The sequence below is a fragment of the Hyperoodon ampullatus genome (assembly GCF_949752795.1).
Source record: "Hyperoodon ampullatus genome assembly, chromosome: 18".
NCBI classification, from domain to species: domain Eukaryota; kingdom Metazoa; phylum Chordata; class Mammalia; order Artiodactyla; family Ziphiidae; genus Hyperoodon; species Hyperoodon ampullatus.
In genome coordinates this window covers 59,079,191-59,208,941 of record NC_136931.1, presented here as the reverse complement: position 1 = coordinate 59,208,941, position 129,751 = coordinate 59,079,191, and the positions used below count along the sequence as shown (strand labels likewise).

Sequence of the window (129,751 nt, the reverse complement as noted above, 5' to 3'; positions counted from 1 at the left end):
CCTCCCCATGGACAGGGGTCACCCAGGCCCTGGCGATGCTTCAGGGAAGATGCAGGTTCCTGCTGCACCACAGAGCTCAGATCAGCAGAGACACGTGTAACATCTGCCTACAGCTCCGTGAAGGTCAGCGTGGCAGTGAGCACGGAGGAGAAGTTCAGGGAAATAAGGAAGGAAACATGCCTGCTCCCCTGGCCCCAGAGTGTGGGTTTGCTTTGTGTCTCAGCCCCCTTCAGGAACTTCTCCCTTTTTCTTGAAACAGCGTCCACCCCACCTTCCTGGGAACAAGCCCCTGAGTCGTCCCTGCCTACTCGGTGCCTTTGATCCTTGGACAGGGCTCTCGTCCCCGTCATGTCATCCTGCCTGGAAGCTTAGGGGACATTGATTTGAGTTAGAGGTGTCACTTTGAAGGAAAACATCTCTATTGAAATCTGTCCCCACTGCTCTTGTAACCGTGAGGGCAGTGCCTTTTCTGAGCCTGAGTTTCCTCCTCTGCATGTCGTCACGAGCCCCACTCCTCAGAGTGTCTGTGAGCTCAATGGTGTCAGGTTCATTGCAGGATCACCATTGTTAATTTCCAGAGCAGGTGACAACAGCAGTGGGTGGGACATGAAAGGATCCTGGGCTCAGACTCCACGGCAAAGTGGGTGATTGTGGTGCCCACCCAAGAGCCCTCCTGTGCTTCTAACACTGAGAAATGCTATTTTGAATATTTCTGAAACACGTACCCACAGACACATGCAGAAAAAGAGAAGGAAAGTTCCCCAAATGGAGAGGGTACCAGAGCAAAGAAGAGGGAACTAGGCTGAGTGACCCCCGCTGACCGGGATCATCAAGGGGGGTCATAGGGAGGAGGTTCCCACCTGTGTGGACAGAGAGAGGGACCCAGGTCCTCACAGGCAGGGAGGGGTCAGGGCTCCAGGTGAAGGTTGAAGCTGTGGCCCCACTTCCCCGCATTTCTGGACGGGCACTGGGATAGCTCTGCTCACTGCCCCAAGTCCGTGGTCAGCGTTGAGCCACCTCCCCTGTGTGGCATGAAACAGACTCAGTCCACGATTGTCAGCCATGGGCATCCACCCTCGTGAGAGTGTGAAGGTCCCTTTGGACCATCCCTGAGGCCACAGCTGTGAGCAGATGCTAAATCTGAGACGGTGGGCAGCACAGGGCAGGAGCAGCTGCAGCAGTCTCCCCTGGTCAGCCTGACTCCCAAGACAGCCCTGGGAGAAGCCTTCTAGGAAAGATTGGGGTTGTGAGGGCAGAGCCTTTAACAGGAATGGATATCACATTGACCCTAGTAATGATGACAGTGCTACGGACAGCCGTCTGCTGATGAATGGGGGTGTCCTAGGCAAGGAAATAGAATCAGTGGGAAAATACGACAGTCGATTTAAATTAAGCATGTTTAAATACCTGAAAAATAAAGGGAGGCAACCATATGGATTATTTTATAGAAGAACTGGCAGTTATTGAAAAGAGTTAGAAAAAGTAGAGATGACAAATCCAGTAGAATGAACACATTAAAAAATGTCATCCCATCAAGGACAGGACAGCTGAGGGACCAATCATGAAATTGAATACAGTATGAGGAAATGTTCCAGAATGAAGGTTAGAGAGACCACAAATGGAAATTCAAGATACTTGGGGGATAGAATGAGGAAGGCCAATGTCGTATCTATTGTAGGTGTCAGAAGGAAAGGTCATGACATATAGCAAAGCCAAAGAAATAAAGAATTGAACATTTTTCAGAGATGAGGAGAGGCCAATTAAGTGCTAGGACGCATGTATTTAAAAATGACATCTGGGGTTCAAGATGGCGGAGTAGAAGGATGTGCTCTCACTCTGTCTTGCAAGAGCACCGGAATCACAACTAACTGCTGAAAAATCATCGACAGAAAGACACTGGAGCTCACCAAAAAAGATACCCCACATCCAAAGACAAAGGAGAAGCCACAATGAGACGGTAGGAGGGGCGCTATCACAATAAAATGAAATCCCATAACTGCTAGGTGGGTGACTCACAGACTGGAGAACATTTGTACCACACAAGTCCACCCACTGGAGTGAAGGTTCTGAACCCCACGTCAGGCTTCCCAACCTGGGGGTCCAGCAACGAGAGGAGGAATTTCTAGAGAATCAGACTTTGAAGGCTAGTGGGATTTGATTGCAGGACTTCAGCAGGACTGGGGGAAAGAGACTCCACTCTTGGAGGGTACACACAAAGTAGTGTGTGCATCAGGACCCAGGGGAAGGAGCAGTGACCGCATAGGAGACTGAACTAGACCTACCTGCTAGTGTTGGAGGGTCTCCTGCAGAGGAGGGGGGTGGCTGTGGCTCACTGTGAGGACAAGGACACTGGCAGCAGAAGTTCTGGGAAGTACTCCTTGGCGTGAGCCCTCCCAGAGTCCGCCATTAGCCCCACCAAAGAGCCCAGGGAAGGCTCCAGTGTTGGGTCGCCTCAGGCCAAACAACCAACAAGGAGGGAACTCAGCCCCACCCATCAGCAGACAAGCAGATGAAAGTTTTACTGAGCTCTGCCCACCAGAGCAACACCCAGCTCTACCCACCACCAGTCCCTCCCATCAGGAAACTTGCACAAGCCTCTTAGATAGCCTCATCCACCACCAGAGGGCAGACAGCAGAAGCAAGAAGAAGTACAGTCCTGCAGCCTGTGGAACAAAAACCACATTCACAGAAAGATAGACAAGATGAAAAGGCAGAGGGCTACGTAGCAGGTGAAGGAGCAAGATAAAACCCCAGAAAAACAACTAAATGATGTGCAGATAGGCAACCTGCCAGAAAAAGAATTCAGAATAATGATAGTGAAGATGATCCAGGACCTCAGAAAAAGAATGGAGGCAAAGATCGAGAAGATGAAAGAAATGTTTAACAAAGATCTAGAAGAATTAAAGAACAAACAAAGAGAGATGAACAATACAATAACTGAAATGAAAATTACACTAGAATGAATCAGTAGCAGAATAACTGAGTCAGAAGAACAGATAAGTGACCTGGAAGACAGAATGGTGGAATTCACTGCTGTGGAAGAGAATAAAGAATAAAGAATGAAAAGAAATGAAGACAGCCTAAGAGACCTCTGGGACAGCATTAAACGCAATAACATTTGCATTATAAGGGTCCCAAAAAAAGAAGAGAGAGAGAAAGGACCCGAGAAAATATTTGAAGAGATTGTAGTTGAAAACTTCCCTGACATGGGAAAGGAAATAGCCACCCACGTCCAGGAAGCGCAGAGAGTCCCACGCAGGATAAACCCAAGGAGAAAAACGCCAAGACACATAGTAATCAAATTGACAAAAATTAAAGACGAAGAAAAAATATTGAAAGCAACAAGGGAAAAACAACAAATAACATACAAGGGAATTCCCATAAGGTTAACAGCTGATTTCTCAGCAGAAACTCTACAAGCCAGGAGGGAGTGGCATGACATATTTAAAATGATGAAAGGGAAGAACGTACAACCAAGATTACTCTACCCAGCAAGGATCCCATTCAGATTCGACGGAGAAATCAAAACTTTTACAGACAAGCAAAAGCTAAGAGAATTCAGCACCACCAAACCAGCTCTACAGCAAATGCTACAGGAACTTCTGTAAGTGAGAAACACAAGAGAAGAACAAGACCTACAAAAACATACCCAAAACAATTAAGAAAATGGTAATAGGAACATACGTATCTATAATTACCTTAAACATGAATGGATTAAATGCTCCAACCAAAAGACACAGGCTTGCTGAATGGATACAAAAACAAAACCCATATATATGCTGTCTACAAGAGACCCACTTCAGACCTAGGGACACATACAGACTGAAAGTGAGGGGATGGAAAAACATATTCCATGCAAATGGAAATCAAAAGAAAGCTGGAGTAGCAATACTCATATCAGATAAAATAGAGTTTAAAATAATGTTAGGAGACAAGGAAGGACATAATGATCAAGGGATCAATCCAAGAAGAAGATATAACAATTATAAATATATATGCACCCAACGTAGGAGCACCTCAATACATAAGGCAACTGCTATCAGCTATAAAAGAGGAAATTGACAGTAACACAATAATAGTGGGGGACTTTAACACCTCACTTACGCCAATGGACAGATCATCCAAACAGAAAATTAATAAGGAAACACAAGCTTTAAATGAACAATAGACCAGAGAGATTTAATTGATATTTATAGGACATTCCACCCCAGCACAGCAGATTACACTTTCTTCTCAAGTGCGCACGGAACATTATCCGGGATAGATCACATCTTAGGTCACAAATCAAGCCTCAGTAAATTTAAGAAAATTGAAATAATATCCAGCATGTTTTCTGACCACAATGCTATGAGATGAGAAATCAATTACAGGGAAAAAAATGTAAAAACCACAAACACATGGAGGCTAAACAGTATGTTACTAAATAACCAAGAGATCACCAAAGAAATAAAAGAGGAAATCAAAAAAATACCTAGAGACAAATGACAACAAAAACACGACGACCCAAAACCTATGGGATGCAGCAAAAGCAGTTCTAAGAAGGAAGTTTATAGCAATACAAGCCTACCTCAAGAAACAGGAAACATCTCAAATAAACAATCTAACCTTACACCTAAAGGAACTAGAGAAAGAAGAACAAACAAAGCCCAAAATTAGCAGAAGGAAAGAAATCATAAAGATCAGAGAAGAAATAAAGGAAATAGAAACAAAGAAAATAATAGCAAAGATCAATAAAACTAAAATCTGGTTCTTTGAGAAGATAAACCAGTAGCCAGACTCATCAAGAAAAAGAGGAAGAGGACTCAAATCAATAAAATTAGAATTGAAAAAGGAGAAGTTACAACAGACACTGCAGAAATAGAAAGCGTCCTAAGAGACTACTACACGCAACTCTATGCGAATAAAATGAACAACCTGGAAGAAATGGACAAATTCTTAGAAAGGTATAACCTTCCAAGAGTGAACCAGGAAGAAACAGAAAATATGAACAGACCAATGACAAGTAATGAAATTGAAACTCTGATGAAAATTTTCCAACAAACAAAAGTCCAGGACCAGATGGCTTCACAGGTGAATTCTATCAAACATTTAGAGAAGAGCTAACACCCATCCTTCTCAAACTCTTCCAAAAAATTGCAGAGGAAGGAACACTCCCAAACTCATTCTATGAGGCCACCATCACCCCGATACCAAAACCAGACAAAGATATTACAAAAAAAGAAAATTACAGGCCAATTTCACTGATGAATATAGATGCAAAAATCTTCAACAAAATACTAGCAAACAGAATACAACAACACATTAAAAGGATCATACATGATGATCAAGTGGGATTTATCCCAGGGATGCAAGGGTTCTTCAATATATGCAAATCAATCAATGTGATACACCATATTAACAAATTGAAGAATAAAAACCATATGATCATCTCAATAGATGCAGAAAAAGCTTTTGACAAAATTCATCACCCATTTATGATAAAAACTCTCCAGAAAGTGGGTATAGAGGGAACCTACCTCAGCATAATAAAGGCCATATAAAACAAATGCACCGCAAACATCATTCTCAATGGTGAAGAACTGAAAGCATTTCCTCTAAGATCAGGAATGAGACAAGGATGTCCACTCTTGCCACTTTTATTCAACATAGTTTTGGAAGTCCTAGCCACGGCAATCAGAGAAGAAAAAGAAAGAAAGGGAATACAAATTGGAAAAGAAGAAGTAAAACTGTCACTGTTTGCAGATGACATGATACTATACATAGAGAATCCTAAAGATGCCACCAGAAAACCACTTAGAGCTAATCAATGAATTTGGTAAAGTTGCAGGATACAAAATTAATGCACAGAAATCTATTGGCATTCCTATAAACTAATGATGAAAAATATGAAAGAGAAATTAAGGAAACACTCCCATTTACCTTTGCAACAAGAAGAATAAAATACCTAGGAATAAACCTACCTAGGGAGACAAAAGACCTGTATGCAGAAAACTATAAGGCACTGATGAAAGAAATTAAAGAGGATACCAACAGATGGAGAGATATACCATGTTCTTGGATTGGAAGAATCAATATTGTGAAAATGACTATACTACCCAAAGCAATCTACAGATTCAGTGCAATCTCTATCAAATTACCAATGGCTATTTTTACAGAACTAGAACAAAACTTAAAATTTTTATGGAGACACAAAAGACCCCAGATAGCCAAAGCAGTCTTGAGGGGAAAAAATGGAGCTGGAGGAATCAGACTCCCTGACTTCAGACTATACTGTAAAGCTACAGTAATCAAGACAGTATGGCACTGGCACAATAACAGAAATATAGACCAATGGAACAGGATAGAAAGTCCAGAGATAAACCCACACACCTATGGTCAACTAATCTATGACAAAGGAGGCAAGGATATACAATGGAGAAAAGACAGTCTCTTCAATAAGTGGTGCTGGGAAAACTGGACAGGTACATATAAAAGTATGAGATTAGATCACTCCCTAACACCATACACAAAAATAAGCTCAAAATGGATTAAAGACCTAAATGTAAGGCCAGAAACTATCAAACTCTTAGAGGAAAACATAGGCAGAACACTCTATGACATAAATCACAGCAAGATCCTTTTTGACCCACCTCCTAGAGAAATGGAATATAAAAACAAATATAAACAAATGGGACCTAATGAAACTTCAAAGCTTTTGCACAGCAAAGGAAACCATAAACAAGACCAAAAGACAACCCTCAGAATGGGAGAAAATATTTGCAAATGAAGCAACTGACAAAGGATTAATCTCAAAAATTTATAAGCAGCTCATGCAGCTCAATATAAAAAAAAACAAACAACCCAATCCAAAAATGGGCAGAAGACCTAAATAGACATTTCTCCAAAGAAGATTTACAGATTGCCGACAAACACATGAAAGAATGCTCAACATCATTAATCATTAGAGAAATGCAAATCAGAACTACAATGAGATATCATCTCACACCAGTCAGAGTGGCCATCATCAAAAAATCTAGAAACAATAAATGCTGGAGAGGGTGTGGAGAAAAGGGAACACTTGCACTGCTGATGGGAATGTGAATTAATACAGCCACTATGGAGAAGAGTATGGAGGTTCCTTAAAAAACTACAAATAGAACTACCATATGACCCAGCAATCCCACTACTGGGCATATACCCTGAGAAAACCATAATTCAAAAAGAGTCGTGTACCAAAATGTTCATTGTAGCTCTATTTACAATAGGCCGGAGATGGAAACAACCTAAATGCCCATCGACCAACGAATGGATAAAGAAGATGTGGTACATATATACAATGGAATATTACTCAGGCATAAAAAGAAATGAAATTGGGTCATTTGTAGAGATGTGGATGGATCCAGAGACTGTCATACAGAGTGAAGTAAGTCAGAAAGAGAAAAACAAATATCGTATATTAACACATCTATGTGGAATTTAGAAAAATGGTACAGATGAACCGGTTTGCAGGGCAGAAATTAAGACACAGATGTAGAGAACAAACGTATGGACACCAAGGGGGGAAAGTGGCGGGGGTGGTGGTGTGATGAATTGGGAGATTGGGATTGACATATATACACTAATATGTATTAAATGGATAACTAATAAGAACCTACTGTATAAAAAATAAATAAAATTCAAAAAAAGAAAAACAGCCCAAATAGATTATCTTACTGCTCTTGGAAGTCAGCAGTATACAGTCAGTTCACTGGTATTAAGTCATGGAACAGGGAGACATTCATTTACTTAATCTCAATCAAGAACCGGAAGTCTTGAACACATTTGAATTCTATATATTGACCATGTATGCAGCGATGCTGGAAAACTTTTTAATTAGAGTAGAACATCTTTACATTATTTTGGATTTTCTACGAACACAACTGTGCAGTCTCTTAATAGTACAATATTATTCTTATCCACTTCAGAGCTTCTCGCTTTGTTTTGTTTTACTTACTTGGTTGGTGCCTCCAGTGCCCTGGTGAGTACAAGTGGTCATAGGGAACATACTTGGATCATTGCCCATTGTAGAAGAAAGGACCTCAGGTTCTCACCTTTACAAAAGATGTCTAGTGTTGATTGTTAAACATGCCTTCATCAATGAAAGGAAATTCCCTTTTATCTCTGATGCGTTTTTATTTTCACCAGGACTTGTTGGTATATTTTATCAAAGGCTTTGTCTGCATCTATTGAGATGATTAATTTTTACTTGTTCTATTTTTTTTTTTTTTTTTTTTTAATATAATAGTGTTTATTTTTTTACTTGTTGACAGTTTGCTTTATCTATTTATTTATTTTTGGCTGTGTTGGGTCTTCGTTTCTGTGTGAGGGCTTTCTCTAGTTGTGGAGAGCGGGGGCCACTCTTCATCGCGGTGCGCGGGCCTCTCACTATCGCGGCCTCTCTTGTTGCGGAGCACAGGCTCCAGACGCGCAGGCTCAGTAATTTTGGCTCACGGGCCCAGTTGCTCCGCGGCATGTGGGATCTTCCCAGACCGGGGCACGAACCCGTGTCCCCTGCATCGGCAGGCAGACTCTCAACCACTGCGCCACCAGGGAAGCCCTTGTTCTATTAATGTATTGCATTATGTGATAGATTTTAAAATTTTTAAGCTACTGTAGCCTTCAAAAAAAAAAAAACACCCCACAGTATGGTCATGAAGTAATGTCCTTTTAATATATCACTAAATCTTATTTGTGTATACTTTGTTTAGGGATTTCCATCTAAGCTCATGTGAGAGATCTTCCTGGGACTTTCCCATGTATAATTCCCTTGTCAGGTTTTGGTGTAAATATTTTCCTGATCTGATGTGTTGAGGTATGTTTCTTCTTTTTCTGTTCTCAGGAAATGTTTGTGCAATTTTGGGGGGGGGTGTGCGTGTGTGTGTGTCTTTCCTGAGTACATAAGTGCTTGGAAGAAATCACCAGTGAAGCTTCCTGAACTGTACACTTACACGTCGGAAAGTGATGACCACCATAGTATTTGTCTGCATCCCATCACACAGTTGCAGTTTCTTTTTCTGGTGAGAACATTTAAGATCTACTCTCTTCAAATCACTCAAGAATGGGATACAGTGTGATTAGCTATAACCACCATGCTGTATATTAGATCCCCAGAACTTATTCATCTTATAACTGGAAGTTTGTGCCCTTTGACCAATATCTTCCCATTTCCCCCTCACTCCAACCCCGGTAACCAGCATTCTACTCTCTATTTCTTTCATTTTGATGTTTTTAGATTCTACATAGTTCAGTCGTGTGTAATTTTTGATTAGAGTCAATGTATAAGGTGATAGATTTTCCATTTAGTAAATTGTACACTGAAAGGTTTCCATTCCGTCTACATTTTCTGTATGTTGGCATCAAATTTTTCATAATGTTCTGTTACTATTTTTATAAAGTTTGTAGGATTCGTGGTGCTGTCTGCAATTTCTTTCATGATTTTAGAAATGTGTGCCTTCTCTTTTTCCCTCGGCCGTGGTGGCTAGGATTCATGAATGTTTTCAAGAATGAGTTTATTTTTTGCCTTAATTGATTTTCTCTACTTTTTGGTTGTCTTCATTATTAGCTACCTTTGTCATTATTATTCCCACCTTCTACCTTCATTTGAAATAATTTGCTATTTTATCCTAAACTCTTGGTGTGTTATGTTAGGTCATTGACTTTTTTAAAGGCTTTTCTAATGTATTCATGCATGATTCTTAATTTTCTCAATTCATATGTTTGATGTGTATTATTTACATTATCTTTCATTGAAAACATTTTCCCGCTTCTGTTTTGTTTTTTTGTTTGTTTGTTTGTTTTTGTTTTGATTTTGGTTTTCAGTTCACACATTGATATTTGAGAAGTCTGTTGCATTATTTCCCAAGTGTAAGGATATTAGTTATCTTTGAGGGTGGAATCAGGTGACTGCGAAGGGTCCCAGGGGCTCCTGGTGGTCCGTGTTGGGAGTCCAGGCTGTCTGATGGTCGTTAGGTGGTGTCCACTGCGGGCAGGCAGCTCCTGTGCCTTCCGGGGTCTGTGCAGTCTTCCTCCCTGGAGCGTGGGGTCTGGGTCCTTCCTGGGCTAGCGGACAGCGAGAGAAGCATACACGCTGGGCTCTTCTTGGGGCTCCCCTGACTGGGGGGCAGGGGGTGCAGTCTCCCGTCTGAAGGTCGAGTGGTTCAGCTGGGCATAGGTCACATCCTGGGGCGCTTCAGATGCAGCGGCCTGCGGTGAGGGAGAGGGAGGGAGGATGGTTGGGTGGGGGAAGCCTGGGGGCCCAGACAGGATGGGACCCACCTGACTGTCCCTCTGCCCGTCCTCTTCCACTTGTCTGTCCTTCGTGTCCAGCAATCTCCCCGACAGGGAGGAAGGAGAGGTGGCCACCCCCCTCCTTAGTCTTGATCTTGAGTGGTTCACCTGGGCATACATCCCCTCCTGGGGGTCTGCATCCTGCCTGTTCTGCTGGAGGGAGAGAAAAGGACAGAAAGGGGACTTCCTGGATCCACTGTGATCTCCTCCCGTCAGCTTTCCACTGTGTTGCCAGAGTGATACTTTAAAACCTTAGGTCAGGTCACTTTCCTGATGGAAACTCCAGGGACCTCCTAACACCTTGGAGCCTCTGGATTCTTTCTACGGTTCTGATTTCTGTATTAACACATTATCTCCCTTGCTCATTTGGCTCCAGCCGCACAGCCATCTTCCTGCAAAAGCAGGTCCCTGCCTCAGGACCTTTGCACTTGCTGCCCCCCCCACCATGCACTCTGTCACCTTCTCTTGCTTTACTTTCCTTATCGGGACCTTGCATTCTAGGACGCTACCTGCTTCTTTACGTATAGTCTCTGTCACCCACCAGGTGAGCTCCCTGCTGCACCTGCAGCACCTACAGGGAGCCGGGGGGATGCGCTCTCCTTGTGCACCACTTTTGGGTGAATGAAGGAAGGGGGGCCTGGGGACTTTCAGGTGATTCACTTATTCACAAATCCTCTTGAGAGGTGGGGCTTCTCTGCAATGCCAGAAGGTCAGACAGAGGACGAGGAGCCAGGAAAGGGGACCCCGAAGGAGGGGCCATGAGGTCACAAGGAAACAGGAGGGGTGGAGTCACAGCAGGAGGACCCAGGAAGCCCGGAAGGAGAGGTCAGTGTGGGACGCTGCTGGAGCTGGGATGTTAGGACAGAGACGTGTCCATTGGACTGAGTTTGGCAACAAGAAGGTGTTTGGTGGCCTGGACAGGAGCAGGGGTCTCACCGGATGGTCCAGCTGCACCCCCTCCTCAGGCTGTGTGTCCTTCACGGCATCATCTGCTGGGGCGGAACAGGGTGTGTACCGCTGGGCGGGCTTCCCCGAGATCCCTCAGGGCTGGAGCCCCCGCAGTGCACCCAGAAGGGGCTGCTGAGACCCAGGGGTGAGGGGAAGTGGGGGGTTTCAGTCCGCACCCCCGAGCCCACCCCTTCCCAGCCTTGCCCTCCCCGACTGCCTCCAGAACACTGTGTCCCCCACCCCGTGTCCCCCACCCCGTCCGCTTCTGCTCACAGAGGGCCTGGTCCTGGGCGGCGGCGGCTGGGCAGGAGCTGGGGAGGAGGCGGGCGTGTTAGGGGAGAATGAGGGGGAGCTGCGGGCGGGGTGGGCCTGGGGGTCTTTGGGGCGGGAGTTACCTGCTCTGCAGGCCTCTGTCCTTGGGCTCTGGGTCTGCAGCCCCTGCGGGAGGGTGCAAATCAGCCTCGCCCCGGGCTGGGGCAGGTGACAGAGGCTCGGCCCTGGGACTCTTGGGACCCCCGCCCCTCACACGGGATTCAGGAGGAAAGAAGGAGACCTGAACTCACACTCGCGTACACGTTTCAACACTTCATGAGGTTGAAAAGGAGGAAAATACCTTAAATTATACATGGCAGCTGACAGTACGTGTTTTCTTTCTAGGTTTTTGAGTTTCAGACTCTGGACCATCTTTTTCTAAGCTGACCTTGCCCATCTCTTAGGTTTCCCTTTGGCTGGTGCCCGAAGCCCAGCACCTGCAGGGGCCTGGGTCACCCCGTTCCCTACTCACCAGACTTCCTGCGTCTGCTCTGACCCCGGTGTCGGACGAGGAGGACGAGGAGGACGAGGGGCAGCAGGACGAAGGCCACCGAGACCCCGATCAGAACGTTCAGGTACCGTTTGAGACCTGGGGCACCAGTGACGTCATGAGTGAGCCCAAGATGCCATTCAATTGAGCGCCTACTGTGTGCAGGCTCATGCTGGGGTCTGTGCATTCATCTCCTCTAACCCGCCCCACCCATTTTACGGACGAGGAAACTGAGGCACAGAGAGGGAATTCACAAACCCCAGGTGACCCAGCCTGGGCATGGCAGAGCTGGGATTAGAACCCAGGGCTGTGGGCTCCCTGAGCTGTCTTCCTGCTGCGCCTCGCCCAAGGTGGACACCAGCTTTGTGCTCTGGGGGCTTCTCATCTGCAGGGGGGCCTGTCCGAGGGTCTCATCTGGAGCCGAGGGTCCTTCCTTGTTACCCTACCCTCCCCCACCACAGCAGGGACTGAGGGAGGGGCCCGTTGTGTGCGGTGGACTCTTCATCTTTCCCTCCCCCTCCCCGTACAATGCCACCATCACTGCGGCACTGGGGACAGGCCCCCATACAGTCCCATCCTCAGGGGCCTCCCTGTAAGGCCTCCTCTCCTGGGGGGTCACAGCCAGAAATCAGAACTGAAGGAAATTTAAGCTCTGGGCCACGATTCTCTGCTTTTACACTTGGAGAAACTGAGGCCCAGGCAGGGGAAAGGGGTCCAAGTGAGCATCTCCAGAGGTGCCTGAACCAAGGGCATAACTGAGCCCTGCCCCCCTGGACCCAACACCATGTCCCACAGACCCTCACTCACCCGTCTGCGGGCCTGGGTCTCTGGGGGGAAGGACCCCAACTTCAGAGCCTCCTGGGGGTCAGGACAGGAGGTGAGGGTCGGGGACTGCTTCTCCCCACGTCAGCCCACCGCTCCTCCCCCAGGGTGGGCCCCGAGGAGTCATTCCCTCTCCATGACCCCCACCCTTCATCCACCAGCCTCAGAGTCCCTGGAGCCCTGGGGTCCTCCTGGCATCTCTGCTTGACCCCCAGCCTGTCCTTGAGGATCTGAGGGCATTGGATCCTCCCAGAGACTCTGAAACTGCCTTGGGGTGGCCTGTGCTCCCTCTTGAGCAGAGAGGCCTCAGTGACTCCCCAGTTGTTGAACTGGGGCCTGTAGGTGGGGGGCTGGGGCCCCCAGAGGGTCCTGGAAATGAGGACAGGAAGTGGGTGGGGCTGACCCTGGAGTCCCCACCTCATGAAACCTTTCCCTTACACCTGCCTTGTGGTCTCCTACAGTCGTCAGGTTCCGGATCCCAGGTGAGGTGAGAAGGTGTGGGAGGGGATGGGAGGCCCTCTGAGGGGCACAGCCCCCTCTGGGTGACCCTCCCTCGTTCAACCTCAGCCCAGAGTGCTCAGGGGACACAGCCCTGAGCTGTCTGAGTCAGAAAGGACAGGGTCAGGGCCCCTCACCTGAGACCGCGAGCTCCAGGGGGGCACTGGCGTGTGACAGCAGGTAGGGGTTACTGCTGAGTGAGCTGTAGCACCTGTAGGTCCCACTGTGGGCTGAGGTCACAGGACTCAGGGAGAATTCGGCCTGGAAATGCCGACCTCGGTACTTTGATCTAAGACGCAGTGGGGGCTGGGCTGCCCCCTCCTTGGACAGAAGGAAAGTTTCCCTTGTGCTCCCTGACTGACACAGCAGGGTCACGTTCTCTCCTGAGGCCACCACAGGGCCCGGCTGCACCGAGAGGGAGGGCGTGTCAGCGAACCGTCCTAGAGAGAGGAAGGGGGGTCAGGGGCTGCCCGCCCCCTGGTTCTGAACTGCGACTCAGCAGGGCCTCCCTGAGGCCCCTCATCTCTGTCTGTCTCTGTTTCCTGTGAGTCTCTCCCTCTCCCTGCCCACCCTCGTCTCTCTCTGTCTCTCTCCCTCCCTCCCTGCGGACCCCTCACGCCTGGTCCCAGCATCACCACCTGGGGCTCCCCGGCAGGGCCTGTGCAGAGTCTGGGTCCCTGACTGACCCGCTGGCTCCTCACCTGCCACCAGGATGTCCAGGGGGTCACTGGGGGCCGACCACTCGGAGGAGAGGTTGTGTCCACCGTAGCATCTGTACCGGCCCCCGTGGGTGCTGGTCACCGGGCCCAGGGGGAAGTCGGCCTGAGAGAGCCCAGCGTGGGGCTGCCGGCCAGGGCGCTGGGGGAGGGCCTGTGCCCCCTCCTGGGACAGAGCGAATCTGTCATAGCCGACGTCAGAGCGACACTGGAGGGCCAGGCTCTGTCCAGAGGCCACGACAGGGCCCTGCGGGGTCAGGAGGGAGGGCTTCCCAGACACACCTGGGGGACGAGCAGCCTGGGCTGTAGGGGCTGCTTCCTCCCATGAAGCCCCTTCTCCCGTCCTGGTCCCCAGGCCTCACTGTCGCTCACGCTCTGCGTCTCTGTCCTGTGCGCCCCACTCACCCCTCACCCCACCCTCTCATCTAGAACGATCTTGGGAGAAAAGAATCTAATGATCTGTCTCGTGCCTCAAAAAGTGCGTGAGGCCAGGGTGGGACCTCCTCACCTGGGACCAGGAGCTCCAGGGGGTCACTGGGGGCCGACCACACCTGGGGGGTGCCCCTGTTAAAGCCGTGGCATCTGAACGTCCACCTGTGGCTGGGGGTCACGGGACCCACGGGGAACAGGGCCTGGGTCTGCCCATCGGGGCGTCGCTGTGCATCCAGGATCCAGAAGGACTTGGGTTCTCCTTCCTTAGTCAGAATGAACCCTTCCAATCCCTGCCATGAGCCACACTGGAGGGTCACATTCCCTCCCGAGGTCACCACAGGGCTCGGCAGGGCTGAGAGGGTGGGTTTGCTGTGGACCCCTAGGAGAGAAGGAGGGAGCTTGTGAAATGGGGCTCACACACCCCTCCCCTCCCCCAGGGCTGGGCTGTGAGAGGGACACACCTCTGAGAGCAGACCCCCTTCCTGAGGGCAGAGCCTGAGGCCGGGACCCCCGAGTGTCCTCTCACCTGTCACCACCAGCTCCAGGGGGTCACTGTGCTGTGACCAGCCAGTGGGGCTGAAGTAGTAGTAACAGTGATACCTCCCTGCGTAGGACTGTGTCATGTGTGGGATGGAGAACTTGCCCTTGTCCCCGGGCTCCAGTGAGAGCTGTCTGTCCCAGAAAGCTGAGCTTCCCTCTTTATTCAGACGGAACTCCCGGGCCCCCGGGGTACCCTGACACCAGATGGTCACGGGGCTCCCCCAGGGGATCACAGAGCCTGGCTCAGCCCAGATGGTGGGTTTGGGGAGGGTGCCTGGAAGGACATCAGAGGCTGCGTCACAAGACCTCCTCACCCCCAGGTCCCCAGCTCTCAGCCCCCAACCTCCCAGACTCCCCCCCTTCAGCCCAGAACTGCTGCTCCCCATCCCCATTGCCTGGGGGTGGCCCCTTGTCCCCATGAGCAGGAGGGAGCTGGGACACCTGGGGACAGACTCACCTGCCTGCACCGGGGTCCTCAGGCCCACACTCAGCCCTGGAAGAGAGGCCCCTGTGAGAGGTTTGCCCTGAACCCTGAGCAGCGCCTCTCCTGCCCGGGAGCCTCCTGAGTCCTGGGGTCTCCTGACAGAGCAGCCTGGCTGTGGGGAGGGGTCCCTCCCCGGCTAGGGCTTCCCCTCCCCCTCCTCCATCTCACCGAGGCAGAGCAGGGCCGTGAGGCCGGGGGTCATGGCGTCTCGTCCCTGTGGTCCAGGCGGTGCAGATGGAGGAGACCACGGTGCTCACAGGACAGACAGACACACAGGGTGTGTCCACTGGGAGGCTGGTCCTCCCCGTCACGGGGCGTCACGTCAGCAGCCCCACAGGAAGGGGAACTGCCCCTCCCCAGGAGCCTGGCCCTCGTTTCCACAGGGCTCAGGCTGGAGTGGGCAGCGGGCTTCTGCAGACATACCTGAGCACGTCTGAGGCCTCACTTGACCCATAAGCTGCTGCCTTCGTGGCCTGAAGTCCTTTTTGACCCAAGCATCAATGTATTTATTGGGTATTTGCAATGTGCCTGGCTTAGAAGTACATCCTAGGACATGACAGATTCAAACCCTGAGCTTGCAGAGCTCAGATTGGCAAACAAACAAACAACTGAACAACGACCACCAAAAAACCCCAGAGATATTCAGTGTGTATGTTTCCTGTTCCTGCTGTGGCAACCACAAGTCCATGGGTTAAGGCAACACAGATTTATTACCTTTAGTTCTGGAGGTCAGAAGTCCAAATGGAAACCCTTGTGTTAAAATCAAGTTGTTGTCAGGCTGTGTTGCTCCTGAGGCCTTGGGGTGGAATTCATTCCCCCACGTTCTCAAGCCTCTGCAGGCTGCCGTGTCCCTTGCCTCATCCCCCCCCAAGCCCGCAGGCGCGCCGCCTCTCCTGCTTCTGCTTCCGAGTCCCATCGGCCTGGGCTCTGGCCCCTCTGCCTCGCTCCTTCTCTCATCAGGACCTTGGTGGTAACAGGGGCCCCCGCCCCCCGGGTAACCCAGGACCGTCTCCCCATCTCCACCACGTAGAAGGTGCCTTGGGGGGATCTTAAAGGGAAATTCAGGGCTCATCCTGAGATTACAAAATGATGATAATACAAATAGAACCCGGTGTCCTTCTGCGCGGAGTAAGGTAGAGCAGGTGGTGAGTTTGGAAATCACGGTGACTTTCCTGCTCACCCCGGCTGAGCAGAGGGACAAGAGGACAGAGCCTGGCAGGCCACGCGGACTAAGAGGATACCTGGGGCAGGGGCCCCTCACCCCCAGCGAGGGTTTCGACACTAAAGATTTCACAGGAAGCACAGCAGCTACTTCCCTCCACAGCAGTCTCTGTTACCATCCCAAATAAGATGGATGACGTCTCCTTTTTCAGAAAACAGTTTCTGCACGTCATAAACCCCAGATGTGCGCCCCGGACACGGTCCAAATATGCCATCAAGTGCCGAGAGCCCGGGGCTGGGTTCGAGCTGGACGGTCAGAAGGTCAGTGGTTCCTGCCCAAGGTACTTCCTCCGCCCACACTTCAGTGGTTTGTGTTCATCTGCAAATGCTCCCAGATCATGGAATCCTGTTTGGATCAGTGAGATTCAAACAAGCTCACGAGTGGAGATGCTGGGTTCTTTCCTTCACAGCCTTGCTCATACTGGGGTTGATGAGACACGTGACTGAGGGCTCCTGAGGAAGGGGAGGCCCTGCAGAGAAAGGAAGCGTGGTGCACACAGAATAGGAGGTTTGCCCAGACCACTTCCTGGTTAGATGCCAGCTGTGCATTTGGGGGTGGAATAGCACTCAAGCCATGTTGTCCTTGTTTCTCCTTTTTGGTGATTTGGTCTTTCCTAACTTAGGAAATTCGGCATGCCCCAGGTTTCTCCAGAGTAAAGCTGTTATTTGCCCTTTGTAATTAATCACCGGTCTGTGGGGAGGTACTTTGAGAGTTTGTACATGTCATGCTCCTTATTTAATTTTCACTTTATAAGTTTAGCAGCTACTGACCCTATGCCATAGCAAAAGCTACTCCTCTCCCAAATGCACCCATTCACATGGAAATCACATTGTTTATAATATCCCACTACTTTTAAATGCCTGTAAAATACGGCCAATCCTTCTTGTGTTTCTTCTGTCATAATAAGCAGACGCATCTAGGCTTTCTTATTTCCTCACGACTCAGAGGCTGTGTGGTGTGTTTTAATTTCTGGTTCAGCTCGTCCCCGCTACCCGCATAGCTCTTCTCTTTCTGTGTTTTCCTAAGTATTCTTACGTTTCTATTTTTCCAAATGGAGCTTAGTATCAACTTGTCTAGTTCAAGAAGAAAAGCTTGTTAAACTCAAAAGCTTTTGCACAGCAAAGGAAACCATAAACAAAACAAAAAGACAGCCCACGGATTGGGAGAAAATATTTGCAGATGATGCGACTGACAAGGGATTAGTGTCCAAAATTTACAAACAGCACATGAGGCTTAATATCATCAAAACAAACAACCCAATCAAAAAATGGGCAGAAGCCTAAATAGGCGTTTCTCCAAAGAAGATATACAGATGGCCAAGAGGCACATGAAAGGATGTTTAACATCGTTTATTAGAGAAATGTAAATCAAAACTACAATGAGGTATCACCTCACACCAGTCAAAATGGCCATCATCAAAAAATCCACAAACAATAAATGCTGGAGAGGGTGTGGAGAGAAGGGAACCCTCCTGCACTGTTGGTGGGAATGTAAGGTGGTGCAGCCACTGTGGAGAACAGTATGGAGGTTCCTTAAAGAACTAAAAATAGAGCTACCATCTGATCCTGCAGCCCCACTTCTGGGCATATATCTGGAGAAAAACATGGTCCAAAAGGATACTTGCATTCCAGTATTCATTGCAGCACTGTTTACAATAGCCAAGACCTGGAAGCAACCTAAGTGTCCATCGACAGATGAATGGATAAAGAAGATGTGGCACATATGTACAATGGAATATTACTCAGCCATAAAAAGAAACGAAATTGAGTTATTTGTAGTGAGGTGGATGGACCTAGAGACTGTCATACAGAGTGAAGTAAGTCAGAAAGAGAAAAACAAATACCGTATGCTAACACATATATATGGAAACTAAAAAAAAAAAAAGGTTCTGAAGAACATAGGGGCAGGACAGGAATAAAGACTCAGACATAGAGAATGGACTTGAGGACACGGGGAGGGGGAAGGTAAGCTGGGACGATGTGAGAGAGTGGCATGGACTTATATATACTACCAAATGTAAAATAGATAGCTAGTAGGAAGCAGCCACATAGCACAGGGAGCTCAACTCGGTGCTTTGTGACCACCTAGAGGGGTGGGATAGGGAGGGTGGGAGGAAGATGCAAGGGGGAGGGGATATGGGGATATATGTATATATATAGCTGGTTCACTTTGTTATAAAGCAGAAACTAACACCGTTATAAAGCAATTATACTCCAATAAAGTTGTTAAAAAAACAGTGAAAAGAATAGGGCATTCTGTGGAGGGTTTGTACAAAGTTTAAACATGCTAATGTTTGCATAGAACTAAAAGAGCCATTGCACCATTGTAAGAGCTGGCTGGACCTAGGTTGAATTTTTAAAGTATTATTAAGATATGTAAGAACATTTTAAATACCAGGCCTGTAACAAGCATGCAGGTTTCTTATGTTTCTATCAAAAAAATATAAAAGACGCAAAAATTGGGAACTCGATGCTGGCGGCCCCTAGCGGGTCTTCAGGGTAACGTTTCGTTTTAATCTGAGTGGGAACCGCAGGTCTGACCCGGTTAAGTAGGGCGGTGACCACCTACACGTCCCACTCACAGCGGGATCGGGGCTCTCCGGGCGAGGGGCTCCCGGTGACCCCACGTCCTTGGCGGCGCAGCTGGTCCCGCTCCGGAGACGTGGTCGTGCAGATCCCAAGTGTTTCATGTTGAGACAGCCCGGAGTGGCCTTGTTTAGAAGCCCTGTAGCTTCAGCAACAAGGCTAAGTAATCAAGTGGGCAATTGTGGACGGATCTAAGTCTGTGTGAACTGACATTAGGAAGGAATATATTTGGTTATATCTGTTCATGTAACACGTCCGTGAGGCCCGCCCACGTGTCCGTGATGGAGCGGGGTGGGGTCAGGGAGAGAGGTATGAGGTGTCCCAGGTGTGGAATTCAGCGGGCGCTGGGCGGACTGACATTGTGCACGTGGAACAGAAGATGACGAGGAGACTTCGGCAGATATGGGGATCTGCTTTCTGCGCAGCCAAGGCAAGGTAAGCCCTTACCCGGGCGGAGGCCGTCTCACTGTGCGTTTCAGCTGTGTAACTATTACAGCCAATAGACCCAAAAGTGTAACGACTCACGTAGTAGGAATTAGTGCCTCTTCCAGGAAACAGGCGAAGCTGATTCCAGCTCAGCAGGGAGGTGCTTTAAAATACTGTGTATTAATTCTAAAATGTGAGGGAGCAGATCAGGAGACGCCTGCCATTGAAAAGATATTTCATCACAGTTCCCAGGAGGAGGGGGCATGCATGCCACCCACCAGGGCCACGTAGGGAAGCACCAGAGACAGAAAGAAGGAGATGGAGTGAGGGGAAATGGGAGCCTTTACTGTGGTTTCCACAAGAAGGAATGGGCAGGAAAGGGTAAACAGGCATGGGATTGGCTGGATTAATGATTTCAGCGGGTTCTGGGGTGGAGGGGGCGTCCCTAGTTGTCATGTGCTTGGCCCTAGCGTGACAAGGGCGGGTGGATCGCGACCCAGACTGTGGATCCCCATAAAGGAGGGGGTGCGGGTGTGGACTCTGGATTGACTGGTTTGTATTTGATAAATGCACCCCAAGAAGAGGATTCTTGCTCAGGAGCTGGGGCAGGGTGGGGGGGCAGTGAGGGAGGAGGCGGGAGGACAATGCAAGTGACTCAGGCATATTATCGGGTCATCTAGGAAAAGGTGTGTCCAGTGTCAACCTTAAAACTAAATGTTATTTTACTGGCAAAATGAGTTTATTTAGGAATGGCAGAGGAATTGCGATTCAGGACATTCAAACTATGGCAAACCACAGTCAAGTCCAGAGAACAAGGAAGAGGAATGTTACTTTATAGAGAAAAAGGAGGAAGCTGGAAGGGGCTGCTTTGACTGAAAGTCCCTTGGAGAAAACCAAAGGTCAGGGTGGTGGTGGTTTCTCATTGGCTGGGCTGTTGCTGTTTCTCCTTGGCTAGGTTGTGACTGTTTCTCATTGGCTGGGCTGAGGCTGTTTACTCATTGGCTGGCCTGAAGTTGTTTTCTCATTGGCTGAGTTGTTGCTGTTTCTCATTAGCTGAGCTGGTGTTGTTTCTCATTGGCTAGGTTGTGACTATTTCTCATTGGTTAGCCTGTTGCTGTTTTCATTGGCTGGGCTATTGCTGGGCAAGGAGAAAATTATCCTTCTGAAAATCAAGCTTCTTCCTGCCCAGGAATGTAAAGTAAGCTGCAGCAGAGGGTAGGAGTGAGAGAGCTCCCCTTTAGGGCTTCCCAGCTCCGTTTTAAATTAGGTTTCCCTTTATTAATTTTCACACTAGCATATGCATGTATGACACATGTTAAAGCATCAACTTTGGAGAAACCTGAAATATGACCAATCCAAGGGGTACAGCAGGCTCTATTCTATAGGGTCATCCTGGGAACCAGGTGCCACACTCAGCGTGTGGTTCCAGGGTCACCCAGGGCATCCATATCCATCAGCAGAAGGGAAGAGCCGTGAGGATCCTGTGTGGGAGGTTCACGGGCCAGGCCTGGAAGAAGCTGCGTCCATCCAGCTCACATGCTACTGTGAACTTCATCCCAGGACACAGATAACTGCAGGGAGGCTGGGGAGATCATCTTGCTGAGAGCCCAGGAAGGGAGGCCACGGTGCTGGTGAGCAGCCACAGTCCTGTTACACAGGGACCACCTGTCACTTTGAGCACTGGGCGGGGGCAGGGGGGGTTAACAGGTTGTGGGGCGCGTTTCCAGTCTCCACTGCTTCCTCCCCGACCTCCTCTTACGTAGAGGTTCTAGGGACACAAGAAATAGACTCTCAGACACTGATCATTTCACAAGCTAGTGGAAGAAGGAAACATTCCTGCAAGGAGGTACTTAGAATTCAGAGTGAGACATTCAATCCCAGAGGAGCCCACAAGCGGAGGTGGTGCTGAGGACCAACACTCACTCAGGTAGACAGAATAACAGACCCAAAGATGTCCACATCTGACTCCCTGGAGCCAACTGCTGTGTTACCTTAGGTGCAAAAAGGGTATTTGCAGGTGTGATTGAGTTAAGGATCTTGAGGGGGCGGTGAAAATGAGCTTGGATGTTCCAGGTGGACCCAATGTAATCACCAGGGTCCTTGTAAGAGGGAGGAGGCCGGTCAGAGAGAGGGAAGGAAGTGTGACCACAGAAGCAGGAGTCCTAGTCAGAGGGAGGATTTGAAGAGGCTACAGTTCTCATTATTATCTTTTATTTTTTTATTTTTTTGTGGTATGTGGGCCTCTCACTGTTGTGGCCTCTCCCATTGCGGAGCACAGGCTCCGGACGCGCAGGCTCAGCGGCCATGGCTCACGGGCCCAGCCACTCCGCAGTATGTGGGATCTTCCCGGACTGGGGCACGAACCCATGTCCCCTGCATTAGCAGGCGAACTGTCAACCACTGTGCCACCAGGGAAACCCTACAGTTCTCGTTGAAGGCAGAGAAAGGGGCCCCGAGCCAAGGAATGCAGACGGCCCCCTTTAGACGCTGCTAAAGGTAAAGGAATGGATTCTGCCCTGGAGCCTTCAGAAGGAACGCAGCTCTGCTGACCCCTGATTTTAGCCCAGTTTAACTGATGCTAGCCTTCTGAGCTCCTGAACTGTAGGATAATAAGTTGTGTTGTTTGGTGCCACTATGTGAGTGGTTCGTTAACAGCAGCAACTGCAAGCTTTTGGGGATGAACAGCCTCCAATCCCAAACCTGAAGGGCATTAGCCAGGTGAGGGGGTGAAGGTCAGATCAAGGACAGTGTCCTGCAGCTGATGGGTCCTCTTGTGTTTGGAGAACGCATGGCGTCCGGTGGGGATGAACTGGAGTAGGGGTGGGAAACGGGGACCTGCATGTTCCTCTGGGGGCACCGCCCGAGGGACCCTCCCCCTGCAGTCGTGGTCTCATCAACCCCCTCAGCCAGTCCACACGTGTCCGTGCGTGTGGGTGTGTGCATAAGTATATGCGTTTGTACAGTGCATGTGTGCATTCGTGGGTGTGCACATGGCGGGGGGATGGGAGCTGTATCAGGTGGGGCAGGCCTGTGCCTTCACCCAGACAGAAGTCCCCTCAGACATCTCCCTCTCATCCCTGAGACACACACTTGAATCAGAAAACACAGATGCCCTTTTTGTCGTTTCCCTCACTAAGTTTTGAGTGACTGTGGAGGCAGAGACTGGGACCTAGAACCCGTGTACCCCAGCGCCACACACAGGGCTGATGCATTTGGGCCTGTGAGGACATTTATTGATGAACAAGGCAAAGCATGATCCAGAAAACAGGGTATCAGCAATAAGCTGCATAAGTATAGCCCAGATTCAAGATCAACTACTGAACTCTAGGAAGGTTTGTACAGTCAGCTGAGAAAACAAAACAGATCTCTGGGGGCAGTGGAGGATTCACAAGACATATCTGGAATCAGCTGGGCGACTGTAGGACCATAGCTGGGTCTCTGGAAACAGCCAAGAGACTGCAGCTGGGTCTCTGGAAACGGCCAAGCACTATAGCTGGTTCTCTGGAAACAGCCAAGGGACCACAGCTGGGTCTGTGAAACAAGTGCTAACACATTCTCTCCAAGGAGCTAGTTGATTGTGGGAGGGGCCGCATGGTGAATGTATCTCCTAGAAGTTGATTGGGGGTCTCAGGACTCCAGCTCTTGCCTGCAGGAGAATTGACTGGATGACTTCAGGAAGGGACGATTCCACAGGGAAACCCTCCAAATGTCCACTGCAGGCTTTTGCAAGAGTGTCCTCCTGTGTCTTTAGTGCAGAGGCCAGGTGGGCCTGGGGTCAGTTTCTGGCAAGGGCTGCATACGTGCTGGACTTGGCTGTGGGCTCTGTGGACAGTGGGGGCACAGCTCTGGCCACCCTCTGTGTGAGGGCCGGGTGGTCCAGCTGGGCATATATCACCTCCTGGGGGCCTCCTGCAGCAGGGGCCTGAGGAGAGAGACTCAGGGTGAGTATGGGTGGCTGAGGTGAGGGAGGGGCTGTGGGAGGGGAAGACTTTGGTCGCCAGACTCCAGGTGCCCCTGCACATCCCACCTCCTGAATCGTCCCTGTGCAGTCCCCTCCCCAGAGAAGCAGGGCTGGTCTGTGTGACCAATAGAACACGGCAGAGTGAGGGCCACCTGCATGGGGGAGGCCACAGAAGACGTCGTGCCTTCTGTTCCTCCCTCTGTGGGGTCCCTCCCTCTGGGGGAGGCTGGCCGCCATGGGGAAGCCCGTGGGGTGGGGAAATGGGGCCCCTGCGCACAGCCAGGGGACTGAGCCATCGTGGAAGTGGATCTTCCAGCCTCAGTTGAGCCTCAGATGAATGCAGCCCTGGTTGGTATCTTGACAGCAACATCAGGACAGGCCATGAGCCACCACCACCCAGCTGATCCGATTCCTAATTCCTGGCCCAGGAAACTGAGCTGATTTTGTTAAGCTGCTAAATTTGGGGGACTTTGGTACCCAGCAGGAGGTGACTAATGCAAGCACTTAACTGAGGTGTCCACTTCCACATTCTTCTCAGGAAGTCTGTCGACGGTGGCCAGATCTGGCAGGGAGAGGACAAGGGGTCGGTTCTCTGGGGGTGGACCTTAGGAGGCAAATACGCCTGACCTCATAGCTTCATATTTGGTCTCCCACCCCACCTGGAACATCCTAGAATGCTCCCAGGCGCCCCCTACCACATTGCTTCCTGATGGCACTGAATCCTCACCTCCCCCCTCCCAGACCTGTCCCCCATCCTTGTCTTTACCTGGTGTCCCATCTGGGACGTCCACAGGTGGGCTGAGCCTGAGGAGAAAGGACATGTGAGCCCTCGGGGCTGCCTGGGGGCAGGGGACTGGGGGCCTGGGGGTCATTCCCAGGAGCCTCACCTCTCCTGGGGCTTCTGCTCCTCACCTTCGCTTCTGGGGGGCCCTGAGGACAGTCGGGTGTGAATTGAGAAGAGAAGCCTTCTTCCCAACACCCCAGACAGCCTGCCCGGGTCACCCCACCCTGTCCCTGAGACCTACCCCGTTTTCTCTCGTGCTGACGATGGAGGAGGAAGAGGCCCAGGAGGAGGAGACAAAGGAGAAAGGCCACAGGGACCCCAATGAGAATAGAAACATGCTCTGTTGGCGGGCCTGTGGGAGGTGGGAGAACGGAATCCGATGACCAGCAGCATGCATTTATCGAGCACCTGCAGCATACCCACCACGCGCTGGGTGCTTGTCGTGTTCCCACTTACATACAGATCTCTCATGCCCAATAGTCCTGCGACGTGGGACTCATTATCCCCGCTTTCCAACACCGGGTCTGAGCGCTGAGGTCCTCTGTCCACAGGGCACTGGTCAAGCTGGAGTCTGAGCAGCGCCAAAGCCCCTTCTTTCCCCCTTTCCCCGAGGAGCCCGCGCCGGGGTGGTGCCTCTGCGTCCCCCTTGCCCGTCAGGACGCTTCGTGTCCTGCGGACGCGTCTGTGTCCCCGAGGAGTGAGGAGGGTCTGGGTCAGAGGCCTGACCTGGACAGAGAAGCCTCTGAGTCCCCCATCCCCACCCCCAAGGGGTCTCCTCCCCGGACCCCGACCTGCTCCCTCTAGAACAGCCCCATGGACCTTTCTGTGCGGATGGTTACCACCACGGTAGTCACGCGGGGCAATTTTCATTGAAATTTAGTTTAACTAAAGTTAAAAGATCGCCAGCTGCACTAGCCACTGCGCTACCCCTGGCTAATGACACCCTCCCGGGATGACGCAGATACACAGCATCTCCTTCCCGCAGGAGGCTGTGTGGGACAGCCGCGCTTTGTGCACCTTTACAGAGACGGAAACCCGGTAGGAACGAGAGCGGGACCCTCTGCCTGCTCACCTCCTCTGGGTTCCCACCCCAAGCACAAGAATCCGCATCTCTGATCTCTTCTGCTTTTCGCAGCAATCCCTGATGGGGCGGAACTGCTCTTCTGTGAGTGAAGGAGCCAAGACCCGATGTCCTCGAGCTGCCTGAAGCCCAGCCTTTAGCAGGTGAGAGGATGCAGCACCAGCCACGAGCTGCACTCCACGCATGCGCCTTTGGTCCGTCACCTCCTTTACATCTCCTAAGTGCTGCGCTCAGCGTGGCTCATTTTACAGGTGGTCCAGCTGAGGTCTTGGGGGCTGGTACACCCACAAGGTCGGAGCCCTTCATCCCCTCTTCTGGTCAGCGCCCCCTCCCTCCCACTGCTCCAGAGGTTGAGTCCTCAACATCCTTTAAAGTAGAAAATTGCATTTCTTGGAGCATCCTTTCCTCCACACTGTGTCCTTGGTCCAGGATCCACGACCCCATCCTGCGTTTTAACACCATTGCTGCCTGAGCTTCCCCTGATGACATTTACTACGGTTTAGAATAGCATATATGTTATACACGTACAAATAATATATAGCAATATGTTTACATCTATAACGTATATTACATATTATATAAATATGCTTAATGCTTAAATAATAAATATAAATATATTTTAAATTATGTGTTTTTAACTTACATATGTATAATTTAATTTATATGAATAATTTAAATTATACATAATTATGCTATACATAAAAACTATATCAATTCTACATATTTAATATATATTATGGTACACATTTTAATATTTACATATACAAATTATAGTAATACATAATACATGATAACATAATATATAACACACATTACTCATGTAACAATATAGTAATGTATATTATATTGTATTACTTATATATTTAATAGTGTAACTATGTTCTAATTTACTTAAATTATAGATCTGAAATTTTATATTGTAAGTTATATGTTTATATTTTTATATGCCCATATGTACTTATATACATCCCTATTATTATTTTTATTTTTTATTATTATTTTTTTTTTGCGGTACGCGGGCCTCTCACTGTTGTGGCCTCTCCCATTGCGAAGCACAGGGTCCGGACACGCAGGCTCAGCGGCCACGGCTCACAGGCCCAGCCGCTCCGCGGCACGTGGGATCCTCCCAGACCGGGGCACGAACCCGCGTCCCCTGCATCGGCAGGCGGACTCTCAACCACTGCCCCACCAGGGAAGCCCCATCCCTATTATTCATTCTATTGAATTCTCCCGCTAAAGTTTGGGAGGCCAGGGACCTTTCTTCTCATTCACCATGTGCATCAGTCCCACGGCAGGAGGGTGTCTGGTGCACAGGAGGTGATAAGAAAATATTTCCTCTGTATTAATAAGATTAGCATTTCTCCAGGTTGTCCCATTTGGCAGCATATTTAAGCAGGTGTCCTGTGTAAGTGAAGTCCTGTGTCCCCAAAGCAGCACGGCGGGGTCGGTGCCCCAGGAGGGTGTGAAGGGGGTCAAAGTGTCCCCAGTGGGCACTGACTCCAGGACATCCTGGGGGCTGACTGCACACAGGGACAGGGATGGCCTCATCCCAGAGGTCCCCCAAAGCACCATCCAGCCCTGGTCAGGGGTCTAGGACCATGTGACGTGCCCGATGGAGGGTGGGCCACACCACAGGGGACACATGGCCTAGGGGCCCCACAGATTCTCACCCAGTAGAAAGGACAGTCAACACCATCCTGAGGGAAAAGACACAGGTTCCCTTGAAGGGGTCTGTCCCCACCCCGTCTCTGGAAGCGCTCTCCCCGCCAGCCCAGCAGGGACAGCTCTGTGCCCACCCTGATGCTGGGGCTGAGTGCCCAGGTCACCGTGGTGTCCAGGTGAGACGAGGCTCCAGGGACCTGAGCCAGGTGTGAAGGCAGAGAGATGTGTGTGCAGAGGGAAGAGGGAGCCAGAGGGCTTGGGGGTCGGGAGGCGGCAGGGGAGCCTGTGGACGGAGGACACAGCTGGGGACAGGGTCCAGGGACCTGGGGCAAACCTGAGGGCAGAGCAGAGACCTCCTCACCTGTCACCACCGGCTCCAGGGCATCCCTGGGCTCAGACCAGTCACTACCTGTGCGATAGAGGCACTGGTAATGCTGGGCAGTGTCTCCACTCACAGCGGTGATGGTGAATCTGGCCTCTGTCTCGTGTGGACCAATTTGAGACACAGTATTCTCATCCTTGAAGTCACTCCTATTTTCCTTCCTCTCCAGACGGAATTCCTCAGCCCCAGCAGGGCCCCTGCACACAATGGTCACAGGCCACCCCTGGGGGCTTACAGAGTCTGGCTCAGCCCTGGTGGAGCGTCTGGGCAGGGTCCCTAGGATGGATAAGAGCAGAATCTCAGCATCCATTACGTGAAAATCATCACATCACATAATTCACTCATTTTTGTTGCTCAGTTCAGTACTTTTTTTTTTTTGAAACTTGCAAAGTTGTGCAACCATCACCACAATACAATTTTTTTTTTTTGGCTGCACTGCATGTGGGATCTTAGTTCCCCAACCAGGGATCAAACCCACACCGCCTGCATTGGAAGCGTTCAGTCTTGACCACTGGACCACCAGGGAAGTCCCACAATCCAATTTTAGAACATTTCCATCAGCCTCCCCCAAAAGACCCCCTCATGCCCATTCTATGAGCCTCTAAATTCTCGTTACTGCGGAGTTATTTTCCCCACTTGACTTAAGGACCCTGAGACTTGGTCACATCTTGCTCAGCGTGACATGGGAGGTATCAGAACAGACTGGGGGCCCCCAGTCATGTCTGCTGCAGGGGGCGGCTCCCTCCCTGCCCACGGCCACTCTAGGGGGACAGAGAGAGCTGGGAAGGTGGCACAGGATGGGAATGACCGGGTCATTCCTGGGACAAGGGGGAAAGCAGGAGTCTGGAGTCGGTAGGAATGGTCTGGGCTGGGTCTGAAGGGCCGCTGCCAGTCCCAGGTGGGATCATGTGGGGTGAGGGGCGTCGTCTACAGCGCGGCGGCGGAAGTGTGTGTGTGTGTGTGCGCGTGCGTGCGTGTGTGCGTGTGTGTGTGTGTGGTGGGGGGGAGCTGGAGCACAGCTCTGATCCCACCTTCCCCAGCAGGTGAGGATCCCTGTGTTCAGTGTAAGTTTCCTGTGCAGAAATCATCCCTGGGTTTCTCTGTATTTTTACCTTCGTCTCAGCTTATTTCCATTTCCCTGTTCCTGAGGCTCTGGAAACCCCAAATGTCTGAACTAGGCTGGGGGCAGGGGGAAGAGCGGGTGTGTAGCCCTGAAACAGGAAGCTGGCCTCACATTCAGCAAAATCCCCCATAGAGGCAGGGGGCTGGCAGAGGTCACTCACTCATTCACTCTTTCTTCCTTTTGACCATATCTTAGTTCTCTTCTATCTGTTTACTGATGCCTCCATGTACCACTGGTTCCACAAATATGAGAAACACCCAGGATGCCTGCCCTCTTGGGGCTGAAAGTCTAGAGAGAGGATAGCCATTGACAAATAATTGTGCAAATCCACGGGTACAAACGGTGATACGTGCCCTCAGGGTGAGTGTGGGAATCTCGGGGGGCAGACGGGACGCAGAGCTGCCGTCCTCTGGGAGGTCCGAGGGAAGAGGTATCTGAGCCGAGATCTGAGGTCAGGGATGAATTACCCAGGCCGAGGGACAGGGGACACCCTGTGAGGAGTGTCCGGAGCTGAGTGGGAAGATGGCATTTAGAAAGGGAAAGAAAACCAAGGTAACTGAGATAAGTGAGCCAGACAGCATGGGGACAGACAGATCCAGACCAAAGAGAGATGCGTGGGTCTCAGTCTGTCTGAAGGTAAACTGTGAGAGGACTCGAAGGAAGATTATGGTTTTCCTGAAGGTAAATTATATACTATATATATATTTAAAGTTTTTAAGTAAAACTTTTACATGATCATTTAAAACAACATCACTGTGTGATATAGTCTGTACGGGAGGAGGGAGACGGTGGGATTGAGGATGATTCTCAGAGTCTGCCCTTGGCGAGGTCATATTCTCTGCCCAGGGGCTGCTGAGGGAGATCTGGGCTTGTGTGGGGAGAGCTTGTGGGTTCAGCCTGGTCCTTATGATCTGAATTGTCCCTGTGGGGCCATCAAGAACAGAGGTGGAGAACGCGGGAGAGACCTGAGCGAGGGTTATACATTGGGGGTTGTTTGCAATTCGAGGTGTATGTCAGGGCCCCCAGGATCAGCTCCACTCTCACCTACATCTGCCTGCGGGGTACAGAGGGGACTGGGGAGAAGACACCCGCCTGTGTGTGGATCGTGTGACCCAGACAGAGCGCTGGAAGAGAAGTTCTAGTGAGAAAGACGCCCACTGTACGCTTTCCTCATGGGGCTGCAGTCAAGGGGGTGCCTTGAGGAGCCAGCGGGGTAGGGGGGGGGCATCATCCCATACTTTCCCGACATCCCCGTCAACATTGCATCTGAGTACGAGCCCTCTCGTTGCTCTGAAATAGTCTCAAGACAAAACCCCCAACCCCTCTTCCAAGCAGGTGTTCCTCCCCGCCCCCCAGCCCTTCTCAGTCTGAACTCAACCCCATACCCAGGCACCATTTCCAGCACTGAACCTTCCGTGGTAAGACTTAGGTCTTGGCCAGAGCTGAGGGGGACCACTTTGCCCCGCTAGGGCCCCAGCGTCTTCTGGGCTGGAGTCGGGACGGAGCTGGGAAGCAGAGCCCCTCTGCCCCTGGATTCCTACCCCTCCATTGAGGACTCACCCAGGCCCAGGAGGGTGGTGGGACGGAGGGACATGGCCCAGCCCCTGCCCCCGGCACCGTCCTGGGGTTTGTGAGTGAAGGACACGAGAGAAGAGGATGTGGCGGCTCGGGGCCCTTCCTGGGGTTTCTGCATCAACGGCCTCACACAAAGGGGAAGAGCTCTCTCTCCCCTCCCATCCATACTCCCCACTAACAAGACAGAGGGGGGGCCTGGCTTCCAAAAGATCTTTGTTCCCCCTGTGCACTGATGAGGCTGAACTCATCTCTGGATGCACCCCTTGAGGTGGGAGCCTCCTTCTCAATCTGTGGGGCAAGCAGAACACGGATTTGTGCGGCAAACTGACTTGACTGTTGGTCCCAGCTCCACACGACAACCATCTGTTCTTGCGCAAAGAGTTACAGCACTTTATGCCAACACTTCCTTGTGTTTAAAATGGGAAGCCCCAAATCCCCCTCCTAGTATTTAATATTACAATATATACTACATTCCCAGCAAGGTATTGAGCTCATTAAAACTATCTCACTAACGTGGGTTCTCTGCCTGTCTTCCCGAAGTGGCCTGGGAACCAGGGAAGGGGAGGGTGGTCCATCAGCACGTGCAAAATCCTCAAGGGATTGGGTGATCAGGAGACAGACCTTGGGAGCTGGCCCTGGGCCTGGGATCAGGTGGGGCACCCAGCTGGGTGCCGAAATAAAGAGCAGGACCAGGGATGGGGAGGGCGTGTGTGCACACGGAGGCCAGGAGGACAGGAGCCCCATCATGGAATCTCACGTCCACTGCCCCTGAGGCCAGGGAAGAGCTGCTTCTCCCAGGGATAGCTGTGCCGGACATTGATGGTGGTCCACACAGCAGCCGATGCTCACTTTTTCCTTATTAACAGAAACCTACTTCTGTTTGAGTGGCTATGTTCCAACCCTGGGGCTGAGGGATAGGGGGAGTGCAGAGGATAAAATATGGGTTAAGGCAATCCATCAGTCCCGTTTGCAGTGATTGGTCCAGAGGGGGCACATGACCATGTATGGCCAATGATACTTAAAGCAGGATATATCAGGGTTTCTGGGAATCATATTTCTCTCTTAATAACAGAGGGTCTTGTAAGACTTTTGCCTCCTTTTCTCCTGTCCGTGGGCAGCTATATCATGATGATGTGATATCTGGAGCTGCAGCAGCCATCTTGCAACCATGAGGCAACAAGCTTGACTACAATAGCAGAAATACTGAACAAACTGAGGGGAAAGAATACAAGATCCAGGGTTCATAGAAGGTCCCCAAATGCTGAACCAGCCCTGGGACTGCCTATCCCTGGAATTCTTAATAAGTAAACAATAAATATACTAGATTTTCTGTCAAATTTTCAGACTAAATCTGTGGACCACACTCCATTTTAAAATAATAATTATTTTTAAAACTAACATTGCTTAATAGACTATTTTAAAGGTCTTCTTAAATGCCTCAAAGAAATGAACACTAAGTGAAGGCTATGTAGTCAAAAATTAAAGGAAGACAAGATTCCCCAGAGTCAAGTTGAATGCTGAACCTCTCACCTTGACAGTGATGCATTAAGTTTTATTTTCATGGCCTTGCAGATGGTAGAGGCTAAAGGATAAAGTCCAGGGGTCACCCTCGTTGACTAAAACCAGCCAGCCCTATGTATCTGTGTCTTTCTGGTCTCTCTCTCTCTCTCTCATCTTCATTAGTGGCTTTTATCAGGTTTATTGAGGGATAATTTGCAGACAACCAACTGCATCCATTAAATATGTGCAATTCAATGATCTCTGGTAGTTGTGAAACCACCATCATAGTCAAGATTTCCATCACCACCAAGATTCCATGTTCCCTTTGTGAAAATAAGCAAAGTAACCTCATTTAAAATGGAGTCGGGAAGCCCTGAAAGGGGAACCCTCAGGCATGTAACACTTGGTGCAGCCTGCACTCCCAGTAGGGAGATGGAAGACGAGAATTATTTAGACAAGGGAGGACATTAATTACATGGGAATTTCATCCTCTACTTTAAGAAAAAGAAGGAAGATCCTTCCGTGCCCCAGCAACAATGCTCTAACCACTGCTTCCAGCCAATGAGAAAATGTCAAACGTCTAACTCCTGTTCTTCAGTGAATTTCTGTTCAAAACAATCCTTCCCCATTTCCTCCTAAAACTCGATAAGAGGTGACCTCCCCTTTATCTCTTTAGACTTGCCTGTGATCCACCATAGCTGGCCTGTCCCAAATAGCAATTTTCTGCTATTCCCGAATAAACCATTTTGCTGCTAAGGTAACTGGCTATTTTATTTTTATGGTCGATACTCTTTGGTCCCAGGTGATCACTGCCAACCAAAGAATGTCACTTTCTGTCTGGCTCTACAAGGATTGAGTCATTAGCCACTGGAGTTACTTACCTTCGACACACCCTGAAGGGTGTTCAAGGCAGGGATCCGGAATGAGGCACTCTGTGCTCTGGGAAAACTGGCAGAACAGGGCTTCAGAGAGTTAGATATTTTCAGGAGAAGATTTTATGAACCCAATTTCTTGCATCTTCTCGTACTTAGAAAAGCACTAAAGTCATTAACTAAGGTATCTATTCCTCGTGAGTAGCAGCAACTTTCTACAGAGATGTGTGCTTGACGGCATGTACCCCTTCCCCAAAATCACATAGATGCTGATATCGGAGCAGTTCCTCAGAGCTCTCTGAGGGGCTGTCTCATGGGCAACAGTCCTCAGTACGTCCCCAAATAAAACAGAACCTCACAACTCTCACTGTGCATTTTGTGCATTTATATTTCAGTCAACACCATTGATCTTTCTCTTCTTTTTAGAAAATATGTATCTGCTAACTTATTTTTTTATTGAAGTATAGTTGATTCACAATATTGTGTTAGTTTCAGGCATACAGCAAAGTGATTTGGTTTTATATATATATATATATATATATTTATATATATATATATATATATATGAAAAAAGAATACGTGTGTGTTACTCACGTATTCTTTATTTCAATTCTTTTCCACTATAGGTTATTACTAGACTTCCCTGTGCTATACAGCAAATCCTTGTTTATCTATTTAATATAGGGTAGTATGTATCTGTTAATCCCATACTTCTAATTTATCCCTCCCCTCATTTCGCCTTTGGTAACCATAAGTTTGTTTTCTATGTCTGTGAATCTGTTTCTGTTTTGTAAATAAGTTCATTTGTACTATTTTTTAGATTCCACATGTAAGTGATATAATATTTGTCTTTTTCTGTCTGACTTCACTTAGTATGATCATCTCTAGATCCATCTAAGTTGCTGCAAATGGCATTATTTCATTCTTTTTCATGACTAGGTAATATTCCATTGCATATATGTACCACATCTTCTTTATCTATTCATCTGTCATGGACTCTTAGGTTACTTCCCTATCTTAGCTATTGGGAATAGTGCTGCAGTGAACATTGGGGTGGATGTATCTTTTCAAATTAGAGTTTTCATCTTTTCCAGATATATGCTCAGGAGTGGGATTGCTGGATCATATGGTAACTCTATTTTAGTTTTTTAAGTAACCTCCATACTGTTCTCCAGAGTGGCTGTACCAATTTACATTCCCACCAACAGTGTAGGAGGGTTCCCTTTTCTTCACACCCTCTCCAGCATTTATTATTCATAGAGTTTTTGATGATGGCCATTCTTTTTTTCTTTCTTTCTTTCCTTCTTTCTTTTTTAACATCTTTATCGGAGTATAATTACTTTACAATATTGTGTTAGTTTCTGCTGTATAACAAAGTGAATCAGCTATACATATACATAGATCCCCATATCCCCACCCTCTTGAGCCTCCCTCCCACCCTCCCTATCCCACCCCTCTAGGTTGTCACAAAGCACTGAGCTGAGCTCCCTGTGCTGTGCAGCTGCTTCCCACTAGCTATCTATTTTACATTTGGTAGTGTATATTATGTCCGTGCCACTCTCTCACTTCGTCCCAGCTTACCCTTCCCCCTCCCCATGTCCTCAAGTCCATTCTCTACGTCTGCGTCTTTATTCCTGTCCTGCCCCTAGGTTTGTTAGAACCTTTTTTTTTTTAGATTCCATATATATGTGTTACCATAAGGTATTTGTTTTTCTCTTTCTGACTGACTTCACTCTGTATGACAGACTCTAGGTCCGTCCACCTCACTACAAATAACTCAATTTTGCTTCTTTTTATGGCTGAGTAATATTCCATTGTATATATGTGCCACATCTTCTTTATCCATTCTTCTGTCGATGGACACTTGGGTTGCTTCCATGTCCTGGCTATTGTAAATAGAGCTGCGATGAACATTGTGGTACATGACTTTTTTAATTATGGTTTTCTCAGGGTATATGCCCAATGGTAGGATTGCTGGGTCCTATGGTAGTTCTATTTTTAGATTTTAAGGAACCTCCATACTGTCCTCCATAGTGGCTGTATCAATTTACATTCCCACCAACAGTGCAAGAGGGTTCCCTTTTCTCCACACCCTCTCCAGAATTTATTGTTTGTAGATTTTTTGATGATGGCCATTCTTACCGGTGTGAGGTGATACGTCATTGTAGTTTTGATTTGCATTTCTCTAATGATTAGTGATGTTGAGCATCCTTTCATGTGTTTGTTGGCCATCTGTATATCTTCTTTGGAGAAATGTCTATTTAGGTCTTCTGCCCTTTTTTTTTTTTTTTGCAGTACGCGGGCCTCTCACTGCTGTGGCCTCTCCCGCTGTGGAGCACAGGCTCCGGACGCGCAGGCTCAGCGGCCATGGCTCACGGGCCCAGCCGCTCCGCGGCATGTGGGATCTTCCCGGACCAGGGCACGAACCCGTGTCTCCTGCATCGGCAGGTGGACTCTCAACCACTGCGCCACCAGGGAAGCCCTGTGTGCAGGTTTTTATGTGGACATAACATTTTTTTTAACATCTTTATTGGAGGATAATTGCTTTACAATGGTGTGTTAGTTTCTGCTTTATAACAAAGTGAATCAGTTATACATATACATATGTTCCCATATCTCTTCCGTCTTGCGTCTCCCTCCCTCCCACCCTCCCAATCCCACCCCTCTAGGTGGTCACATAACTTTTCAGTTCATTTAAATAAATACCAAGGAGCACAATTGCTGGATCATGTGGTAGTTAGCAGGTTGAGTTTGGTAAGAAACTGCCAAATGGTCAAAATGTACCATTTTGCATTTCCCACCAGCAATGAATGAGAGTTTCTGTTGCTCCACATCCTCGCCAGCCTTTGGTGTCAGTGTTTTGGATTTTGGCCACTCTGAGTAGGTGTGTAGTGGAAACTTGGTTGTTAAGATATTGAAAGAAGTGCAGAGCATGGGCTGAGAAGTCAGACGGAATGAGATCTTCCTCCCATCCCGTCTCCTACAACAGCCTTGGACAAGTCCCTTTCCCCATAAACTTTCATAAATGTAAGTTTTGTGAGTTCCCTTTCTTCAGAAGCCTGTTGACCAATATTTAGTCATTGCCTGTCATGTGCTTGGTGTTTGGGATAAAGGAGTGAACAAAACAGATATGGTCCCTGTGCTCAGCAGAGCTTCCATCCAATGAGGGGTTAGAATCAATCAATTACTTAGCTACTCATCAATTATTTAACTACCATTGTGATATGAAAAAGGGGTAACACCACTGTAACAGGTCAACCCTGAAATACCAGTGCCTGAACACAAAGGGAGTTTGTTTCTTACTTATGACCAATGTGGGTCTTCCTGGGAAGAATTTGAATTTCCTGTCTTAGGAGGTCTCAGGAACATCAGCCTCTTCCATTTGTGGCCCCACCATCCTCGTGGGCAACAGTGTCCTCTGCTTCCAACCAAAGGAAAGAGTAAGAGAAAGCAGAAAGGCTGTGTCCACCTGTAAGTCGCTGGCCTGGAAGTGATACACATTATTTCTGCCCAACTTTCTTGGCTATAATTACTTACTACAGTCACAAGCAGATGCAAGGGAGACCAGACAATAAAGCTCCTTGTGGGGAGCCACCTGCCAGGAGCATGGATAACAAAGGAGCATGTCATTATGACCCCTCCAACTGCTGCACCATCTGAGCTGATGGATGCCTCAGTACTAGAAGGAACTAGAAGCTAAACTGGAGTTCTGAGGAACATTAAAGCCATGCACTTCCACGTTCTCTCCACAAACCCACCAAGTGCTGGCGAAGCTGAAGGTAGGTGTCAAGAGTAACCAGAGGACAGGGAGGTGGCCGTGGGAGGGGGGGTTGGTTCCTCACCTCCCTCGCCCTCTGTTCTTGTCTCTGTGAAGGGCTCCACGTGGCCCATTCATTTCCCCCTTGATCTGAACACGATGGGTGGGACCTGAGACTGGGCAACCTCTGGATAGGCATCCAACCTGAAATCGCCAGCCGTGGCTTTGGCTGCCATAGTGACTGCGGCAAAGGCCTGAATTGTCTGCTACCATGTACTATGGGTAGTTGGGTAATTTGGACATGTTCCTGAACTCTGGTGAAATCTTTATCCCAGAGCTCAAGATTTCCATCTCTATCCAGACAGAATTCATCAGACCTGGACAGCTCCTAGCCCCAGAGGGTCATGAAATTCTTCTGGTCTAACACCGAGTCTGGATCATCCAGGAAAATGACTCTAGAGTAGTTTTCTAGAAGGGGATCAAATCTAGAGCCTCACGGGACTCCCCTGGTGGCCCAGCGGTTAAGACTGCATGCTTCCAATGCAGGGAACTATGATCCCACATGCTGTGTGGTGCAGCCAAAAAGAAAAACCTAGAGTCTCACGGAGTCCAAGCACTTAAAAGTTTAGACTCCAAAAGCACTCCCCAAATACACTCACCATCCCAGCCTTTTCTTATCCAGTTCCGGCTCTGCTGGTGAGAGTCGCTTGCATTGATCCAGGATAGACCTTAGCACTTTAGGACACAGACTTACTCTCTCGTATCCAAATCTTGTGGCCCAGACTCAGTCCTAGTAGAGAAATCCAGGTTTAAAATGCTCCATTCTTCACTCAGAATCCATATTTGATTAAGCCCCTAAGCTCCGGGTTCAAGGCCAGGGCAGGGAAGCCTGATGCTTGGGTAGACAGTACCTTCTTTTCATAGTCTCTGCTCCCCCTTGAATCACTAAGGTCCCATAGCATCGATCCAACCAGGACTATAGTCTAGGGAAGGACCTGGATTTTCAGCATCCTGGTCCCCCAGCCCAGAGATCCCCTCCTGCCATGTCAGAACTGACCAATGGAAAACCAAAAAGTAAACATGGCGGGCACGATGCTGCCTGCCCAAGACTCAGCCTTGCCAACAGACAGATGTATGGGCTGTGGCGGTCAGAGACTCAGTCCGAACCATCTTGTGGTTTTCTTACTAAAGTGGTTTAACAGAAAGTCCATCCACATGGCCTACTTCCTCCTTCCCTTGACGGGGGGTTTGTTCCCCCCGAGAGGAGGACTGTTCCAACCACACTCATGCCCTGCTTGAATCTCCCCTCCAAACACCGAATCCAGATTGGCAAGGCTGGCCCTAGGGTGTGAGAGGGATTCTAAGCACCGACAGGAATTAGACATAAATGATACTGTGATGCCGGCTCTGTCTCGTGTAGAACGTGGGACCTGAGGCGAGTCACCTTCCTAAGGAGGTGTGATTCGGCGGCTTTCCTTTTTTGTTGTTTCAACAAATACATATTTATTGGGTGTCTCTTAAGGACCTGAGTCTGTGCCAAGCATTTGAAATATGCAAATTAATGGAGCTCCCAGTCTAATGAGGAAGACACACGTCAAAGTTCTCCAAAAATCATGTGATTGCAGGGGTGATATCTAACCTCTAGCAACACTAGATTTTTTTTCCCCAACACATCAACCTCAAAAGCTCAGTAGTTTGTCTCAGTGGAATGTCTGTTTCTCGCTCATGTAACCCTTCAGTACAGGTGCCCCCAGGTCGGCAGTTGGAGTTCTTCCATGGGGTGACCCATGCTCCCAGGATTCTTCCAACTTTTGGCCCCAGCACCCACTAAGATCTTGGAGCACTCTGCTACCAGAGAGGGGAAGGAGAATGAGAGAGTGAAAATGACGCATCCATTTCTTTCTTCTTTTTTTTTTAAATTAAGTTATTTATTTTTGGCTGCATCGGGTCTTCGTTGCTGCGTGCAGGTTTTCTCTAGTTGTGGCGAGCGGGGGCTACTCTTCGTTGCGGTGCGTGGGTTTCTCATTGTGGTGGCTTCTCATTGCAGAGCACGGGCTCTAGGCACGTGGGCTTCAGTAGTTGTGGTGCGCGGGCTCAGTAGTTGTGGTGCACAGGGTCTAGAGCACAGGCTCAGTAGTTGTGGCGCACGGGCTCAGTAGTTGTGGCGCACGGGCTTAGTTGCTCTGCGGCATGTGGGATCTTCCCAGACCAGGGCTCGAATCCGTGTCCCCTGCGTTGGCAGGCAGATTCTTAACCACTGCACCACCAGGGAAGTCCCACGTCCATTTCCTCTTTTAAAAATCCTGAAGTGGCAGGTATCACCTCTGCTCTCATTCCATTGATGAGAATTCATCACGAGTCCACAGCTGGGTGTAAGAAAGTCTGGTAATACAGTGTCTTGTGGGACAGCTGTGGAGCAGTGGTAACACAGTATATGAGAAGCCATGAAAGTGTGGTGCATGGTAAGCCATAGCTGCTCACGTCGTAGGGGCTCCAAGGGAAAAAGTGGCTATGACTCTGTGTAAAAAGGGGACTTGACCTTGAGTGCAGACCTCGGGGAAGGCCCCCCCACGATGATGCTGAGCTTAAGTAGGAGTGTGAGGATGGATGAACTGTCAGCAGAGCTGAGAGTTGAGGAGAATCTAGGCAGAATCCTGACTCTAGCCCTGAGTCAGGAAATAATTTTGCGAGTTCTAGGAAGTTGACACAATTCCCAAAGCACTGGAAACTGGAAGACATTGAGGAGATGCTTCAATAGGGATTGAATGTGCAGGGCTTTGTAAAAGGCGGTGTAAAGATTTGGGATTTGATCTTTAGAATAACGGGAAAGGTTTTAAACGAAAGCCTGGCATAATTAGATTTTTTTTTTTTTTTTTTTTTGAGGTACGCGGGCCTCTCACTCTGTGGCCTCTCCCGTTGTGGAGCACAGGCTCCGGACACGCAGGCTCAGCAGCCACGGCTTACGGGCCCAGCCGCTCCGCAGCATGTGGGATCTTTCCGGACCGGGGCACGAACCCGTGTCCCCTGCATCGGCAGGCAGACTCTCAACCACTGCGCCACCAGGGAAGCCCTAGATTTTTGTCTAAGATACGTCTGTACGGCCACTTCATGGAGACAGAATCGGAGGAGGCAATAAAAATAAGGGCTCACATTTTCTGAGCACCTATTATATGCCAGTCACTGTTCTGAGTTCTCCATATGGATAGTTTTCTTAATTCTCACAAGACTCAGTAAAGGAGTAGATCTGTTTTATAGATGAGGACAGTGAGGCTCAGAGGGGCAACGAATTTGATTAGTGCTGTGCATCAAATAAGTGTTGGAGGTGGATTTCAACCTGGGAAGAGCCTATGTTCTCACCTATTATTGTGATACTATATTTAGCAATAATATATAATATAAATGTACATTTTATAGTTATTAAAGAAAACAAAAACTGTGTGTATAGACCAGTTAAGGAGCTCTTGCCCTCCAGGGAAGAGTTGAGTTGCTTGGGGTAGGATGACAGCTGTAAGGATGTTTTAAAAACGCACGGTTTCAAGAATGGAAACTAGACTGAAAAGAAATGCTGATGGAAGCTTGGTTCCCAGAAATGTCTGACTACGTTGTTTTAGATTAAACTTTCCACTGCAAAAAAATAAAACAAAACAAACAAAAACAGAGAAAAAGCATAAAGAACATCTGTTTGTCAGCCTTGGAGAGCTTTCAAAGCAGACAGAATTTATGGTTCCAAGTTACAAAAGGGGAAGCAAACCAAGAGAGGGGGATTTATCACTTGGGGATAGTTTTACACTGACAGTTTGCTGATACGAAAAGTAAAAGTAGCAGAGAAGAGACTGAAAAGCTGGATGGAACTTTTGGCCATCTCATTAAACGTATTTTCAAATTGAGGGCATCAGGCAGAAGGGTCCATCGGGAGGAAGTACCCCATAAACATCCCTGAAGGGTCACATCCTGGGATGAAGGTGATCTGGGCATTAGCAAGACCTCAGAAGGGGAGAAGCCCAGTTTTAAAAAGTGAAAAGGACTGGTCTCCAGTCCACCTGCCTGCCAGAAGCAAAAACATATCCTCTCTGGAGGAGAACAGCCATACAGAGTGGCAAAGTATCCCCAGAAACATCACACGCAATTTTTGGCACATAATCAAAAGCAATGAGGCATCATGTGGTTAAAATTAACCCAAAGAACCCGGGGCGGGGGGGGGGAAGTATGTAATAGAAATAGACCACATTGGGCTTCAAATCATTATAACCACTATGTACAAATAAATGGCAAGATGGGGAATTTCAACAAAGAACTAGAAAATATGAAAACAGATAAATACAAATTCTAGAACTGAAAAATGTAGTTACTGAAACTGTGAACTCAACTATGGGGTTAACAGCAAATTGGACTCAGCTGAAGAGAGAAAGAGTGACCTGAGACATAGGTCCCAGAGACCTATCCAGACAGAGGTACAGAGAGACTGAAGAATAAATATTCAGGAGAGGGCATGAGTTACCTCAATTAATAAAATAAAGGGCATGAGACAAGTATGGGACATGCTAAAAAGGTCCAACATATGTGTAACTGGAGTCCCATTAAGGGGAAGAGAGAGCAGAGGGAGGGATGGAGAGAAGGAAGCGAGAGAGAGAGAACTGCAGAACTGCAATCTCATCTCACCACTTCTGCTAACACAGCCCTGGTCTGAACCACATCAGCCGTCACCTGGATCAGTGCAAGAGCCCCCTAACCTCCCCTGCCGACTTGTTATTGCTTTGTTTGGTTTGGGTTTTTAACATTCTTTTTTATATTCTTTTCCATTATGGTTTATCCCAAGATATTGAATATAGTTCCCTGGGCTATACAGTAGGACCTTGTTTATCCATTCTATGTGCAATAGTTTGCATCTGCTAATCCCAAACTCTCAATCCATGTCTCCCCCACACCCACTCCCGCTTGGCAACCGCAAGTCTGTTCTCTATGTCTGTGAGTCTGTTTCTGTTTCTTAGATAGGTGCATTTGTGGCATATTTTAGATTCCACATATAAGTAATATCATATGGCATTTGTCTTTCTCCCTCTACTCATTTTTAACCTCCCCCATTTGGTCTAATCTCAAGCAGCAGTGTCACCCCGTTAAACATAACAATTCCTCCCAGAATTGGGGCCAAGCCCGGCAGATAGGGTAGGGGGGACACAGCCATGGCTGCCAAAGCACTAGGGATGCCAGCCAAGCTCGGTTCTGGAGTTTGGGTGGATCTAGATGAGAGAAAATGACTAGCCAACATTATGGCTGTCATTCTCGGAAGTCATTTCCTTGAGAGTAAAAATCTGTTGAAGGAAAAAGGTGGATCTTACAAAAATGATGACGAGGCAACCAAGAAAAGCTCGCCAAAAGCTGATTCCTATGGAACGTTTTATTATTCCTGGGAAATTATGGGATAAAATGGGACTTTGGCTTTGGACGGAGGCCTCGCTGAGAAGAACAATAGTAGAGGTGTTCACAGGGAGAGATGCTCACTGTCCACCTCCAGTCCCCAGAGCCGGGAGGAGGCTGTCAAGTAAGACCCTGGTCTGTCTCCTTTGAGAGGGAAGGTCTGAGGTGTACGTCACCAGTTCCCAATTACCAGCCCTCAGAATGGAGGTGCAAGCATGATGTCTGGGTGTCCACACCGGGATGTCCCCAAGAGGACTGAAGGCAGCTCTCCTGAATGGTTGGCACTGTTTCCATATATATAATACACCAATCCATTCATGAAAACCAAATCTCTTGTTCCTCAAAAAACTAAAACTAGAACTACCATGTGATCCAGCAATCCCACCTCTGGGTGTTTATCCAAAGGAGATGAAAACCCGATCTCGAAGAGTTATCTGCACTCCTGTGTTCATTGCAGCATTATTCACAATATGCACAAGATATGGAGACAACCTAAGTGTCCATCAATGGATGCATGGATAAAGATGTGGTGTGGGACTTCCCTGGTGGTCCAGTGGTTAGGACTCTGCACTTTCACTGCTGAGGGCCCGGGTTCAATCCCTAGTCGGGGAACTAAGATCCCGCAAGCCATGTGGCTCGACCAAAATTAAATAAAATCACTTATTTAAAAAAAAAAGATGTGGTGTATATATGAATACTACTCAGCTACCAGAAAAAATGAAGTCCTACTATTTGCCATAACGCGATGGTTGGATCTTGAGGGCATTATATTAGGTGACATAAGTAAGACTGAGAAAGACAAATACTGTATGATATCACTTATATGTGGAATCTAAAAAAAGTGAAACAGTAACAGAGAGTGGAATGGTGGTGACCAGGGGCAAGTGGGTGGAGGAAATAGGGAGATGTGGTTTAAGGATACAAACTTGCAACTAGTAGATGAGTCCTGGGGATCTAATGCATAGTATAGTGATTATGGACAATAGAACTGTCTTCTAAACATTAAACCTGCTAAGACGCTAGATCTTGAATGTTCCCACCGCAAGAAGAAATTATAATTATGCGACACAACAGAGGTGTTAGCTAACGCTACAATGGCAATCATACTTCAATATAAACGTATCAAATCAGTATGTGGTTCACCTCATACTTCGACAATATTATATGGCAGTTGTATCTCAATTAAAAAAAAACGTTGGGGGGGACTTCCCTGGCAGTCCAGTAGTTAAGACTCTGTGCTTCCACCGCAGGGGCACGGGTTTGATCCCTGGTGGGGGAACTAGGATCCCACATGCTGCATGGCATGGCCAAAAAGAAAATAAATAAATACAAACAAACAAACAAACAAATGGGATCTTTCTCCAAAATACAAGCCGGATTCCATGGAATAAAGCACGCGGATAATAAAATACAATTTGGCAATAAAATGCAACCCAAACTAGCCACTTTGTATCAGTCTGCTCAGAATCATTCCAGGGCTTGCCATCTCAGTCAGATTTACAGGGCTCCGCATCTTCTGTCATTGTATCTCCTCACTGGCTCTGCTTCAGCCACATGGGTATCTTTGCTATGCCTAGAACACCCCGAGCATGCTTCTGCCTCAGGACCTTTGCACATGCCGTTTTCTCTGCCTGGAATGTTCTTCCGCCAGGGATGCACATGGCTCCTCACCACATCCTGTCCTCTAGTCCTGCTCCAATGTTTCCTTCTCACTTAGACCTTCCCAGACCACCATCCTTTCTAAAACTGCTATACCGCCTCCAGTTTGTATATTTATCTTTTGCTGTTTTTTAATTTTCCTTCAGCATGTATCACTAGCCTTGTTATGTATTTTCTTACTAATATTCTTTACTGTCTGTCTCCCTCTAGAATGTATTGCTATTCTAATCTCTAGAGGTTTTTTTTTTTTTTGGTAGTGTTTCCCATTGTATCCTTGTATCTAGAACAGTAACCGGCACATAGTAGATATTCAGTAAAAAAAAAAAAACAAAAAAACATATATATATATATATATATTTTTTTTTTTTTTTTTTTTTTTTTTTTTTTTTGCGGTACACGGGCCTCTCACTGTCGCGGCCTCTCCCGTTGCGGAGCACAGGCTCTGGACGCGCAGGCCCAGCGGCCATGGCTCACGGGCCCAGCCACTCCGCGGCACGTGGGATCTTCCCGGACCGGGGCAGGAACCCGTGCCCCCTGCATCGGCAGGTGGACTCTCACCCACTGCGCCACCAGGGAAGCCCAATAAATTTTATTTTTAAAAGTGTTTTGTGTTGTTTAAATAAGTAGAACATACTATAGAAGAATAACTTTATAACATCCAGGACCAAGGAGGAGTTTCCTAGATTCTTTTCCACGCTTAGTTTCTCAATCCAACTGGAGTTAATTTTTGCATATGGTGTAAATTAGGAATCTAATTGTTTTATTTTTCCAAATGGACAATTAATGCTCCTTTTTTTTTTTTTTTTTTTGCATCCAATCAATAGATCTTTACTGGGTACCTGCTCGATGTCAGACATTTGTTGAAGGAATAGCTAGGTTTCTCCTTGTGATTTATTTTGAAAATTGTACAATCAGGTACTTTTATTATTTTTTTTAAATTTATTTTATTGAAGTAGAGTTGACTTACAATGTTGTGTTAATTTCTGCTGTACAACAAAGCGATTCAGTTATACACGTATATACATTCTTTTTCATATTCTTTTCCATTGTGGTTTATCCCAGGATATCGGGACAGTTAATGGTCTTAATTTCATTCATGATAGTGTTTCTTTTCTCCACTGGTATGTGATGCTCTGATAATCAAAAATAAATACATAAGTAATTGCTACCTGTAAGGCGCTGAGGGCACAGGCTTAATGAGAACAGATAAGGTACCAAGGTCCCTTCTAAGACTGGTGTCCATTCCCATCACCTTCCCAAACACAACCCCAAACCTTTCACTCAAGTAGGAGTTCCCTTTTTGTTCCTCCACAGCGCCCTCTGCTGCCTCCTGTCAGATCCCACATCACAGAATGCCTAGATAATATGGACATTTCCCACATCTGTCCCCTACCCTAATTCACAAGCAGCTCCAGGGCTGCTTCATCTCTGTCCCCAGAACGCAACATAGGCCCAGGAAAGTGACTGCTAAGAGTCTAAGTGAATAAATCAGCCAGCATTTGTGGTTTTCTCTTTGGCAGAAAAAAAAATTTCCAGATAAACTCACGACTGTTGTGGAATATTCAAAAACTACAGAACAGTGCACAGTACAAGCATCACCCATCAGTTATACTCCAGAGAGAACCACTGTACTTTGCCTCCTTTTTTGCACTTTTTTTCCCATTTTTTTATTGTGGTAAAATACACATAACATAAAAGGTACCATCATAACCGTTTATAAGTGTCCAGTTCAGTAGAATTAAGGACATTTACATTGTTGTAGAACCGTCACCACCATCCATCTCTAGGACTATTTTTTTTTTTTTTTTTTTTGCGTTATGTGGGCCTCTCACTGTTGTGGCCTCTCGTCTCACTGTTGTGGCCTCTCCCGTTGCGGAGCACAGGCTCCGGACGTGCAGGCTCAGTGCCCATGGCTCACGGGCCCAGCCGCTCCGCGGCATGTGGGATCTTCCCAGACCGGGGCACAAACCCGCGTCCCCTGCATCGGCAGGCGGACTCCCAACCACTGCGCCACCAGGGAAGCCCTCTAGGACTATTTTCATCCTGCAAAACTGAAACTCTGTACATTAAACAACCAAGCCCCACCCCCCTTCCTCCATCCCCTGTCAATCACCATTCTACCTTCTATTTCTATGAATTTGACTGTTCTAGGAACCTCATAGAAGTGGAATCGTCCAACACTTGTTATTTTCTGGGTTTATTTTATAGTAGCCATCCTATTGAGTGTGAGGTGGGTTTTATCCAGTATTAAAGGCTGTTTTGAGATATCAAAATCCTGGGTCAGTCCTCCCCTCCTGAACTCATCCTGCAGCCTTTTGATGGGCTCCACGTGGTGGGACGCTTTGGGGCTGGGTTAGGGGTTGGTTTCTGCTTCTCCTCCAGGTTTCTCCTGTAGCTGGATTCCCACCAAGCACAGGGAGATGGGCACGTTGCGAGTCAGTGTCTCCCGTGTTTCAGAGAGCTGCTAGAATCCAGGAGATGGGCCAGGTCCCTTTCGTGAACATCATCTCACTCCGCTCAGACCTTTTTCCGAGATCCCATTTCAGTTCAGTTCAAGTGGGAAAGGGGAGTGGGATTCCATGCAGACTCAGGCCAGCTGGGTCTTTCACTGCTCAAATGGTTGAGGAGTGGAGGAAGCTGGGCCTCGAGGCTTTGGGTTGGCGGATGCTGGGCAGGGGTGGGGGTGTTTGCAAGTAGGGTGATGGAAATGTAATCGAGTGTCCGATTTATATATTTAACATTAATGATAACGAGGATAGTTAGCATTTGATAAGCAATTTCCAGGTCTGCACTGGGTCCGTGACATTTTTTATTCCATCAATGGCTCAGAATTGCCTGATACAACTGAAAGGGTTATTGTCCAGGTCGGAGGAAGAAATGAGAGCCCAGAGGGGAAATATCCCCTTCACAAGGTCACACAGCAGCAGTTGCGGGTGATGGGACCTCTTGCAGATTGTGGTACCCAGAAAAATGCTCCCCCCACACAAAGATGTCCACTTCCAAAGTCCCAGAGCTTGTAAATATATTCCATTACGTGCAAGAGGCTATTAAAATTGCAGGTAGAATCAAGGTTGCTACTCAGCTGATCCTGAGGTGGGGAGATGAGCCTAGGTTAACCAGGTGGGTTCCATGTAATCACGAGGATACTTATTAAAGGAAGGAGGCAGGAGAGTCAAGGAGAGACTTGAAGATGAAGGACGGGGTCACGAGCTAAGGAATACAGGCGTCTCTAGAGGCTGGAAAAGGCACAGGAACAGATTCTCCCCAGGAGCCTCCAGAAGGAATGAAGCCCTGCCTAGTGAGACCCATGTTAGACTTCTTGCCTCAAGAACTGTAAGTCAATACATTTGTGTTTTTCTGAGCCACAAAGGCTGTGGTCATTTGTTAAAACAACCGTAGGAAATTACTACAGCCCTGAGAGCTGAAAGCAGAGCTGGCATTTGCACTGATCTTTGATATTTACATCCTATATTAGTCTGCTAGGACCGCTGCAGATTGGGCGGCTTAAACAAAAGAAATCTATTGTCTGTCTTATTGTCCTGGAGCCTGAAATCAAGGTGCCGGCAAGATTGCTTTCTCCTGAGGCTTCTCTCCTTGGCTTGCAGGCAGCCAGCTGTCTTCTAGCTGTGTCTTCATGTGCTCTTCCCTCTGTGCCCGCACACGGAGGAAGATAGGTATCTGGTGTCTCTTCTTTCTCTTGTAAGGATACAAGTCCTGTTGGATCAGGGCCCCATCCTTGTGACCTTGGCTAACTGTAGTCATCTCCTATTTCTGCTTTGATTTTTAGTGGAACTCATCCTACTTTCATATTCACTGATATTCGGACACAGCGACGCTGCTGCATGATAACCTTTGTGAGCATGTTTTCTTCTCTGGGAACAAGGAAGTATATGGTTGGTAAGTTGTTTTTCTTTATAAATTTATTTATTTTATTTTTATTTTTGGCTGCGTTGGGTCTTTGTTGTTGCACGCGGGCTTTCTCTAGTTGAGGCGAGCGAGGGCTACTCTTCATTGCGGTGCACGGGCTTCTCATTGCGGTGGCTTCTCGTTGCAGAGCACGGGCTCTAGGTGCTTGGGCTTCAGTAGTTGCAGCACGCGGGCTCAGTAGCTGTGGCTCAAGGGCGCTAGAGCGCAGGCTCGGTAGTTGTGGTGCACGGGCTTAGTTGCTCCGCGACATGTGGAATCTTCCCGGACCAGGACTCGAACCCGTGTCCCCTGCATTGGCAGGTGGATTCTTAACCACTGCGCCACCAGGGAGCCCGGTAAGTTTTTTCTAAAGCACGTTACTGCCTTGGGAGATGGCATTATTGTCGGTTCCTTTGATTGTTCTTATTTTGTTGATTGTATTGGGATGTTCACGGTTCTTGTGCTAGCCTCATGGATTTGCACTGCTGTTGGATTTGCATTGTTGTTGTTGAGGCTAGGGCAGGCCACCCCAAAATAGGCCACCATAGACATGTTGTTTGTTTTGTGTTGAAGTTGCTTGAGGAGCAGCTGATGTGAGAAGGACACTCTGACCTGTGTCTCCCTGAAAGTGTCGCTTATACGAGAGGTACCCTTCCTGCATCTGGAGGTAGAAGGACACCCTTATCCTCAGAGACAGGGAGTTTGGAGCCAAAAAGCCTGTAGAAACAAACCTTGTTGCTTTACTAATTTACTAGCCAAGCCCAAACTCTTTAGAGTCTTCACCAACTAAATATCCAAAGCCTAAGTTTCTTTGTACTGTCGATTCCTCACCAATTTATTCTTTGTCTAAAAAGTATAAAAGCTGCCAGCTTTAGCCACTTCTTAGGTCCTATTTCTATGAGTCCTCTGTGCGGACTAATTAAAATTTGTTTTTCTCCTGTTAATCTGCCTTGTGTCTAATTTATTATTAGTCCAGACACAATAAGTCAACAGGGGTACAGGGGAAATTTCCCCCTCCCCGACATAGTTCGGTGTAATTTTAAATTTTATTTCTTTTTTTTTTTTTTGCGGTACGCGGGCCTCTCACTGCTGTGGCCTCTCCCGTTGTGGAGCACAGGCTCCGGACGCGCAGGCTCAGCGGCCATGGCTCACGGGCCCAGCCGCTCCGCGGCATGTGGCATCCTCCCGGACCGGGGCACGAACCCATGTCCCCTGCATCGGCAGGCGGACTCTCAACCACTGCGCCACCAGGGAAGCCCTAAATTTTATTTCTTTATTAACAGATTTATTGAAGTGTAATTGATATATTTTTTTTAAACTTGCGCATGTTTACTGTATATCATTTGATGAGCTTCGACCCAGGCAGTAATGTTTTTAAAGCTCCTTCAAGTTCATGCATTTTCTGTCCATTCTGCTCTTCAGAGCAGCTCATTCCAGGCATTTGCATCTCCCAGTACAGATGGGGAGGTGGAGCCTCCCACCATGGTGGTGAGGGGTTGGAGAGAGTTGGGGGGCGGGGAGGGCAGTCACCTGGCCCTGGTCCTGGAGGCTGAGGGGCAGAGACTGCCCACCTGGGGCTGCGAAGAATTAACTTGTATCTTGGGCTCCCTCTTGTGGCCGCATGGAGAAATTCCCTTCCAGGTTGAAGGAAAAATGTTTATGTTTAGGCTGCGTTGGGTCTTCGCTGCTGCGCGCAGGCTTTCTCTAGTTGCGGTGAGCAGGGGCTACTCTTCGTTGCGGTGCGCGGGCGTCTCACTGCGGTGGTTTCTCTTGCTGCGGAGCATGGGCTCTAGGCGCGTGGGCTCAGTAGTTGCGGCATGCGGGCTCAGTAATGGTGGCTCGCAGGCTCTAAAGCGCAGGCTCAGTAGTTGTGGCACTCGGGCTTAGTTGCTCCACGACATGTGGGATCTTCCCGGAGGGATCAAACCCCTGTCCCCTGAATTGGCAGGTGGATTCTTAACCACTGTGCCACCAGGAAAGTCCCGGAAAAATGTTTTTTTATCTACAAATTCATTTCTTCATTCAGCAAGCATTTGCTGATCCTCTACTGTGTGCCAGACACTGTTTGAGGTTCTTGAGGTCCATCAGTAAACAAAACAAAAATCCCTGCCCTTGAGGATATTATATTCTTGCAGAGGGAGACAGATGGAACTCTGAATCTATATTGTATATTGTCTATGTCCCTGGTACCCAGAAGAGGGGCTTAAATACTAGAAGCTTTGATGGCACTCTACTTAATAAATAAAATTAATTGTCTGGGTAATTATGATTGGATTTCTATAAAAGGCCAGCTAATTATGGCAGGGTTCTAGGAATTGGCCCATAATTATGTACAGTCACTGAAGTATGTAGAGTAGCTAGAAGCACCTAGGGGATCATGGTATAGTCTTAGGAACCACCCGCTGGGTAATTGCACCAGGAGCTCCTAGAACCAGCTGGGTAATTAGAGTCCCTGGAATCTGCTGGATAATTACCACAGGCTCATGGAATCAACAGTAATAAGAGAAGGGTCCCAAGTACAGACATCAGGAAATGCTGGAGATGTTTTTGATTGTCACCACTGGAGAATGATGCTATGGCATCTGGTGAATGGAGGCCAGGGTTGCTTCCAGGCATCCTGCAATGTGCAGGGCAGTGCAGGACAGCCCCACAGCAAAGAGCCATCTGTCCTGTTTTAGTCTGTTCAGGCGGCTCTAACAGAATGCTGTATAGAGTGCAATAACAGACATTTATTGCTCACAGCTTTGGAGGCTGGGAAGTCTGAGATCTGGGTGACAGCATGGTTGGATTCTGATGAGGGTCCTGGTTTCCTCACATGGTGGAGAGAGAAAATGGTCCCTCACCAGACATGGAATCTAGCAGCACCTTGGTCTTGGACAGCCTCCAGAACTGTGAGAAATAAATGTTGCTCATAAGCCACCTGGCCTCTTCTTTGTTATAGCAGCCGGAGCGGAGTAAGATGTTGATCAATGCCTGAAAACATTTTATATATACTGAACCCTTAAGTAAGGTTAGTTAGCAAAAGTAGCAGTGATTGTACTCTTATTCGTAGTGTATCAATTCAGAGTCTCGGTGTGCAAGCAACAGAAAATAACTGGTTAGTTTTGGCCAAGAAGGAATTTATTACCAAGATGCTGGGTAGCTTTTGGAATGGAAGGGACTAGAGAAATCAAGCTGTGAGAATGGGCAGGAAACAAAGGAGGCATAGCATCTTTGCCTTAACTCAAGAGGAAAAGTCCCACACGTGGCACTATATGATAGGTTGAGCCCAGGACCCCTGCTCACTGTCTCCTGTGATATTGTGGTTTATAGTAAGAAATATAATTTGGTCTTTTTCCCCGTTTCTGTCACAGAGCTCCTAAAACCCTTGGAATTTCCTAAGTGATAGGAGTGATAAAGGTGTCTTGATATTCCTAACAAACCCCTTTCAATCACCCCTGAATTTGTTAATGAGGTGCCTTTGAGGGTGGGGCTGGTTGCCAGGGGAACCAACCATGTGATTAGAGGGTTGGAGCTTTCAGTCTCACCACCCTCCCCCCAACCCCGACCTCCAGGGAGGGGAGAGGGGCTGGAGGTTGAATCCATCACCAGTGGCCGCGATTTACTCAATCTTGCCTATGTATTGAAGCCTCCGTAAAACCCCAAACGGAAGGGGTTTAAACGGAGAGCTTCCGGGCTGGTGAACACGTGGAGATTTGGGGAAGGTGGTGCCCCTCAGAGAAGAGAGTATGAAAGCTCTGAGCCCCTTCCCGTGTAAATACTTTGCATCTTTTCCATTGAGTGAACAGAAAGGCACCCAGCTGGTGTCGGAGAATTGCTTGGTGGTATGGGGAAAACGCATGTGGGAATGGGTGTCAGAAACATACTGCCTCAAACGGTGGAGACAGCTGCCACAGAGGAAGGCCGAATAGACTTCCCACTAAGGCTGGGACTGCTGGAAGCTTCTTTCCAAAGAAGAGAAGGGTCCCAACTCAGAGATGCGACAGTGACACACGCGCTCTGCAGCACCGTGACTACCGATCCCGGTGACTCCTTAAATAAAACCTCTCTTCCCACGCACGTTTTGCCAGATGCCCGGAGGGGGTTTTTTAATAACTGAAGAGACTAACAAGACTGAGGGTGAGATGACTGTTGCAGGCTGAGCTTTTCCTCCAACATTTTATTATGAAAATGTTTCAAACACACAGAGAAATTGACAGAATGTCACAGTGACTGCCCACATACACACTACCTGGGTTCAACCATTGACATTCTACTCTGTTTTATCACGTAGCTATCCATCAAACCACTTGGGGTGCTTGGGGTGCCTTTATTATTTTTTTAAATTATTTTTTAAATGTTTGGCTGCATTGGGTCTTCATTGCTGTGCACGGGCTTTCTCTAGTTGCGGCGAGCGGGGGCTACTCTTTGTTGCCGGACGCGGGGTTCTCATTGCGGTGGCTTCTTTTGTTGCGGAGCACAGGCTCTAGGCGTGCGGGCTTCAGTAGTTGTGGCACACGGGCTCAGTATTTGTGGCACGTGGGCTCTAGAGCGGAGGCTCAGTAGTTGTGGCACACGGGCTTAGCTGCTCCGTGGCATGGGGGATCCTCCCGTACCAGGGCTCGAACCCGTGTCCCCTGCATTGGCAGGCGGATTCTCAACCACTTCGCCACCAGGGAAGTCCCTGGGGTGCCTTTAAAAGTCAGTTGCAGGGGCTTCCCTGGTGGCGCAGTGGTTAAGAATCTGTCTGCCAATGCAGGGGACATGGATTCGAGCCCTGGTCTAGGAGGATCCCCCATGCCACGGAGCAACTAAGCCCGTGCGCCACAACTACTGAGCCTGCGCTCTAGAGCCCGTGCTCCGCAACAAGAGAAGCCACTGTAATGAGAAGCCCGCGCACCACAACGAAGAGTAGCCCCCGCTCGCGGCAACTACAGAAAGCCCACGCACAACAACAAAGACCCAACACAGCCAAAAAATAAATAAAATAAATAAATAAAGTCAGTTGCAGACTTCAGTATGCTTCTCCCTGAATATTTCAGCAAGTGCATCATTACCTAGAGTTCAAACTTCATGTTCCTTCTTTTTTGTTGTGTGTTAAAATGTGCATTCAGTGAAATGAAATGGACACATTTAAATGTGCTAGGGGCTGTGTTTTGACAATTAGATACCCAAAGCACTATCAAGATATAAAATACGGTCATTGTCCCTGAAAAATGGTGGGTGCAGGGGCTGGGGGCTGGGGGGGGATGGGGAATTGGCGTTTAGTAGGAACAGAGTCTCAGTTTTACAAGTTGAAAAAGTTCTGTGGAAGGTGGTGATGGTTGTACAACACTGTGAATGTATTTGGTGCCACTGAACTGCACACTTAAAAATGGCTAAAATGGAAATTTAATGTTATGTACATTTTACCACATTTTAAAAATGAAAAATTGAATAAAAACAAACTTAAGTGGGGATCATTAACTTCATTTTGCAGCTAAGAAAACTGAGGCCAGATCAGGGGTGTGAGTTCCATGGGACTGCAGACCTATACAGTGAGGGATTTGGGATGTGAACCCACATGTGTGTCCCTCTGAGTTCATCCATTTTCCTTCTCCAGCCAGTTTTCCCTCCTCTTGCGCAAACATTCCCAGCAATTGTAATAATAATAGCAGAAGTAGTGGCGGTTGTAATAGTAAAAGGAAAAATGATAATCAAAATGAGTTCTAGCCACTCACCAGATTCTTACTCAGCCGTAAAGTGAAAAAGAGCCGATACATTCCACCGTGTGGATGAACCTCGAGATGTGACTCTGAGTGAAAGAGCCACACCTAGAAGGTCACCCAGTGTATGATTCCATTTCTAGGATATGTCCAGAACAGGCAAATCCAGAGAGACAGAAAGTAGATGAGTGCTTGCCTGGGGCTGTGGGGAGGGGAATGGGGAGTGTCTGCTGACAGGTACGGGGGCTTCCTTTGGAACTAGATAGAGTGATGTTTGCACTGCTTTCTGAATGTGCTAAATGTCATTGAATTGCATGCTTTCAAATCATTAAATTACTTTTAATTTTTTTCAAAACTTTTTATTGAAGTATAGTTGACTTACAATGTTTTATTAGTTTCAGGTGTACAGCAAAGTGATATATATATATATATATATATATATACATATATATACTTTTTCAGATTTTTTTCCATTATGGTTTATTACGGGATATAAAATATAGTTCCCTGTGCTATACAGTAGGTCCCTGTTGATCTGTTTTATATACAGTGGTGTATGTCTGTCCATCTCAAACTCCTAATTTAGCCCCCTCCCTCCCCTTCCCCCTTCGGCAACCAGAAGTTTGTTTTCTATGTCTGTGAGTCTGTTTCTGTTTTGTAAATAAGTTCATTTGTACTATTTCTTAGATTCCACATATAAGTGATAAAATATGTGTCTTTCTCTGGCTTACTTCACTTAGTATGATAATCTGTAGGTCCGTCCATGTTGCTGCCAATGGCATTATTTCGTGCTTTTCTGTGGCCGAGGAGTATTCCATGATGTGTGCGTGCATGCGTGCGTGTGTGTTGTGTGTGTGTGTGTGTGTGTGTGTGTGTGTGTGTGTGTACATACCACGTCTTCTTTATCCATCATCTGTCAAAGGATGCCTAGGTTGCTTCCATGTGTTGGCTATTATAAATAGTGCTGCTATGAACATTGGGTGCATGTATCTTTTCAAATTAGAGTTTTCATCTCTTCTGGATCTATGCCCAAGAGTGGGTTTGCTGGATCATATGGTAATTCTATTTTTAGCTTTTTAAGGAATCTCCATACCGTTCTCCATAGTGGCTGCACCAACTTACATTCCCACCAACAGTGTAGGAGGGTTCCCTTTTCTCCACACCCTCTCCAGCATTTTTAAATGGTTAATTTCATGTGAATTTCTTCTCGATAAAAAATAACAGCTAATGGGCTTCCGTGGTGGCACAGTGGTTGAGAGTCCGCCTGCTGATGCAGGGGACACGGGTTCGTGCCCCAGTCCGGGAAGATCCCCCATGCCGCGGAGCGGCCGGGCCCGTGAGCCATGGCCGCTGAGCCTGCGCGTCCGGAGCCTGTGCTCTGCAACGGGAGAGGCCACAACAGTGAGAGGCCCGCGTACCGCAAAAAAAAAACAAACAAAAAAACAAAAACAAACAAACAAAACAAAACAATACAAACACAAAAAACAGCTATTGAGCATTTGCTCTGTGCCACACACCACATAAGCCCTTGGACAGGTATTAATTTATTAATTTGCAGCACCATATGGGGTAAGGATGTCTTGCTCCATTTTTTTTGGAGAGGGATATTCCAAGCCACGGGGTCACCACGCCGGCAAACGGCAGATCTGTGACATGTCCATCCGGCAGCAGAGCCCTTCCTTTTAAACATTATCCTTCGGGGCAAAGCGGAGGACCCTGTTGTGGGGATCGAGGTTCCTATCCCTTCCTCCATCAAGTCAGCTCTGCTTTCACTTCTCTCTGCTTCGGCTTCTGAGCACGGTTTCCTGTTAAGCATGAATTGAGTTGCACTCCCTGCCCCCCTAATCCCCCCAAGAGACTGTGAGTGAAAAAGTAAGAGCAAAAAAAAAAGAGGAAAGAGAGAAAAAAGTTAGAAAATCCCTGAACGCTCCTTTTCCTGCCGGTCCAGGTGAGACACACCTGTCCAGAGTGGCTCACAGGGGATTCCAGGAGCCTGTAGCTTATGCTGCCTTTTTCTTAGTTGGTGGCCAATCGCTGTGTGGCTGTCATGCTATAAATAAAATGGTTTAATTTTTGGCATACCTGCTAGAGCTAAACGCACCTCCAGCATCTGGGCCCACGTACCATTTCCTGCCAAACTCCATTCACAGCCACAAGGCCGCGCCCAGGTTTGCTTAAACCAGCACCCCCTCACCCCCACCAGTGGCTTCTGCTGCCTGAAAATAAGCTCTAAGATCCCTCTTAGACTTCAGACCCTGCACAAGCTGGCCCTGCCCACCTCCCTGGCCTCATCCTCTAGAACACCCCTTCCCTTACTCACACCAGCACCCCCCCACACACACACATGAATTGGTTTTCTCTCTGTTCCTCCAATTCTAAGCTTGTCCCTGCCTCAGGGCCTTTGCACAGGCTGTTATTTCTGCCTGAAACTCTCTCCCCGCAGCTTCTTCTGATCCTTCAGGTACCATCTTCTATCACTACCTCCAGAATACCTCCCCATCATACCAAATAAAGTAAGTCCCTTGTTATACCCACTCATAGCTGCTAGTCCTTTTCTATCACATCTCTGTTCACAATTTGTTATCATATAGATTGTGCTGCACATTGGGGTCCCCAGAACCACTACCAGAAACGGAAAGTGCATCCAAGGAAAACAGCCTGCATGACAAGAAGGGCACCTCACCTCTCTGGTGTTCCTCCCCCCAAAGCCACAATCTCAGTCCCATCCCCCCAAAAAAATCAGACAAAATCAGACTTGGGGAGGTTGGACAAAATCCCTGACGAGGGCTCCTCAAAACTGTCAAGGTCATAAAAATCCACGAAAGAGGGAAGCACTGTCACAGGTCATAAAAATCCAGGAAAGAGGGAAGCACTGTCACAGACAGGAGGAGACTCAATGTCATGTGGGATCCTGGATTGGAGAAACATTAGCAGAAAAATGGGAAATTAGAATACAGTGAGTAGTTTATTTAATTCTAATGTGTGAATGTTGACCTCTTAGTTTTGACCAATGTACCCTGCTTATGTGAGATGTTAACGTCAGGGACAACTCTTCTGTAAATCTAAAGTTATTTCAAAATAACAGTGTAGGGAGCCCTCTGGCGGTCCAGTGGTTAGGACTCCGCACTTTCACTGCCGAGGGTGCAGGTTCAATCCCTGGTGGGGGTGCTAAGATCCCGCAAGCTGCTCAGTGTGGCCAAAAAAAAAAACAAAAAACAAAAAACCCCTGCAGTGTAAAATTAAAAAGTAGAAAATAGAAACAAAAACAGACAAACATCAGCAACTCTACTTCTGAGTATATACCCTGTTAAAAACAAAACAGGCTCAAAATGAAGTCACTTAGGCTAAGCCCCGTGTCACCCAATAAGACTTCATTACAGGGACTTCCCTGGTGGCTTAGTGGTTAAGAATCCGCCTGCCAATGCAGGGGACATGGGTTCGAGCCCTGGTCCGGGAAGGTCCCACATGCCGCGGAGCAACTAAGCCCGTGCGCCACAACTACTGAGCCCGCGTGCCGCAACTACTGAAGCCTGCGCACCTAGACCCTGTACTCTGCAACAGGAGAAGCCACCGCAATGAGAAGCCCATGCACCATAACGAAGACCCAATGCAGCCAAAAATAAATAAATTTATTTTTTAAAAAAAGACTTCATTACAGTTTCTGCTCTCCCAGAAATGGAATCTTAAACCAGTCAATCAGGAATCACCTTATTAGCCCTGATTAGGTAACCTGCCTGGTAGACCCTGCCATCCCCTAAAGGAAAGCAACCTGGCGGTAACCAACCTGCTTTTTTGCCCAGTGTAACTTCCTCACTTCTGCTCCCTTCTGCCTATAAATGACTCGCATTTTGTACAGCTTCTCAGAGCTCCTTTCTCTCTGCTTACACTGGCTGCTGCTTGACTCATGAATTGTTGCCTAAGACAATCAGATCTTTAAATTTTACTCAGTTGAACTTTGTTTTTCAACAACCCGAAAGAATTGAAGGCAGAGTCTCAAACAGAATTTGTCTACCCATGTTTATAGCAGCATTATTCACAACAGCTGAGAGGTGTAAGCAACATAAATGCCCATCAAAGGATGAATAGATAAGCAAAATGAGGTATATACATACAATGGAATACTACTCAGCCTGAAAAAGGAAGGAAATTGACACACTACAACGTGGATGAACTATACTTAGTGAGATGAGCCAGACACAAAAAGACGAATACTGTATGATTTCACTTGTATTCAGTATCTAGAGTAACCAAATTCACAGAGACAGGGAGTAGAATGGTGCTTACCAGGGGCTGGGGTTGGGGAATGGGGAGTTATTGAGTTATCATTTAATGGGTATAGAGTTTCAGTTCTAGAAGATGAAATAGTTCTGGAGATGGATGGTGGTGATGGTTGCACAACACTGCAAATGTACTTAACACTCCTGAACTGTACACTTAATGAGAGCTGAGATGGTAAGTTGTATGCTGCGTATTTTACCGTAATTTTACATTTTTTAACTAAAAATGTTTTTAAAAACAAGCAAAAACCCAACCTATTTGTAAAGTTACGGAGAGCTGGAGAGTCGTTTTTTGTGATGGTGCACAAACCTTCTCAGGACTTCCCTGGCGGTCCAGTGGTTAAGACTGCACTTCCACTGCAGGGGGCCTGGGTTCAATCCCTGGTCAGGGAACTAAGATCCCGCATGCCTCACGGTTTGGCCAAAAATAAATAAATAAATTTTAAAATTAAAAAAAAAATAGAACCTTCTCAAAGGAGAGCATAAAAGGATGTTAAAAGCGGGAATAAGAAGAGCCTGGGAGGTGTTGAAAACATCCGTTACCTTAATTGTGGTGATGGTATCACAGTGTTTGCATTTGTCTAAAGTCATCAAATAGTATATATTAAATATGTGCAGTTCTGTGTATATCAATACTTATACCTCAATAAGGCTGGGTTTTTTTTTTTTAAGGGAATTTCCCCCATCTCTGCCCTTTGATTGAGGTCCCAGTGGGAAAGTGCATAGGTGATAAATGTCTGCCTGTTCTAAAGAGAAGCTTCAGACATGCAGAGGTCCAGACTGGCACAATTACCCCATCACCCGTCTGGAGGTAAGGGACTCATCAGAGGGCGGGGTTCTTGCAGACGAGAGAGGGCATTCCCTTCTTGCAGGGTGCTGTGGACTGAATGTCCTCCCACCCCTCAACCCCCAAATCACATGTTGAAGCCCTAACTCCCAATATACCATTGTATTAGGAGCTGGGGCCTTTGGGAGGTGATTAAGTCATGAGGATGGAGCCCTCACCTGGGGATTAGTGCCCTGGTAGGGAGAGGAAAGCACACCAGCGTGCCCCCCACCCTGTGTCTGTGTCTCTGACACTCTGTCTCCCTCGCTGTCTCCCATGTGAGGACACAGCTAGAAGGACAGTCAGCTGCAGGCCAGGAAGAGGCAGTGCCCCCTGCCCTGGGAACCTGTGAGCATGGCAAACCATCTTGTTGAGACTGTAGCCTCCCGATCCTTTGGCCTCAGCGTGCTTGAATAATGATGAAGCCTACTATTTTAAGACATCTCAGAACCTCCATGGGACAGAGCTGGAGCATGGGGGAACAGGACAGGATGCCCTGAATTTGGGGCTACGGGGCTGGGGTGTAGGGAGGTGAAGCTGAGCAGCTGGCGGGAACCTCCCCCGCTGGCACACCCAGCACGCACAGCAGAAGCAGGTTTGCCTGGCACTGAGAACACCCCAGCGGACTGCCGGAGGGGGAGAAGGCCCTGGGGGATGGGGCTCATGTATCCTGAAGAAGAGCAGGGGCCAGGAGGGTCACGGTAGGACAAGGTCTGAGCGAGTGCAGCACAGAGGGGGGGATGACTTCAGGGGGTACCGTGATAGGTAAACGCCCACTGCAGAGTCTGGCGTGATCCAAGTTACTTTCCCCTATGTCAAGATCTGCTGCAGGCGTTCCTGGACGGGCGGACCCTGCATCCCACGCAGGACCCTGCTGCGGGGGGGGCGGGGGGGTGGCGGGAGAGACAGGTCACGCCTGGAAATAAGTGATGCCCGTCATCTCTGTGGATACTGCAAGGGCCAGAAGCAATCATGCCCACCAGGGAGATAAACGCCAGTACCTGGTGGGAAAGGATACACGGAATGGATGTGACGCTCACCACCACGTCAGGACGGTCCGCCGCAGGATGCAAACAATCTCACGTAACATCCGCTTCAGTCAATATCACTGGGCAACCGCAAAACACCCACTCTCTCCATAGATGATGACTTGTTTCTTTGTCTGGTACCCCTTTATCTTCGCTTTCATGCGCCCTCCTGTAGAAAAGATTTCTTTTTTTCTTAATGTCAATTTTTAAAAATTGAAGTATAGTTGATTTACAATATTGTGTTACTTTCAGGTGTACAGCAAAGTGATTCAGTTATACATATTTATTAAGATTATTTTCCATTATAGGTTATTATAATGACTATAGTTCCCTGCGCTATACAGTAAATCCTTGTTGCTTATATATTTTATGTATAGTAGTTGGTATCTGTTAATCCCATAGTCCTAACTTATCCCTCCCTGCCCCTCTCTTTCTACTTTGGTCACCATAAGTTTGTTTTCTGTGTCTGTGAGTCTGTCTCTGTTTTGTATATAGATTCATTTGTATTATTTTTTAGATTCCACATATAAGTGATATCATGTAATATTTCTCTTTCTCTGTCTGACTTACTTCACTTAGTATGATATTCTCTAGGTCCATCCACGTTGCTGCAAATGGCATTATTTCATTATTTTTTATGGCTGAGTAATATTCTGTTATATGTATGTACCACATCTTCTTAAACCAATCCTCTGTTGATGGGCACTTGGGTTGTTTCCATGTCTTGGCTATTATAAATAGTGCTGCTGTGAACACTGGGGTGTAGGTATCTTTTCAACTTAGAGTTTCCATCTTTTCTGGATCTATGCCCAGGAATAGGATTGCCGGCTCATACGGCAACTCTATTTTTAGTTTTTTGAGGAAGCTCCATACTGTTTTCCATAGTGGCTGCACCAATTTACATTCTCACCAACAGTGCAGGAGGGTTCCCTTTTCCCCACGCCCTCTCCAGCATTTATTATTTGTCGACTTTTTGATGGTGGCCATTCTGACTGGTGTGAGGTGATACCTCGTTGTGGTTTTGATTTGCATTTCTCTAATAATTAGCGATGCTGAGCATGTTTTCATGTGCCTACTGGCCATCCGTATGTCTCCTTAATGTCTATTTAGCTGTTTTGCCCACTTTTGGATTGGTTTCTTTTCTATATTGAGTTGTACGAGCTGTTTGTAGGGAAGATTCCTTGAGACGCCCAACCACAGAGCTGCCTCTGCTCCTGACAGCACCCAAGTCCAGAGCGAGCTCTCTTCCTTTGACCCTGCTCAAAATGACCCAATGAATCTAAAGCCAATTACAGCATCTTTCCAACACCCTCTGTATCACTTTCTCAGGCTGCCATGACAAAGCGCCACAGACTGGGGGGTGTCAACAACAGAAATTTATTTTCTTGCAGTCCTGGAGGCTGGAAGTCCGAGGTCAACGTGTCGGCAGGTTTGGTTTCTTCTGAAACTTCTCTCCTTGGCCTGTAGATGGTTGCTTTCTTGCTGTGTCCTCACGTGGTTGTCCTCTGTCATGTCTGTCATGTCTGATCTCCTCTTCTTACGAGGGCAGCAGTCATATTTGATTGGGACTCCCCCTATTAACCTCATGTTAACTTAATAACCTTGTCAAAGGCCCCATCTCCAAACATAGTCACCTCTGAGACACTGGCGGGGGGGGGTGAATTTCAACATATGAATTTAGGGGGACCCAGTACAGCCCGTAGCACCCTGTTGCTTGGTCTGTGTTACCTCTCACCCCAGGATGTGTGTTCTCTCTCACCGTGATGAGTACTAAACCCAGCTTGTTCAGCTGCAGGTATGTTCCTGGTGGTCTTGGGCTAAAGAGCATCATCACCAGCAGTGATTCGCTGCTGAAGACGGGAAGCAGGAATTCTTGGTGGACTTGAGGGAAGGAGGGAGGGCGGGGGGGCTTCCCAAGGATTCCCGTGAGACAGAGAGCTGTCAGACTGGCACAACTTGGGAAGGAGAAGAAAGGAAGGCGTGTCTATCTCAGAGGCTGGACAAAGAGAGCAAGGTGAGCAGGCAGACCCGCCACGGGTCACCCCCTCCCTTGGTCTGTGGGGTCTTAGGTCAAGCCTCCGCCTGGAAACAGGGAGTGACTGAGCTGGATGCCAGATGGATGTTTTGATATTAAGTTAGGCTGGACTGTTGACCCCCTGAAATCGGGACAGTTGGAAAACCCCCAGATGGCAAGAAAATCTAGACTCTCTGCTCCTGATATAGCCACGGAGGAGGGAAAGGGGGCTGAGACAGATGGAGTGTGAAGGCAGGGGGAGAAGGAATGAAGCTGTCTCCTGTTCATACCCGTGAGCGTAGACTTTTTTTTTTTTTTTTTACTCTTTATCATTTTTAAAAAATGGCTTGCTTTTTTTTAAATAAAAATTTTATTTTAGAATAGTTTCACATTTACAGAAAAGTTGCAAGGATGGTACAGAGAGTTCCTATACACCCTTGGCCCCATTTCCCCTGCTGCTAACATCTTAGATTGCTCTGGAGCCTTCCTCACAATGCAGATCGATGCCCTGTTGTTAACTACAGCCCGTATTTTATTTGGAGCTCCTTGGTTTTTACCTGTGTCCTCCTTCTGTTCCAGGACCCCATCCAGGAGACCACATGACATGTAAGCTCCTGAGGCTCGCCTTGGCTCTGACGGTTTCTCAGCCTTTCCTTGTTTTGGATGAACCTGACAGTGTTGAAGAGGACTGGTCAGGTATTTTGTAGAATGTGCCTACCTTGGGGTTTGACTGATATTTTTCTCATGATTAGACTGAGGTCCTGGGTTTAGGGGAAGAAAACCACAGAAGTAAAATACCATTTTCCTCACATCACATCAAGGGTACAGACTAGCAACATGACTCTGATGCTGACCTTGAACTCCTGGCTGAGGCAGGACTTGTCGGGTTTCTTGACTACAAAGTTACTTTTTCCCTCATTTTTGTGCTGTTCCCTTTAGAAGGACGTCATCGTGCTCAGCCCACACTTAAGGAGTAGGGAGTTATGCTCCACCCTTGAGGGTAGAGTAGCTACATAAATTATCTGGAATTCTTCTGCATGGGAAATTTGTCTCTTCTCTCCCACCTCTTACTTTATTCACTCAATTATTCATATCATTCTGGACTCATGGTCATTTCTTTTATTTTTTAACATCTTTATTGGAGTACAGTTGCTTTACAGTGGTGTGTTAGTCTCTGCTGTATAACAACGTGAATCAGCTATACATATACATATATCCCCATATCCCCTCCCTCTTGCGTTTCCCTCCCACCCTCCCTATCCCACCCCTCTAGGTGGTCACAAAGCACCAAGCTGATCTCCCTGTGCTATGCGGCTCCTTCCCACTAGCCATCTATTTTACATTTGGTAGTGTATATATGTCCATGCCACTCTCTCACTTCATCCCAGCTTACCCTTCCCCCTCCCCGTGTCCTCAAGTCCATTCTCTACGTCTGCATCTTTATTCCTGTCCTGCCCCTAGGTTCTTCAGAACCATTTTTTTTTTAGATTCCATATATATGTGTTAGCATACAGTATTTGTTTTTCTCTTTCTGACTTACTTCACTCTGTATGACAGACTCTAGGTCCATCCACCTCATTACAAATAACTCAGTTTCATTCCTTTTTATGGCTGAGTAATATTCCATTGTATATATGCGCCACATCTTCTTTATCCATTCATTTGTTGATGAACACTTAGGTTGCTTCCATGTCCTGGCTATTGTAGATAGTGCTGCAATGAACATTGTGGTCTCTTTTTGAATTATGGTTTTCTCAGGGTATATGCCCAGTAGTGCAACTGCTGGGTCATATGGTAGTTCTATTTTTAGTTTTTTAAGGAACTTCCGTACTGTTCTCCATAGTGGCTGTATCAATTTACATTCCCACCCATTTATTTCTTATTTGGGTTATAATCCAATACTGCTTTATCGTGTTGCTCTAATTATAGCCCTGTCTCTTTTTTTTTTTTTTTTTTTTGCATTACGCGGGCCTCTCACCGCTGTGGCCTCTCCCGTTGCGGAGCACAGGCTCCGGACGCGGAGGCCCAGCGGCCATGGCTCACGGGCCCGGCCGCTCCGCGGCATGTGGGATCCTCCCGGACCGGGGCATGAACCCATGTCCCCTGCATCAGCAGGCGGACTCTCAACCACTGCGCCACCAGGGAAGGCCCTGTCTCTTTTTTTTCTCAACATTTTAGTATGAAAAATTTCAAATAGACAAAAAAGTTGAAAGAATGTTACAGTGAAAAAAACAAATAATCTAATTATAAAATGGTCAAAGGACCTGAATAGACAAGTTTTTTTTTAATTTTTCTTTATTATTATTATTTTTTTGCTTTATAACAAATTTAATCAGTTATACATATACATATGTTCCCATATCCCCTCCCTTTTGCGTCTCCCTCCCACCCCCCTATCCCACCCCTCTAGGTGGTCACAAAGCACCAAGCTGATCTCCCTGTGCTATGCGGCTGCTTCCCACTAGCTATCTGTTTTACATTTGGTAGTGTATATATGTCCATGCCGCTCTTTCACTTTGTCACAGCTTACCCTTCCCCCTCCCCATATCCTCGAGTCCATTCTCTAGTAGGTCTGTGTCTTTATTCCTGTCTTACCCCTAGGTTCTTCATGACATTTTTTTTTCTTAAATTCCATATATATGTGTCAGCATACAGTATTTGTCTTTCTCTTTCTGACTTACTTCACTCTGTATGACAGACTCTAGGTCCATCCACCTCATTACAAATAGCTCAATTTCGTTTCTTTTTATGGCTGAGTAATATTCCATTGTATATATGTGCCACATCTTCTTTACCCATTCATCCGATGATGAACACTTAGGTTGTTTCCATCTCCGGGCTATTGTAAATAGTGCTGCAGTGAACATTTTGGTACATGTCTCTTTTTGAATTATGGTTTTCTCAGGGTATATGCCCAGTAGTGGGATTGCTGGGTCATATGGTAGTTGTATTTGTAGTTTTTTTAAGGAACCTCCATACCGTTCTCCATAGTGGCTGTACCAATTCACATTCCCACCAGCAGTGCAAGAGTGTTCCCTTTTTTCCACACCCTCTCCAGCATTTATTGCTTCTAGATTTTTTGATGATGGCCATTCTGACTGGTGTGAGATGATATCTCATTGTAGTTTTGATTTGCATTTCTCTAATGAGTAAAGATGTTGAGCATCCTTTCCTGTGTTTGTTGGCAGTCTGTATATCTTCTGTGGAGAAATGTCTTGAATAGACAAGTTTCCAAAGAAGATATTCAGATGGCAAACAGGTACATGAAAAGGTATATATGTATGTTGTGTGCGTATAGATATAGATATATAGCTATATATAGATATATATATAGATATATATATACACATATACATATATAATCATTAGAGTACACCTTAAACCTACACAGTGTTATATATCAATTATATCTCAATAAAGATGGAAAAAATAAAGAATATTACAGTGAATACCTAGACACCCACCACCTAGATGCTGCCATTAATATTTTGCTTTATTACATATCTATCCCCCTGTCAATCCACCTTATTTCTTTTTTGATCCATTTCAAAGGAAACTGCAGACACCACTAAATTCCCCCCCATACTTAAGCATGCATGTCATTAAATAGAGTTCTTTTTTCCCCCAAGGCAAAATTTGCGGTGAAATGCAAAATTTGCACAAATCTTAAGTGTACCACAAATGCAGACCTCTTGTACCACAAGTGCCGCCCAAAACCTTATCAAGATACAGAACAATGACATCACTCCTGAAAGTCCCCTCAGCCCCCTTCCCAGTCAGCCCTGTCCCCACCCTCCCAGAGGCAACTACTGTTTTGATTACTGTTGCCACCATAGATTAGCTTTGTCTGTTCTTGAACATCACCTAAATGGACTCATAACATATATACTCACAATCACCTCGTGAAACTGATGAGTCTCCCAGAATTTACGTCATGGGGAGCACATGTGAGTTCTTTAGCCAGGACCTGCCCTTGTCTTTTGTCAAGAGGGGCTGGTCAGGAGGCCTTCCTGGAAGAGGCGGCATTGCTACCTCTCTCTGGCTTCCTTCCTGCCTCTCTGGGCTGCTCCTTCTCAGCCTGTTTGTGGGCCCATTTCCCTCCGCTTGCCCCTTCCACGGCAGTGCTGCTCAGCGTCTGGCTAGACCAGAGCTTACAAAACAGCCAGCACCAACCCACGGACAGGTTTTATTTGGCCCACACAGTATTTTTTTTTTTGTATTTGAATTAGCTTTAACATTTAAAAGCGGAGGGATTTTGCTTTTAAAAATACCCATATTTCTGTCGTCTCTTGGGAATTGGGAACATCTGGCGAGGCTCGGTCCCTCTCCCCGCGTGGCAAGAATTGGCTGAAACAAAATATCAGTAGCAACAACCTGTGCTCTGAGCCCTCCCCCACGCTGGGGATGGGGGTCCTAACGCACCCAAGCCCTGAATTAACACCTATAGAGTTTGGGATGGTATTGGAACGGTATTCAGCCAAGAACCCTGGAAATGCTCAGGGACCAGCCTGGAATAACCATTCGTCTTCCCCAGGAGAAGCAGACCCAGGAAACAGTGGCAGGAGGTCAAGGAGAACAAATCTCTGTCAGACGGCATCTCCGATCTCCCATCCATCAACATCATCACTGTCATCACCGTCCTCATCATCACCTTCATCATATCATTGTCACCATCCACAGCACCATAGTCTTTTTTTTTTTTTTTTTTTTTTTTTTTTTTTTTTTTTTTTTTTGCGGTAGGCGGGCCTCTCACTGTTGTGGCCTCTCCCCTTGCGGAGCACAGGCTCCGGAGCACAGGCTCAGTGGCCATGGCTCACGGGCCTAGCCACTCTGCGGCATGTGGGATCTTCCCAGACCGGGGCACGAACCCGCGTCCCCTGCATCGGCAGGCGGACTCTCAACCACTGCGCCACCAGGGAAGCCCCCATAGTCTTCATCATTGTCATTCCCATCATTATCTCTAGGACCATCACTACCACCATTATTTTTCTCCTTAGTAATGAGATGCGCAACTACCCCCCAGCCCTTTCTCACCAATCGGGAGCACAATATTGGGATGAGATGGGGGGAGCACTATCTCCCCTTTCTCCCCCCTGCCCATCACATCCCCCCACAAGGGGGGCCATGTGTGGGGACGCCAGGTGGCGAAGTCTAGCTCAGCTCCACAGGGGTGGGGGAACCCCTGGGGCAGATTCCTGGGGACCTTAGTTTTAACTTCAGCAGTGACTGGCTGGGTGGTGACGTTGAAGCAGCCAGGTCCCCTCTACTTGCTCCACTACCAGTGCATTATCAGTGGGTTCCTGTGAGACTCAGCAGAGGTAGCGGCTGGAAGAAAACACTTTGTAAACTGTAAAGTGAATGACAAGGCAGGTGGATCCTTGTATACATTGAAGTCTTTCTTAATCAGTTTAGAGAGGTTCTTTAACACATGGGAAGCATCCTTATAAAGATGGGAGGGGGTCCCCCACATAGATGAGCAAGTTCTTCTCGGAGTGGGAAGAACCCTTCACGTGCCAGGGGTCCTTACTGCAGACATGCGGGTGTGCATTCTGGAGTGGTCTCTACACAAAGGGAGGTTTGGGTCTAGAAGCTGTGTCCTTATACAGATTTTTTTTTTTTTTAAGTGGGAGAAGGCTTTAAACCCACATGGAGGCGTCCTTTACAGGTGAGAGTATGCTTACAGAAGTGAGGGGTTTTTATTGATGCAACTGACCATGATTTGTAACTGATCATTATTTGTAAAATGCTGCGCAAGCACTAGCGACCTCTGCACAGCCACGAAGGTTCTTCCTAAAGATAAAGCGCTCGTTATGCTGTAGGGTGATATAACAGTATGAGCGGCCTTCTACCGGATGCCGCTGTTCAGCCGAGCTCCGTTGGGCCGCCGATGCGAGCAGCGCGGTACCTGCGCGGGGGGGCCGCAGGTGGGAGCCGCCGCCACCGAGGGGGCGCGGGGAGCCCGACTCGAGGTACCGCAGTCCCCGCCTCAGCCGCCAGGGGCAGCACCATCGCTGCCCTGCCCGCGCCTCCCCACTCCTCCCCCAATCTCCGCCCCCCACCCCCTCCCTCCCCCCGCTCGCTCCCCTGAGCCCCGCCAGACCCCGCTCAGCCCGCGCCCCGCTCCGCTGCCGAGGTTCCCGCAGCCCCGGCGTCCGCCCCGCTGAGCCCTCCCCCGGGGGCCATGGGGGCGCCCCCGGGCTACCGACCTTCGGCTTGGGTGCATCTGCTCCACCAGCTGCCCCGCGCCGACTTCCAGCTCCGCCCGGTGCCCAGCGGTTTCGCGCCCCAAGAGCAAGGATACCAGCAGGTGGGCGCGGGCACGGGGTCCTGGGGGCGGGGGCTGGGAGCTGGGTGACAGATTCCTGTGTCCTCTGGGGGTGGGAGCCGGGCCGTGACTTTGGGGTACCCGAGGCAGCAAGAGCCTGGCGTTCCCGTACCTGGAGGTTCCCCTGGGAACCTCCTTAAATGAGGGAGGGCTGAGGCCTGGACCCCTGGATCTCAGAGGAGGGAGGGGACTGGGGGCCCTTGGATTCCCGGGTCTCTGAGAGCTGCGCGGGAAGCTAGGGTCATCAGGGGGGTAGGTCCGTCACGTCCTAAAAGACGACCCCTTCCCTCATGGGATCAGGGCAATGCAGTTAAATGCGTCCCAGTTCAGGTGGGACCCAGGAGATATAGAGGAGCTGACATGGTGGAGAGGAAGAAATCTGGGGGTGCCCTGATTCTGGGACGGGATTGAGACCTGAAATGGGGACGGGGGGTGAGGGGTTTTAGGGCTGGAGCTGGGAAAAACAGGTGGAGGCGCTGGGAGAGACTTGCAGCCTGTCCCAGGACGGAAGGCGCAGTCGGTCAGGTCGATGGAAGGGGGTGAGGATGGGGTTCGCTTTGGGGACTGGAGGACGACAGAAACGGGGCCAGAGGGTGGGGCTGGGTGGGAACCCTAAGGAAAGCGGGGTCCCTGGGGAAGGGGGCCCAGCCTGGGTCAGCTCCAGTAGGGGCGCAAGAACTGTCCCCTGACCCAGTTTAATTCAAGTCCTTGACTTTGAGATTAATGAGCAAGGCTTGGCTGAGCTGGGGATGGGATAGGGGGTGGGCAGGATGGTGGAGCCCCGGGATGGGTCCTGGGCCCTGCCTGTGAGGTCTGAGCCCCTCGGATCTGTCCTGGGGGGCTCCCGGGACAGGGGGCTGGGGATTGGCAAGCTTAGAAGGAGGGGGGTCCCAGGAAAGCAGAGAGGGGGACGTGTGCTGTATTCTGAGCTATTTGGGTCATGGCTGCGCTGAGCCGGCCGTAAGCAGCTCCTCGTGCGGACTCCACGCCGCCTGTCCCCACCAAACGGGGACTGCCAGCCCCTCTACCACAACCTGCTGGTTACACAACCCCAGCCTCCAGAGCCAGTCCACGGCCACCTGCTCACGGCCAAGGAGCCCTCCCCACACGGATGCCACACGCGGGGTCCCCACCCCAGCCACCGCCAGAGGCACTCAGAGAGGCTCACTCTGCCCCCGTCAACACCAGTCAGGGTGACAGTGCTGGGACACACCCCCCAGGAGGGGACAGCTGGGAAAATAATCGGGGACCGGGTGCCACCGTGCTGGGGGGACACACTCACACACAATTAGGCACACACTTACACATGCATTCACACTCACACACGTACACACTCACACACTACCTCTTTCCCTCTCTCTCTCTTTTCCCCCCCGTACCCCTCTCGTCCCTGCTCTGTCTTCACTCTCCCAGCCTCCCAGTCCCCAGCTCTGAGTTGCACGGGCGTGCGCACGCGCGCACACACACACACACACACACGCACGCACACACTGTCATGGAGGCTGTCACGCCCCCTCCCCCCCGAGTCCCTGGGTGACAGTCTCACACTGCGGTGGGTGTGCAGAGCTCAGCATGAGGGGAGAGGAAGCAAACAGTGAGTGCGGAGGACCAGCGCGGGGGAGGGGGGAGGGAGGAGGACGCCTGCCACCCCCAACCTGGCACACAGCGCCAGGAACAGGTGCCCTCTCCCGACCCCCGATCCCACAAGAGTCTGGGGTCCAGGTCTTGGCATGTCCTTGGATGGTGCTTCATTCCAACTACCTGTTTTGGTGTGGAGGAAACCGAGGCTCAGAGAGGGGAGGGCCCCTGCCAAAGGTCACACAGCCTTTGGAGGGCAGAGCAGACGTTGAACCCAAGACTTGGGCCTCCCATTTGGAAGCTCCCTCCAGCCCCAAGCCCCAGAGCCCTGGCTGCCAGCCTGGGAGGGGCTGGGAATTACATCTTTCCTCACAAACCTGAAAACCACGGCTTGGACTTGCCCGCCCCCCACCCCGGCCCCGCCACCCCGCTAGTCAGGGACGCCTTCCACCTGCCCTGAGATCCCAAAGCCAGAACCTCCAGCCACACAGGGAGGGAGCCCAGAACCGCTCTGATGCCTGATGTCACCTTCTTCCCCAGGCCCTGTTGCTGGTGGTGGCCTTGGCAGGCCTGGGCTTGGGCCTGAGCCTCATTTTCATTGCTGTCTACCTCATCCGTTTCTGCTGCTGCCGGCCCCCAGAGCCGCCCGGGGCCAAGAGCCCTCCGCCCGGGGGAGGCTGTGTCACGTGGAGCTGCATTGCCGCCCTTCTCGTCGGCTGGTAATGGGGCCCCAGGGTGGGTGGACACTGGGGATGGGGCTCCCCAAGCTCTCTATCCATCAGTCTTCCTGGTGGTGTCCCAGCAGGGGAGAATTGCTCCCATTTGATGGATGGAGAAACCAAGGTCCAAGAGGAGAAGTGACTTCCCAAGGGCAGCCAGCCTGGCAGGATGGTCTAGGGGTTAAAGGCTGGGCAGTCAGACTGCCTGGGTTTGGTGGCTCTGCCGTGGAACAGCTGTGTGACCTAGGCGAGTGGTATAGTTTCTCCAGGCCTCGGTTTCCACATTTCTAAAGGGGGCACTCACACCCACCTCCTACTTGTGGTGCGATTAAGTGAAATGTACAGTGCCTGGTTCACAGCTGGACTCCATAAATGTGAACTAGGGATGTCATGCATTAACTCATTCATTCATTCAGCAACTATTTCCTGAGTACCTACTATGTGCCAGGAAATACTGACTAAGCTAGACAAGGTCCCTGCCCTCATGAAGCTGATGTGTCCCGGCCAGGGACAGTAAAGGGATATTTACAATCCAGGAGCAGCCCTGAGCTGGTCTAACTCCTTCCCACGGTAACCCTGCTGGATTCAGAGTTGTCACAACCAGTTTTGAAGAGGGAGGCTCAGGGAGAGGCAACCTTTTAAGGCCAGGTGGGCCAAGTGGAGATTCAGACCCCAAAACCCCTAGGAGCCCAGGGGCCACCTTCTGGGACACCCTCAGGGGTGGGAGGAGCAAGGCATATGAATGAGGACGCACCATTTACTAAGAGCCAGCGCTGAGCGCAGCCCCTCCCGGGCGGGGCAGCACCCACCCCTCAGGGCAGATCTGGGCGCTCAGGACTTGCCCCCGACCTGGGGCTTGGGGGCGGGGAGGGCAGGCAGTGGCCGCTAGTCCCACCCCACCCCCGCCAGACTGGGCTCGGCCACCACCGGGAGCAGCAGCGTGGGCGTGTGGCGGTGTAGGTGGGGGAGGGGGCTGGGAGTCCCAAGATGCTTCCTCTTCGCGCTCTCCTGAGTGGCGGGGGGCGGGGAGGTGGACAGAGGCCCTGTGCGGGAGAGACACGGCCAGCCCCCGTGGCCGGGGAACAAGAGCAGCTTTGTAGCGCCGTGAACAATGGGTGCGGGCGCTGGAGCCAGCGCCGTCAGATCCCAGGGCAGGGGGTGGGGGCCTGCGTAGCGCGGGGCTGGGAACTGTGAGGGCGTCGGGGCGTCCGCCGCCCCGCTCCAGGCCTGGCCCCCTCCGCGGAGGGGCTCAGTGTGTTGCGGGGGGAGAGGGAGGGGGCCCGTATTCAGGCCCCACAATGGAGCTCTGTGTGCCGGGCACCGAGGGGCGGGGGCGCCCGGCTTCTGGCCCGTTGGGCCCACATTCCCTTGCTTCCCTCCCAGCCGTCCAGAAGCTTGGGTCCTGGGGGTGGGGGGAGACTGGGAGCTCCAGGCTTGGGGTCCCCCAGGAGCTGGTGGCTCCGTGGCACCCCCAGGAGGCGGGGGAGGGGACGGCTGCATCCTGAAGGGGCAGTTGCTGAGGACCCCGGTTACTTGGGGAAAGGATGGAGGGCCTGGGTGTGGGCTGGCAGTCACCACGGGGGAGGACTTCCCGTCCTGGGGCTGGGCATGGCAGGCTTTCACTCCGGGGAGGTGCGAGTTAAATCCGGGGGCCTGCTTCCCTCCACCTCTCCACCCACCATTAGCATCACAATGACGTCCCAGGGCCGGGGGAGTGAGACCTTCCCGTTACCTTGGCAACTGGTGGGGGCCAGGCTGGAGACGTTCCTTTCCCACGATGGGCTGGACCAATGGGATGGGGTGGGAGATGGGATTGGGTGTGTGAGGAGGTGGGGGGGGCGTGGCGGCCCCCAGGGTCCCAGGACCGGTTGTGATTTCCCTTCCCTCCTCCTCTTAGCACTGGCATTGGCATCGGTTTCTATGGCAACAGCGAGACCAGTGATGGGGTGTCCCAGCTCAGCTCTGCACTGCTGCATGCCAACCACACACTCACTGCCATTGACCACCTGGTGAGGGGCCAGGCACTGGCCAGACCCCAGACCCACACCCAGACTGGTTCCCCACACCTGGGCAAAGGGCCCCCTCCCAGGGAAACAGGATCTAAACTCAGAGCCAAGACCCCAGACTCAGAATGTCAGGTTCCAACATGCAGATCTCAGACTGTATGCCCAACCCCCAACCCCGACTACAGATTAGGGCCTCACGCATGGCACCATCAGAACCTTAGCCCAGATCTGGGCTTCGAGACTAAATCACACGCAGCCCCAGCCTTGGACTTCAGCTCACAGCCCAAACCATTCAGAGACCAAACACCAAAACCCAGCCCCTGCCTTCAGGTCAGATCCAGGACAGAGACCCGATCCTTGGCCCAGGTGCAAGGTTAAAGACCTCAGCGCTCAGACCCAGGACTCAGACGAGAAGCCTCACTCTCATCCCCAGCCCCAGGATGCCAGACCCGGAGCTGAGACCCAGCCTGACCTCAGACCTTAGATTTCATGTCCAGTTGCGACCCTGGAACCCAGACGTGAGACCCCAGACTCAGGAAGGCAGATGCCAGCGTCAGACCTAGGATCCCAGACTTAATCTCAGTCCTGGGCCTCAAGCCACTGACCTCTCCGAGCTCCTGACAGAAGCCACAGAACTGCATGAGCTGGACCGCAGAGCCCCTTCCTTCCCTTCCTCAATCCTCAGATGCCCTGGCGCCCAGATCTCAGACACCGGCCCCTGCTCACTCCTACTTCGCCCCCCCAGCCCTGTCACCCAACCCCTGGCCGCCCCAGAGAACGCCCTCCCCCGACTCCAGGCCCACCCCTGTGTGCAGGTGTTGGAGATGGTGGAGAGGTTGGATGAGGCCGTGAGGGCAGAGCTGACCGCTCTGGAGGAGGAGCTGGCGCAGCGCACGGAGCTGGTGGCGGCCACCCGGGGGGCTCGGCGGCAGGCGGAAGCCGTGGCCCAGCATCTCCAGGGGCTGGCCTTCTGGCGGGGAGTGCCCCTGAACCCCCTGCAAGTAGCTGAAGATGTGTCCTTTGTGGAGGAGTACAGGTAGGTGACCGCTCTTTCTGCTCCGCGTGGCAGGGAACCCCTGCCTGGGTGATTGTGCCCCCAGGGGACATTGGGAGACATACCTGGGTGTCACAACTGGGGGAGGGGATGCTACTGGCACCAGGTGGGCAGAGACCAGAGATGCTACTGAATATCCTACAATGCACAGGACAGCCCCCGACGGCAAAGGATTAGCTGTGCTAAGTGTCAGTAAGTGACAGCAACCCTGGCGTAGAGAGACGGACCAAGTGATCCCGTGCCCACTCAAGTATTCATCCATTCACTCCCTCCCTCAGTGTATTCACTCCTTCATTCATTCATCCTTGACTCAGCCATTCATCAAGTCACTTTTGCACTTCACTCACTGAATCTCAGACTAGCTAGTTCACTCCCTCGGTTGTCCATCTGACGCGTGTATCCATTCAACAGATATTTATTTACACCTTCTGGTGAGAGAGGTGTACCCAAGTGGTCAGGACCATGAGCTGTAAAGCCAGACGGCCCTCCCTAACCACGTGATCTTAAATAAGTTACATGCCAGCTCTGTGCCTCAGTGTTCCCATCTGGTACCCGTGGGAATAACGGGTAGCAATGCCCTCATTGGATTGTGGAGGGTCTGCTGAGTCATTATCTGTCAAGTGCTCACAGGGGCGACCAGCACACGTTATATAGGTGTCTGTAAAATATGGGTTTTTTTTAAGATAGAGCGATGAACACAGCAGAGTGAATCCTGCCTGTCTCAGGGTAGGCGGACCAATAAGAAACTAATGTATGAATGAGATATTGTCTGTAAGGTGGTGAGTGTTAAGAGCTCTGGAGAAAATTAGGTGGTAGACGGGCACGGGATGGTCTGGGGACAGAGGATGGCAGTTTTGGGAGCGGGGGGGGTCATCCGGGAAGGCCACACTGAGAAGGTGACATTTGAAGGACATCTGGGATGGCCATCTTTCCCAGCAGCCAACATGACGGAGTCCTCATTGCTTCGTCTGCGAGGAATTATTTCTTTTGTTCATCCGAAAACTGAGGGTCCCAACCAGACATGGGAGCAGAGACAGGGAAGACTCGGTCCTGGATTCTGTGCTCCAGGGGGAAGGCACACCTGGGCTGAAGCAGTCCGCAATGAGCAACCCCCCTGCAGGGCATCAGACAGGCCTGGGTCCCAGTGAGTTCAAGTTCTGGGTTCTGGCCAAGCTCAGGGGTGCAGGCCCTGGGCCTCAGCCCTGTTTCAGGGGGGCTGGGGGTAGCTGTGTGGACTACACCTGGGTGAGGCAGACCCATCATTAACAGGAAATAGCTTCTGGATTCACCAATACGAGAGTGCCTGGCACTTGGGAGTCCTTCAGGGAACATGGCCGGCTTCCTGGAAGGAAATCGGGGCCCCCAGCGGGAGAGCTTTGCCGGGGGAGTTCTTGGTGGCTTAGGGCAGAAGTGCTACCTGCCCCTGACGGAAGTGAAGTGAAGCTGGGACACACGAGCTGGCGGTGGGGACATGGGGAGCAAAGGCCTGGAGGTCAGCTGGAGCCACTGGGTCCAGCTTCTCCTTTCCGGGGACAGCCTGACCCTCCAGCAGTCCGGGAGAGAGGGGCACGGTGAGTCCCCACAGGGGTCTGAGCAGAGGCTGCCACGGAGGGGGGTGGCGGTGCCCTTGCCGCTCTGGCGACGTGGGGATCGCTGAGAGCGATGCTATTTATTGAGCATCTCCTAAGCGCCAGGCACTGTGCTGCGGTCTCATGTACATCTTCCTCTCTAACCAGAGTGAACTGATCATTAATTAATACTGAATTCTTAAATGACATTAAAAGTTTCCTGATTCGTGTTCAAGCTAATATTTAAGTGCGTCCACGTTGGCACACTTCTCAGTGTTTTATCTGTTTCCACTCCTTAGCCTCGCAACAACCTTTGGAAGTAGGTGCTGCTGTTCTCCTCGAGTTACAGGCGGGGAAGCCGAGACACAGGGGGCAAGGTTACTGAGACCAAGATGCAGGCAGGCAGGAAGTGGAGGGGCTGGCATCGCGACCCAGGCCGTCTGCCTGCAGGCACTGAGCCCTTGGGTCGTGCCCTGTGTTGCTGAGGGACATGAGTCCCTCTGCTCTCCAGGATGGGATGGAGGGGCTGGGGCCCTGAGAGCGTGCCACTCACAGGGCTCACGCGTGGTTCGGTCAGGGTACAGTCCTGGGACCCGTGCTCTAAATGGCTACAGTGGCCGGCCTCCCAATGCACCCATTTCACAGATGAGCCTGGCTGTGGCCTGGAGACTGGGCATCAGGGAGGTCACATGTCCAGGCAGAGCCGGGAGAATGTGCAGGTGCTCTCACCCTCTGCCGAGTCCCGGTCTGGGAGCCTGGGCACGTGAAAGGCTGGGTTTGCTGCTTCAGCCTCACCGCTGTCACCCCCTCCCCAGGTGGCTGGCCTACGTTCTCCTGCTGCTCCTGGAGCTCCTGGTCTGCCTCTTCACCCTCCTGGGCCTGGCAAAGCAGAGCAAGTGGCTTGTGATCGTGTAAGTCTGGGTGGCTTCCTGGCAGTGGCACACATCACTGGGATCCCACAGCGCTGTTCCGAGAGGGGCCACGGTCCTTCCCAGGTTTCATTCCCTTGTCCCACGAACCCCCATGGAGTTCCTGGGCTGGGCTGGCACATAGAAATCAGGCTCAGAGCTGCCCAGGAAGGGGGCGGGCAGGAAACAGGCTGTTCTCCCAGCAAGAAGTGCACCAAAATCCTAGAAAAGCAATGATAGTGATGCTTGTGCTGAGGATTGGGGTGATCGCTGACCCTCTCAGTTGCTATGACAACCCTGTGAAGGAGGTGCCTGTCAGATGCCTGTCTGGAAGATGAGGGCCCTGAGGCAGAAAGCTGTCGCGTGGTGTGGCGGAATTAAGGGCCACGCTCTTACTTAAAGTTTCATTCTGTACGCCCGATACTCTTCTGGAGCCCTCGCGCTAACCCTATGAGGAGGCCCTTTCCTTCTCCCCATATAACAGAAAGGGAGACTGGTGCTCAGAGAGGTTAGGCCACTTGCCCAAGGCTGCACAGCCAGAAAGTGCTGGAGCTGGGATTCCACCTAGGCCAGCCTATCCCACTTGGAGGAGCCTTTGTATCCTCCCTGGCCCTGAGGGGGGCCACGCTTGTGCCCGCCACCATTCCCACACTCCCCCCGGGGTGAGAGGTCCTGCCATCCCATCCAGGCGCCCCTGAAGCTTGAAGATGGTAAAGCACAGTGGGCAGGGCGGGTCTGGGGCTTGGGGCCAGGCCTTCAGTTTGGCTCCCTCCAGGTGCCCTTCTTTCTTGCTGACCACCCTCCAATGCTGATCCCCCCCAAACCCCATCCCCAGAGAAAACCTGGAAGGCAATTTCAGCCCTGGAGCTGTCTCCACTCCTGGGAGGAGGGGTCCGGGCTGAGAGGGAGGCTGACCAAGCAATGGGTGAACCTGGGAGCAAGCTCCTGCGGAATTCAGAGCAGGGAAATGGGGCCCAGGGGTGGGCGGTCCGGAGCAAGGCGGGAACAGACGTGGCTGGATCCAGCCAGCCCCTCACCCCGTATCCTCCCCCAGCAGGGCCAGATGTTCAGTTTGACGTCAGCAGCCACGGGTCCACACCTCTCCCCCAACAGCTTCTCTGCCCCTAGTTGTTATCCTCTTGGCTCCAGAGGTGGGTGGAGGGTAGGGCTGGGGCTGTGATGGGATTGGGGTGGGGGGAGGGAAGGGGCGAGGTGGGAGATTAAGAACCCCAGAACCCCCAAGTCCAATCCCTCCTCCCCACCGTAGGATGACGGTGATGAGTCTCCTGGTTCTTGTCCTGAGCTGGGGCTCCATGGGCCTGGAGGCAGCTACGGCCGTGGTGAGTGGTGTGGGACAGGCCCTTGGGCTCCAAGACTTAAGGGTGCCAAAGGCCCCCAACTCCTGGATCCTGGGGCAGGATGGGAATAAATGCCTTAGGTCCTGAGAGGAAAGACTTGGCTGAAGTTTCCGGCCAGTTTCCTAGGTCCTGAGGGACTGGGGGTCTGGACTCCTGGGTCTGAGGGAGGGGCGGCTCGAGGGCACTCAGTTCCGTGGGAGTGTGGAATGGGGGCAGTTTCTGTTCTGAGCCCCCTTTCCTGCTGCCCCTCTCAGGGCCTCAGCGACTTCTGCTCCGGTCCGGACACCTACATCCTGAACCTGACCCGGGAGGAGACTGGCCTTGGCTCAGGTGACCGCATCTCCAGGCACACGCCCTGGGTCCTCGGGCCTCTCTGCGCGGTTCTCCTGGGATGGGGTGAGGGTGCGCAGCCGGCCGCCAGGCCCTGCCCAGTTCTGCAGAAGCTCTCGGCACCTCCCCTGGTGCGCTGGAACAGAGGGAGGGATAGAGATGATGGAGTCAGGACAAAGGGGTCCTCAGGCTGGAGCTGAGGGATGGGAGGATTTGGCCACTTGGAGAAAACGGGGGGAGCACAGTTGAGTCAAGGGGAGGGCGGCAGAAGCCCGGGCTCCCTGGGAGCGTGTAGATCAGCATGTTTCTGGCTGTGGCTGGAGCAGAAGGGATTAGGGGCTGGGAGGGCTGCCCGTCTCAGAATGCGAGGTCATTGGGGCCACAGGAGGGTCCTGAGCTGGGAGGGGTGGGCAGTGTGGCCTTGCCACCCCCCGCCTTTCCCCAGGGAGGCCCCGGGGCTCCGGCTCACAGCCTCCCCCCTCTTCCCCTCTTCCCTTGCCGCTTCAGACATCCTGAACTATTATTTCCTCTGCAACCAGGCCGTCTCCAACCCCTTTCAACAGGTTAGGGCTGCGGGCAAGGGAACCGGGTGGAGGAGGGCGCGGCTGGGGCCTAGACTTAGGGGTCCTGGGGGAGGATGACGGCGCCAAGTGGGCTGCGGGTGTCAACCGCTGGGTCCTCCTCCCTCCTTGTGGCTTCCCGCAGAGGCTGACTCTGTCCCAGCGAGCTCTGGCCAACATCCACTCCCAGCTGCAGGGGCTGGAGCGAGAAGCTGTCCCCCAGTTCCCTTCTGCTCAGGTCGGCGGGGCCGGGTGCTCCTTCTGCACCCCGACTCCCAGGGGAAGGAGGGGCGGGAACCTGGGTGTGTGGGCGGAGCCTTAGAAAATGGGCGGGGTGGTGACCGTGGGCGGGTCCGCAGAAAGGGGGGGGGGCCTGTAGAAAGGGGCGGGGCGGCGGCTGTGGGTGGGGCCCTGGCTTGTGAGCCCGCGGAAAGGGGCAGGGCCTGAAGAGATGGGCGGAGCCTGAAGAGTTCCTGGGATAACAACCCCCTGCCACCGCAGAAGCCTCTGCTGTCCTTGGAGGAGACGCTGAATGTGACAGAAGGAAACTTCCACCAGTTGGTGGCACTGCTGCACTGTCGTGGCCTGCACAAGGTGACCCCTGCCGCCCTCCCCGAATTCTCGCAGGGGAGCCTCTGCCTAGACCCAGAAACCTAGGAATATCCTTTCTGCTTCCTGTTCATTCCTCCACCAAGTTCTGCTGGCCCTTCTGAAGCCCCTCTGGACTCTGAGCACAGCTCACACTGTCACCCCTGCTCCCGGCCACAGGGCCTCTTCCCTGCCCCCTGCTTGCCTGCCCCTATCTGTCCTCCGCACAGCAGCCAACAGCCCAGTGAGCCTTTTAAGCACAATCTGATCTTCTTCCCGCGCTTAAAACCCGCAATTACCCCTGCAGGCGGATTAAGGTCCTGGCTCCTCGCCTGACCTCCAGGGCCTGTGTGGTTGGCCCTGGCCGGTTTCGGCCTCAGCCCTTTGCTTCCCCCTAGCCCGCAGCCCTTCCCCCAGCAGCCTGGCGGGTCTCCCAGACAGCAGTCCCCCACCTCCCACCGGCCGGGTTCCTTCCTGCTGGTGCCATCTTGCTGTCGGGACCCCAGTACTGCTTTCCAAACCCCCCTCTCTCATTAGCTCACTGTGGTCTGAACAACCTTCTGGGCCCTGGTTGCTGAAGTTTCCCCGGTACTTGGAGCAATGCCTGGCACAGAGCAGGCCCTCGGCCAGCCCCTGCTGAATGACTTATGGCTGGTCATTCAGGAAATGGTGTTTCTGCCGATTTCCGGGGATGACAGTAATGTCAGCCAGTGTTTACTGAGTGTGCCTTATGTGCAGGGGGCAGTGCTACACCAGTTGTTCTTCTAAGCCTTATTCTCAGTGTTGTTCTAAGCCAGCGGTTTTGCCCCAGGGGACAGTGGCAATGTGTGGAGACATGTTTGGGTGTCACCGCTGGGGGAGGGGGTGCGACTGGCATCTCGGGGCTGGAGGCCAGGGCCGCTGCTCAAGGACCTGCAGCGCAGAGGCACCACCCGCTGCCGCGCCGTCCAGCACACACACACACTGATCTGCCCCAACGTCAGACGTGTCCAGGTTGAGACACCCGGCACTCAACCAAGGCTGAGCTGCTGTGGCGTCTGGGCGTGGCGGGGAGGGTTCTCGGTGATGGAGAGGAAGCCGCAACTTGGGTTCCTGCTTGCAGGTGTGATCATGACAGTGACCACAGCGCCTACCACGTGCTGAGCGCTTTCTGTGTGCCAGGCCCTGTGCTGAGCACAGGCGACAGGGGAGGAAACTGAGGGACTTGTTCAACGTTGCACAGCCAGGTGGACGGCCTGAGCCGCGTGCCTTGCCCGCTGACGCCCTCTCCCCCAACCCCAGGATTACGGCGCAGCCCTGCGGGGCCTGTGTGAGGACGCCCTGGAGGGCCTGCTCTTCCTGCTGCTCTCCTCCCTCCTGTCTGCGGGGGCCCTGGCCACCGCCCTCTGCAGCCTGCCCCGCGCCTGGGCCCTCTTCCCACCCAGGTCAGGAGGGGAGGGGGGCAGGCTCTTGGCGGAGGGGATGGGGGAGAACCACTGAGCCACTGTTAGGGGGCAGCCTCCTGATGGACCCCCATCCTGTTTCTGCTACCCCCGCCCTTGCACCCCAGTGACGACTATGATGACACAGATGATGACGACCCTTTCAACCCTCAGGTATTGGACCCCTGGGTCTGAGGGGGGAGGGGCTGGGGATCTGGACCCCTGGGTCTGAGGGGGGAGGGGCTGGGGGCCTGGACCCCTGGGTCTGAGGGGGGTGGGGCTGGGTCCTGGACCCCAGGGTCTGAGGGCCCACACTACAAAGCCAGATTCCCTAGTCATGCCCTCTCTCGCCCCACATCTCCCTGGCAGGAATCCAAGCGCTTCGTGCAGTGGCAGTCATCTATCTGAGCCCTTCCTCCATGCCAGACTGGAGCCTGTTCCCCATCTCCGGTGAGCATCTAGAGTGACACCCCAGCTCCCAAAGCCAGCCTCCGCCCTCCCTCCTTCCCTCTCTGTGGGCTCCGGGTGGCCCTTCTGCTGCATCTGGTCCGATCTTTGCCTCTCTCTGCAGTTCCTTCCCCAGCTGCCGGAGAAGACCCCACTAACCCAGCCTCACTGGGCTCGCACCACTAACAATGCCCTGGCTACGGACACCTTAAACAGGACTGCCTTCCCGCCTGCCCTGCCCCCCTATGTGTCCTTAGCCCTGGAACTAAGCTGAGGGGGTAGGCCAGGGCGCTGAGCTGGCCGGGCAGCGGGCAGCCAGCCAGACCCACAGCCTCTCAGCCCTGAAGGGATGTGAGTGCCCCAGCCCTACCACACCCCAGTGGGCTTAGGGCCCCTGATCTCCACTTGCGGCACCAACTTGGGAAAGGGTTGATTTGAAATAAAAGGGACGACTTTATTTTACAAGCAGCTGGGTCCTTTTTTCTCCCCTCTCCCAATCTGGCCTTGTGGTTGGGGGGTGGAGATTCTCTTCACCTCTGCTCTCGCCCTGCCTCCTGGCCACCAGGTGTTTCTCTCCTGTCCAGGCTCTGCAGCAGTTCCAAAGGGATTGTTCTTTAAAAAAAAAAAACAAAAAAAAACCCCCCACCCCTGATCTAAAAGCAGCCCACATGTCCTGACGCAGGAAGAGACGCATATCCCTGGAACAGAAGAGACAGCCTAGAAATAGATCTCCGTGTGTGTGTACATATGACAGAAGACAGATTTCAAGTCAGGGTGAAAAGGACTGGTTTCGGAGGAATGCTGACATGATTAGCTCTCCAGCTGGAAGAAAACAGTCTACATACAATATGGGTGGAAAACCTAAATGTAGACAAGTAAAGGGACAAGTATTTTAAGGGAAAAGAGACTTTTGTATATTGTATATCTCGGTTGGAGGGGGAGGATTTTCAGCAAGGTATCCTAAAGACGGAAAGGAAAAGATAACTTATTTGACAACTTGTGGAGTGAAAAAAATACCGTGAAGTCAAGAGGCAAATTGACAGTCTGGGGAAAATAGTTTGTTTTTCTAAAAACACACATGGCAAAGACACAGATAATTCTTAACACATACGTATAATCTGCAAAGCTTCCACAAACCAAGAAAAAGATGACCCAACCTGAAAATAAGCAACTAAGATGAACATTCAGTGAAGTGAAAATCCCAACGCCAGTGAACAGACTAAAGGGCATTCAAACTCTAATAATTAGGAAGCGCACCGTGAAACAAGCAGAAACTTTGTTTTCACCACCCAGTAAAAAAGAATTCTTATAAAATCAAAATGATAAGATTATCATGAAAGGAGAGCTCACGTCCCGTGCTGGCAAGGATGTGTCGGAACGGCTCATGCGCCACTCCTGAGGCTGTGAGCTGCAGTCCGATGAAAACAATAGTCTGCTCACATGTGATAGACCCTTTGACCCGACAGTCCTACTTTTGGGAATCAATTTATGGAAATAAAGCAGAGACACGTAAGGATGTATTTTAGGCGCTGTTTGCTGCAACGATACTTTGATCAGCTAAAGTCTGGAAACTAAAGTCCATAGAAAGAGGACGAGCCCAGTAAACCGCTGTACATCAAGGCTCTCGGCACGTGACAGCTCTTGGCTGGGTTTGGAATCTTGGGAGAAAGCCTGGGAGAGGAGAGCTCTGAGGTGGGAGTGACAGACAACGGCTGCAGAGTGGGCAAACGCAGAGCAGGATCCCTGTGCTCAAGAGCCCAGGCCTGCTCCTGACCACCAGGCGGATGTGGGTCGTCACTCGACTAGCTGGACCTCAGCTGTGTCATCCATCAGAAGGGTGTCAAAGACAGCTCCCCAGTCCCTCTTCAGCAATTCCAAAATCCAAAGAGCTCTGTCAGACCAAAAGTCTTCCCTGAACTCACTGGGCAGCAAAGCCCAACCTGGCACGAGGTTACTTACAGACTGTTTCCCTGCCTGGTGTGACTGTCCATTTATTTCTCTACAGAAACACTGATGGGGTTACTTCCAAGTGCTGGGCAGGGTACTGAGGGTACCGTGTCCTCTGTGGAATACACACCATGTTCCCTCTTGAAAGTCTGAAAAATCCTGAATCCCCAAACACGTAAACAGCCCCAAGGGTTTCAGGTCAGGGCTTGTTGGCCCAGAGTGCCGGAAGTCAGGTGTCCAGCGGGGGCCACCGTAGGGGGTAGCTCCATGCTTGCTAATCATTTCCATCTCGTACACCGAAAGGGATGTTCAAGGAAGCCTTCGATGTGTGGGCCTGAAGCTGGGAGAGAGAAATGGATCACAGTTTCCAGAGAGGGACACGGGGGGCCACCCTCATGGGCTCACTAATTCTCATGACTGGGTGAGCTGTCTGGCCCTGGGGTTGGCCCATCTGCACTTCTAGCCGCTTTGCTCTCAAATACTGCCCTCTAGTGACTCTGAGTCTGTGTCCGGAAGCTGGTGCTCCCTGAAGTGCAGGATGCTCACAAAGTACCCTGAGATTCAGGCTGCCTGATTTCCTGCCAAGGGGCCTGGGAGTGATCTTTAATCAGGAAGCCCTAACCAAGAAACAAAAGACCATTTTGGCCTAACCTTTACAAAAGGGAAATCTATTTTCATTTCTAAATGACACATATGAGGACCTTCCACTTCTGAACAAGATGGAGTAACAGGGACTGGATTTGCTGTCCTTCCTCAAATGACCAAAATGCCAGACAGAATATGGGAAACGACGGTGCTCAAGACCTGACATCAGGCAGAGGGAGGAGGGAGAGTGATCCCTGAGAATTGGAAAACACCTAGGTGACCCCTGAAATCGCCACCGCCTATGAGTTTCTGACCACAGGGCAGGGGACCTCCCTAAGGCCCCACCTCAAAGTGCTCTAAAAAATGAAGTCTATTTTTTAAAAATGCTCAAACCAAAAGAAGGCAGAAAAAGAGGAAAAGGGGAACAAAGAAAGATGGGACAAACGGAAGCCAAACAGCAAGACGATAGATTTCAATGTAACCTTACCAGTGATCACATCACAATAGTTATAAACACCTCTTTTAAAAGGCAGAGATTGTACGCTTGGGTAAAAAACAAAGATCGAACTATACGCTATGTAAAATAAGCACACCTTAAATATAAGGGCTAAAAGTAAAGGGACGCTAAACGCAATGGGGTACCCTGGATTGGGCTCTGGCACATGAAGGAGAAAGGCACGTAAAGGGGAAAGTGGTGAAATTCAAGTAAGGTCTGCAGTTAACAGTAGTGTGCCAGTGTTGGTGTCTTAGTTTTAACAAACATACTACAGCATTGGGGGAAACTGGGTGTAAGGTAGGCAGGGCTTTGAATTATCTTTGAAACATTTTTGTAAGCCGAAAATTACTCTAAAACAAAAAGTTTAATTTAAAAAAAAAGGATGGAAAAAAAGATGAACTGTGCTAACAGTAACAAAATGACACGCAGTTATCAACAAAAGTTTTTAATAACAGAAAATGGGAAGGAAATCGCTGCATCTTAAATACCACCTGCTATAACTACAGTGACCGGCGCGTGAACTGGACTGGATAATTTTCTCAATCAGAGCCCTGGGTGGAAACAGCTGGCATACTCAAAAGATTAGTTGCAAGGAGTTCAAAGAAGGGCCTTTTTATCTTGGGATGGTCCCAATTCCTCAGCCGGACATCGATGGCCTTTCAGGATCTGCTACCTGCCCACCTCCACAGATCTATCTCTTGACGCCTGGACCCCGCACACTTCTGTTCTACCACAGCCACCTGACCCCCGCCGTCTCCCCAAGGTACGCTCGTTTCCCGCCTCTGTGTGTTAGCACACGCCATTCCCTCTGCCAGGTACGCCATTCCAGTTTTATTTACTAGGGAAGCTCCCCTTTCCGGCTGGAGGCTGTTCTCATGTTCTCTTGCCTTCTTTGGGTCCATCATTCTCTTCCCTCGTCTTCCACATCATTACACGATGGGTAGTCTTAGAACTCTCATCACACTAATTTGTGTCTAGGAACAGTAATGGCTACCACCAACTGAACCAAAACAAGGATGCGTGGAAGGGCGCAGAACCTGCGAACTATGCCGCGCGTGTCCCCTTGGGGCCACCGTCCCCACCCCGGCTTCCGGCTTGCATTAAGAACGCCCACCGCGTGGTTGCGTAGGCGGAAGGGGGGGGCTCAAATCACGCTCGTGGCGTCTATTGGCTGCCTGGGGACGAGGGAGGCGGGGCGAGGCCTTCGCGTGACGTCAAGACGCCACGATCCGGGCGTCGAAGCCTAAGGAAGACAAGAGCCAGCCGGGTGGGGAGCAGTCCTGCGGCCGTGTTGCCATCATTTGGAGCCGCAGCTGACGAGTCCTGGGGGCATACGGACGAGGTGGGTGTACCGAGCGGCGGCGGGCGGGCGGGCGGGCAGGCCGAGGCGGCGTTTCCTTTCGGCCTTACGCCCCGCTGGCCCCGAGGCCTCGGCAGCGGTCGCACCAACGGACGCCGCGCGCGAGCGACGACAGGGTGTGGAGAAGCCCGGGCCACTGGGCCTGCGCACGAGTGGTGGGGAGTGCGGCTGCGCACCCCCGCGCCTGCGCCCTCGGCCTCTGCTCCCCACCCGCGCGCTCGGAATTCTTGGGCCCAGAGCACCCCTTTCTTCAACCCCCATTGACCCGGCAGTTCCTTCGGGAGGACCGCGTGCCCCTGGCGACGGGCGGCTGTTGCGCTGTCTTCTTCCCCCCACCCGGGGACGTGGTGCGCACGCGCGGCTTGGCCGGGGCGGTGGCTCCGGGGCCAGTGGCGAGGATCCGGGCGAGCTCTTCCTCCACCCGGAGCCCTCTTGTGCCTTCCCCGAGCCTGCGGGACGGCCAGGTGCCCCCTTGCCTCCGGTTCTCGCCCCAGCCCAGAAACCTCTCTCCAGGCGCCCCCAGACCGTACCCCACTTTTCTTCCTGTCCCGGGGCTCCCCCCACTATCCCCACTCGTGACCCCCCTACCTCCCTGCCCCCCACCCTTCCGCCCAATTCCGTTCGGTCTCTTCTTTATGGCTTGTTTTTTCTAGGCTTTTTCCCAGTTCCAGACTCCTGTTCTTACATCTTCACTTCTTGTAGGATTTTCGGGTTCTCCAGCGGGACTCGCCTTTGAGCACCCCCATAGTTCTCAATTCCTCCCTCAGGTCTAGGCCCCCCAGTTCTTGCCCCCAGGACATTCCTTCATGTTCTGGCCGTTCTCTCCTCTCCACCCCACTCCAAGTCCCTAAAGATGTTTTGGACCTCTTTGGGCGTCCCCAAAGCTTTCTCTCCGGACCCCCAACCAAGGGGCTCGCCTCTTCTCTTCTCCCAGGTCTACTCGTGCTTCTAGGAACCTCCCATGTACGGTTTTCTCTATCCTTAGGGGGCCTTCCTGAACTCAGTCTTCTAAGAGCTTTCTCAGAACTCACTTCTTCACTCCCGGGGTTCCTCTCTTCCTGCTCCCGGAGTAACTTCCAGAAATCCGCTTGTCCTCCCAGACTTCTGCATTCTCCAGTGTTCCGTTTTTTCAAGGCTTCCTCAAACGCTTCCCTCTTTACAGACTTTCTCTCATGGGTTTTTCCAGGTCTTTCAGCCTGGAGGTTCATTTAGCCCTTATTTGTTAGAGCTTCTTCTCAGAAGCCGTCTTTCTCCTTGCTCCTTGCCTGAGGTCCCCCACCCTGCCCTCTGACCCTGTCCCTGTTTTGGGGTTTCCCTCGAACCCTTCCCTTTCTTCACATGGGCTTCCGATCCTTCTCTTTCTCTCTGGGAAACTCATTTGGACTTACCTGTTTTCAAGTCCTTTGTTTTCCACCTAGAGCCCTGCAGAGGGGCCAGGGTCTTTCCCTCAGGCTGTAGCCCTTTAATTCCACACCCAGAATTCTCTTCAGATTGTTTACCCCTTGGCTCCTTCTTTCTCAGACCCCCTTTTCTGTCTGGCTTCTCGTGAGCCCATTTGCTTCTCTTCTCTATTTGTTGACATGTTTCTTGCTCCTTCTGGAGTCTCCCTAATTCGTTCTTTTTCTTGCAGACAGTGAAAAAGCAGTCTGGCTCCCGAGGTCCACCCCGTACACCCCAGGGTCCAGATGGCGGCCAACGTGGGTGATCAGCGTAGCACGGATTGGTTAGTGAGGCTAGAGGGACGGGTCGGAGGGGAGGGCAAGAGGAAGCAAGACCCAGTGTTGTCTTCCGGATGGGCCCTCCCACAGCATGGGGGGCCACGATGCCACAGCCCCTGGGGTAGGGATGGGCCTGAGGCGCTCCTCTGAGCGTTCACCTTCCACAGTGCAGGGCTTGTTTCACAGAAGTGGGATGATTCGTTCCGTGGACTGTGATTAAGAGGCAGCCTCCAACACTTAATACTCATTTATTTTTTTAATTCCTCGTTTTTTCCAAAACAGTGTGATGACTTTCTGACTGAGGTGGTATCAGACAGAATTTGTGGTTTCATAAAGCATTTAGCTCTGCTAGGCATCAGGTCTTGTTTTAAGTCTTGTGGTTACTGGTAATCCTTTTGTTTGATTTTTAACATCTGTATGTAGCAGGCATCTGGAAAGTACCTTAGGGAGGTAATCGCATCTGTTGCTCACTGAAGACTGTGAAGCAGAAACTGGCTGTCAGTGTGTCACAGATTAGAAAATTGAGGCTCCGGGATTCAAGCCCTGGTGTTTGCCTGCTTCCATCCTGCCCACCGTCTGCAGTGGGAGAGTGGGCTGACTCGATGTCCCCTTTCTGCAGGTCCTCTCAGTACAGCATGGTGGCCGGGGCAGGCAGAGAGAGTGGCATGGAGACCCCCATGCACGAGAACCCCGAGTGGGAGAAGGCCCGCCAGGCCCTGGCCAGCATCAGCAAAGCAGGAGCTGCTGGCAGCTCTGCCAAGGCCAGCAGCGGCGGGCCCGTGGCCAGTGCACAGGTGAGCAGCGTCCCCTGAGCGGGCGCGGGGAACACGCACACGCGTGGTGTCCTCTCGTATCACCAGGGCAGGGTGCTCTGAAGATACCCTAGGAGCCCTTGAGTAGGGGAAGCAGGGTCTGTCTCCCTGAGTCTAGGGCGCTACGAGGTCGTTGGGAATCCAGCCTGAGGACGGAGGGGTGCTCGTGTCCGGTGGTAGAGGTGGCGGCTCTCTGTGGAGAGATGTGGACCCACTTCTGTCCCTTGGCAGTTAACCACCAGTAAACAGACCTGCCGTGGCGGGGCCCTGGGCTCCTGCTTCCAGCACTGATGGCACGTGGTTCTCTCCCCCCACAGTATGTGTCCCAGGCAGAAGCCTCAGCTCTGCAGCAGCAGCAGTACTACCAGTGGTACCAGCAGTACAACTATGCCTATCCGTATAGCTACTATTACCCTGTGGTGAGTGCCCACCCAGCCCGGCAGGGGCAGGCGGTGGAGGGGCGGAGGTGGAATCAGTCGGGCAGGGTCCAGGGGCAGTGGGTGGATTGACCACAGCAGTGACAGCTGCTGGAAAACCCTCCCTGAGCTCGTGGTCCACAAGGTAAACGCCCAGCTCCTTCGGTGGCCACCCACGCTGCCCTCCCTGTGCTCACGTTGCCACAGAGACTCCTCCCCCTCAGCACACACCAAGTCCACGCCCGCTCCCCGCCTCAGCCCTTTGCTTGTGTCCCGACACTCGCCGTGTCCTCGCCTAGCAGAGGGCTGCCCGAGAGCGCCTTCAGGTGCGCGTCCTGGGATGGGCTTTACTTAGGGTGCCGTTCCCACCGCTCACCCTGCCACTCGGCTTCTCTGCGTGGCTTTTCTTCTTCGCTTACTGCTGGCTGTGTTGGGTGTCTACTGTGGCGTGTATTTTGAGTGCAAAGTTCGTTTTGTCTTTACTTTTCATCGTATTGTAGTGTTTAGATGGGTTGGTACTCAGTAAATAGTTGTTGAAGAGAGTGGAATGTGGGAGACATGGAGGTGATCATTTTATTTGGTAATTTTTCAGCCTGAGGGAGTTGGGCGCTTTTATGCGGTGGAGAGAGGGAGGGTGAGAGGCCAGTGAAGGACCGCGAACCGAGCAGCTGGGGGAGAGGCGCGGGTCCAGGCCTCCAGGGAAGGAGTCGGCCCGCCGCTCACTCTCCCCCCCCGTGCCCTCGCCAGAGCATGTACCAGAGCTATGGCTCCCCCTCGCAGTACGGGATGGCCGGCTCCTACGGCCCAGCTGCACCGCAGCAGCCATCCGCAGCGCAGCACCAAGGGACTCTGAACCAGGTAACGCCCTAGCCCGCCCCGGCTCACGTGCACGCACGGGGTGTGGTGGGCCAGCGGTGGGGACACCTGCGTTATTTCAGCTGCTCCTGCCCAGCAGTTCCTGATCTGAGAACGAGAAGGCGAAGCTTAGTTTTTGAAACCAGGGTGGGTTTAGGGCTCGGGCACGGCCAGGGGCTGAGGCGTGGGGGTGACGGTGGGAGCACTTCATGGCGTGGCAGCCTTCTCCTGTGCTTCCCCCTCAGCACGTGCCCACACGCATACAGTCTCTCTCTCACACGCACGCGCACACACTCTAGCCTTGCACTTCACGTGCAGCTGGGAGGCGCGGTGGAGCTCGTGCCTGGGAGGTGGGCAGACCTGGGTGTGAATCCCAGCTCCCTGGTGTCGAAACTACAAGTCACGCGCTCTTTGCGCCTCAGGCGGTGCCGTCCGGTGGCGGGGCGTGGCGGGGGCGGGGAAGGATCGCGGCTTTATCGCGGGGCTCCCGTGAGCGTGTGCCACGCGTGTGTCTTGACGGGCACGTGACACGCACTCGGACAGTGACTGCCGGGGCGGGGGTGCCGTCGGGGGCCGCCGCCGCTCAGCACGGGGAGAGTAGCCTAGAGCCGTGCCTGAGCTGCTGGGCTGTGGGGGGCCGGGCGGCTGTCGTCGCCGAAGCCCCCGCCTCAAGAGGAGCTGTGTGGGTGCGGGCGGCCGCGGAGTTGAGAGCTGAGGTGGCCGAGGACCCCGCTCCCTCCTCAGCGGCCGCTCCGCCCACAGCCCCCGGTCCCGGGTATGGACGAAGGCCTGTCGTACCAGGCGCCCCCTCAGCAGCTGCCAGCGGCCCAGCCCCCTCAGCCTTCCAACCCCCCGCGGGGGGCTCACCCTTTGAGCAACGGCCCGCAGCCCGGGACAGCCCCTGCCACGCAGCACAGCCAGGCAGGATCCGCCTCGGGCCAGGCTTACGGGCAGCACGGCTACAGCGAGCCCGCCAAGCCCAAGAAGGGCCAGCAGCTGTGGAACCGCATGAAGCGTGAGTGGCCTTGGGCCGTGGAGGGAAGGGGGCCTCACGGGACTCCTGGCGCGAGGCACGTGGGGTGCTCGGCCCTCGCCTCCGCTCTCTGGACCTCCTGGGGCGGTGCGTGGGGCCCCTCGGAACGCGCGCCCTTCTCTGGAGCTCACGGCTCCTGCCCCGGTGGTGGGGGTGGTGGCGGGGCCGCCCACGTGGGCCTGGGGGGGCCTCACCCCAGCTTTCGCTGCCCTCACAGCGGCCCCCGGGACTGGTGGGCTCAAGTTCAACATTCAGAAACGGCCTTTCGCTGTCACAAGCCAGAGCTTTGGCTCCACCACGGAGGGCCAGCACGGCAGCTTCGGTCCCCAGCCCAACCCCGAGAAGGCCCAGAACCACAGGTGACAGCCACCCCCTTGCCTGGCCCCAGCCCCTGGGCACGGTGCTCGGCATCTGCGTGCGGCCCGCTGGCACGGCCTGCTCCTTAGAAAGCAGAGAGCGTCCCCCGCCACGGGCCCGCCCAGGAGGGGTGGTGAGGACAGTCCCGGCTGGGTCGTGGGGTGCCGCTCCCCAACCGAGCGTCTGCACCCGCCCTCCCTCCGCCAGGGGCAGCCTGTCCGGGAAGCCCGACGACTGGCCGCAGGACATGAAGGAGTACGTGGAGCGCTGCTTCACCGCCTGCGAGTCTGAGGAGGACAAGGACCGGACGGAGAAGCTGCTCAAGGAGGTGCTGCAGGCGAGGCTCCAGGACGGCTCGGCCTACACCATCGACTGGAGCCGGGAGCCCCTGCCTGGGTGCGTGGGGCCGGGGGGCGCTCGGGAGGTGCCTGGTGCTGCAGTTGGAGACCTGCCGTCCTAGGTGCCCGGGGCCCCGAAGAGAAGGAGCGAGAGGATGGGGTCCTGGGGGCGGGAGGCTGCCAGGGTGGGGCCGAGGCCCAGGAGCTGCCGGGGTTGGAGTGCCGGGGGTGAGAGCGTGGAGGCGGGAGGTGTGCTCCTCAGCGGCTGCCCGCAGCCTCTAGACACACAAAACCTTGGGATTGCCTCCCACCTGAGCGTCGTGTTAGTCGAGTTGCCCGGGTAAGTGCCCTTCCTTCTGAGATTGTGTGTCCAGGGACGGGTGGCAGGCATTGGGGATGTCGGGGCGCCGGGTGGTGATGCCCTCCCCTGCTATATCCCCAGGCTGACTCGGGAGCCTGTGGCTGAGAGCCCCAAGAAGAAGCGGTGGGAGGCCCCTAGCAGCCTCCACCCTCCCCGGGGGGCAGGCTCAGCGACCAGGGGCGGGGGTGCCCAGTCCCAGCGAGGGACGCCCGGGGCTGGGGGTGCTGGCCGAGCCCGGGGCAGCAGCTTCGCCAAGTTCGGCAACCGCAATGTCTTCATGAAGGACCACAGCTCCTCCTCCAGCACCGACTCGCGCTCCCGCTCCTCCTCCCGCTCCCCGACCCGCCACTTCCGCCGCAGGTGCGAAGCCGCCGGGGGGCAGGGCCGGGGGAGGGCGGGGGACGAGCCGTTTCAGGCCTCACCTTCGTGCTCCTCCGCGCAGTGACTCGCACTCGGATTCCGACAGCTCCTACTCAGGGAATGAGTGTCACCCTGTGGGTCGCAGGAACCCACCCCCCAAGGGCCGGGGAGGCCGGGGGGCCCACATGGACCGGGGCCGAGGCAGGGCGCAGCGTGGGAAGAGGTGAGGCTTCGGGGGGCTGGGGAGGAGGGGCCGGTTTAGGGGGCTCCTGGGAGGGAGAGGGCTGTGTCTGGACAGCGGTGGAGAGGCAGGGGGTGGCGCCACGCCTGCCCCCTCAAGGCCCCCTCCTCCCTCCCTCCCCAGGCACGACCTAGCCCCCACCAAGCGCAGCCGCAAGAAGATGGCGGCCCTGGAGTGTGAGGATCCCGAGCGCGAGCTGAAGAAGCAGAAGCGGGCGGCGCGCTTCCAGCACGGACATTCCCGCCGCCTGCGCCTGGAGCCCCTGGTGCTGCAGATGGGCAGCCTGGAGAGCGGCGGGGCCGACCCCGACTGGCATGAGCTGCAAATCGTGGGCACCTGCCCTGACATCACCAAGCACTACTTGCGTCTCACCTGCGCCCCCGACCCGTCCACCGTGCGCCCCGTGGCGGTAAGTGCCCCCTGGTGGCGAGGGCAGGTCCTCCCTCCGACGATGGCAGAGGCAACATGGGAGGAGGCGGTGGGGCGGGCAGGGGTCTGGCTCGGGGAAGACCCTGACCTGCCTGTGCACAGGGGGCCTGTGGCTGACCGGGCCCTGGAGGCCTGAGGCACCGAGAGGTGAACTGGACCCAGAGCTTGTGCTTCGGAGCCGAGTCCAGGGCCTGTGCCCTCATCGGAAGGCTGGGCCGGCCTCCGAGCCTCCGTCTCCTGCTTAGGAGGCCAGGAGAAGGAAGCCAGTGTCCCCGGCCAGTGCCTGTGAGACACTGGGACATCCATGTCCCGACGTCCCCTGAGGCCCGAGCTGGGAGCGGGGCTGACGTGTCCTCCCGGGGCGCACGCGCAGCTGTGCTGACGAGGGAGACTGTGCGCGCTCTTACCGTTTTAGGTTCTACCCCCTTTAATGTCGGGATCGAGCCCCTGCTTTAAGACCCCGAGTTGGTGGAACCGTGGCAGGTTTTAGCACAGCCTTCCTTGCTCGCCCTGCTCAGGTCACGCTGAGCCACAGTTCACCTCCTTCCCAGGTTTTGAAGAAGTCGCTGTGCATGGTCAAGTCCCACTGGAAGGAGAAGCAGGACTACGCCTTCGCCTGCGAGCAGATGAAGTCCATCCGGCAGGACCTGACGGTGAGGCGGGGGCCGGGGAGGGGGCCGCACTGCTGGGTCCCGCCCTGCTCCGGTGTGACGTCCACTCTCCCGCTGCCCAGGTGCAAGGTGTGCGCACCGAGTTCACGGTCGAGGTGTACGAGACCCACGCCCGCATCGCCTTGGAGAAGGTGAGGGGCTGACGGGGTTCCCTCGGCTTCCCCCCACCCCCACCCCCGTCCTGGCCTCACTCTGCCCCCCCCGCATGCCCCCCAGGGTGACCACGAAGAGTTCAACCAGTGCCAGACGCAGCTGAAGTCCCTGTATGCTGAGAACCTGCCCGGCAACGTGGGCGAGTTCACTGCCTACCGCATCCTCTACTACATCTTCACCAAGAACTCGGGAGGTGAGGTGCAGCCCGCAGAGCGGGGCGGCCACGGGCCCCCCGGGCCCGGCCCTGCTCACCTCCGGGGGCCCGGCCCTGCTCACCTCCTCGTCTCCGGCCGCAGACATCACCACGGAGCTGGCGTACCTGACGCGGGAGCTGAAGGCGGACCCTTGTGTGGCCCACGCCTTGGCGCTCAGGGCAGCCTGGGCCCTGGGCAACTACCACCGCTTCTTCCGGCTCTACTCGCATGCGCCCTGCATGTCTGGCTACCTCGTGGACAAGTTTGCAGACCGGGAGCGCAAGGCCGCCCTCAAGGCAATGATCAAAACGTATGTGAAGCTGAGCTCTCCCCCTGGGCCTCTGCTCTGCGGCCTCAGCGCCGCCTCCCTCCTCCCCTCCCCTCCGTTCCCCGCTCCCGAGGCACCTTCAGCTCCCCTGGTCTCCCGCCCTCGGGTCCTGGTCTTCTCTCCGCTTCTCTCCTCTCCGCACTCGGCCCTCCCCTCTGGTCCCTCCCCCTTCCGGCGCACGCACGGGGGCCCTCCTCCTCCTCCTCCTCCTCCTCCTCCTCCTCCGTCGTCCTGTCTCTCACCGCTCTGGGCTCCCCGCCCCTTTGCCTCTCTTTGCCTTCTGCTCGCATCACCCTGGACCCCACTTTGTCTTCTCCTTGCTCCGGGCTCCCCTTTCTCCACGGCCTCTGCCCACCTTCTTCAGCGCTCCTGTGGCTGAGCTCCCGCTCTGGGGACGCCCAGCAAAGGCGGCCCTGCCCTTGGCAGCCGCGGTCTCAGGGACAAGGCCCTGCCACTTGAGCTGTTCTGAGAGCCCAGGCGTGCTCAGGGACACCAGGTGTGAGGCAGGGCAGGCTAGGCCGGGACAGGACCCAAAGGGCGCGCCCTGGCGGGAGACGCCCCAGGCGAAGGCAGGACACTTTGTGTGTTGTCACAGCCGGGGATCCTCCTGGCCTCTGCTGGTGGAGGCCAGGGGTGCTGCTCAGCGCCCTGCAGTGCACAGGGCGCCCCCAGCTGGGTCACTTGGCTGCAGTGTCAGCCTTGCTGAGGCTGGGAAGCCCTGGTCAGAGGACGCGGGGCCTTGAGTGCCACGTCAGTTTGTTGGGAGCCGTGGGGGTGGTTTGCAGCTGGGGAGGGACACTTACCCTGCAGGTTAGGAGACTCCGAGGATCCAGTTTGGGTCAGGCCGATGTAAGGGCAAGGTGCGGGGCAGGGGCCGCGGGACCCGCTTTCTGAGCCAGCAGGGACGAGTAGGCCGTGTGCCTGAAGGACCCTGGGCTCCCCGGGTGTGTTCTCCGCGGCCGCACAGGCTCTTCCTCCTGCAGTTGTCGAGCTTCTGTGCCGCCCCCGGGCTGTAGCGGGCAGGCCGCTGTCTCTTCCTCAGCACTTGCCGTTTCTGCCTCAGCCTGTGTGTGCTTGGCCCGTGGGCGGGCTCTGGCCTGTCGTTGGCCTCACGGTCTTGTGTCCCCCGGCTCCGGAGGGTGGCGCGGCTTCTCGCTGGCTCGGTGGGCCGGGGCCAGCCCCGTGTTGGGCAGCAGGCTCTCCTGTGCCCGCCCCCCCGGACTTCCAGGGCTGTGAGGAAGTGGGGGCTTCAGGCAGGACTGGTTTGAGCTTTTTCCGCCACTTCCTTCCTTCCTAGGTGACAGTGGCCAAGTGGCTCTGCCGCTGCGCTGTCCTTGGTGTGTATCTGTAAAGGGTAGGGTGACAGCTTCTGGGAGGGGGCGGTACGTAGAAGAGCTGTTTCCTGGCACAGGCCAAGCCTTCTCTTAGTCCTCGGACCCAGCTCAGGGCTCAGGGCAAGCGGGAGGGGTGGGGCCGAGTAGCCGCCAGCTGCGCCCCGCCCCGCGCCCCCCCATGCGTGGCTCTGCGCCTGGGCCCTCTCCTGAGGGGCTGCTCGGGCCCCGGCCAGCAGAGGAGCCGGCCGGGCCCTCCCCTCCTGTCCCCTCTCCTCCTGCCCCCGCACAGGTAAGTGAGGGGGACGGGGGGGCACAGCCGGGGTCGGGGCCCCCCCGAGCCCCTGAGGGGGAGGCTGGGGCTGGGGAGGGGCCGGCAGGTGACGTGCTGAGGAGACCTTCGGGTGCCTGAAAGGGGGGCGCCCACTGCCTGCTCGTGGGCCCCCCCGCGCCCGCCGCCCGCCTCATCGCGTTCTCCTCTTGTCTCCGTAGCTTCCGCCCTGCGCTGCCCGTCTCCTACCTGCAGGCCGAGCTGGCCTTCGAGGGCGAGGCCGCCTGCCGGGCCTTCCTGGAGCCCCTGGGCCTGGCCTACACGGGCCCGGACAACTGCAGCGTCGACTGCCGCCTCAGCCTGGCGCAGCTGCCGGCCTTCTGAGCACCAGCGCCGCCGGGGGCGGGGGGCAGGGCTGCAGCCCCCCAGCGCCGCCTCGGCGGGTTTTGTTTTTGAGCCGTGGACTTGGGTTGTAAATTAATTCGTGGGGAGTGGGCTCCAGGGAGAGCCACCAGCCCGGCCCCCATTTTCCCCCCGGGGAGTCTGTACAGAGATTTTTCTACATTTTTATTTTTTGTCTCTGAGGGATGGGATTGCGGGGGGACAGCGGAGGGTTGGGGGCATGGTCTGTAGGGGCGTCTGTGTCCACCTGGCACCTCCACTAATGCTGTCTCAGTGTTTTTTCTCTCTCTCTCTCGAGCTTGTACTCCGGTAGCGACCCGGCACGCTGGCCCATCCCATGCCGGGGGGGCCAGTGGAAGAAGACAGGCCGCTCCGCCCGTGCCCGCCTGCGGCAGGGGCACCAGCACACCAGCCCGCTGCCCGCCGCCGCACCTGCCTCACCACAGACTCTTGTTGCCCAGCCCTCCGGGGCCTCAGTGTTTGGGGAGGGGAGCCGCGTAGAGACTGTGCCCTGCCCGCGGCCCCCGACCGCAGAAACGCCGACGCCTCGCCACCGCCAGGTCCACACTGCCACCCTGCCCTGAGGACTCCGGAGGCCATCGCGGGACCTCGAAAGCCGGGCCGCCTCGTCTGCAGTTGTATTAAGTTGTCTCCGTGTCCCTTCCTCCCTCCACCCCAATGTTTCTCTGGTTCTTCCCCCTTTCTCCCTCCCGCCGCCGCCTGCTCCCGCTCTCCCTTGGTTCAGCACAGGTAAAACGGTTACCCTCCCTCCCCGCCTCATGGATCACCAGCTCACGTCATGTTTCCTTCTCTTTCCTTTCTGTGTGTGTTTATTTAAGTTATTTTTCTTCCTCCCCTTTTCTTTTCCGTCCTCCCTCCCTCTTCTGCCATGTAACTGGAGGATGTGCAATGAGTTTGCAAACAGCTGGACTGTCAGGCTGCTTCTTTTCCAGATGTTCCTCCTCTGCCTCCCCTCCCCCTCCTCTCCCCTCCCCTTTCCTTCCTTCATTCTTTCCTTGGAGCGCTGAGCACCATATGAAAGCTTGAGAGAAACCAAAATTAAAGAGAGAGAGAGAACACGCGTGCACGCTTTGTCCTTCTGCCTTGGGCTACATTTCCTCTGGGTGTCTGGGTCCTGGCCTTTATTTCTTTTGGGGTTGAGATACCAGGGGGATCTCCGCCACGGCCTGGTAGGTGCCCCCTGACCTCCCCACGCGGCACAGCCAGAGTTTCCCCAGAGGCTGGCTCCCCAGCTCCTGCCTTGGGCTGAACCCAGGCTTGGGGAGACCGACTTTGGAACCCTGGGGCGCCTTGGCCAGGGTGAGGTGGGGGTGTAGCCCCCTGCAGGGCTGCAGCACTCTCAGCCCCTCGGCCTCCAGCCTCTGGCTGAGCACTTGGGCCATGTTCTCCAAAGGGGGGTGGGGGGGTGCACAGAGCACACGAGAGCCCAGGAACACCAGGCGCCTAAACCTCAGCCTCGGAGGGACCTGAAGCCCGGGGTCCGAGAGCACGCCTCTGAGTGCGTCGACTGCGGCCGCCATCTCCCCGGGGCCCGCCAGCCTCAGCAGGGCCACTGTCAGGTGCAGGGCCTGAGCAGGCACCGTGAACGCCGCGCAAGCTGGTGCATTTCGCACCAGTTCTTCTTGGACCTTGGCCACCCCGGCCTGCAGCTCAGTCTCTGTCACCATGAGGGCCACGAAGTGCGTGGGGCGGGGCTGGCGAGGGCCCGCGGCCCCGGCTGCTCCACCGTCCACGGGCCAGACCCCGGGACCCCACTCCGCTTCCGTCTCAGAGAGGCCTTCCGAGGGCCTTCCCGGGGCTACCACAGCCGGCAGCTCCCCACCCGGGGGCTCCAGGTCCCCGGCAGCGGCGGCGGCTGGCTTCAGCGCCCTTCTTGGCTGCATCCACGGGGAACCTTGGCCTCCAGGGCCGCCCAACTCCCGCTCCTGGAGCCTCGACAACGTCCCCGCCAACGCCAGGCACCCAGCTTCGGGGCCTCCGCCATCCGGGGCCAAGGCGGCCCGGAGTCCCGTCCAAGCTGGCTGTACGCGCCCAACCGCACCGGTGCCAAGGCGGGTCGCAGCTACGCCGTCCAGTGCGCCTCCGGCCCCGGCCGTGTCCCCACCGCTGAGCGCACCTCCAGCCCCGTACGCGTCCTCGCCGTCACTCTCGTCCCCGGTCCCGGTCCCGGTCCCGTGCACGTCCCCGCCCCTGTCTCCGCCGTCGTGCGCGCCCCCGGTCCCGTGCGCGTCCACGCCGTCGCTCTCACCTCCGGCTCCGTGCACGTGCTCGCCGTCGCTCGCATGCCCGGTCTGGTGCGCGTCCTCGCCGTCGCCCTCCTCTCCGACACCGTGCGCGTCCCCGCCGTCGAGCGCGTCCAGGATGGTGGACCCGCGGCCCGCAGCCAAGCCTGAGCCGAAGACGAGGTCTGTACGCGAGGCGCGGTCCCACACCAGACGGCCGCGGAAGCGGAAGTAGCGCACCCGGTGCTGCGGCACGGCCAGAACGCCCGGCCCGAGCGCCGCCAGAGGCTCGTCCCAGCAGAAGGAAAGGAAGGGCTCCTCGCGCACGCCCAGGAAGCGGTCGACGTAGCCCACGGAGAAGTCGGCCGGGTCGAGGCGCGGGTCCCAGCGGATGCGCTGGATAACGGCCGCAGCAGTGCGCAGCGGCGGCTTCTTGGCTTTGGCCTCTGCTTCGGGCTCGCCTCTAGGCTGCGGCGGGGCCGGCGCCGGCGCCCCGGGGTGGGGCTGGCGGCAGCGGGCACCGAAGCGGCAGCGGCCCTCCAGGAAGAAGCGGCAGGCCGGCGGCGGCGCGGGCTCCGCGCCGGGGGCCCCCACGGGCGGCTCCGGCCCTCCGGCCGCCGCCATGGGAGTGGGGTGCGGCTGGCGCGCTCGCCCCGCTCAGGCCGTTCCGCACCTGTGTCAGTCCTGCCGGCACGGGCGCCAGGCACAGCTGTGACGTCACGGTCGAGGCTCAGGCCCCGCCCCGACCTGGAAAGCACCTCGCGCGTGAGACCGCCCTCCGCGGTGCCCTGGGGGCGCCTGACCCTTGCAGCCAAGCGGTTTTTATCTGTGGCCCCGAGCCCGGCCCCAGTAATTTACATATGCGGCCCCGCCCCCGATCCAAATACCTTACAGGTGCGGCCCCGCCTCTTCTGGCCCCTTAGCGAGCTTGGCTCCGCTAATGATTTACAAGTGCGGCCCCGCCACTCTTGCTCCTTAGAGAACCTGGCCCCGTCCCTAGTCCAGTGCTTTAACGATACGGCCCCGCGCCCTCTTGGCCCCTGACAAGCCTGGCTCGCACACCCCGCACGCCTAATGATTTGCATGTGCTGTCACGCCCCTCCGGGCCCTCGTTGGGCCGCGACCTCCGCGGGACAACCGGACGCCTGTAGGCTCAGAACGAACTTCGTAGCCCGGATTTGGGACGCAACTGTCGCCCTCGGGATGACACATCTTTGGGGCGTCCCTTTTCTACGGGGACCACGCCTCTTCCCGGCCACTTTTCCTGTGCGGCCGCTGCCGGGGTAAAGGACAGCTCGCCTGGGCTGGGTCCACTGGAGACGCGGAGCTCACGGGGTCACAGCCGTGCCGGGCCCGGGGCCGCGTCCGGCAGGCGGCGGCGCGCAGCCAACACTGCTGAAAAAACCAGGCTGTGGGAGCGGCCACATCGGGACCCCGCCCCTGGGAGGGGCACCGCCCAGCCACGCCCCTGGCTCTCTTAAAGGGGCCGCATCCCATTACACCAGGCTAATCCTGAGACCTCCACCCACCTGGCTGGGACCGGAACCCCACGTGACACACCTAGCTCTTAAAGGCGCCAGGACCCCATCACGCCTCCCCGTCCCCCCTTCCCACATGCAAAGTGAACAGACAAAACCCGGGGCACAGACCTTGTCGGTTTATGTATAAAGAAGTGGGGCGCTGGACGTTAAGGGCGCAGGGAATGGGGGTGCCTACAGGCCGATGACGTCGTCCAGCTCGAGGTCCGCGTTGGGGAGGCAACGGGCCCTAGGGTGCTGCGCCCCGGGGCCGGGGTCCACGTCGGGCTTGGCGGCGGCGGCGCCCGGGTTTTCCGCGTCCATGACGCCCAGCACTGCGTCCAGCATGGAGGGGCCCAAATCCAGGTGGAAGGACAGCAGCGGGTCGGCGGGCGCTGGCGCGCGGAGGGTGGGCGGCGGGGGCTGCGGCACGGCAGGCGGCGGCGCGGAGCGCGGGGCCCCCGCGGGCGGCGGCCGGGGCTCAGGGGGCGGCCCGCCGCCGTGGCGGCTCAGGAACGAAGTGTCTCCGAAGGCGTCGCCGCCGCGCCCCACGTGCAAAGTGTGCCGGAAGTCGCCGAGCGGCGCGGAGATGGACAGAGCGCCGCGCTCCGGCCGCTTCTTGGGCTGCGCGGGACCCAGCTGCTTCAGGACCGGCATCTGCGGGATAGGGACGGGTTAGCACGGCCTCCCCTGGGAGGACGCTACCGAGGCCTTCCGTGTTCCCAGCCCTGGGCCTAGCACGCCGTTCAGAGGATGCTCTCTATAAGTACAGGATGATGGTGGTGGGATTACTCCCATTTTACAAGTGGGGAAACTGAGGCTCCCAGAGGTCCGAGGTCACAGCTGCTTGATTCAAATCTCAGACTCAAATTTAGGTCTGCCCATATGTTAATTCCACTAAGAACTAACGTTTGAGCTTTCTATAGGTCAGAGAACAAGCAACATGCTTCACCAAGCCTTTTGGACTGCTTCCCAAACTTGACAGAAACTCCAGCTTAAACACAGGGCCATCCACCCTGAAGACAGGGCGGACGCTGTCCTTTAGGTGCAGCAGACACAGTGCCCAGGGCCCGCCACACTTCTAGAGGCCCGCACACATGTTTAAACGTTTTATTATTATTTTTTTTTGAACCTCTTGTCCTTTATTGAGACCACTGGTCCCCAGCTCCCGCAGGTCAGGGACACAGGCCCAGGTCTTCCTCTCCAGCCCCGCCTTTGGGGCCTGCAGAGCCCACAAAACCCCGGGGAGCGCAGATGAGACCCTCCCCCTCAACACATGGTGTACAGAAGCCCCTTCCCAGACGGGGCTGCCGTGTTTTATTTTAAAACGTCTGAATTATGTTTGTCTTTATACCAACGCAGTCGTAAAATATAATTATTATATATATATATATATATATATATATATATATATATATATATATATATATATATATAATTATCTCCATGAAAGCTTTGCCTAGAACACACAAAAGTCATCATGTAGGCTGGCCTGAGGATTGTAATTTGGGAGGTTTAGGGTGGGCCTGGGAAATCTATATATTTGCACAGCATTTTATAATTTGAATTATCTGGTTTTGAAAGAAACATGTAAGTCTTACTTCTTGGAAAACAAGAGTAACAATAATAATCATGCAAATTTTCCTATGTTAAAACATGGCAAGAATGGCATAAATTCCAAACCGTGGCTCATGAACTGTAAACTGGGCACCCTACAGCTGCATGACGGCATCAGACTCGACGGTAAATAGGTATGCCTGCCAACCTTTGCCCATATCCTGGAACTTGGCTGTTTCTATGGAACTTCTGGGAGGGACTTTGATGACCTTGTACTTTTGTTTTAACAGTCACTGTTATTATAATAATAACAATTAAAAAAAAAAACCTTTCCATTTGAATTGAAGCCCCACCCTTTGCCAACTGTATGAATTGGGATAAATTATGTGATCGCTCTCTGTTTGTTTTCTATCTGGAAAATGGATAAAATAACACTACCTTCCTTGCAGGACACATAGAAATACTCAGTCAAAGAAAACTATATTTTTAACCGTTCCAGCCAATTGACAGTGACAGTGTTGGGGAGGGGCATGTGTTCCCAGACAAAACTGGGGAACAAAAGTTAGATCTAATCCTGCGAAGCAGGCAAAGCAGCCAGCCTTGTCCTTTCAGGGACCAGCACCCTGGGAAAGATCAGTGATAACGTGGAGAAAAATTAAAGCCAAAAGGATCTGAAATAATTATAGATGGATATGTTCTGAGAGCTGCCTTCTCCCCTACCCAAACACACACACACACACACACACACATACACTTTACAGTTACTTCTCTGGGAAAACCAGTCTTGATTTACCACCTCTGTTGTGTTTCTCAAACTTCCCTGACCTCAACCTAGATGAATAAATATATTTTATTGCAATCTGGCACACAGTCACCATTCCTTCCCCACCCCCACCCCCCAGCCCCACATAAGGGAAACAAACATTTTGTGAATTGAGACCTACTCTTACACATGCTAGGCACTCAGTTTCAATTCCATTTTATTATTTATTTAATAACTAGATAAATAAATAAATGCCTGCATGATGCATTTACCCTGCACCATGCAGGATCTTGTGGAAGCACGGAGTCTTAACCACTGGACTGCCAGAGAACTCCCTATTATTCTTCTTTAATGCTGACCTCTGCTCATTAATGAATCTCAATCCACAGTTAAAAAAAAAAAAATCCTGTCTCAGAGCTAGCAGCACCCCTTATCCCTGGGCAGTGATTCATAGTTCAAAAGAGCAGAACTCAGAAAGCCAACTGCCCAGACTTGGATCTGACTGTGCCCACTGCTGTGTAACTTTGGGCAAATTACTTAATGTTTCTGACCTCACTTCCTCATCTCAAAAATGGAATGACACTCATATAATAATCCAGTCTCTTTGCAAGAATTGGGGAGATGTTGTCCATGGAAAGTCTTAGCACCGTAGCCAGCGCACAGCAAATGCTCAATAAATGCTCAGTGGAGTCCTACTTTGGATCATTCTCCCCTGTCCCAGAGAAGGAAATAGATGCTCAGAGATGGTACATGACTTGCCCAAGGTCACAAAGCCAGCTCTGTGGGACTCCAGAGCCCAGAGTTACTGCTTCCACTGCCTGCTGTCCCTTGAACTGGCTCCTCCCTGGACGGCCCTCAGCTATTGCCTCCTCTCCCTCTCCCTGCCCACCCCCTACCTTGCCCCTCGTCCCATCCTCCTATCACCCTGCAAGGTGACATCACTGATTTTCCAGCACTTAGCAGCATATTAAGATCTTGGTTTCTGACACCAAACACAACAGGTTTGCCATTGCCTTTCTGTGGGACCCGGAACTAACTTCCTCAGCCTTAAGCCTTAGTTTACTCCTCTGAAAAATGGGAAATCAGAATGCCTGTTTGCAAGGGGCTGTCGTACAGTATACTCATGATGCTGACATTTTATTTCCCGAGCACTTATTCTGGGCCAGGCAGGGGTCAAAGTGCTTCACACAAATGAATGAACTCATTTAATCCTTGGAACAACCCAGTGAGGGGAGACCGTTGTTATTTTGTCCCTTTTACAGACGTGAGTGGCACCTGAGGCACAGAGAGGTGAAGTAACTTGCCCTGGATCACACAGTAGCAAATGTTGCGGGCTGAATTTGGAACCCAGGCAGATGAACTCCGGAGTCAAAGGATGATATGATATTGCTCACAGCCCCCAAAGGATAGGGTGTGCAGACCCATGGAAAAAATAATGTTTTGATATCAAGGCCAGGGATTTCCTACACCCTTGACTGTGTTTGTTTGTTTGCTTTGCTTTTTTCTTTTTCCCATTCTGGATAAGAACAATGAGTTCAAAATTGTTTTTGAAAGCTACCACTTCTCCTCACTAGCTCTGAGACCTCGGGGGCCAGTCACTCCACTTCTCCGAGCCTCGGTGTCCCCCTGAACACAAGGCTCTATCTCCCTTGTTGTGTGCTTGATGCAATGAGGTCATACTCGGAAAAAGGCCGTCACAGGCCCAAGCTCTGTACAGAGGGGCTGTTGTCGTGACAATCTTAAAGCAGGCAGAGAGCAGGAGCCGGGATGGGACCCTGGGACGCGGTGATCGCGCGCCCTCGGCTCAGCCGACTTCCTCCCGCCTTCCCCGCCCCCTCTCCTTCCGGGCCGAGGCTCCAGCTGCAGGGGTGGGGGGCACAGCTGGCTCACCTCTGTCCTCTCTGGGCCCCAGCCCCACCAAGAGGAAATAACAACTCGCCGCAGATCCAGCCCGACTGGTTCTCAGCCCTTTGGGAGAGGCAACAAGGAGGGTGGGACCCAGACGGGGCAGGGGGACCCGCGATTGGGAGCCCCCGACCCCCTCGGGGCTCCAGTGCGCGCTTCCTGAGGCCACGTGGCTGCGGCCCAGGATTTCAGTGGCCGCGGCCGCCGTCCCTTTGGCCGGCTGTCCGGCTTCCCTCCAGACCTGACCGGGGACCCTGGGCCACCACTGCCCCTTACCTCGTGGTCCCCGCTGAACCGGGCAGGCAAACTCTCAGGCTCCGGCTCAAGCTGGGAACCCCGTCTTCTTGGTTCGGAGCCCGCCTCCGCCTCCCAGTCCCAGGCCCGCGCCTTCTTCCTTCTTCCTCCGGGCGGGATCTCACCTGGCAAAGGAAGGGTCCTGCGGAACCTGGAGGGGCATCCAGGACCCAGGCGGCCGGGCCCAGAGTGCCACCTCCTTCTCTCTCAGGTTCCAGGAGTCCTGGCCCCTAGCTCTCTTGATCCTTAGCCTCAGGGGTCCAGGCCCCCGGCCCCTCCCCCCTCAGACCCAGGATCCAGGCCCCCGGCCCCTCCCCCCTCAGACCCAGGAGTCCAGGCCCCCGGCCCCTCCCCCCTCGGACCCAGGATCCAGGCCCCGGCCCCTCCCCCCTCAGACCCAGGAGTCCAGGCCCCGGTCCCTCCCCCCTCAGACCCAGGATCCAGGCCCCGGCCCCTCCCCCCTCAGACCCAGGAGTCCAGGCCCCGGTCCCTCCCCCCTCAGACCCAGGATCCAGGCCCCGGCCCCTCCCCCCTCAGACCCAGGAGTCCAGGCCCCGGTCCCTCCCCCCTCGGACCCAGGATCCAGACCCCCGGCCCCTCCCCCCTCAGACCCAGGATCCAGGCCCCGGTCCCTCCCCCCTCAGACCCAGGATCCAGGCCCCCGGCCCCTCCCCCCTCAGACCCAGGATCCAGGCCCCCGGCCCCTCCCCCCTCGGACCCAGGAGTCCAGGCCCCCGGCCCCTCCCCCCTCGGACCCAGGATCCAGGCCCCCGGCCCCTCCCCCCTCAGACCCAGGATCCAGACCCCCGGCCCCTCCCCCCTCAGACCCAGGAGTCCAGGCCCCGGCCCCTCCCCCCTCAGACCCAGGAGTCCAGGCCCCGGTCCCTCCCCCCTCAGACCCAAGAGTCCAGGCCCCGGCCCCTCCCCCCTCAGACCCAGGAGTCCAGGCCCCCAGCCCTTCCTCCCTCAGACCCAGGAGTCTGAGTCCCAACCCGGGCAGACCCTGGCATGGAGTCCCTTCTTTACCTGCACCGGGATCTGAAGTGTCAGCCCCTCTCGGGGGCCATGGTAGGAGCCCAAAGGGGCACAGAGTCACGCCCAGTCCAGTTCAGTCTGTCTGGGGCAGAGAGGGTTAAGGCGTAGGTCCCTCCCAGCCTTCCTTATCCCCCAAAAGTTTGCCTCTAGGATTTAAAGGACTAGGAAGTAGCGGTGGAAAAGCTGAGGCCCCGCCGGGCTGAGTGTGGGCCAGGGGAGGAGGCTGGCACTGGGTGTGCGCCCGCCCGAGAACACGGCAGACAGGGCGGGGGATGGATGGATGGACAGGGCGGCCCCCAGCTCGGCCCCTCCCCCTGCCAGCCTGGAATTTCCTGAAACTGGGGAAGTCTGGCTGTGTAGAAGAATAATTTCTTCCAGATTGCAGCTGTTGAGGGAGTATGTGTGGGCCTGAAAGAGAGAGAGAGAGAAACAGACAAGGTCAGGCAGTGAGACCAGCAGGAGGATGGATGTGACCTCGGAGGGGCAGCTCTCACCCTGCTCTGGAGAGCTCCCTGGATGAATGTCCCTGCCTGGAGCTACTCGTCCACAGAAAGGAGTGCCAGTGCCTAGCGGCGACAAGAAGAGTCAGATGTGGGTGTGAGGAAGATCCGTCAGCGGCCAGTGTGCCAGAGGGCCTGACCTGGGGGAGGTAGAGGCCCTGGGGAGGAGGCTGGCTCAGCTGTGCGCTGGGGCTGGGATGCTGGGGCTGGAGAGGGAGAGAGTTAGTTTCATAGATAACAAGGAGGTGTGGCTTGACCTGAAAAAATCTTGAAGGAGTGGGAGTTTACAGGGCTGGGGACAGGAAGGAGGGTATTCAGAGCAGGCTGGGCCGCCAGGTGGAGCAGCGGGCACTGAAGCACGGGATGGAGTTTGGTTTGCCTGGAGAGATCAGCTCGAAAGCCACGGGCAGCCTACGCCTTGTCCTTTGGCCTGGGCAGGGTGCTGAGCAGGAAGAACAGGGTCAGATCCAGGTGGTAGAGGGTCCCCTCCACGATCCAGGAGGCGGAAGGAATGGAAGAGGGCTGGGACTCACACCCAAGGCAAAATTGAAGGTGGGGGTAGGAGAGTGGTCACCGGAACCTCGGTAACCAAGACAAATGTTTAAATAACAGAGACAGAAAGTGACAACAATCCAGGGACTTCCCTGGCGGTCCAGTGGTTAAGACTCTATGCTTCCACTGCAGGGGGCACAGGTTCCACCCCTGGTCTAGGAACTAAGATCCTGCATGCCACGTGGCGTGGCCACAAAATAAATAAACGAGTAAAAGTTTTAATTATTTTCTATTGACGTTAGCTTCACATAACATAAAATGACTCATTTTAAAGTGGTATTTAGGGGACTTCCCTGGTGGCACAGTAGTTAAGAATCCCCCTGCCAATGCAGGGGACGCAGGTTCGAGCCCTGGTCCGGGAAGACCCCACATGCCGCGCAGCGTCTAAGCCCGTGTGCCACAACTACTGAGGCCGCGTGCCTAGAGCCCGTGCTCCGCAACGAGAAGCCACCGCAACGAGAAGCCCACGCACCTCCACGAAGAGTGGCCCCTGCTCGCCGCAACTAGAGAAAGCCTGTGTGCAGCAACAAAGACCCAACGCAGCCAAAATTAAATTAATTAATAAAAAATAAAGCGGCATTTAGTACATTCACAATGTTGTGCAACCATCACCTCTATCTAGTCCCAAAACGCTTTCATCACGTCAAAGACAAAAACAAACAAAAACAAAACAAAAACCTCTTGTACCTGTTAAGCTGTCAGCTGGGGGCTGGTCTGCTCCAAGAGGCTGCCTGCATCCTTCTGGTGTTTTCCCCGTGTCTGTCCTCTGGCAACGGCAAGTTGAGCCCCTCTTATGCTTCAGGTGTCCCTGATTTGCAGACCTGCCCCATCTCCCTCTTCCCTCCAGCCAGAAAAGGTCCTCTGCTTTTAGGGCTCATGTGATCCGGCTGGGCCCACCTGGAAAATACAGGCGTCATACATATATCACCATCGGTAATGGCTATGTATTAATATATTACTTGGTAATCCGGACAATACAGAAGTATACATAATTTATGTCAAGGAATTGGAGTTTGCAGTGCTAAGGACTGGCGAGCCTGAATTCCACAAGACAGACTGGAAACTCTCGGTCAGGCCAGGAGCTGATGCCTCGGTCTTTGTTTCTGGTTTGGTTTGGTTGTTGTTTTGAGCCCCGCTGCGTAGCATGCAGGACCTTAGTTCCCCAACCAGGGATCAAACCCATGCCCCCTGCATTGGATAGGCAGAGCCTTAACCACTGGACGGCCAGGGAAGTCCCTGACGCTGTGCTCTTTAAGGCAGAATTTCTTCCCCATTTTGCAGTGAAGGCCTTTCAACTGATTGGGTGAGGCCCACCCACATTCTCGAGGGCCATCTCCTTTACGTAGAGTCAGCTGGGTATAGATGTTAGTCACACCTACATAACGCCTCCCCAGCCATACCTGGGTTGGTGTTTGGTTGAACAACCAGGTACTACAGCCTGGCCAAGCAGACAAGTAAAATGAACCGTCACGCCAGGATAATCTCCCCGTCTTAAGGTTCCTAATTTTAATCTTGTGTGCAAAGTCCCTTTGCTACATGATACAACATATTCATAGGTTTCAGGGATTCATGCCTGGATATCCTTAGAGGTGCATTCTGTCTACCCCAAGGACCCTCAGAGGGCAGATCCCGGGGGATGGTGGCGTGGCCACCAAGCTGGAGAGCCTGGGAGGAGGAGCAGGCATACAAGAGATGCTAGAGACCATGCCTGGAAGAGAAGGAAGCAGGATCAGCTTCATGGGCAAGCGACCTGTGCAGTCACTGGGGTCGCCATGCCTAGAAGGGCCCTCTGCACTTGGTTTCATGGTTTGCTCTATCTTCACATTATTAATCATTTTGAACAAGGGACCCCACATTTTCATTTGCAATGCACCCCGCAAATTAGGTAGCTGGTTCTGGACTGAAGTGCGGGAAGAGCAGGGTTCTGAGATGAAGCAGCTGAGAAGGGTGACATTGAGAGATAAGAAAAGGGGGAAGGAACTTGGACCAGGGCCGGGCAGCAGCCAGAGAAAGAGAAGGAGGAGGAGAGAGATGGGCTGCAGAAGCCCTGGAGGACGCACAGGTCCCCTCTCTGCAGTCTCAGTCTGATTAAAAAAAAAAAAAAAGATCCACTGGATTTAATAGCAAGCCAGAGGTGACCGGTGGCCAGAGTGAGCACTGCCCATGGGGGCTGGGCGGGCGTAAGCCAGATTGTGACTGCGGAGGCGAGGGAGAGAGGGAGGAGATGAAAACGTGCAGAGGACTTGGGAGTCCGCGCGTCCGCTGTGAAAGGAAGGAGAGCAAGACCGGCTGGATATCCGGAGGGAGAGGTAGGGGTCGGAGAAGGAGTTTTGTTTCTTTGCTTGGTTTGGATACCTTTGCTGCTATTTTGTTTCTTTTTTGAAAAAGTAATTTTTAGTTACATAAAGGATATCCTCCTTGTAAAGACAGAGAGGAAAATTACCCTAACTAATAAGGTTTTTTGGTTTTGTTTTTTACATAGACTTTTTTTTAACATCTTTATTGGAGTATAATTGCTTTACTATGGTGTGTTAGTTTCTGCTTTATAACAGAGTGAATCAGCTATACATATACATACATCCCCATATCCCCTCCCTCTTGCGTCTCCCTCCCACCACCCTATCCCACCCCTCTAGGTGGTCACAAAGCACCGAGCTGATCTCCCTGTGCTATGCAGCTGCTTCCCACTAGCTAGCTATTTTACGTTTGGTAGTGTATATATGTCCATGCCACTTTCTCACTTTGTCCCAGCTTACCCTTCCCCCTCCCCGTGTCCTCAAGTCCATTCTCTGGTAGATCTGTGTCTTTATTCCCGTCTTGCCCCTAGGTTCTTCATGAACATTTTTTTTTTTTTTAGATTCCACATAAATATGTTTTAGCATACGGTATTTGTTTTTCTCTTTCTGACTTACTTTTGATCACCTTGTCCAATCCAAGCCCCATGAAATTAGTTTGCAGTATACACCTTCCAACTGGGCTGGGCTCTTACAAACACATAGACCAGCGCTTCTGCACCTCGGAGCTATTGGCATTTGGGGCTGGATCATTCTTTGTGGTGGGAGCATCCTGTGCACTGTGGGATGCTGAGCAGTGTCCCAAGGCTCCACCCACTAGATGCCAGTAGCTTCCCCCTCCCCATGATTTAGAGGACCGGCATTGCTTCCAAATGGCCCCTGGAGGGGCGATATTGCCCCTGGTTGAGAGCAGCTGATCAACATGGTGCTCTAAGAAAACACATATTAAACACACATTTTAAACACACAAAGGAACTTATACTGGATGGTTTTGGGCTACCATTTTTTTCCCACTTAGCAGTTTCTTTCGGGACTCATTCATTGCTACTACATACAGACTTAAAAAGGGGGCCTGAGCTTATTTCAGCATTTTGAAGAAAGTATATAACAACAATAATAGCAGCTAACATTTATCAAGGGCTTAGAATTTTTTAGGAGCTGTTCTAAGCTCTTTCCATATGTAACCTTAATCTTTGCAATAACTCTATGGGCGAGAGGAGGTTGGTATTATTATTCCCATTTTACAGATGGAGAAACTGAGGCACAGAGAGGGTTTTTTTGGTTTGTCTCTTAATTTTTAGGTAACTTAGCTAATGCAGCCCTAAAGTTGCGCAGGCAGGATCTGAACTCAGGCAGGCTGACCCTGACTCAGAAGGAGAGATGGAAGATACAGGAGAGGTAGGTTCTATAAAGGACAGGACCCCCAGGAGCAGGGAAGAAAAGGATCTGTCCAACAGAACTTTCTGGAATGATGGGACTGTCCAGTACAGTAGTCACATGTGGCCGTTGGGCACTTGAGATGTAGCTAGTGGGGCTGAGAAAGTGAAATTTTAATTGTATTTAATTTTCATTGATTCTACATGGAAATAGCCACTGGGGGCCGGTGGTCCAGGTACTGGGTAGCCCATGTCTAGAGCACTTGGGGAGGGTTCAGCCCGGGGCAGCGGGGGCTGCCTCTTGAAGGAGCAGGAGGAAGGACAGAGGGGTGACTGCAGCCTGGGTCAGTGTACAGGTGGGGCGGTGCTTCGGGGGCTCGGCTCCACTGGCCTGGATCTGGGTGGGGCAGAGGCAGCGGTGGAGGAGGTGAGGCGTTCGGCTGTGCTGGGAAGGGAGGGGAAGCTGGTTCAGATCTGAGCCCCAGACGAACTGCAGGACAAGTCTACTGAACACTTGCTGTGTGCGGGCTCTGTTCGAAGCACTCCATCTTATTATCTCATTTAGTCCTCATATCAACCTATGAGGCAGGTGCTGTTATTATGTCCGTTGAGCAGATGAGGAAACTGAGTCAGCAGGGCAGGGCCTCTACCAAAGGCCACGGAGAGCAGAGACCATAAGCAGGGTGACCTATGCGTGGAGTTGTGGGAATTTCCCCAGCTGCTCAGGAGTGAGCAGAGGATGCTGACCCAGGGTTCGGGTTTTCCCATCAGGAAGTATTTCCAACAACCCAAAGGACTTTGAAAGAGCCTCATCTAGATGCGGCAGGAGAGGGGAGGAAGCCAGAGAGGGTAGGGACAGACGGGGTGAGAGGGAAGCGAGGGAGGGAGGGAGGGAGACAGAGAGACAGAGACAGATGACTTCCCTGGTGGTTCCGTGGTTAAGACGCCACACTTCCACTCCAGGGGGCGAGGGTTCGATCCTTGGTCAGGGAACTGAGATCCTGCAAGTCATGCAGTGCGGCCAAAAAAAAAAAAAGAAAGAAAGAAAAAAGAAGAAGAGCTGGAGACAGGATCTGTGCCAACAGAGGGAGCCCTGGGACTGCCGCCAGTCTGGTCTGAGCTCTGTCTCTGGAGCTCCCTCCTCCTTCCAGCTGAGCTGGCTCCCAATGCATTCCCCCGCAACACCCCCCAATACACACACAGCTTGGAAAGAGTTTTATTTCTTTCCTTGGTTTGGATACATTTGCTGCTATTTTTGTTTCTTCTTTTGTAAAGTAATTTTTAGTTACATAAATGATACCTGAATACATCCTCCTTGTAAAGAGAGAAAGGAAAGATTTTTTCTTCTTTTTTTTCTTTTTCTTTTTTTTTTTTTGCCACACCTCACGGCTTGTGGAATCTTCGTCTCCAACCAGGGATTGAATCTGGGCCCTCAGCAGTGAGAGCGCGGAGTCCTAACCACTAGACCTCCAGGGAAGCCTGCCCCCCCAACCTTGTAAAGAGAGAAAGGAAAATAACCCTAACTAATAAGGTTTTAATGACCTCATCCCATCCAAGCCCCATAAAATTAGTTTGCAGTATACACCTTCCAACTGGGCTGGGCTCTTACAAACACATAGACCAGCGGAGCTACTGGCGTTAAGGGCTGGATCATTCTTTGTGGTGGGAGGGTTGGGGGCCATCCTGTGCACTGTGGGATGTTCCCAAGGCCCCACCAACTAGATGTCAGTAGCTCCCCCCTCCCCGTGGTCTGGACAACCAACAATGTTTCCAAATGACCATCTGCAGTTCCCTCCCCCTCTGGTTACAACCCCAGCAGGAAAAGTTCCTGGGATCCTTTGCAGGTTCTGTGAAGGAAAGGAGTATCCTGGCACAACTGGCAAAGTTGAGGAAATAGGGAAGGGCCAGGAGATAATTGCTGCAAACTCCTGGCCAACGTACCACGAGCCTCGGTCTTCCACCTGAGGGTGGGTCGGGGATTCCTAAGGTCCTTCCTGCCCTTCTGCTAAATGTGGGCAGGCGGGAATGTGGCCAAAGCCTGTGCGCTGGTGTCAGACAGCCTTGGCTTGGAGCTCTTGGCTGTGTGACCCCGGCAAGCCACTTTTCACCTTGTAGCTTTAGTTTCTTCATCCGTGTCAGAGATCCAAGGACCCTCACAGAAATCCTAACAATAATTCATAAAAGCAGCTATCATTACCAAACCCAAGCGGTTTGCCAGGCTGTGTCTAGGCACATGATGATGACGGCAATAGTCGTGACAGCTCACATCCTTGAACGAGTGCTAAGTAAATGCCAGGCATTCTACTCCACACACCTCGTGTATGAACTATTTCGTTTCTCACCAAAGTCCCACAAAGCAGGTCCTGGCATTATCCTCATTTGATAGATGACAAAGTAGAGGCAATCGGGTGACTTACCCTCAGTCACAAAGTTAATAAAAGGCAGAGCTATGATCAAATCTCAGGATGCCTGGCTCAAGATCCTGAGCTCTTAGCCAAACTGCTTGCTTCCTATGAGAAACAGAATAGAATAATCTCTGATCACCTGCGTCCTCTGAAGCAGACACCATTATCATTGCCATTTTCCAGAAAAGCAAAGTGAGCCTCAGAGAGGGAGAATGACATTCCCAGGGACACAGAGCTAGCAAGAGGCAGATCTAGGTTTTGAAACCGGTTTGGTGTGAGCCCAGTCCTCTATCTTTTGGTCATACCCAGTATCTGGTATCCTGAACCTGGTCTGGTAAAGGACAGTTCTGAGGTGGATAGGGGAAAACGAACATTATATGACATGCTGGTCTGCTCCAGTGGCTGTGATGCTGAGTGTGGGACCAACATCCCAGGCTTCTGAGCTTTATCCATATTCAGGATGCATGGATTGTGAAGGGAGTCTGAATCATTGCCAACTACAGACATCCCCCGTATTTTTCCAATTTACCCTCAAGCTCTGACTGAGTATGTCTTAACTGAATCCTGCATGGAGTCTACACAACAGGACCAAAGATGGGGCTCAGCTGATGCCTACTTGACCACTGAGATATCAGAAAATGGGGGAGGCTGTGTTGTCTTCCTAGACTCTGACCATGGTGCTGAAACTAGACTCCACAGTCAAATCCCCATCAGCACTGTGGACAGCAGCTGCAGAACCTACCTTCCTGGGGTTGGGTCCTGATGGTGAAATAGGGAGAGTGTCCAGATACAGGTCCGGGGGTGTTGGGGCCACGCAGAGAAGGAGCCAGAATTGTTTCAGAGGCAGGGAAGCTCAATATGCAGATGAGGATCAGACTGACCACAGAATGACCATCAGGAGAAGACAACTTCCTTTCTACTCTACACTGGGGGAAGTAGACAGACAGCAAAATGGACGCACCCTAGACTTGGCTTGGTCATAAGGTTGTCTTTTATGGATATGCTACGGGTGTATAGTAGGAGTGCAGTAAGAATGCACTCATGAAACGTCAGGGCTGTGCTGCCTGCTTTACAAACATCATTCCCTTTTTCCCTAGTGCAGTAAGGTTCACATAACATAAAAGTGACTGTTAACCATTTGAAAGTGTACAGTTCAGTGGCATTTGGTGCATTCACAATCTTGTGCGACCATCACTGCTAAGTGGCTCCAAGACATTTTCATCACCCCAATAGGAAACCCTGTACCCCTGAGCCAGGGTTTGTCATAGAAACAAAACAAATAGGAGGCATGTGAATATATATATATATATATATATATATATATATATATATATCATACTACACACACACACACACACACACGCACACACACACGATTTTATGGAATATCCTCACATGATTATGGAGGCTGGCAAGTCCAAAATCTGAAGGGTGGGCTGCAGGCTGGAGACCTAGGAGAGCTGATGCTGAGGTTCAAGTCCAAAGGCAGTCTGCTGGCAGAATCCCTTCTGGCTCAGGAGAGGTCATTCTTCTGTTCAATTCAGGCCATCAGCTGATTGCATGAGGCCCACCCACACTATGGAGGACAATTTGCTTTACTCAAGATCCGATGATTGAGGGGCTTCGCTGGTGGTGCAGTGGTTAAGAATCTGCCTGCCAATGCAGAGGACACAGGTTCAAGCCCTGGTCCGGGAAGATCCCGCATGCCGCGGAGCCACGAAGCCCGTGCACCACAACTAGTGAGCCTGCGCTCTAGAGCCCGCGAGCCACAACTACCGAAGCCCACGCCCCTAGAGCCCATGCTCTGCAACAAGAGAAGGCACCGCAATGAGAAGCCCGTGCACCGCAACAAAGAGTAGCCCCCGCTCGCCACACTAGAGAAAGCCAGCACGAAGCAACGAAGACCCAGCGCAGTCAAAAATAAATAAAATTAATTAATTAAAAATAATTCTTTTAAATCCAGTGATTTAAATGTTAATATCATCCAAAAACACGCTTGCAGAAACATCCAGAATGTCTGACCACATAACTGATCATGGCCCAGCCAAGGTGACACACAAAATTAAACATCACAAATCCTCCCCTTGTCAACTTGACATCTATATGCATGTCCTTAAACCACACTTAACCTCCAGATAAAGACAATAACAACAATGAGTGAGTGACCTCTGCCAGCCCGCTGCCTCTATGGGGGATTTTGCTGAATGTGAGGCCAGCTTCCTGTTTCAGGGCTACACACCCGCTCTTCCCCCTGCCCCCAGCCTAGTTCAGACATTTGGGGTTTCCAGAGCCTCAGGAACAGGGAAATGGAAATAAGCTGAGACGAAGGTAAAAATACAGAGAAAACCCAGGGATGATTTCTGCACAGGGAACTTACACTGGACACAGGGATCCTCACCTGCTGGGGAAGGTGGGATCAGAGCTGTGCTCCAGCTCCCCCCCACCACACACACACACACACACGCACACACGCACGCACGCGCGCACACACACACACACTTCCGCCGCTGCGCTGTAGACGACGCCCCTCACCCCACACGATCCCACCTGGGACTGGCAGCGGCCCTTCAGACCCAGCCCAGACCATTCCTACCGACTCCAGACTCCTGCTTTCCCCCTTGTCCCAGGAATGACCCGGTCATTCCCATCCTGTGCCACCTTCCCAGCTCTCTCTGTCCCCCTAGAGTGGCCGTGGGCAGGGAGGGAGCCGCCCCCTGCAGCAGACATGACCGGGGGCCCCCAGTCTGTTCTGATACCTCCCATGTCACGCTGAGCAAGATGTGACCAAGTCTCAGGGTCCTTAAGTCAAGTGGGGAAAATAACTCCGCAGTAACGAGAATTTAGAGGCTCATAGAATGGGCATGAGGGGGTCTTTTGGGGGAGGCTGATGGAAATGTTCTAAAATTGGATTGTGGGACTTCCCTGGTGGTCCAGTGGTCAAGACTGAACGCTTCCAATGCAGGCGGTGTGGGTTTGATCCCTGGTTGGGGAACTAAGATCCCACATGCAGTGCAGCCAAAAAAAAAAAATTGTATTGTGGTGATGGTTGCACAATTTTGCAAGTTTCAAAAAAAAAAGTACTGAACTGAGCAACAAAAATGAGTGAATTATGTGATGTGATGATTTTCACATAATGGATGCTGAGATTCTGCTCTTACCCATCCTAGGGACCCTGCCCAGACGCTCCACCAGGGCTGAGCCAGACTCTGTAAGCCCCCAGGGGTGGCCTGTGACCATTGTGTGCAGGGGCCCTGCTGGGGCTGAGGAATTCCGTCTGGAGAGGAAGGAAAATAGGAGTGACTTCAAGGATGAGAATACTGTGTCTCAAATTGGTCCACACGAGACAGAGGCCAGATTCACCATCACCGCTGTGAGTGGAGACACTGCCCAGCATTACCAGTGCCTCTATCGCACAGGTAGTGACTGGTCTGAGCCCAGGGATGCCCTGGAGCCGGTGGTGACAGGTGAGGAGGTCTCTGCTCTGCCCTCAGGTTTGCCCCAGGTCCCTGGACCCTGTCCCCAGCTGTGTCCTCCGTCCACAGGCTCCCCTGCCGCCTCCCGACCCCCAAGCCCTCTGGCTCCCTCTTCCCTCTGCACACACATCTCTCTGCCTTCACACCTGGCTCAGGTCCCTGGAGCCTCGTCTCACCTGGACACCACGGTGACCTGGGCACTCAGCCCCAGCATCAGGGTGGGCACAGAGCTGTCCCTGCTGGGCTGGCGGGGAGAGCGCTTCCAGAGACGGGGTGGGGACAGACCCCTTCAAGGGAACCTGTGTCTTTTCCCTCAGGATGGTGTTGACTGTCCTTTCTACTGGGTGAGAATCTGTGGGGCCCCTAGGCCATGTGTCCCCTGTGGTGTGGCCCACCCTCCATCGGGCACGTCACATGGTCCTAGACCCCTGACCAGGGCTGGATGGTGCTTTGGGGGACCTCTGGGATGAGGCCGTCCCTGTCCCTGTGTGCAGTCAGCCCCCAGGATGTCCTGGAGTCAGCGCCCACTGGGGACACTTTGACCCCCTTCACACCCTCCTGGGGCACCAACCCCGCCGTGCTGCTTTGGGGACACAGGACTTCACTTACACAGGACACCTGCTTATATATGCTGCCAAATGGGACAACCTGGAGAAATGCTAATCTTATTAATACCGAGGAAATATTTTCTTCTCACCTCGTGTGCACCAGACACCCTCCTGCCGTGGGACTGATGCACATGGTGAATGAGGAGAAAGGGTCCCTGGCCTCCCAAACTTTAGCGGGAGAATTCAACAGAATGAATAATAGGGATGTATATAAGCATATATGGGCATATAAAAATATAAACATATAACTTACAATGTAAAATTTCAGATCTATAATTTAAGTAAATTAGAACATAGTTACACTATTAAATATATAAGTAATACAATATAATATACATTACTATATTGTTACATGAGTAATGTGTGTTATATATTATGTTATCATGTATTAGGTATTACTATAATTTGTATATGTAAATATTAAAATGTGTCCCATAATATATATTAAATATGTAGAATTGATATAGTTTTTATGTATAGCATAATTATGTATAATTTAAATTATTCATATAAATTAAATTATACATATGTAAGTTAAAAACACATAATTTAAAATATATTTATATTTATTATTTAAGCATTAAGCATATTTATATAATATGTAATATACGTTATAGATGTAAACATATTGCTATATATTATTTGTACGTGTATAACATATATGCTATTCTAAACCGTAGTAAATGTCATCAGGGGAAGCTCAGGCAGCAATGGTGTTAAAACGCAGGATGGGGTCGTGGATCCTGGACCAAGGACACAGTGTGGAGGAAAGGATGCTCCAAGAAATGCAATTTTCTACTTTAAAGGATGTTGAGGACTCAACCTCTGGAGCAGTGGGAGGGAGGGGGCGCTGACCAGAAGAGGGGATGAAGGGCTCCGACCTTGTGGGTGTACCAGCCCCCAAGACCTCAGCTGGACCACCTGTAAAATGAGCCACGCTGAGCGCAGCACTTAGGAGATGTAAAGGAGGTGACGGACCAAAGGCGCATGCGTGGAGTGCAGCTCGTGGCTGGTGCTGCATCCTCTCACCTGCTAAAGGCTGGGCTTCAGGCAGCTCGAGGACATCGGGTCTTGGCTCCTTCACTCACAGAAGAGCAGTTCCGCCCCATCAGGGATTGCTGCGAAAAGCAGAAGAGATCAGAGATGCGGATTCTTGTGCTTGGGGTGGGAACCCAGAGGAGGTGAGCAGGCAGAGGGTCCCGCTCTCGTTCCTACTGGGTTTCCGTCTCTGTAAAGGTGCACAAAGCGCGGCTGTCCCACACAGCCTCCTGCGGGAAGGAGATGCTGTGTATCTGCGTCATCCCGGGAGGGTGTCATTAGCCAGGGGTAGCGCAGCGGCTAGTGCAGCTGGCGATCTTTTAACTTTAGTTAAACTAAATTTCAATGAAAATTGCCCCGCGTGACTACCGTGGTGGTAACCATCCGCACAGAAAGGTCCATGGGGCTGTTCTAGAGGGAGCAGGTCGGGGTCCGGGGAGGAGACCCCTTGGGGGTGGGGATGGGGGACTCAGAGGCTTCTCTGTCCAGGTCGGGCCTCTGACCCAGACCCTCCTCACTCCTCGGAGACACAGACGCGTCCGCAGGACACGAAGCGTCCTGACGGGCAAGGGGGACGCGGAGGCACCACCCCGGCGCGGGCTCCTCGGGGAAAGGGGGAAAGAAGGGGCTTTGGCGCTGCTCAGACTCCAGCTTGACCAGTGCCCTGTGGACAGAGGACCTCAGCGCTCAGACCCGGTGTTGGAAAGCGGGGATAATGAGTCCCACGTCGCAGGACTATTGGGCATGAGAGATCTGTATGTAAGTGGGAACACGACAAGCACCCAGCGCGTGGTGGGTATGCTGCAGGTGCTCGATAAATGCATGCTGCTGGTCATCGGATTCCGTTCTCCCACCTCCCACAGGCCTGCCGACAGAGCATGTTTCTATTCTCATTGGGGTCCCTGTGGCCTTTCTCCTTTGTCTCCTCCTTCTGGGCCTCTTCCTCCTCCATCGTCAGCGCGAGAGAAAACGGGGTAGGTCTCAGGGACAGGGTGGGGTGACCCGGGTAGGCTGTCTGGGGTGTTGGGAAGAAGGCTTCTCTTCTCAATTCACACCCGACTGTCCTCAGGGCCCCCCAGAAGCGAAGGTGAGGAGCAGAAGCCCCAGGAGAGGTGAGGCTCCTGGGAATGACCCCCAGGCCCCCAGTCCCCTGCCCCCAGGCAGCCCCGAGGGCTCACATGTCCTTTCTCCTCAGGCTCAGCCCACCTGTGGACGTCCCAGATGGGACACCAGGTAAAGACAAGGATGGGGGACAGGTCTGGGAGGGGGGAGGTGAGGATTCAGTGCCATCAGGAAGCAATGTGGTAGGGGGCGCCTGGGAGCATTCTAGGATGTTCCAGGTGGGATGGGAGACCAAATATGAAGCTATGAGGTCAGGCGTATTTGCCTCCTAAGGTCCACCCCAGAGAACCGACCCTTTGTCCTCTCCCTGCCAGATCTGTCCACCGTCGACAGACTTCCTGAGAAGAATGTGGAAGTGGACACCTCAGTAAGTGCTTGCATTAGTCACCTCCTGCTGGGTACCAAAGTCCCCCAAATTTAGCAGCTTAACAAAATCAGCTCAGTTTCCTGGGCCAGGAATTAGGAATCGGATCAGCTAGGTGGTGGTGGCTCATGGCCTGTCCTGATGTTGCTGTCAAGATGCCAACCAGGGCTGCATTCATCTGAGGCTCAACTGAGGCTGGAAGATCCACTTCCACGATGGCTCAGTCCCCTGGCTGTGGGCAGGAGCCCCATTTCCCCACCCCACGGGCTTCCCCATGGCGGCCAGCCTCCCCCAGAGGGAGGGACCCCACAGAGGGAGGAACAGAAGGCACGACGTCTTCTGTGGCCTCCCCCATGCAGGTGGCCCTCACTCTGCCGTGTTCTATTGGTCACACAGACCAGCCCTGCTTCTCTGGGGAGGGGACTGCACAGGGACGATTCAGGAGGTGGGATGTGCAGGGGCACCTGGAGTCTGGCGACCAAAGTCTTCCCCTCCCACAGCCCCTCCCTCACCTCAGCCACCCATACTCACCCTGAGTCTCTCTCCTCAGGCCCCTGCTGCAGGAGGCCCCCAGGAGGTGATATATGCCCAGCTGGACCACCCGGCCCTCACACAGAGGGTGGCCAGAGCTGTGCCCCCACTGTCCACAGAGCCCACAGCCAAGTCCAGCACGTATGCAGCCCTTGCCAGAAACTGACCCCAGGCCCACCTGGCCTCTGCACTAAGGACACAGGAGGACACTCTTGCAAAAGCCTGCAGTGGACATTTGGAGGGTTTCCCTGTGGAATCGTCCCTTCCTGAAGTCATCCAGTCAATTCTCCTGCAGGCAAGAGCTGGAGTCCTGAGACCCCCAATCAACTTCTAGGAGATACATTCACCATGCGGCCCCTCCCACAATCAACTAGCTCCTTGGAGAGAATGTGTTAGCACTTGTTTCACAGACCCAGCTGTGGTCCCTTGGCTGTTTCCAGAGAACCAGCTATAGTGCTTGGCTGTTTCCAGAGACCCAGCTGCAGTCTCTTGGCTGTTTCCAGAGACCCAGCTATGGTCCTACAGTCGCCCAGCTGATTCCAGATATGTCCTGTGAATCCTCCACTGCCCCCAGAGATCTGTTTTGTTTTCTCAGCTGACTGTACAAACCTTCCTAGAGTTCAGTAGTTGATCTTGAATCTGGGCTATACTTATGCAGCTTATTGCTGATACCCTGTTTTCTGGATCATGCTTCGCCTTGTTCATCAATAAATGTCCTCACGGGCCCAACTGCATCAGCCCTGCGTGTGGCGCTGGGGTACATAGGTTCTAGGTCCCAGTCTCTGCCTCCACAGTCACTCAAAACTTAGTGAGGGAAACGACAAAAAGGGCATCTGTGTTTTCTGATTCAAGTGTGTGTCTCAGGGATGAGAGAGGGAGATGTCTGAGGGGACTTCTGTCTGGGTGAAGGCACAGGCCTGCCCCACCTGATACAGCTCCCATCCCCCCGCCATGTGCACACCCACGAATGCACACATGCAGTGTACAAACGCATATACTTATGCACACACCCACACGCACGGACACGTGTGGACTGGCCGAGGGGGTTGATGAGACCACGACTGCAGGGGGAGGGTCCCTCGGGCGGTGCCCCCAGAGGAACATGCAGGTCCCCGTTTCCCACCCCTACTCCAGTTCATCCCCACCGGACGCCATGCGTTCTCCAAACACAAGAGGACCCATCAGCTGCAGGACACTGTCCTTGATCTGACCTTCACCCCCTCACCTGGCTAATGCCCTTCAGGTTTGGGATTGGAGGCTGTTCATCCCCAAAAGCTTGCAGTTGCTGCTGTAACGAACCACTCACATACTGGCACCAAACAACACAACTTATTATCCTACAGTTCAGGAGCTCAGAAGGCTAGCATCAGTTAAACTGGGCTAAAATCAGGGGTCAGCAGGGCTGCATTCCTTCTGAAGGCTCCAGGGCAGAATCCATTCCCTTACCTTTAGCAGCGTCTAAAGGGGGCCGTCTGCATTCCTTGGCTCGGGGCCCCTTCCTCTGCCTTCAAGGAGAACTGTAGGGTTTCCCTGGTGGCACAGTGGTTGAAAGTCCGCGTGCTGATGCAGGGGACACGGGTTCGTGCTCCAGTCCGGGAAGATCCCACATGCCGCGGAGCGGCTGGGCCCGTGAGCCATGGCCGCTGAGCCTGCGCGTCTGGAGCCTGTGCTCCGCAATGGGAGAGGCCACAACAGTGAGAGGCCCGTGTACCGCAAAAAAAAAATAATAATAATAAATAAATAAATTTTTTAAAAAAATAATGAGAACTGTAGACTCTTCAAATCCTCCCTCTGACTAGGACTCCTGCTTCTGTGGTCACACCTCCTTCCCTCTCTCTGACCGGCCTCCTCCCTCTTACAAGGACCCTGGTGATTACATTGGGTCCACCTGGAACATCCAAGCTCATTTTCACCGCCCCCTCAAGATCCTTAACTCAATCACACCTGCAAAGACCCTTTTTGCACCTAAGGTAACACAGCAGTTGGCTCCAGGGAGTCAGATGTGGACATCTTTGGGTCTGTTATTCTGTCTACCTGAGTGAGTGTTGGTCCTCAGCACCACCTCCGCTTGTGGGCTCCTCTGGGATTGAATGTCTCACTCTGAATTCTAAGTACCTCCTTGCAGGAATGTTTCCTTCTTCCACTAGCTTGTGAAATGATCAATGTCTGAGAGTCTATTTCTTGTGTCCCTAGAACCTCTACGTAAGAGGAGGTCGGGGAGGAAGCAGTGGAGACTGGAAACGCGCCCCACAACCCGTTAACCCCCCCTGCCCCCACCCAGTGCTCAAAGTGACAGGTGGTCCCTGTGTAACAGGACTGTGGCTGCTCACCAGCACCGTGGCCTCCCTTCCTGGGCTCTCAGCGAGATGATCTCCCCGACCTCCCTGCAGTTATCTGTGTCCTGGGATGAAGTTCACAGTGGCATGTGAGCTGGATGGACGGAGCTTCTTTCAGGCCTGGCCCGTGAACCTCCCACACAGGATCCTCACGGCTCTTCCCTTCTGCTGATGGATATGGATGCCCTGGGTGACCTTGGACCCACACGCTGAGTGTGGCACCTGGTTCCCAGGATGACCCTATAGAATACAGCCTGTTATACCCCTTGTATTAGTTATATTTCAGGTTTCTATAAAGTTGATGCTTTAACATGAGTCACACATGCATATGCTAGTGTGAAAATTAATAAAGGGAAACCTAATTTAAAACGGAGTTGGGAAGCCCTAAAGGGGAGCTCTCTCACTCCTACCCTCTGCTGCAGCTTATGTTACATTCCTGGGCAGGAAGAAGCTTGATTTTCAGAAGAAGGATGATTTTCTCCTCGCCCGGCAACAGCCCAGCCAATGAGAAACAGCAACAGTCCAGCTAAGGAAAAGAGCAACAGGCTAGCCAATGAGAAACAGTCACAACTTAGCCAATGAGAAACAGCACCAGCTCAGCTAATGAGAAACAGCACCAGCTCAGCTAATGAGAAACAGCAACAACTCAGCCAATGAGAAAACAGCCTCAGCCCAGCCAATGAGAAACAGTCACAACCTAGCCAAGGAGAAACAGCAACAGCCCAGCCAATGAGAAACCACCACCACCCTGACCTTTGGTTTTCTCCAAGGGACTTTCAGTCAAAGCAGCCCCTTCCAGCTTCCTCCTTTTTCTCTATAAAGTAACATTCCTCTTCCTTGTTCTCTGGACTTGACTGTGGTTTGCCATAGTTTGAATGTCCTGAATCGCAATTCCTCTGCCATTCCTAAATAAACTCATTTTGCCAGTAAAATAACATTTAGTTTTAAGGTTGACACTGGACACACCTTTTCCTAGATGACCCGATAATATGCCTGAGTCACTTGCATTGTCCTCCCGCCTCCTCCCTCACTGCCCCCCACCCTGCCCCAGCTCCTGAGCAAGAATCCTCTTCTTGGGGTGCATTTATCAAATACAAACCAGTCAATCCAGAGTCCACACCCGCACCCCCTCCTTTATGGGGATCCACAGTCTGGGTCGCGATCCACCCGCCCTTGTCACGCTAGGGCCAAGCACATGACAACTAGGGACGCCCCCTCCACCCCAGAACCCGCTGAAATCATTAATCCAGCCAATCCCATGCCTGTTTACCCTTTCCTGCCCATTCCTTCTTGTGGAAACCACAGTAAAGGCTCCCATTTCCCCTCACTCCATCTCCTCCTTTCTGTCTCTGGTGCTTCCCTACGTGGCCCTGGTGGGTGGCATGCATGCCCCCTCCTCCTGGGAACTGTGATGAAATATCTTTTCAATGGCAGGCGTCTCCTGATCTGCTCCCTCACATTTTAGAATTAATACACAGTATTTTAAAGCACCTCCCTGCTGAGCTGGAATCAGCTTCACCTGTTTCCTGGAAGAGGAACTAATTCCTACCACGTGAGTCGTTACACTTTTGGGTCTATTGGCTGTAATAGTTACACAGCTGAAACGCACAGTGAGACGGCCTCCGCCCGGGTAAGGGCTTACCCTGCCTTGGCTGCGCAGAAAGCAGATCCCCATATCTGCCGAAGTCTGCTCGTCATCTTCTGTTCCACGTGCACAATGTCAGTCCGCCCAGCGCCCGCTGAATTCCACACCTGGGACACCTCATACCTCTCTCCCTGACCCCGCCCCCGCTCCATCACTGACACGTGGGCGGGCCTCACGGACGTGTTACATGAACAGATATAACCAAATATATTCCTTCCTAATGTCAGTTCACACAGACTTAGATCCGTCCACAATTGCCCACTTGATTACTTAGCCTTGTTGCTGAAGCTACAGGGCTTCTAAACAAGGCCACTCCGGGCTGTCTCAACATGAAACACTTGGGATCTGCACGACCACGTCTCCGGAGCGGGACCAGCTGCGCCGCCAAGGACGTGGGGTCACCGGGAGCCCCTCGCCCGGAGAGCCCCGATCCCGCTGTGAGTGGGACGTGTAGGTGGTCACCGCCCTACTTACAGGGTCTGACCTGCGGTTCCCACTCAGATTAAAACGAAACGTTACTCTGAAGACCCGCTAGGGGCCGCCAGCATCCAATTTTCAATTTTTGCGTCTTGTATATTTTTTTTGATAGAAACAGAAGAAAACTGAATCCCTGGTACAGGCCTGGTATTTGAAATGTTCTTATATATCTTAAGAATATTTTTAAACTTCAGCCAGCTCTTACAATGGTGCAATGGCAATTTTAGTTCTATGCAAACATTAGCATGTTTAAACTTTGTACAAACCCTCGACAGAATGCCCTATGCCCTATTCTTTTCTTCTTCTTCTTTTTTTTTTTTTTAAAGAAACTAGGGACTAAAACATTAGTTAACCTGCCCAAGGTCGGCCAGCTCTGAGTGACGGGGGCTGCAGGCCCATGTGGGCACCTGACTCACTGCTCTGACCTCAGGACCAGCTGCATCTCACCAGCTGGGAGGTTTCTGTCCTGGCTCAGAGGGGGGCCCAGCCTTGCAACTCAGTTTTAATCAGTACTGATCTTTAATTTCCTATTTGTACTCAAGGTTAGTTTCCTCCAGAGATCTGTTTCCTAACTCAGGTCTTCATCATTGTTTCCTTGGTTCCGTTCTGGGCTGAATTTGTTTCATTCTCTCTCTCTCTCTCTCTCTCATTTTCCCACTATTACTGTATTATTCAGTGTTCTGCAGATACATGGAACTGATAGGTTCTGTTACATAGGCTGTGTGGGTATCTGTAAGGGGAGATTTCTCATGTGAACAAGCTCACGGGGTTACGGAGGTGGAGAAGTCCCATGACCTGCCATCTGGAGCTGCAGACCCAGGACAGCGGTGATAGAATTCAGTGTGGGTGTGAAGGCTGAGACCTGGAGGGTGGCTGGTGTAAATCCCAACATCCGGAGGCCCGAGAACTAGGGGCTCTGAGGTCTGAGGGCAGATGCTGGACGTCCCAGCTCAAGAAGAGAAAGGGGATTCACCACCCTTCCCCTTCTTTTCTATTGGGGCCCCCAGGAAATGGGATGGAGCTGCCCACATTGTGAGGGTGGATCTCTTCACTTGGCCAGTAAACCGAAGCTAATCTCTTCTAGAATCTCCTTCACGGACACGCCCAGAAATAGTGTTTTACCAGCTCTTGGGGGTCCCTTAGCCCAGGCAGGTTGACACAATTTCACCATCACAGTTAGAATGGTGCATTTCCCCTAAAATCTGGCCTGACTCTGACCCCAGGTAGACAGGTGGACAGGTGGGCACGTAGCAAAAAGAAGTGTGGAGAGCTGGCACTCCTGGAGAGGATTCCTCATTATTCTAGCCCCTAGAGCATGGATGGCTGACCAGGCCCAGTGTCTGCTCCACTGAAAAGGATCCCTGTGAGTCCAGGCAGTAAGGCCACAGTGGGGAGCAGACAGGGTTTGGGGGCAATTAAAACAAAGAGAAAAGCCTTTCCCGTCTCGGGGTATTGGTGGGAAGGGGAGGAGGACCCAGGGAGAGGACAGGAAACAGGACGTCAGGACTAGTTTCTTCTTCCTGACCCTCGGACCCACCGGACACAGAGCACAAACTCAGGGCCCTGGGCTGTAGGGACTTTCCTGCATGGAAGGACATCCTCTCCTGCTCTGAGGTCCCCAAGTGCCACCTGGAGGATGAGCCACGTGGTGGTGTTGCGTGGCCAGGGAGGGAGGGTCTACCTTGCACTTGGACACCTCCCCCCACAGGTGTGTCCAGGGGGGCGACCACCAGGGGGTCACAGTGGGTCCTGTCGTGGTGGGAGGAGAGATCCCCCCCAGACCAGATGGGGCAGAAGCAGATGCTCAGACACTGAAGCCCTGGACACAGTGGACATTGGGATGACCTGAAGGGTCCCCAAGCCCTTAGGGAGCAGAGTGAGGATGGACCCCCTGCCCACTGGGCCCAGACATCAGCAGGGTCTCCAGCCACCCAGGGAGCAAACCCCACAGACCCAGTCAGCTCCGACCTGGGGCCAGCAGGTACCCAGAGTCATCTCAACAGTGACATCAGACAATTGCTACCTCTACCCTGGACACCGTCCTGGGAGGAGTGTGGAGAGGGGGACGCTGAGATGGAATAAATGCCATGAGGTTGTTGATAATGATTGGGAGGGGCTAAGTATCAAACTCCAGTACTGTGTGTGTGTGTATGTGTGTGTGGGTGTGTGTGGGTGTGTGGGGGGGTGGGTGTGGGTGTGTATGTGTGTGTGTGTGTGTGTGGGTGTGTGTGGTGTGTATGTGTGAGTGTCTTGCCATTAAGTGGGGGCAGCTCCTGAGAGATCACTGATAGACAAAGACTTTTCATTTCTTCTGCTGAACTGCTGTGCATCATGATCTTCTACACACACACGCGCACACACACACGTACACACCCATGCACACAAATACATGCACACACATGCACATGTGCTTGCACACATACACACAAATCTAATTCATACCAATGACAGTATGTTCATTTATATGCAGCACTACCTAACTTCTCCATATTTTGATTTCCTAAGGAATGACACACACCATGTAGGGCTTTTAACGGTGCTTTGATAACACAAAGTAGAGTCCTGTCAATCAGAAATCATCAATTCCAAAAAGGTGGTACGTTGTTTCATAATATAATAAAAAAAAGATTAAATGATCAAACCAAATGATTTTTCTGAATTATAGAAAAGATTCAACAACAATATGAAATAGTATAAAACCCCTATTTCAGATGACTGTGCATTTTGCTCTGATGGTATCAAGTACCATCAGCACTCAGTAACAGAACCTCTTCCCCAAACCGGGAGCTTCTTTTTTTTTTTTTTGTGGTACGCGGGCCTCTCACTGTTGTGGCCTCTCCCGTTGCGGAGCACAGGCTCCAGACGCGCAGGCTCAGCGGCCATGGCTCACGGGCCTAGCCGCTCCACAGCATGTGGGATCTTCCCGGACCAGGGCACGAACCCATGTCCCCTGCATCGGCAGGCAGACTCTCAACCACTGCGCCACCAGGGAAGCCCCGGGAGCTTCTTGATAAAGAGTTACTGATTAGGGGAAGGAGAGATAAATTAGGAGCTTGGGGTTAACAGATACGCACTACTATATAAAAAATAGATAAACAACAAGGACCTGCTGTATAGCACAGGGAACTATATTCAATATCTTATAATAACCTATAATGGAAAAAATCTGAAAAAGAATATATATATATATATATATATATATAAACACACACACATCTGAATCACTTTGCTGTACACCTGAAACTAACACAACATTGTAAATCAACTATACTTCAATTAAAAAAATTTTTGAAGAGTTAGTGATTAATGGTTCATTTAAATCAAATTATTCAAAATCTGAATAACTCAAATGAAAGATGCCCAGTTTGAATAATAAATTTGACACCACTGTTCTAACAGGGCTTGTTGAATGAGAGACCATGTTGTCTGAACTCTGAGGTCCTGGAGAAGAGAACCAATACTGAAGGTCCAGGGGCAGAACGTGAGTGAGAGTGAGGTTGGGTCGTTCTCTGAATCTGAAACCCAACTGGACAATAGAGTAAAGAAAACGATATTCAGACAAAAAAGAAAAAAAAAGAGCTAGACAAATGCACACTCTTGTTATTATTTCTCCCAGTGTTTTTTTTTTTTTTGAGTGTATATATCATTGTTTTCTTTCCCACCAAGAAATATAACTGAGGCCACTTTTACTGCTTTTTCACTTAACAATCCGTCCACGGCGCCCTTGCCTGTGTGCTGCTTCCGTGACGGCGCCCGTAGGTTTGTGGCAGGTCCCGTGGAGCACCGCCCTCTGTCAGTGACGTCCCCCGCCCCCCCTCCCAGCAGCCTTCCTACCTGCGGTGACATCATATAAAAATGAGTGACGGGTCTGGTTGGCAGTACACAGTGCTGCAGAGCTGCTGTGTCTGAGTGTCTGTACAGGCACGAGTTTCAACAGAGAGTGTGTCGCCAGCCTTCTCATCCTGTTTTTTGGGGGAAATGAGGGTGGTTGCTTTCACAAAGAAAGAGAAGTGCTTTCCAAAGGAGAGTGACTCTGAGCGCAGAGCCCACATTCCCGGCAGCATGTGGGGCAGGCCTCCTGCTGCAGCCACACCACCCCCGAATCTGCAGGATGCCTTCCTGGGTTCTGTCTCAGGGCAGAGCCCAGGGCTCTGGACCTTCTGTTTCTTAGAGGCGCTGGTCAGCTGGGCTGGGGGAACTGGGGGTCTGGGCAGATATGGGGGTCTGGGCCAAGAATCATAAACCACATGGACCTCGATGCCCGGAAGGATTTCAGACCCCAAGAACCTGGTTCTCTTCTCCTTGAATGAAAGCGACCACTGGGGCTGGGTGTCCCCGGGGGTTGAATGTAAAGCCTGGGATCAGCCTCAGGTCTGAGCCCTTGGACGGGCTGAGCCCCACCAAGTCCCAGGAGGACATCACAGATGGCGCTGCAGACCCTTCTCCGTCTCTGTTAGACCTCACCTTGCTCACCCCAGGACACGGAGGTCCCTCCCTGAACAACCCAGCTCTGCCTGTGAACCCACCTGGTACCGTGGGCTCAACCAGCCCCTCCATTGGGCTGTGACCCTGAGAAACCCCAGGTCCTTCCCTCCCTCCGTGTCCTGACCCCCTGATAGGCCTCCTCCTCACAGGGCCGGCCCCTCCCCTGGGTGTCATGACGGTAGGACTCAAAGTACTCAGGAGTGGGAGCCGCAAGGCCGCCCGGGCCGAGTCACAGCGCCCATGTCCTGTGAACCGCATCGGGGTCCAGACCAGGATCCAGCCACCATCCTGGACCCACCTGGTTCTTTGTACACATAACAGTCCAAGAAGCCCCGCCCACCCATGTTGGACAAACACAACTTTCTCTTCAGTGCATTCACACCCGTAGCCTAAGAAACATTCAGTTTCGAAATGACCTGAGCCAGCTTGGAGGCAGGGGTGAGAGCGGAGAGCACAGCCTAGGGTCACAGGATACAGAGGGACACAGAGACAAAGCACTGTACCTGACAGGGTGAAACCTGCTCTCGAGAACATGAGGGAGGCCTGGACTGAGTTTCTCCCAATGAGCCACGTACGTCTCTGCACTTCCCGATGTAACGACATGAAGTTGTCAGGAGAATTTTGTTTCTCCTTTTGCATGTGGGAAACCTGGGTGTGTGGGTGAGGAAACGTGTGCTTTGGGAACGGTCAGCCTGTAGGGACCAGAAGCTGAGCACGTTTCCCCACCGGTATTCTACACTGTGATCTGTTTATCTATGTAACTATGTATCCATGTATTTATCTATGTAGCTGTGTATGTATCTGTGTAGCTATCTATCTAGTGTCTGTATATCTACCTATGTAACTATCTATATATCTAAGTATCTATGTATCATCTAGCTATTTATCAATCAACCTGTTTATCTACCTATGCTTCTATCTCTGATGAGTTAATACCATGCTTGTTTCATTTGGACTTGGGTTGAGTCTGGTTATGACACATCTAGCTAGAAACACCTTCCAAAAACCAAGGTCTTTGTGACCCAAATAGAGAAATCTAGAGTTGGGCCTGTGAGCACCCACTTCTCTCCTGTTAGACCAGTGATGTAGGCCCCATTGTGGCCCCTGGGAGCCTGTCCTGCTCACTTCCGGACCTGCCGGGCACTGTTCCCACCCCAGGACAAGTACGGAGAAAATGACAAGAGGCCGGCCATATCCCGATCCCGCCCCCTTCCTGGGCTCAGGCCTCCAGGGACACAGGGGGCAGGAGATACTGGGTGGGGTCTAGGCCCTGCCTCCGTCCAGCCTCTACTCCAGGACCTGCTAGGCTCCTGGGGTGGGGAGGGGGAAGGTCACCCCTGCAGTCGCTGCTTAGCTCTGTGTCACCTGGGCTGACCTAAGTTGGGAGGGTCAATCTCTGCATTATGTCTCTCCTGTCCCTCTAAGGGAAGGAAAGTCTGTTGTCACAGTGGACCCTGAGATCCTGTTGTGCTTCTCTCCTAGGGTCCCTGCCCAGACCCTCCATCTGGGCCGAGCCAGATTCTGTGATCTCCTGGGGGTGATGGCCTGTGACCAATGTGTGCAGGGGCCCTGCTGGGGCTAAGGTGTTCCACCTGGAGATGGAACAGGATAGAAATCCTTTCACATGAGACAGAGGCCAGATTCCCCATCACTGTAGTGAGTGGAGGAGACACTGCCCAGCATTTTCGCTGCCTCTATTAATAAAGGTCCACCTTGACTGAGCACAGAAACGCCCTGGAGCTGGTGGGCACAGGTGAGGAGCTGTCCATGGTGCCTCCTTCCCTCTCCACCTACTCCAATCTATCACGGTGTCTGGAGGATCCTGCAGGCCTACCTCTCTGGATGCACCATGTCTTTCCCCACCTCTGCCCTCCTTGGAGTCCAGGTACCGCCACCTCCCACTGGGCTCCTGTTCCAACAGGTGGAAGGCGTCGTCACCAAAAACCCCAAAGTCTTTCCAGCTCCCTCCTCTCCTCCCCCTTCCCTCCCCCCTCCCTTGATCCTCCCTCTCCTCTTATTTCTCTGTAGGAGCCATGTCTTGAGGAGTCCTGGATCCTACTCCGCAGAGGCAAACAGCAGCAGTATGCTTTCCCTGTCACCTGTTTTCAAGCCCTTGTTTAGGTGCAGAGGGATTTTTACTCTTTGGATACATGCCTCTAATATCTGGCTGGTCAAATACTACTCCAGACATCTGGTGGTTTGACCTCGATACTGTCTGGGCTGACAGCAGAGTGACTGACAGGGTGTGGTGGTAGTACATCGAATGAGATGCACAGAAGAGAATGGAGATCAGGGGAGCCAACCCATCCTCTAAACACCTGGAGATACCGAGTGCTCTGGAAACACGGTGCGTGTGGTGTGGAAGTGACACAGCGTGAGAAAGATGGACACTGTTTTTATGTGTGCATAAATGAATCCCATTGCC

At 52.2% G+C, this 129,751-nt stretch overlaps 6 protein-coding genes, 1 long non-coding RNA gene and 1 pseudogene across 11 annotated transcripts; 3 read left to right on the top strand and 5 right to left on the bottom strand.

Annotated features, from left to right (window-relative positions):
* Positions 1-10,077: 10,077 nt before the first annotated feature.
* Positions 10,078-15,749, bottom strand: LOC307067073 (leukocyte immunoglobulin-like receptor subfamily B member 3; the record flags this gene model as incomplete). Its single annotated transcript, XM_079724360.1, has 13 exons — positions 10,078-10,221; positions 10,294-10,458; positions 11,242-11,294; positions 11,527-11,564; positions 11,649-11,811; positions 12,038-12,154; positions 12,863-12,913; positions 13,513-13,815; positions 14,062-14,373; positions 14,600-14,902; positions 15,050-15,337; positions 15,521-15,556; positions 15,716-15,749. The coding sequence occupies 13 exons, from the start codon at positions 15,747-15,749 to the stop codon at positions 10,078-10,080; spliced, it is 2,007 nt and encodes a 668-aa protein (XP_079580486.1).
* Positions 15,750-23,555: 7,806 nt separating this feature from the next.
* On the bottom strand, positions 23,556-30,367 carry LOC307065993 (leukocyte-associated immunoglobulin-like receptor 1; the record flags this gene model as incomplete). The annotated part of the gene is given in 10 exon segments (XM_079723033.1): positions 23,556-23,702; positions 24,251-24,303; positions 24,508-24,545; positions 24,654-24,671; positions 24,767-24,877; positions 25,598-25,604; positions 25,607-25,666; positions 27,630-27,926; positions 29,862-29,897; positions 30,334-30,367. Coding segments are annotated over 10 exon segments (801 nt in total).
* A 37,100-nt stretch (positions 30,368-67,467) lies between these two features.
* Positions 67,468-80,602, top strand: TTYH1 (tweety family member 1; the record flags this gene model as incomplete). Of its 2 annotated transcripts, XM_079724335.1 has the most annotated exons (14): positions 67,468-67,593; positions 69,730-69,908; positions 71,806-71,917; positions 72,730-72,950; positions 75,352-75,447; positions 76,712-76,784; positions 77,057-77,132; positions 77,640-77,695; positions 77,838-77,930; positions 78,194-78,286; positions 79,562-79,704; positions 79,830-79,875; positions 80,071-80,151; positions 80,273-80,391. In XM_079724335.1, 13 exons carry the CDS (start codon positions 67,468-67,470, stop codon positions 80,107-80,109), a joined length of 1,353 nt encoding a protein of 450 aa, XP_079580461.1. In that variant the 3' UTR covers positions 80,110-80,151; positions 80,273-80,391. The 2 variants fall into 2 exon arrangements, with proteins under 2 accessions (XP_079580461.1, XP_079580460.1); XM_079724334.1 differs by lacking the exon at positions 79,830-79,875 and having other exon boundaries at positions 80,273-80,602.
* Positions 80,603-86,182: 5,580 nt separating this feature from the next.
* LENG8 (leukocyte receptor cluster member 8) lies at positions 86,183-95,914 on the top strand (the record flags this gene model as incomplete). Of its 3 annotated transcripts, XM_079724011.1 has the most annotated exons (15): positions 86,183-86,259; positions 86,874-87,048; positions 87,384-87,485; positions 88,230-88,340; positions 89,100-89,352; positions 89,588-89,729; positions 89,908-90,123; positions 90,508-90,786; positions 90,869-91,009; positions 91,151-91,436; positions 92,008-92,109; positions 92,190-92,258; positions 92,344-92,473; positions 92,577-92,784; positions 94,626-95,914. In XM_079724011.1, the coding sequence occupies 15 exons, from the start codon at positions 86,222-86,224 to the stop codon at positions 94,786-94,788; spliced, it is 2,415 nt and encodes an 804-aa protein (XP_079580137.1). In that variant the 3' UTR covers positions 94,789-95,914. The 3 variants fall into 3 exon arrangements, with proteins under 3 accessions (XP_079580137.1, XP_079580136.1, XP_079580135.1); XM_079724010.1 differs by lacking the exon at positions 88,230-88,340 and having other exon boundaries at positions 86,222-86,259; positions 87,384-87,482; positions 89,935-90,123; XM_079724009.1 differs by lacking the exon at positions 88,230-88,340 and having other exon boundaries at positions 86,222-86,259.
* Positions 91,860-93,667, bottom strand: LOC307066766. Its single transcript, XR_013811393.1, has 2 exons — positions 93,606-93,667; positions 91,860-92,248 (listed from the first exon to the last, which is right to left on the bottom strand). It is a non-coding gene; the product is annotated as an uncharacterized lncRNA (long non-coding RNA).
* A 6-nt stretch (positions 95,915-95,920) lies between the features above and the next one.
* Positions 95,921-97,673, bottom strand: LENG9 (leukocyte receptor cluster member 9; the record flags this gene model as incomplete). The annotated part of the gene is made up of 1 exon (XM_079724012.1): positions 95,921-97,673. One exon carries the CDS (start codon positions 97,671-97,673, stop codon positions 95,949-95,951), a length of 1,725 nt encoding a protein of 574 aa, XP_079580138.1. The 3' UTR covers positions 95,921-95,948.
* Positions 97,674-98,693: 1,020 nt separating this feature from the next.
* On the bottom strand, positions 98,694-104,216 carry CDC42EP5 (CDC42 effector protein 5). The gene is made up of 3 exons (XM_079723860.1): positions 104,112-104,216; positions 103,068-103,210; positions 98,694-99,223 (listed from the first exon to the last, which is right to left on the bottom strand). The coding sequence occupies exon 3, from the start codon at positions 99,221-99,223 to the stop codon at positions 98,762-98,764; it is 462 nt and encodes a 153-aa protein (XP_079579986.1). The 5' UTR covers positions 103,068-103,210; positions 104,112-104,216; the 3' UTR covers positions 98,694-98,761.
* A 10,164-nt stretch (positions 104,217-114,380) lies between these two features.
* LOC307066929 (leukocyte-associated immunoglobulin-like receptor 1) lies at positions 114,381-118,549 on the top strand (annotated as a pseudogene). The gene is made up of 7 exons: positions 114,381-114,711; positions 116,441-116,509; positions 117,230-117,340; positions 117,436-117,453; positions 117,562-117,599; positions 117,803-117,855; positions 118,403-118,549. The product of its transcript is annotated as a leukocyte-associated immunoglobulin-like receptor 1 (transcript).
* Positions 118,550-129,751: the final 11,202 nt, after the last annotated feature.

Excerpts from the sequence above, each read along its gene's own strand:
- CDC42EP5 (XM_079723860.1), bottom strand. The coding sequence starts at position 99,223 with ATGCCGGTCCTGAAGCAGCTGGGTCCCGCGCAGCCCAAGAAGCGGCCG.